Genomic DNA, 144,179 nt, shown 5'->3' on the forward strand with positions numbered 1-144,179 from the left:
ATCAAGAGGATTAAAACCTCTGGCCTGGAAGGCGAACAGCAACTGCGTAACTTCTAAGGTAAGCGGCCTGCTTCGAACTCACTGCTTCCTCTCTCTTTCGCTTGGCAAAAAGCCACAACTTAAGTACTTGGCGTTCGCCAGACAAACTTTGCATAAAATACTTCACGCTTATAATTCTGGCCGGAAGTAGAAAATAAGAAGTGATAGTAAAGATTTAAAATAAAATAAACGTTAGTAAAACTTAAGATCCTTACATACTTCCCGCCAGAGTTAATTAGTTTGAAACTGAGGTCTAAAACGACCTTGTTGAAAACTTTTAGCTCTAGAATATAACGCGAGGCCAACCTTTTACAATCATAACTTCGTTAGAAACTAGAAAATTTAAAAGAAAGAAATTTGTTACAATAGCAGCTCCCAGGATATACAACAATCTTTTTTTTTTCATCTGTACTGCATCTAACCAAGAGCTTTTATTCAATTCTGGTTGGAAAACTAGTTTAATGAAATGTTACACAATGACATTGCAAATAACATATACAATATACTTCTCTTAACATTCTTATTTCATTCATGACTATTTTAATTATCTCTCCCCGTGCTCTCTGACATGTGTTGTAAAAACACCAAACACGAATGTGTTTCTGTCTACGTGTGCCACACTTCCTCCTACAATCAAAACACTAACGTGTTAAAATTCAACATAACGAGACCTCTTAACACACCCTAATTTCAACTCTAAACCCTGAGGTACTATTCTAAAAGTGGCTAACTCTAAAGTGTAGCGTCAGAGAGCCTAACTACATCATTCAACCTTTACCACATATTCGTCATGATTTAATCTTTACAGTCACACGAATAACAAAATTTTAACATTACTTTCACTTTTACCATATCACGGTAATTCTTAACATTTAAAATAACAGTTCACATGTATATAAGAACATATCAACATGCCGTTAATTTTACACATTGGAAAACATACATTAGTAGTACATTGTTAACTTCTATTCTTTTCAAAGCAAGTGCCAATTCTTTCTACATTGAAATAATACCACATTTCAAAAAGTCTTTCAGACTAAAACTTCTTTCTTGCTAGAATGTTTTAAATAAAATTTATACAATAACTTTTTACAAAAATTTAAGTTTTTACACAACGCTATTATACATCAAGTTTAGTTTTACGCGCGAGTAATTGAAAAACATAATAAGAAAATCGGTCACAACTCATTTCTCGCCCTTTTGGCGATAAAGGTAGACCTCGCATGAGGTAAAACTTCTTGAAATCTGCCACTTGCAGTAAGAATGAAAGATTAACTTAAGTTTGCAAAGTAACATAAAATTTTACTTATCTTTGTAATATTCGGACATCCTTTTCTGGGCCCGGTCTTTAAAGGTGCTGCAGACAGTAGCCTGGTTTATCCTCCTTCTTGTACGGGCTCGCCCTTCAGTGCTTTACTCTGGAAGCTTCCGTTTTTCACCAGTACGGCCACCCTTGAACACCTTCCTTTTCTCCTCTGCTTGTGGTCTTGGCCGTTTAAAGGCAGCTGGTCTTGGTGGAACCGGGAAACTTCTGTCGTGATCCTGCCTGGACCTCGTTGTTGGCCGTTCAAATTTTTTTCTTGTACTTTTTCCTCCGCCGCTGATGGCCCTTCCGCAGTTCGGCGACTTTTGCTGCGGAGAGTTCTGTCGGATGAGTCGATCTTCCGTTTTAAAGCCGGGTTATAGTTGCCGTCATTTCTCCTGGTCCTCTTCACATACGTCGTCCTTCTCCCTTCTTCATTCTGGGGGTGTTCGTGAACTCTGTTTTCTGGACGGTGGAACGGCTTCTTTTTCTTTTTACCTTCAATTTTTCCGCGGGGCAATTTTCTTTTCACTTGCTTCTGTCTCTCATTGGCCTGCCCTTGTACTTGTCGTTTTCCCACCTCTGGAACTTGTACCTGCGGTGTCTGCCGTGCCGGATCCTGCAAAAGATCTGAAAAGATTTGCATTTTATTACGATCGAAGTAGGGCTTAATTTGATCAATATTTGCGGAACAGGTTTCACCATTTCTGGCCTTTAACACTACAACAGCGTGAGTTATTTTTTCTATAACATATGGTCCTTCAAATCGTGGAAAAAATTTGGCAGTTTTATCTTCTGGTGCTGAAGAAAGTGAATGCTTAATTTTTAAAACTTCATCCCCTACTTTATAAGTTACTCCCCGTCGTTTCAGATCATAATGTAACTTCTGTTTTCTTTGTGCTACTTCCGTATTCTTTTTTGCTTCTTTTATTAGTTTTTCTATATCACCCATTTTAAATTCTGGGGCTCTTTGTTGCACATAAAATAATTTATCTAACGGTGTTATAATCTTTCTGCCTAGAAATAACTCAGCAGGAGTTTTGCCCGTTGTATCATGTTTTGCGGTATTAAGGGCGAAAGCAAATTCATTGACATAGTTATCCCAGCTTTTATGAAAATTTTTAACATAACTACGGATAATTTTTACTATATTTCTGTTGACCCGTTCCGCTATATTTGATTGCGGCCGATACGGGACCATTTTTAAATGACGTATGCCCAGTTTTTGGCACATGTCTTCAAATATATTACTTACAAATTGAGGACCATTATCCGATATAACTTTTAGGGGCGCCCCGTATTTTAAAATATATTTATTTAAAATAGAATCAGTAACTAATTTCGCGGAGGCTCGTTTTAAGGGAACAATTTCGGTCCATTTACTAAAATGATCAACCATAACAAGGAGATAGCGACTTTTATTTAACTGACTTTTTGGGAAAGGGCCCAATAAATCGATGCCAATTATTTCATTTGGAAATTCGGATTTAATACTATTTAGAAACCCGGCCGGGCGGAAATTAATATAATTAACGGCTTGACATATTGGGCAGGACTGGACATACGCCCTTGTTAACTTTTGCAGTTCAGGAAAGTAGACTGCCTCGCGTACGCGTTGGATAGTTTTTCGAATACCAGCATGAGAAGCTAAAGGGCTGTCATGGAGCTCTTGCAGGATATTTAATCTAAGACTAGCTGCGATAACAGGTCGAAATTCGTTGTTGGAATTCGTAGTTTTTGTATAAAATAATAGACCATCTATTAGTTCGTAATGGGCCGCCCTATTTCTTATCGCCACAATATCTTGGTGGCTAAAATTTTCAGGATCCTTCAAATACTCATAAATACTTCCAAACTCAGGATCCTTACCCAGTTCGGTTATTACAGTTTCTCGGGAATTTATTGTACACGCTGTCAGCATTGCAACTTTTACGGTATTACCCTGTTCGTCTAATTTAATTCGTGATAGGGCATCTGCTACGATATTTTCCTTTCCGGGGGTATGCTTGATTACCAGATTATATTCTTGCAGCTCGAGTGCCCATCTTATTAACCTTGGGGATAAATTTTTCCCTGAGTACACTCTAGTTACCGCCGCATGATCAGAATATACTGTTATCGGCGCCTTTCCAAAATAGACTCGGAACTTTTGCACTGCTAACAGAACTGCAAGTGCCTCTCTCTCGGTCGCGGAATAGTTTCTTTGTGTTTGATTTAAAGTTCGGCTAAAAAATGCCACGGGCTGCTGATTTTGCGAAAGTACCGCTCCTACCGCATAATGCGAAGCATCCGCTGAAATTTCTAAATTTTCATCCTTTTCAGGAAATTTCAACACAGGGGCTTGCGTTAATGCTTGTTTTAATTTTTCGAAAGCACTATTGGCTTCGGCCGTCCACGAGAATCTTGCCTTTTTCCTTTTTAATTTTAACAATGGCTCAGCGATAGCCGCAAAATCTTTTATAAAGGACCTATAATATGAACAAAGTCCTAGAAAAGAAGAGAGCTTCTTTGCCGTGTTTGGAGTCGGATACTTTTGTACAGCGATTATTTTTGATTCATCTGTCTCGATCCCTTTTTGCGATATTTTGTAACCTAAATATTTTAATTCAGGGGCTGCAAATTTGCACTTTTCGACATTAACCTTTAGACCGGCCTCATTTAATAAAGAAAACACCTGTCTTAAATCCTGTATATGTTGGTCGAGATTATCACTAGTAATAATGATATCGTCTAAATAGATAAATGTGGACTTTCCAAGAACAGGTCTTAACACAATGTCCATGCATCGCTGAAATGTTGCTGGGGCCCCAGAAAGGCCAAACGGCATACGCAAAAATGCATAAGTGCCAGACTTGGTTATAAAAGCAGTCTTAGGCACGTCCTCAGGCCTGACCCCTATTTGAAAATAACCATTCGTTAAGTCTAAAGTCGTCATAAATTTGGTTGATTTTATGTTCCTTAAAATTTCTTCTATGATCGGTAACGGATATACCGGATATTTCGTTATGGAATTTAATTTACGGTAATCAATAGCGGATCTCCACCTTTTTGGATGCTCCAAAGGATAATCATTATTTTTCTTACATAAAACCACCGGGCTAGCATAACTACTTGAGATGGGCGTTATGATCTTTTTACGTAGCATATCGGTAATATGCCATTCTATAATTTTTTCCTTATTCTTATCATACCGGTATGGTTTTTGACGAACTGGCAATGCATCTCCGGTGTCAATAGTATGGTTAGTAACCTGAGTAAATCCTGGAATATCACTAAATAAGGAAGCAAATTCACTTACCACTTGTCGGATTCTATCTTGCTCGTCATTAGGCAGGTGGTCAAGATTTAACCTTGGCGGTTCAACCTTTTCTACACGCACTGGTTTCATTGTCAGCCTAAGGGACGCTTCATTAAAATCCAGTGTAGCTTGTGCGTCTGAAAGAAAGTCTATTCCTAGGATTAAATGTGCTTGCAAATTCTTTACTATAAAAAACATCACCTTTACTTGTTCGTCCTTGATACGGATATATAAAGGTACTTTACCTACGCACATTCTTTTCCTTGCGCCGCTAATACTGTCGTATTATCCGCATTATATATACGGTATTTGCGAAAATACTTTCTAAAAAACACTTCTGCCACACAGGAACACTGCGCGCCGGTATCCAGGAGTGCGGTGGCTGGGATATTATTCACCAACACTTCAATCTTCGGAAGAGTCAAATTTTTCACCATTACTGTATTTAACTTGTAGGAAGAGGGATTTTCGTGGCCTTCGGATTTCCGTACCCTCTTGTCAGCAGAAATCCGTTTTAGTTTAAATTATTTTTCCTTTCCGTGCTTTCCTTCTTTCTCCACTGGCCTTGAGACTTTTTCCCTGGGTTGCTATTGAACTGTCGACGTTCGCCGGCTGTTTTTGAATGCTCGGGTTTCCTTGCCCACTGATTCGCTTTTTCTCCGTAGCCATGTGCTTGAGTTTGCTGTAGTCTTGGCGTACCAAATTGGTTTCGCTGTTGATATTGGCGTCTTCTTTCGACGTCCGCCGTTCTTCTACTTTCAAACTGGATTGCTAGCTCAAATAATTTTTCCAGTGTAGTCGGATTTCTCAATTCAATAAAGTCTTGCACTTAGGGTTGTAACCTCGGCAAAATCACTTGAATTATTTCAGGATCCGGACGGTTTCCATACAAGAGCTTGAAAACGTGAATTTTTCTTAAAATAAAGCTCGAGAGGTTTTCGATTCTTTGTTGATATATGCTAAAAAGTTCCGTTTCTAATTTCGCACGATCAATTACAACAGGGAAGGCTTTTAGTAGGGCAGTCTTGAAATTTTCATAAGTATAGGTGGGACTTCCTGCTTGACCCAAGAGACTTCTGCCGATACATTTGAACCAGTTAAGCGCTTGGCCCCTCAAAGCGCTGGTAGGTAAGGTAACTTTTTGAAACTCGTGCACGGGGTAGAGCATGAAGTGGTCATCCAATTTTTCCAAAAAACTGGTTACCGGTGAGTTTCCATTAAATGTTGCTTCTGGTTTCATCGAAGCGCGCATGGTCTGGACGATGTTCCCAAATCCTTCTAGGGCGGCAGCTGGCATTTCTGAATTCTGAGCCGTTTCTGCAGGCAGCACAGGTTCTACTTGAAACTCGGCCATGGTTATTCTTCGTTGGGCGCCACTATCAGGTTCAATGTTTCTTCTAACCTTCTTCGGAAACATACAATGACCTGACTAGGAACAGAGAGCTTACTAAAGCTATGTTCACTAATTGTAGTAAGTAGACAGGATACAGACGAAGGGTATACAAAACCCTTTATTTTTCTTTATATACAATGACTTCCGTACTTCGGAATACAATGACTCTCCACTCGGGGTCTAACGTAAAAGGTATAAAAATAAAACTAGACTCTAATTTTTAACTTTAGAATAACACACGTGGAAGATTGGCCTTATAATAACAGGAAGCGTATGTAGCACAGAGACTGTGAACACTACAATACGTTTAATTTATCAAGAGGATTAAAACCTCTGGCCTGGAAGGCGAACAGCAACTGCGTAACTTCTAAGGTAAGCGGCTTGCTTCGAACTCACTGCTTCCTCTCTCTTTCGCTTGGCAAAAAGCCACAACTTAAGTACTTGGCGTTCGCCAGACAAACTTTGCATAAAATCCTTCACGCTTATAATTCTGGCCGGAAGTAGAAAATAAGAAGTGATAGTAAAGATTTAAAATAAAATAAACGTTAGTAAAACTTAAGATCCTTACAAGCTGATCTAATTTTTTTAATTTACCAGTGCAAAAACGAATATTGTTTGTTAAGACTAATAAACTTTGTTTCAATTGCTTGTCTAATGTCCATAAAGTTAAAATGTGTAAGAGTGCAAACACCTGCAAGCATTGTTTTAAGCATCATCATAGCATTTTTGCATTTAGAAAATAATTTCAAACCAAAAAATGCATCTAGATTCCCTTCACCGGAAGCACAAGTGTTTGTTCCGAAATCGCAAATTAAACCAGAAAACAACTTGAGTGAGGTTTCTCCAACTGTTTGTGCAAACAACTATGAAAATAAACATTTTGGAGCTCATGCTAATGGTAAACGTAGTCATGTACTTTTGTGTACTGCTTTAATTAAGGTTCAAAACTCAAAAAATGAATTTATAAATTTTAGATGTTTACTAGATTCAGGTAGTGAAAAATCATTCATTCGTCGGAAAACAGCTATCAATTTAGGATTGAGCATAAAGGATTCGAAGATATTAGTGTCATGCTTAGGTACTTTCAATACAACTACTACTGGAGAAGTTGAGTTGTTGTTTACACCTCATTTTAATACTAATTACAGAATTTCAACGTCCGCTTACATAATAGACAAAATTACAGGAAACATTCCAAGTGTAACATTACCTTTGAATTTATATGAAAGTTTCGAAGATTTAACTTTAGCAGATCCTACATTTCATGAATCGGGAGAAATTGATATTTTACTTGGAGTTAATGTATTCCTTTCTTTAATAAATGGCGAGGTAATTAAAAGGGGCAAAAATCTTCCATTTGCATGTTGTTCTAAGTTAGGATGGATAATTGCTGGAACTACACATTTTGAATTCCCAAACCGTAAGCAGGTTTCAGTCAATACGCTAAACGTAAACACGGAGGAATTAGTTAAATCATTTTGGGATTTGGAACAAATTCCCACATCGAAACCTTTAACTAAAGAGGAAAGATTGTGTGAAAATCATTTCGTGGAAAATCACGTGCGTAGTGAAAAGGGTCGTTACTCAGTAAAACTGCCATTCAAGCCTAAGAGAAATGAGTTGGGTAATTCCAGACCATCAGCTTTTCGCAACTTTCTTAGTCTAGAACAAAAATTAATAAAAACTCCTGAAGTATATCAACAGTATAAAGACTTCATGTCCGAATACTTATCACTTGGACACATGGAAGAAGTATCCTATGATAATCCAGATAAAGTAAATTTTCATTATTATATACCTCATCATCACGTGCTAAAAGAATCCAGTCTTACCACAAAATTACGCGTCGGTTTCAATGCTAGTGCCAAAACTACATCAGGGATATCGCTTAATGACACGCGAATGAATGGTCCCAAGGTACAAGACGACTTATTTACTATTCTTTTGAGGTTTAGATGATATCCCATAGCCATTACTAGCGACTTATTAAAAATGTATCGACAAGTTCAAATTCATGATGAAGATCGCGATTTCCAAAAAATATTTTGGAGAGATTATCCATTGAAGCCGATTAAAACTTACAGGTTGTGCACAGTTACGTACGGCACTGCTTCCGCTTCATACCTGGCTACTCGCGTACTCAAACAACTAACAATTGACGAAGTAACTAAATTCCCAAAGGCAGCTGAAATAATATTACACAATTGTTATATTGATGATGTCCTATTTGATTCAGACACAGTAGAAGACGCAGTAGAGTTAATTTCACAACTGAGTGAACTTTTACAAAAAGGTGGCTTTCAATTGCCTAAATGGTGTACAAATGATCGCTCGATGTTGGAAACTGCTTTGAGTGCTCGGAAATTAAATTCTTCATGTACAGTAGTTGATAGTAAATCAATAAAATTATTGGGTTTGGAGTGGTATCCAACGCAAGACGAGTTTACTTGTCACTTTGGAAATCTCGAAAACAGAGAGTGTTCTACTAAAAGAATAATTTTATCTTCTTTTTCGAAAATCTTTGATCCACTTGGTTGGTTAGCACCTTTTATAGTTGCAGCAAAAATCTTGCTTCAAGACATATGGAAATTACAAATCTCGTGGGATGATCCCTTGCCAGATGAAATCAATCAAAGATGGAAAATCTATTGTGAAGATATCGTAAATCTTGAATCCATTCATATTCCTAGGAGAGTATTATTGCCCAAATCTACAAATATAGAACTTCATTGTTTCTGTGACGCATCAGAGAAAGCTTACGCCGCAGTGATTTATTTAAAGTCTTCAAATCATTCTTCAATTTCGGTGCAGCTACTAACATCAAAAACTCGCGTAGCTCCCCTGAAAGTAATCTCTATTCCTCGTTTAGAACTCTGCTCTGCAGTTCTATTAGTGCATTTGGTTCAAGCTGTGCAGAATTCATTGCGAATTCATGTTGACAGTATTTACGCATGGAGTGATTCAATGATAGTTTTGTCCTGGATACAATCAGAACCAACACTCTGGCAAACCTTCGTAGCCAACCGCGTTTCAGAAATTTAATCAGTCTTACCTTCATCGCATAGGAATTATATAAAAGGACAGGAGAATCCAGCTGATTGCGCATCAAGAGGTCTTTTGCCTTCAGAACTTTCTACTCATGACTTGTGGTGGACAGGTCCTCAGTGGCTTAATTCAAATAATATTCCATTCTCTAACAACTTACCATTTTCAGAAGAGTCTTTAAGGGAACAACGGAAAAATATTTCTTGTTCAATTGTCGCTTCGCAAATTCCAGTCCTTAATGAAGTTTCATCATTTTTGAAACTTAAAAGAATCATCGCATGGTGTTTTCGGTTTTCGAATAATTCAGCTAAATCTACCGCAACAAGAATTAAGGGTTACCTTAAAACCGAAGAATTGCAATACGCTAGAAATGCAATTGTTAGAGTAGTTCAAATGGATGAGTTTTTTAATGAATATAATCTTCTGAAAAAGAATCAACCGTTAAACTCAAATAGTAAGATCCTTTCTTTGAACCCGTTTATCGATAAGAATGGACTTATACGCGTTGGAGGAAGATTAAGACAATCCAACATCGCGCAGGACAGAAAATATCCTATTTTGTTGCCCAAGAAACATCACATAACACAGATTATAGTGAATCATTTTCATATATCCCATCTTCATGCAGGCCCCCTGCTATTGCTATCAGTAATTAGAAGAGAATATTGGATAATCCACGCTAGGTCAGTTGTAAGACAACAGATTTGGAAATGTGTGAAATGTCATCGTGTAAGAGCTAAAACATCTACTCAGATAATGTCTGATTTACCATCGTCTAGAGTCGCTCCGTCAAAGGTTTTCTTCAAAGTTGGAATTGACTACGCCGGGCCATTTCAAGTGAAGCCCAGGCAAGGTCGAGGAGTAAAACCAATGAAATGCTACATTTGTGTATTCGTGTGTTTTACTACAAGAGCTATACATATTGAATTAGTAGGTAATCTAACATCAGAATCATTTATTGCCGCTTTGAAGCGCTTTGTATCTCGAAGAGGAAAACCAATACAAGTGCATAGCGATTGTGGCACAAATTTTATTGCTGCAGATAAGGAATTGAAAAGAGTAATAAACTCCTTGAAGGAAAAGGAATTGGTTAATAAATATTGCTCTACTGAAGGTATTAAGTGGATATTTAATCCTCCCGCAGCGCCACATTTTGGAGGATTATGGGAAGCTGCAGTCAAATCTACAAAGTTACATCTCAAGCGAACCATAGGTGAACAACTTCTAACTCAAGAAGAATTTATGACATTGCTAGCTCAAATTGAAGCTTGTTTAAATTCGCGACCGTTGTGTCCACTGTCTGAAGATCCATCAGAATTTTCTGCACTTACGCCAGGCCATTTTTTAATTGGTACCCCGCTAACTGCCTTACCAGAAGAAAGTTTACACGATCAAAAAATTCCTATATTGCAACGTTGGAAGCTTGTTGAGAAAATGTTTCAAAGCTTTTGGAAAAGATGGTCCAATGAATACATTTCTAATTTGCAACGACGTTCAAAATGGTTGAAAGTGCAACCTAATTTAAAGGTTAATGATTTAGTTATCATAAAGGAAGACAATTTACCCCCGCTACGATGGAAATTAGGAAGGGTGCTGGAAGTTTTTCCTAGCTCAGATAATATTGTGCGTATCGTGAAGATCAAAACTGCTAACGGAGTTTTCAAAAGGCCAATTCACAAACTTAGTGTTTTACCTATCAATGGTTAAGTGTTTTTCCCTAAAAGCATTATAACATTGTACTTTACTTTAACTATAATTAAGTTCCTGAATTGTATCAAGGCTTCTGTGCATCTGTTTTGAGAACAATTTAGTTTCATTGCATAATTTCATAGTATGTTTTCTTGTGAATATTTTAATGATACATTTTTGCATAATTTAATACTGTTATGATAATTTCATTTTGTAAAAGCTATTTAGTTTGAAACGATGTTTCAACGCCGGGCGGAATGTTTCGGCCACCAGAGCTCTCTGCCAGTCTGTGAGATACTTTTATGCAATGCGCAGATTGTATGCGTAGCTCGCATTTTGTTTCTTGCATTCTTAAAACCGCTCATTGTAACTCTGTCGCTTTACTTTGTGCTGTGTTGTGTTCGAAAGTTCAAACCGCCGACTAAAGGTTAAAGTTACAGTCCACTCGCAGTGATGTATTCTTAGGTTTATTAATTTAAAGTTAAGATACCGCTTCGCTACACTGGTAGTTCGGTAAAAGTTCGAATCCCGCGAACGGGCTGGATGCATGGGCGTTTCCGTGGTTTTCCCCATGTGCAACGTGTATACGGGCCAGTTCTCTTAGAAAGTCCTCCACGAAGGCATCCCTCCCCTTAGGCAGATAGCCCTAGTGTGCTTTGCCGTAATTAAATAAACCAAAAAAACCCAAACCATCTTCAGAAAATGTACCACGAAGGCATTGCTTCGTTTAGGCAGATAACTCTTACGTAGTGTGCTTTGATCTACTAAGACTTTCACGGTATTTTGCTTACAAGCCTCAAAGGGTAAAACATTTATAGAAATGGGCTGAAAGAAAGAGATTTACAAAACAGAACTTTGATTTTTTTATGCTGTTGTATGTTTGCAGGATTACATAGCTCTACGAAATTTTTTATAAACAATTATATTATTAATTAATAGTCTTCTGGCTAAAAGCCCAAAAGCTTTGGGTTGAAAGCCCAAAGGCCCTTTTAGCCCGGATGGGCTATTAATTTCGTTTTGGCATTTTGCGTGGATTCATTATAAACCTCGAATAACTTTTTAAATTGTTGCCACATAATACTAAAGCCCACTTTTATATTTTATTAAGTAATGAAAAATCTTCATAAATGTATGTATGTTTCTCGCATTGTGATAAAACAGCGGTACCTAGAGCCATCCAGTTTTCAACAACGTACGTCTTCACCCGAGTATGGGCATCTGCAAGAACGCATTTGGAATTTTTTTTATTATCTATTTTATATTAAAGTTATTTTGAGATATTGCTGTTAAATTGAATTTTATGGTTTAAGTGTGATGAACAGAATATTTAATAAATAAAGGTAACACACAAAACGTTAAAAAAAGGCCTCTTTGAGCGTCATGCAAAATAGTCGTATTTTACAGAGCTTGTGACACATTTGAAGTGTTAAGATAAAAACTGGACATGCAAGAATTTTTGCATGATAATTATTATACGGTTTCCTCTGGAGCAAAAATACAGCAGTCGCCGCTTTATGTGATTGCGGTTAATCTTATTCGGATATTGTTATCGAACTGCCGAAGTCCCTCCCATTTTTATATGAAAACAGGGAAAATACATCGCTTATTGTGATGGACAGTTCGGTTAATAGGATCGAAACATCGAATATCTTTAAACCGAATTAAACAAGTGGCCAAATAAAAGTTAAAATCAAGAAATAAAGTTGAAATATAGAAACTGCTAAATAACAAAGACATGTATCCAAATAGAGGATCTAAAGTGGCCTTGATAAAGATGAATTGTTAGGAATTTAACGCTTGGCCACAAATTGATGGGAGGTGGGGGTTTGAAAGGTTTCAGATTTTAAATTACGTCGAAAGGAGCGCTTTTTTAATATTTTGCGTTTTACCTTTATTTATTAAATATCGTGTTCTTCGCACTCAGACATAAAATTCAGATCAAGAGCAATAATAAATAATTTTAAAATGAGCATATCTTAAGAATTTTCGATACACGATCTCCCGCGCTGGAGATATTTTTTTTTTTTTTCCTGTACCAATAGCGAATTAAAAGGAAGAAAGTCGAAGTCAGTACTTCCGATAAGTCCAAATCTAATTTCGTCTCCAAATGCTAGTAATTTGTTTTGTCTATATCTCCTTCGCCAAACCCCAAAGCAAAAGTGAATAACGTTATTTGCAGCTTCTCTCTGAAACAACTCGCGTTGGATCGTTTTCGTTACGAAGCGAAATCACGCGCCAAATATTTTCTTTAGAAACAATATGAAACGCCAAATCTTTTCCTAGAACAATGTTAAATTTTTAAACAAGTAACGGACAAAATGAGCAAGTAAAATGAACGTTTCTTATATATATATATATATATATATATATATATATAAAGAAATCGTCGAAACGTTTTCGGTTTTTTCTTTCGAAGTATTGTCATATCATTATCTATTTTTGGATGCATTGTGTAAAAATATTTGGTAATTGTAAAATTATTATAATCAGTTAAAGAAACAGCTAAACTGCTGAAATGTTTGGCGACCCCCTGCTGCAGGTCCCTCGACCCCAGGGGTCGCGACCCACAGTTTAAGAAACTGTTTTAGACTGACTATACATACTTCTAGCTAGAAATTATGCTTTCGTCATCAGCGCGTTTCGGCCATTGTCAGATTTTTCTAAATTTAAGAAACATATCTTGCAGTAGTTATTTCAGTAAAAAAAAAAAAAAAAAAAAGAAAGCTTTCAGATTTTATATTACGTTTTTTTTTTAACGTTTTTTGTGTTACCTTTACTTATCATGTTCTTCGCACTTAAAAACACATAAAATTGAATTCAACAGTAATATCACAAAATATTTAAAAACAGCATATCTTTAGAATTTCCGATACACAGTCTCGCGCACTGGAAATAATTTTTTTTCGTGAAGTGGTACTGTTGCTCTTTGAACTCTTTCAGTTTTTTAATTAAAAATTCATAAATGCTTCAAGAATATGAAATAAATATGAAATAAATAATAAAACCAATTCCAAATTCGGGCTTCCAGATGGCAGCATTCGGCTAGAGACGTACATTATTCAAAATTCCGTTGTTTTATAGTTGTTTTTTATTCCGTTGTTTCCGTTGTTTTAAAATAGGTATCGTTGTTTTATCGCAGTGCGAGAAACATACACGCATTTATGCAGATTCTTCATTATTTATTTTTTTAATATAATACAGGGCTATTTGGTGGCAACAGTTTAAAACGTGTTTCGCCGTTTATGGCGAATCAAAACAAAATGCCAAAACAAAATTAAAAGCCCTTCTGAGCAAATTGCCGCTTTGGGCTTAAAAAAAAAATTGTAAAAAAAAAAAAAAAAAAAGCAATTTTATTGGATGCTTTCGTGGTCCCCCTCCGCGGACACAAGGAAGAAGGAAAAGGGTGGGTTAAATGGTTTATTAAAATTCAAACCAAGCTGTTCGGTGATCTAATTCCTATTTGGGGACATTTCTCTATCACGTGGCAGTTTTTGTAACCTATTTTAATCGTATTTGACAACTTCAGTTTGAAAAAAATAATTCTGTAATATTTGATCGTACTAACCGAACCGTTGATCCGGGTAAGCAATGCATTTTCCATATTTTTATATACAACCGAGAGGGGGGCAGTTCGATAACTATATCCAAATGAGGATGTTACCCGCGATCACATAAAACAACGTTTACTGTAATCGAAAATCGAAAACGCAATTACAGAAATGAAACATTTCATGTACGATCGTACATTCAGCAGCTGTACGTACTGTAATAGTAGCGTCACAAAATTATTGCCATTAGCTATGCAACGCTAGAGTTTTAAACATGCGTTTAAGAAATATAAAAATTTTGCAGTAGCAGTACGTGATTCCAGTGAAAAAGCTGTGAAAAATGTACACAAATATCTTTTCGGCCGGCATACATGTGCTTGCTGAGCCGTATGTGGCCTGTAGATTGAGTTTCGGTGTTCTAATGTCACTTCTGTGACGTCCGAACTAAAGTATTATTTATCATTTGGTAGCATGGGTTTCCCGCTTTTCCCATTCGTTGTTTAAGGAAATGAGAATATAAGGATTTATCGCATCTCGTGTTCTCCCCCGTTGTGTGCATTTGTGGTGTGAGTACAGTGTCCTTCGTTTGAATCCTGACAAGATCTTTGCTTGTATCTAATGTTTCCTGATCCTAAGTGTCTAATATCTGTCCATGGCATCCGAACTCAAATTTGGTGGACGCAGGGGCAGTGCTAGATTTTTTGGCCCTCCCAGCTCTAAATTTTGCCGCCAGATGCCTCATTAGCGTCTAATGACATCAGTTGCACAGACCTTACATGAATGATAAAACCTCATTACTTATATTTGGTGGACTGGATTTCGGGCTCTTCCCGGTTGGCCTATTAAGTTCGACGAAAATGTAGGAAATCATTTTATTCCCTCTGTGCGTGGTTTCATGGTAGTACATCCGGCTAGCAATCGGAAGATCCACGGTTGGAATCCCCACAAGGAGATTTCTAGCTCTGACAAAATTTGATTGCGGCTTTAGCCATCGTGGTAGCCGACTTTTAAAATACGCACCGTTAATTACTTGAGTGTACTCTCAGATTGCATTATGTAAATTTGAATTTAATTTTATGTATACCCGCAAGTAGCGGAGGTTCATCTGTAGCACAAGTGGTGCTTTCTGTTGATTTCAAGCGTTAAATAAAATCTTCTTACGAGTTTTTCATACTTGCTTTTCAGTCTGAAAGACTTAGGTTAAGCTTCTACAAGCATTACTCTACAAAGTCTCCCCAACTAAGTATTCACCCGTTCTGTTTAGACAGAATAGGCAAATGTGCGGTACTATGCATAAGTCTCAACTTTATTTTAGGCAGGAAAAGGGAGTTCGCTATCCTTGTCCCGGCTTTAAGGTCTCCATAACCAGGCGTAAAGCCTTGTAGGCCTCATTCGAGACGCTTCGTTATAAAATCTTTAAGAAGCCGGTCAGTGTTCAAAAGGGAAAACTTCACAAGTGTGCCCAGGTATACAGGTAGCCATGCCCTTATGAAAATCATTGCTTACTGGAATCCCGGAGGTCACTGCTATCCAAATAGAATTTTAATTTGTAATTCTGATTACAGAATCAAACGAAATTATACTCGCATAGCAATTCTCGTATCTGTGTGAGATAAGGCTACGAATTCGTGTATGCTTTTCCTTCAGAGCTGAGAATCTTTAGTCTGTTGCAGAACTGAATTATTATCATTTAAAATGAATGCAAAGCACTCGAGAGCTGTCTGCCTGAGGGAAGGGATTTCCTCCCTATTATTGTCGCAAATGGCGATCTACCGAATTTTGTTAGTCAGTTAATTAGTTTTATAATAGATGGTGCTACCACTTTTTCAATCATCTTTTTATTTTGTTTGTAAATGCATAAGGTAGTTCTCCCACCTTCTTCGCATGCCTTCGTGGTGTGGTGATCTGCACGCTGGGCGTGTATTCCAGAGGTCCGCGGTTCGATTCCCGGCGAAGGCGTTGCTAATTTTTCAATCTCGCTTGCTTCCAAAAAATACCTAATGTCTCTACAAATGTTTGTTTCGTAAAGTATTTGTTTTATTTTGTTCCTTTTATGCTTATCGTTTCTTTCACATGCAATTTTTCCGTCGAATTTGCCAAGAGTTTTTAAAATGCTCTCTTCCAAACTCTGTTATCAATTTACTCTCAAATTTCCCGTTTACGTTGCAAAGAGTTGAAATAGAAAGCTAATTAAATAACTATTATCTCAATCGGCAACAGTGTTTAATTTACCTCTCTTAAATTCATTATCTCTCTTTTTTACTTCCTTTTACGAAGTAAAGGAAGTATTGCAATAGTGAAAATTTTCGGGTATGATATTTCAATGAAAATACCCATATTGACCGCTATCGAATACAATTTAACGATGTTTTTGCGTGACATCTGTAGGTAAGAACAGAATAAAGGACTCTTTTTCCCAAAACGAGTTGCAAAAAGGATTTAAAATGGATTCAAAAGAAATTTATTTCGTGACGTCTGGGCGTACGTACGCATGTATGTTTCTAGCTCGCATAAATCAAAAACGAATAGACTCAGAACATTGAAATTTTGTATATAGTACTGCTATAATGTGTAGTGGTGCACCTTCGTTTTTGGTTGCAATCGGCCTCACCAAAGGTATATAAGTATGTAAATATACCTGATACTCGGCTCCGTAAGCTCAGTTTTTTATATTCTTATATGTTCGTAAATTGTGAATTTTTTGCTTTAAAAATGATTGAATTATGTTGTTCTTATCTTCCGGTTAAAGTTCTTATACCTTTAGTTAATAGTTGTTCTTATACCTTATTCAATAGTTGTAGAATTGTTAGCAATTTAAAAGTTGTTAAACCCCTTCACGCCGACTGTCACGTATACGTGCCAGCAACGAACACACTTATCTACCGGTCGACATGCAGGCGTGCCAGAGCATTGTTGCATTCTCTACCGACTGTCACGTATTTGTGCCAGTACCTTAGAACGTTTTTCAAACTATAATTTCTGCCACAAGATGGCACTGTATGTCCATATGGTTTCAGATACATGTGCACTAGACCTTCTACTTGAAATGAGAGAAGCATGACTCACATATACGTGTTTTTGATTATATAAACAAACGGGGAACTAAATGTTTCCGAATAGCGTGATTTATGACGTCTCTTTAAATCTCTCTTTATTCGCACGTGGTAGTTGTTTATTGTAAGTAGAAGTTTTATATGCGCTAAAGCGTTGAGTATTTCCGTTTACAGTTCAGTTTTTAGAAAATAATTAGATCTTGTTAGACGTGAATTCTTTCTGTTTTTACCGTTTCAATGTCGAAGCGTCGAAAATGTTTAACAGAGCACGAAATAGCAGAAATGATGCAAAATATTTCAGATATTGATTCTGAAATTCTGATATTCTGATATTGATTCTGAAAGATTAACTGAAAGACATTTTCCAAAACTTTGTTCAGAAGAGACTGATAAGAAAATGAGACGACGATGCTTCGTTTGTTCACATTCCCGGAAAAATCCTCCAAAACGGCAAATGAGTTATTACGAGTTCAAGGAATGTAACGTAGGACTGTGTGTAGATCCCTGTTTTAAAATTTTTCATACGAAAAGAGAATTTTAAGTAATATATTTAGTTTTCAGATTATAATGTTAAAAGTCATAAAATGGTGAGTAATTAAAATAAAATGTGTAAAATATGCATTTAAACAAGAAATAAGGTAATTGAAGTATATATATAAAAATATCTATAAAGCATAAGCCGTTTAAATACTCTATAGAGCATTATTAAACAATGCGTTGATACTTCGGAAATTTCATGGATTTAGGCTTAGTAGCAAAAAAGCCCCCGGCCCTGGAGAGACGCTCGCGGAAGACACTGCCGGCCTCCGCGATAAGCGCGCGTTTTCGCTACCCAGCTCGAAGGGGTTAACTGCGGATAAGCCTATTTTTTTAATCGTAGCATCCACACTTTTTTACATTTGAAACTTAGCAGAATAGTGAATTAAGTCAGTAATTAACACCTTCAGTGTGAAAGATCCACTTGTCTCTCTTGCTTTAACTGTATTATGTGTTTTATATTTTTCCATATTTTTAGATTTTTGATAAAAATATTTTGAGGTTGTTATGTATTTTTGCCTTGCCACGAAGTGAGAACTGAATTAATTGAATGAGAAATCTATCCCTAATGAAATTCGAGAAAATGAATTTAAATGAAATGCAGCAAAAAATGCGTAGAATTTAATATTCCGTGCAAAGAAGTCATGTGGTCTACACATCAGGTTTTTTAATGCTGTGCTTACAACAAAATGTTTGTAAATAGATTTTGACAGCTAAACATAGCACTACAAATTCGGATGTGTCTTGCCTCCTACCTGTTTTATTCAATATATGTGCGAAATTCTTGATATAATTTATATCCATAGCATTTAAGAGCTCACTTTTCAGTTATATAAATATCGATTAATTGATTGAAATGCTTAAACCAGCTAATTTAATAAAAAAATATATTTCACCCTTTTATTCGAACACTGAAAGTTTTCTTATACGTACCATAAAACACAGCAAAATAAATAAATATTTTGCAAAACATAAAAAATTATTAATATTAAATAATACTAAATCTGGTCATGCAAATTTGAAAGATAGTTCTGAATTTTTAATTGGCTGTCTCATTGGTTGAAGCCACAGAGAACTGTGTGATGAAATGACTGGAAAACGAGGTGGCGCTATCTGTTATAAAAACTAATAACTAAGTAACAAAATTCGGTAGATCGCCAGTTGGACAGTTACGACAGCCCTTCCCCGGCTCCCAGTCATTTTGTACGTGAGAAAAACGGGCCCACTAGCAGTCCGGCAATAAGTCGCTGAAAGCTGGTAGTTTGACCTGGATTCAATTCCGGGCGAACGAGCTGGCAGCATCGGCGTTTTCGTGGTTTTTCCCATACGTAACGTGGGTTATAAGTCAGTTTCCTTGAGATAATTCTCCAGGAAAGTATCACTGACCTTGAGCGGTAAAGCCATGAAGGAGAAAGTAAGAAATTATTTGATTTTATAATTATATATTTCAAGATTCATAAGCGATAAAAATAATTAACAGTTGTCCCCGAAAAAAACAAAAATCGGTTGCGATTTCTTTCGATGTAGTTCCTTTCAGATTTGTAGAATTAATAACTAAGTTACGTTTAGACTTTTTAAAGGTTCATGTCGTAAAAAGCAAATCTTTTGTTTACGTTTGAACTTAAGGAGCTCTTTGCCCCCACTAAGTTCTTTGAAATATTAAACTGAAATCTGTTGGCTACACAAGCTGATTACGTTCGATTAGTAATTGATTAGACAGAAACTATAATTATTTAACCATCTATGCTTAAACTTTTTAAAAGTCGCTCGACATATTAGGCAGCAAATTTTCTGTTTATGCTTGAACCTAAGACAGACACGGCAGCCAGTTCGAACCTCGTCCGAACTACCAGTGTTCAGCGACTTTTCAGTCCGGCCGCTGATGGGCATCTGGCCGCAGGGCTAAGGGCGAACGAAGGCAAATAGAAAAGGAAAATTCTGTTTGAGAGAAAGATAATTTCGCAGCATTTGATGCGAAATTTTTTAAAGGCCAGATTAAAAACAGGTTAAAAAAACTAAGAACTTCTTTGCCAATTGTGTGAAAGTTGCCCTTTGCCTAGCTAACTGGTTAACTAAGCAAATGGTTAGGAGTTACAAATAATTCTTTGAGGAGTTAAACTAATTCTTTGAAATGTTCGACTGGAGTGTTATAACCCACCTTTTTGATTCAAGGTGATTGATTACGTTTAATTAATAATTCATTTAATTTGTTGAGAATTAAAAGAAATCTTTTGAAAACTAGATAATTTAGGATACGGTTTACATGCTTTCGCTATAAAGAATCAAATTGGAAAACAGGTTTAAAAATCTCGAAAAAAAGTCTCTTGTATAATTAGTTAAATGCTGAGGTGGATGACTTTTCTTCATATGTAAACAAATCTTTCCCATGTTTCATTCCTCCCGCCCATTTTTGTTTTACGAGCAGTTTCAGGGGGCTGGAATACTTGCAAAATAAACATCGAATTTATCAAGAGCTACCCGTGAAAGGAATTCTGTTTCTCAGCCACCGTTAACCTTGGATGCAGGACCCACAGTACTCTCTTCGAATCCATATGAGAAACAGCTGCTAAACTCTATTTCACTCCCGCTCATCGAATACTCTGGGTTCAACCACGGCTAACTGGAAACATTCTAAACTCCCGAAGGTCATAGTTCAACTCGGGTCGATTTGAGGCGTGGTGGAAATATTCTTCTCCTGCTTTCCTCTTAAGTACAAGAGGGCCATCTGCAGTTAAGCACAAGCACCTCTTAATCACAAGAAGGCCTTCTACACGCATTTAAGTATATTAACACGATAATTATCGTTCCTCCATTCGATTAGAAAAAAGAAAAAGGAATATTACGCCCAGAATAGGAAATCTGAAGGCTTTCGGATTTTATATTACGCCCTTAAACGTTTTTGTGTGTTACCTTTATTTAATAAACTAGCAGCTTCGCTGCCAGCCTTCGTCTGGCTTTTAAATGTACCGGGAAAATAGCTGAAGGGAACACCAAACGTTAAATTTAAAAACTGCGTAGAATTTTACTCTGCAGAACAACTTCATAAAAAAAAAGTTATTACGTATAACAAAATTACAATGAAATACGCAATATCCCTTAATACAAATATTAATTATCCTAATAAATAAATTAACCAACTTCCCTTTGCAAAATCTTAAGAACTCAAATGGTATAAAGGAGGTTAAGAACTTTGTTTCCTAAAAAAATCACTCAAAACTTTTCAATATCTTACAAACAGTAAAATAAGCAAAAAATAACATGAAAGCAACTCAAAAAACATAAAATTCCGTGCAGAATTTTACTCTGCAGAACAACTTTATCAAAAAAAAAATCAATAAAAATGTATTATATATGTGTTATATAAACATATGTATTATATAAATAACAATGAAATATGCCAATCTCTTAAAAACAGTGACATAAGAAATACGATGAAAAATTGTTGCCAAACCCAATTCTAAAAGAATGAAACTATTCAAAATGATGCGATTTCATCAAAAATCTATCAACAACAATAAGACAGGAAAATTGTTGCCAAAATCACATTTGTAAAGATGTGAGATGTGAGAAGTGTACTCGGAAGCTTCGTTTAAAAATGTTTTTAAAAATAGAAAATATTATCATTTTTCCAAAATTCTTCTTGTAAAAGCAGTCGCAAGTATGTAAGTTTGACGTGTCTAAAAATCAAAGAAACTGTACATTTTTAAAAATAAACTTTTTTAGAAAAAATCTCGTTGAAAAGGTGTTAAGCTCCCTTTGTTAAATAAATTCGTATTTAGTCGATTTATTGAAACAGGAAATTTATTTTAAGTTCGTAAAATAGCTAAGTGCCTACGTTTCGTGACGATGTGAAAATGGAGTATGTAGAGTAAAATCTCGCTTTCCTATAGCCCATTATGTCTCAAAATGACGCGATTTCGTCATAAAAACATAAAATTAAAAAAAAAAAATCGAATTCGAAAAAAGCGCTTCGAGGTGCACTGGCTTTTGTCTAGATGCACCTATGTACCAAATTTCGTAGCCGTGGGTCTGCTTAGCTTACGCGCAGAGCGAACGAAAGATGCACACACAGACAGACTCTTTCTTTTATTCCTTTTCCACCTGCAACCAGGGGGGGAAGTCCACTCCCCTCTTCCGGCCGAGGCCCTGGGCGAGAAGAAGGTCCTCTGTCCCTTCTCCAGTGGGTGACCAAGTGTTCTTCAGAGAAGGGGAACGTTACATCATGTTCCATGGAGTCTTACTTCTTACCTCCATGTCATGTTCGGTTGGAGGACTACGCTCTTTAGAATTCGATGGCTCTAGGTACTGTTGTTTCTTCACAGTGGCTAGAAACATTCATGCAGATTCTTCATTATTTCGTTTCTTTAAATAGAATATTATATAGTATTTAGTGGCAACAGTTTGATAGCCCTTTTAAGACTAATAGCCAAATGCTAATCTCTGGAATTCAGCGCATTTAAAGAGATAAAGTTAAAAAAAAGAAACCATAAGGTTCGGATTTTAATGATTGCTCAGATGAACTATTTTCAAGTTTAATATGGTTTATCAATAGTCATTATCGAAACATTTTATGGGATATTAGATGAATATTCACAGACTATCTTGGGAACGTTGCGTATCTTCTAGTTCACATATTCTGGAAAAACATGTGATTCTAAAATAAGTAATTCAATAAAAATACTAAATGTTTTAATTAGATGTATCATGAATGAAATGGGTATTTATTTAAATCAGTCGGACTAAAAATTGAAAAAAAAAAAATTTTTTTAACTGCATCTATTTCTCTTAAATAGTTTAGTTTGTTATTGAATAAGAGGTAGATTAAATATGAAATAACATTTTTCCGAATGGCAACAGACTCGAAATAAAGAGAAAAGACGCAAAATTCCTTTTCTAGACTAATAGCTCTTTTCAGCACAAAAAACAAGCAAAACAAAAGGTAGTTATACAGCATTATAACAAGCAAACAGCATTATAACAAGCAACATGAAATGAGGTTCACAAGGCCGGAGTGGTTAAGACCACTGAATGCCGCGTGTTGACCTTCTCGTCTGCTTCAGACTACAATATATACATTTTTTAAATGATAGAAAATCGCTCATTCGATATTACTTTATCACTCTTGTTTTAAAAGACAGTGAAAAGTCTATTTTATAATCTCTAAAAATTTGAAATATATAAATTTTACATCTCTTTAGTTGTTAGATGTTGAAATTGTAAAATCATAAGTTTCAAAAATGTCTAAAATACCGTAAGATTTTCGAAAATTCGGAAATTAAGCAACAATTTTTATACAAGTTTCATTAAAAAGATTTTTTTCCCGCTATGATTGCCAGAGCAAATAGTAAAATTATAGTACTCTTATTTCGTTCGTTAATTGAAAATAATTGAGAAAAAATAAATAAATAAATAACATCTGAAAGGTTTCAGATTTATATTTTTTAAAGGGGCGTTTTTTTAACATTTTGTCTGTTACCTTTATTTATTAAATATCACGTTCTTATTCGCACTTATACCTACGGTGACCAGACGTCCTTTATTTCAGAGGACAGTCCTTTATTTGAAGGCTCTGTCCTCTAACTTTATTTATTTCCTGAAATAAGCATATTGTCCTTTATTTTGAGAAATTTTTAGTACATTCCAAGCCAGCATAGCTGTAAAATTTAACTTTGAAATGAATTGCCTTGAATTTCACGACTTTTTGAAGCGTGAACCGGCACTTTTGCGAAAAATCCATACATCTGGAAAGTATGAGCAATAAATTATTTAATATCCTATATTTACATATTACATTATTTAAAACTCGTTGAACATATTAATGTCTGCTTCTATTGTTTTAATAAACCTTTTGAATTACTAAGTTTTTTGGAGTTTTATTTTATCAGGAGGCGTCCATAAATGATCGCAATATTTGGGATAATTTTGACCCTGCCCATCCCCAATCCCCATGTCACAATTTGTCACACCTTGGAAGACCCCAAATTAACATTTGTGACGTCACACGAACGCACAAACCCCCACCCCTAACACAAAATTATTGAGCACGAATTTAAATTACCATAACCCCCCCCTCATGTCACGTTACAAGTGTCCTTTATTTTCTCCGAAAAAATATGGTCACCGTACTTATACCATAAAATCCAGTTCAAGAGCAATATCTCAAAATAGTTTTAAATTTAGCATATCTTTAGAATTCCCGATACAGAGTCTCGCGCGCTGGAGATTAAAATGTTTTTTCTCTACAACGTTGCCATTGCTCGCTTTGAAATCTTTGAGTTTGTTATCAAAAATTCGTTAAAGTTTTACAAAATATGAAGTCGATAACAAAACAAATTTCAAATTTCAAATTTGGGCTTCCACATGCCCATATTCGCAGTAGGATTACGCCACTCCAAATTCGATGGCTCTAGGTACCGTTGCTGTATCACAATGAGAGAAATATACATACATTGATGCAGATTTTTCATTATTTAATTTCTTCAAATATAATGCAGGACTCTAACATTGGGTGGCAACAGTTTGAAACGTGAAGCTGACATTTATAGTGAACCAACGCAAAATCGCAAAACGAAAACAATAGTTCTTAAGGGACAAAGCCCCTTTGGACTAAAAAGTAATTGGGAATGGGATATTTAGTAATTAAAAATTAAATTATTACTTTAAAAATGTTTTTTGTAGGTAAATACTGCAATAAATGTATTACGATGGATGAAATTAAAATAAAAGAATAAAGGAATTAAATAAATAAATAAAGGAATTAGGTATTTTCTATATTTTTGCATATAAGGTCCGTCACCAGCCGAGCGGTAAAGACTCTGAGTTCGGTCCCCGAGGTTCGAACCGCGCGAACGGGCTGGCTGCATGGACGCTTTCGGGGTTTCCCCCATGTGTAAGGTGTATACAAACCAGTTTCCCTTAGAAATTCCTCCACGAAGGCATCCCTCCCCATAGGCACGCCTTCGAGGCTTTGTCGTAATCACATAACCATAATATTTTGTCAAATTAAATATTTTGTTGTTTTAATTATCTTGTCATTAGAAAATTAAGCTTAAGAGTCTTAGAAAATTGCGATAATAGGTACGATAAAAACTAATTTGCTAGGCTTTTCTTATGAAACAGCTGAAAGGACTTTAAACCTTTGAAAATATAAGGTTGTAGTTTTGCTTTGTTAAAATGCGTCGAAGAAATTCTGAGATATTTTTTTGACGAGAGAAACCTACAACTTGCTTTTAGAATCGTGAGAAATTGAACAGAAAAATAAGTGTAAAGTAAGCACGCATGAAATCTACTATTCAAAATATCATTTCGAAATACCTGAGAAAAAAATCGTTTAAAAACAAATTGCGAACAAAGCATCCAAGACATTTCAATAGCCATGGAAGCTGAACCGTTAAAAATAATATTAGTAATCTTTAAAACGATAGCAGTTAAACTGATTGTAGAAGCTCAAAGAATATTTAGAAAACCTGCTAATTAAGAAATCGTTGGGCATATTTTAAGAAAAAATAATTTTCATGGCCAAATCGCTGGAAATAAACCATTTCTCGCTGAAGCGAATTGAAAGGCAAGTTTACACTTCGTTAAGATTAGTTTTAGAAACCTTCAAGGTTCTTCATATTCTTCAAGATTATAGGACTTTTATGTTACAATTAACCAGTTATGATTTGGAGTTTTACTATTAATCTTCATCAAAATGAAACTTAGTTAATGATTATTTAAGTCCATGGTTTGAATGTTTCAGAATTAAAGCTCGCTTACAGTTACGTATTATTGCCAGCTCTGCCAGAATTTATTCCGGCTTTAGACATTTTGCTAGCCGACTTTTGAAAGCGCGCCGTTATTTATTTAAGTAAACTATTTTGTGTGTAGTATCGGTCTTCGTTACTTGAATTTAAACATTCACTTCTTTGTTATTTTAAGTACCGTAAGCGGTAGAGTTTCATCTATAGCATAAGCAGTGCCTTCTGTTAATTTCAACAGTTCAATAAAAACGTTATTTTAACCTTCAAAAAAATTTTGTGGTTTGAATTCAGACTGGAGCATAACTTATTGTCAGTATTGAAATAGGATCTGGCGGACACTGCGTTAAGCTTAGAAGCTTGACTCAGTTTCCGTTGTCTTACAAGTCTGTTATTGTCTTACAAGTTGAGTTAAGCTTATAACATTGAGTTGACATAAGCTTTTATATAAGTAAAACCCTGCGCTGTTTTTAAATACAATGAATTCAGCTTTTTTTGGGAGTGATAGAAATCGAATTATGTGAGATATGAAGAAAAACCTGATATTGAACTTCAAATGATAATGTTAGGTTTAGGTTATAAATCTGGTAAAGCGCATTACGCCCAAGGGGAGAGATGCCTTCATTGAGGATATTATAAGGAAGAGTTTCTTTAAACTGCAGGGCACTTTGATGTTTGTTTAACTTTTATGATAATTTTACAATTGCCAAATATTTTTACACAGTGTATCTGAAAATAGATAAAAATAATACAGATAAAGAAAAGACGAAAACGCTTCGACGCATTCTTTTTATAATCTAAACGTTAATTTTACTTGCTTTGCTCGTGACGATGTCATTTCAACTGTTACTTATTTAAAATTTTCACATTTTTCTATGTCTTAAAATTCGAAATTAAAGTTAATGACCTAAAAGTGCAATAGAACAAGCGAAAAATTGACATTTTCACTCACGCGTGTGTCAGATTTGCGCAATGCTTATGGGGTCCCACAAACTGTTCGTAATTATGCGGTGACTGCGTCGCCAAAAAAATATAAATGATAAAAAGGGGGTTGAAAAAAGTTTAAAAAGCTCTGTTATAAGGGATACTGGCTCGAAATGCGCAACTCGCCGCGCGCATTTTCTATTATATAAAATTTGCTTATTTTGGTCCCTCTGTACATATTTATTTTGGTCCCTTTTTGCCAGGTACCGTATATTCCCGCGCATAATTTCGTAACATCAATTTGGCGCCCCCTGGTTGTTGCGCGCCCGGTGACAGATGTCCCTCCTTGCCCCATCATAGCTATGCCACGGCCGTCGCCGGGACTCGAACCTGGACCTCTCGATTACGCGCCCAGAGTGGTCATAACCTTCGTACTACAAAGGATCTGTACACGTAAAAGGAAACATTGCATATGATTTAGCACAAGATATTAAAATGTGTTCTAAATTGCATATAGATATTATTTTTATCTTACTTTTGAAAATAAATCTTTCCTTTTATGTAAATTTGGTTTACAGTTTCGATGAATTTCAACAGCCTGGCGGACCCACCAGCGGCCGAGCGGTAAAGACGCGGAACATTGGTAGTTGGTAGTTCGGTCCGAGGTTCGAATCCCGCGAACGGGCTGGCTGCATGGGCATTTTCGTGGTTTTCCCCATGTGTAACGTGTGTACGAGCCAGCTTCCCTTAGAAAGTCCTGCACGAAGGCATCCCTCCCTTTAGGCAGATAGCCCTCGTGTGCTTTGCCATAATTGAATAATCACATTAAGAATCAACAGGCTGGTAACAGGAAATGAATGGTATATGTCTTTGAACAGTTTTTATTAGGCAAAAATTTGCATTAAAATCATGTATCATATCTATTATATTCATACCGTATTTTTATCTTTTATCATATTATAATCTCTTTATAGTTATACGTTTGACTTCTCCTCAGGAGTTTATCCTCGCGTTGTGTCATGTATTAAGTACATGATGTATATATCACTTGTTAGAAGTCTTATGCAATAACACATTATCATTTCTTAACTACATCACATTATGTTAAATGTATCGTAACCTGTTATTTACACAAATGCAACAATTTTACTGCCAAGGTATACCACAATTGTTTGTAATCAATCACTCGTTTTCAATAATGTACTCACATACTTGAATTAGTGTTGGCCTAAGGGTTCTCTAGATCAATGTGGACGTGGTGCTATACTAATTAACCGTAAGGTAGAGGCATAGTGCCCACGTCCTCCGTTCCTTATCCCTATCCTATTATATTCATACAAGTGTTGTGGCTATAATATCACTTAAAATTCATAGCTTTATTTCTTGAAGATCGTTAATCCCTCTTTTTAATTTAGATGTTTTTGATTCAATTCGCATTTAAGAAAAGTTAATCTTTTAAAAGAAGAGCAGTCTATTTCTAAAGATTTATGATAGAAAATTAAACTATAATCACGTAATTGGAAACTATTACCGAATCTAATAGAAAATCTCTCATTTCAAATAGTTGGAAGTATAGAATTATTGATTCAAGTTCAAGGTTTTATTATTAGACCAAACGGCAAATTAAGCCTGACTGACTATTAATTTTGTTTCGGCATCTTGCGTTGATTCACTATAAACGGCGAAACAGTTTTTAAATTGTTGCCACCAAATATTAGAGCCCTGTATTCTATTTAAAGAAATTAAATAATGACGAATCTGCATAAATATGTGTATGTTTCTCTCATTGTCATAAAACAACGGTACCTAAAGCCATCCAATTTTGAATAACCTACGTCTCCATCCGAATATGGGCATCTAGAAGCCCGAATTTTATTTCAAAACGAGCAACAGCAACACTGTACGGGGTAAAAAACATTTTCATCTCCAGAGCGCGAGACTGACAATCTGAAATTCTAAAGATATGCACTATTAAACTTGTGATACTGCTGTTGAATTGAATTTTATGGTTTGAGTAAAAAGAACATGATATTTAATAAGTAAAGGTAACACACAAAACCATCCTTTGGGCGTAATATAAAATCTGAAATCTTTCAGATGTTTATTTTTAACCCCAAAGGGCGTTAGGCCAGAAGGGTTATTAATTTCGTTTTGGCATTTTTCGTAGAAAACTGAAATTCTATTTCACTTTTCAGGTTGTTGCCGCCAAATATTACCGATTACAACGATACCTAGAGCAATCCAGTTGTGAATAACGTAATCCTTCACCGAATATTGGCACCAGAAAGCCCTAATTTGGGATTTAGAATTTATTTTATTATCGATTTCATTTCATGTTTTGTAACACTTTAAGAAATTTTTTATTAACAAACTGAACGATTTCAAAGCGAGCAGTACGGGGGGGGGGAGTCTCCAGCGCGCGAGACTGTGTATTGGAAATTCTGAAGATATGATCATTTTAAAATTATTTTGCAGTATTGCTGTTGAATTGAATTTGATGGTTTAAGTGCGAGGAACATGATATTTAATAAATAACTGTAAATTAATTCACTTAATCAATTAATTCAATTAATTCATTAATGTAATTCAATTAATTCAGCACTTCTCAAAAACGTATCTGCTGTGGATGATATTAAATGAAACTGACGAGAATTATTTTCAGCACCACAGTGAAGCGTAGTAGTATTCAGACAAATTTCTTATCCTGCAGGTTTCGTTAAAATTGTTCCATTTAAAACTTCTTGAATGGAAGGGAAATTCAGCCTAGCTTATAAATCGTGCATTTCCTGGGTTGTATCGTCTTACCATGAGGTTGCAAGCTTTGTTTACAAAGTGGTTAGTTTTTACAGCAGATTCGCTGCTTCAGACGTAAGTCTTTAAAACCTGTTAAAAGAGTAGCAGGGCTTAAATTGAGGTCAGTATCAGGGCTGAGTAAATAAATTGCGCCTGTTCTTCTTAATTTTGGGGATAAATTCTAATTTTAGTTGGAGCGCACCGGAGCCGGAGCCTTAGTAGGCTTCGGCACTTCTTTATGTAACTGAACAACAATTTCAATAGAAATTTGATCACGAAAATTTTATTTTTAGCAATAAAATAACATTAAAAATCGCTTATTAAATTGTAATCTCTTTGCATTTTATTTAATTTTAATCATTTAATTACTTCAATCTTTATTGATGCAATTGTTTTAATAAATAACAATTAATTATGAATTAAGTAATAATTAACAATTAAATCATTATTAATTAATAAACTAAATTAAATAATCACAACAATTAAATAATTATTAATCAATTTAATAATCATTAATTATTCAGTTTTTAAATTATCAATGCTTTTAATATTAATTTGATTCATTTATTTACTCTTGTTTACCTGACGGTCTTCCATAGGGCTCCGGCACTTTTAGAAATTAAGAGTTATTAAAAGAGTATCAGGGTACCATGAGTATCAGAACTTTCTGCTGATCATGCTATTCAGTTTAGTAGTAAAGAAGCGCTTATCAAATTGGTGAAATCTTCAAGGTAAGTTCATATTTTAAATTGTGCGAATTTGTTTTTTTAAGTTTTATTTTAAGTTTCTTTAAGTTAAGTACACTGCGTAAAAAAAGGGGGGAAGGAGACAGATTTTTATTATCCATTCTACTGGGCCGATTAACGAACTTCAAATTGCGTTTTTCATGTCTCGAAAGCGCGACTCAGGATGTACATTGTATTTATATATAGCATTGTTCTAACATAGGTATTTTGACGCAAAATCGGACTTTTTCTGAAATAACGTACCAATTTTTTTCCATATTTCGATTTTACGACTCAAATTATGCCTAGATATTAAATTTTCTAATTTTTGGTGAAAATTTTATGGACAAATTTTAAATTACCTTGGCGCATTCTTTTCAGTTTGGGCCAAGAATGTTTCACTCGGCGAACTTCTTAATATATAGCAATCTATTTTCCGTCCCTTTTTACTTCCTTGTACGAAGTAAAAAGGAAGTATTGTAATCGCGAAGAGTTTCAGGCAGCATATTTCAACGAAAATATCCATTTTGACCGCTATCGAATGCAATTTAACGATGTTTTTGCATGATATCTGTACGTAAGGACAAAATAAAAGACTCGTTTCCTCCAAAAAAAAATTATAAAACTGCTTTAAAATGAATTCTGAAGAGAATTTTTCGTGGCGTCTGTACGAACGTATGTACGTATGTACTTATCTCGCATAACTCAAAAACGAGTAGCCTCAGAACGTTGAAATTTTGTATATAGGGACTGCTATAATATGTAGATGTGTACCTCGTATTTTGGTTGCAATCGGCCGCACCAAACGTATATAAATATATTTATATATATATCCACACTGTTACCCGGCTCAATGATTTCAGTTTCTTTACTCGTATATGTTTGTAAATTGTACATTTTTTGCTTTAAAAATGATTGAATTTTGTTGTTTTTATCTTCCGGTTAAGGTTTTTATGCCTTTAGTAAATCTGTATGCAATATTTTTAGAATTATCAACAATTTTAAAGTTCTTTAATTGCCGCTAAGCCCTTTTTTTATGGCGGCCATTAATTATTTACATTTGAAACAGGAGACTAGTGGATTTGTTGCCAATCTAGAGAAACTTAGCTTCGCAACAACAAAGATAACGCTTTCGTTTATTATTGCCAATTAAATCATGCTTAATCCTTTCTGGAATTTTTTCGAGGAAATAAGTGTTTAAGATTTACTTCGTAATTTTTAATATAGATATTTTGAGTTTTTATGTATTTTTGCCTTCTTGCGAAGTGAGAACTGAATTAATTGAATGAGAAATACTCAATCGTCTGTTAAAAAACTGTTTCTTTTTCGTTTTGTTTGCTTAATTTCTTTTATACATCATTCTAGCTTTATTTGAATAGAACATGTGGTAACGATTAGATAATTCTATTCTTTAAATGATATAAATTTTGTGCATTATGAGTTATAATATGATGAATCCTTGTTCGCACGAAATATAATACTGTTAAGTGAATCTAGCGCCAGAGTGTCGCTATGGTAAACAAATACTAGAGTGAATTTTAAAGAATGTATTTATTATATTGTGGTTTATGCGCTGTCGGCGAAGTAGATTTAATTCAATCCAATAAGTTTAAATGAAATGCAAGAAAAAATGCATATAATTTAATATTCCGTACAAGGAAGTCATGTGGTGTATACATCAGATTTTTTAATTATTCAGGAGCGGGAAAAATCATCATTCTTACTTTTAATTAATTTGAACAAAGTGCGCAAGTCACATTTAGGTACAGCGGTTCTCAACCTTTTGTCTAACTCGTACCATCTAAACAAAAATATAAAAACTTTAGCACCACCACTACATTTTACAATGATTATTTTTCAATTTCTCAAATAGATATATATATTTTGCCATTTGTACAACCTGTTGGCTATTCGTACTAAATACGCATGTATAAAAAATATTCGATTAAAATGGGTTACCAATTTAATTATCAAAATTTAAGTTATAATAATTTAATTCTAAGTTTGAGTGCGAAATTTGGGCCTGTTTAAGAGAGATCGATTTCTTGATGTCTGGTTTTATTTCACTTAGTTTTAACCCTAAATTAGGATCCACTTTTAATTTTGTTCTGTATTTATTTTTCGAATACAGCATGGAAGAAAATCCTTGTTCGCACAAATAGGTTTTGCAAAAAGGCAATAAAATTTTAACACCTTTATTTGAAATGTTTTTAAATTGTTCTTTTCGGTTCAGCCAAACGTTTTGAATTTAATAGTTAAAAATACTTTATTTCTGTGCGTACCAGCAGTGGTACAACCGGTTGAAAATTCCTGCGTTAGGAGACTTGTCTGAAGTTTTGCGATTGCGTCTTACTGCAAACTAAATTCACACCATTTCATTGGGGGGGGGTATTGTTCCTCAGTTCACATCTAGACGTATAAACGTATAAATAAGTCTTAACATATTTGGGGAACTTTTGATATTCTGTGTTTTATTATGAAATGAAAATTCATATTGTATGAAAAGAAAAGAAGAACTAACATGACAATGGTAATGAAACTAGTTGCCTTAAAAGAGACTGAACAGAGGGGAAAGTGTAAACAAAATTACCATGGATTTAGGTGTTGGACGGACTGCTTTGATAGGGTGGAAAAGCAGAGGTCCAAAATCGAGTTTGGTGTGTGAAAAGAGCATGTACGGATAGTTTATGAAAGGTGGTGAATATGAAAAAGTGAGCGAGTCACTTTATTTGTGGTTCAGGAAATATAAGGAATAATAAATTCAGGAAATCGAAAAGATTTACGAAGTAATGTACGGGTTGAATAACGAAAATTAATGAAGAAAGGAAAAAAAAAAAAAAAAAAAGAGCTTTATTCGTAAATTCATTCAGATTTTTACAATACAGTTATTGTCCTTAAGCATTTTCTTAAATTTTTCGTTAAGTCATATTCGTTGAAGCATTTTTGAATTATTTCATCAATCTTTATATAATTTTCTTTCTCCTTTTTACTGAAGGCTCACCAGCGGCCGAGCAGTAAAGACACTGAATACTGGTAGTTCGGTCCGAGGTTTGAATCCCGCGAACGGGCTGGCTGCAGGGGCGTTTTCGTGGTTTTCCCCTTGTGTAACGTGTATATGAGCCAGTTTCCCTTAGAAAGTCCTCCACTGAGGCATTTCTCCCTTTAGGCAGATAGCCCTCATGTGCTTTGCCATAATTAAATAATCCAAAAATCCTTTCATTCGGAAGGAGAACAAACGCAGCCAGGAAGATATTTGTTACCTCACGGTTGCGTGATCAGCATGTATCGTGGTGATTCGTTTTCCGTTGTTACTCGCAAACGCAAGGTTTTTGCTATCGGTTAACTTATCGGCCAAAAGAAAGCTTTCTTCATCTGCCATTTTTGATGATTCTTCTTGAAGAACGATTTCTTTCGCATTTTTCGGTTTAGCAATCTGGCCCTGTGCAGTGTATCTAGTCCGATACAGAGTGCTCTTGATTGAAGGAAACACCGATTATAAATTCATTCCCCTTTTTCATAAAGTGGGCTGAATTCTCGTTCATAAATTCTTTGAATGGGTACCGTTTCTTTTCCAGCACGTTTCTTAACCTTCTGAAACCGGCTGGTACAGCAGTTGTACCAGGAGAATGACTTTCTCAGACGCCGGCATTAGTACAACTGTCGTACCATCCATGCCCTCCCCATTTTAGAGAATCGCCTATCTGTAGATCTCTGGGTGGTCCATTGTCGCTGCTCAGAGTAGCCGCTGGCTACGCATTATTTTCCTCTTCTTATCAGTTTGGCTACGTTTTGGCAAAAACCGCAGGTTTCGTCTCGCGCCAATATACTTGAAAATCAAATAGAGGCCATCTCTTTCTCAATCTAATAACTTTAATGCTAATTTTTTTAGTACTGACTTTTGCTATGATTAAAACGTCAGCGATTTTGCACGTTCTTTAAGCTTACCATATTTAATGTTTTTTAATCATAACAAATAAGAATAGGTTAATATTTTAGATTTAATGCCTTTCTAGAAAATAGGTAAAACCGCTTTTATCGTTTACTTCCTTTTCATACTTATGAATAATAAGATTTTATTTTGACATTTTTTTGTGGAGTGCATAAAACCCATAAGAACTGTTAACTCTTTCAAAGTGCCTCTATTATGTAGGCAATTTTGTCTGATTTATCAGGAGATAAATACAATTGTATGCATAATAGTTTTTGTGATTTTCATTCATTCAGTGATTGCTTTCAATGATTTTCATTGATTGTAAATTAAATAAAATAAATTTATCTTTAGACCCTCTTTTAGGATGAGATCTGCCCAAAAAGTATTTAAATATCAGTAAAGCTCACGTTACTTCTAAATTGAATCAAAACATCAGTTACATTGTATAAAATTTAGGCCAGTTTTATTTGCTGAAATTCTTATACTCCTCAAGAGATAAAGGAAATTCAGACAAGTTAATAAAAAATTTTGATATTGAAAAAGGTTGTTATTTTGTCTGTAATAAGGTGTACGTCAACTTACTATTAAATGTATGAAAATTAGGATTGGATTACGAAAAAGCACACGAACGCTATCTGCTTAAGGGGATGGATGCTTTCGTGTAAACCTTTTTAAGAGAAAATTGCTCGCATTTACGTTCCTGGTGGAAAACTCCACATGTAATCAACCCGTTCTTCGGGTTTGATTGGATTAATTTTGTTCGCTTACTGAATTACATCAACGCACACAACAATTACCTGTATAAGGGAAGTTATGCCTTCGCGGAAGACTTTCTAAGAGAAGCTGGCTTGCATTTACGTTACACAAAAACCGTGAATCCAACTATTTAGCCGAGATTCAAACCCAAGCGAGCTACAAGTGTTCAGCCACCTTTACCGCTCTACTGAAGAGCCCGTAAAAATATTGATAAAGGAAAAGTATTGAAATAACTGGTTTAATTTACTAACCTATATTTCTCAATCGACAGTACATAAATTACGCATATGAGGAGGATTATTTGTGAATAAATAAACTGTATTGCACTTTTCTCCACTATTTCATATTACGATGGAATTATTGCATTTCAAAGTTATTTCTCATGAATTAATTTTGCTCCGTTAATGATTTTTGATATTTTCAAAAAGAAAATTCCACACTTAAAAAAAAAAAAAAAAAAAAAAAAAAAAAAAAAAAAAAATACACGAGAAGATACTTTATGCAAAATTTGGCGTAAACGGTTTTCTTAATTTTGCTTTGAAAATATTCCAGGGTAATCGTTTTCAATACTGGAAGAAATATGAAAAACAGATTTACTACTTTGTGTCAACACCCAGTATGTCCTTATTCTTTTGAAAACGTGAAAGATTACTCTCTCTAAAATAAATTAGAAAATATATTATGTGCAAATAGAATATTCGTTGAAAATAAAATAGGCTTCAACCTTTGGATATAACGATGGTTTTAGACGAAATTTCTACCTATGAAAAGAAATTGACGTGTAATTAATTCTTCATGAACATTTAAAACTGTTCTCAAAATTCTTTTGATGATTGCATGTATAGGTCACGGATTTTTTTCTCTACTAACATAAACAAAAGCCAATTTTACAAAGAAAAATTCTCGTTAAAGATATACTTTCTTTGCCTGATAGTCCAATGTAATATTTGTTAAAGTTAAATGATTAAACGCAACCAATGTATTTCGGGTTTTGATTTTTATATTATAACAAAATTATCGAAAAAAGCAGATTTAAATCTCTGTTATTGTTATGTAAAGCTTTATTATTGCTGTAAGTTCATCTCAAAATCTAATTGTATTGAATCTCATTCTAATCATCTAAGGGTAATAAATATTATTATTATTATTTCATTAAATTAGTCATTACCATTATTTTATTAATGAAAATATGTTATTAAAAATCGCATTCCAACCTGCAGACTTACAAATCTAGTCCGTATTTACCATATTTTGTTAAATTTTGTTCTCGCTTTCTAATTTCTAATACCAAAATACGCGAATATAAATGAAGAGTGAAAACAAAGTTAAAAAATTCACAAATTATTTACGAGATTGATTAGAAATAGTGAGTGAAATATAAACATTGCATACATTTTGTTCTAACTAAATTGGGCACTGGATATGCATCCAGTACTGCATATTTATTTATGCACTATTTATTTAGAACTTCATTTAAATGAAAGGAAAATAATCATCGAAAAAATTGCAAATCTAGCAGCCCGTTTACTATGGGACGTAAGCGTCGAACAAACATGTAAATTTTACTCCATCCATGGAGGGGGACTAACGACTTTTCTCATTAGGAAAATGTCAAAGAGGGGGCAAAACTGTTTCGGATCACGCCGGTCTGAAGGCTATATTATGAGAATTTCGGCCCGTTTTTAGAAGGTTAACGTTGAAAATACTTTTCTTTGCCTCACATTTTGCAATGCTCGGATTGCATTTATAGCGTGAGTCTTATTATTTCCGCATCTTTTGTTATTAGCATTCCTCTGCATCTCAATTTCTTTTCATTCAAGCAAGTCAAAGTAATCAAATTACTTCGATTTTTTCCTGTATCTTCGATATTGATATCCTTTATGTTGTAGTTGCAGACATTCTTTGCCTTTTGAAGTTTGAACAATTTCCATCTATTTTCCAAAAGACACACTAGGGAATCAAGGTATCCCCTTGTCAGTCCATAACCCATCTGCGAGAATAAAGGTTTCTTCCTTTGCCTGCGCGGGGGGGGGGGGCGACCTCATTCCGAAGAAGAGGTCGTTCCCTTAACTATCTACTTTTACCTTTCGAAGCCAGAAGCAGCCAACAGGAAAAGAAAAATAAAGAAATAGAAATGCGAGTTAGGATCTCAACAATTCTGATGTTTTCAAATACTTAAAATTATTTAAAAGATGACAAGAAAATACGGAATTAGTTAAATAATATTCACAATTCAGACAAAATTTCATTAATCGTATTAAAGAATTTAAATGGGATTTGAATCTAGGGTAGGACACGAACTGCTCGAAATTTAATTGACGACCCCTTTTCTTTTCTATTCAGAAGACCCCTTTCTTAGCAGGACTTAGACGAAAAGGGCTAGCTCATAACCAGAAGCTCCCCCTAACCCGCTCCCGCGGAGATAAATTCACAACATAGAAATTAACGTTTTGAACCAGCGTTTAAAATGAGCTGTGTGCCAAAGATAGCTATAATTGGAAAAAGACAATGTTATTGCTGTATGCATTTTACACTGAACATTAAAAAATTTAACAATATTTACTCAGATAAAAAATAGAATAAAATGATAGATTCAGCTGAAGATGATGGTTCGGTAAAACCATCGAAACTAGTCCTGTGAAAATTTTGTAAATTAACGCTGATTTTTGTTGTTTGACTTCTGAATTAGTATGAAGTTCCATGTTTTATTTATTTATTTTTTTTGAATTTGCAGTCTTTTTTTTAATGCACATGTATTCATAATCATTTTACTTGCATGCTGACTGAGAGATTTTTTATGCTGTTTCTACGATAACTGTAATAACAGCTTTTTAAAATGAATCAAAAAAACAACCTCACATTGACACAGTTTTAAACATATATGACATAAATGGCAGAATTTCTGCTAATCTAAGTTTGATTTTTTGCCTAATTGTGAATTTTACATTGGCATATTTCTCTTACGATTCAATATATAATAAATATATGTCTGATTGTTATCTTAGTTCTGACAAAACATCTTTACTCACAGTACCTAAAACAGTTATTTAATTTTTCAAAAATGGGAGTTAAGGATGCAAGTCTTTTTATGCCAGTCGCTGTGATGTTTTATACTATTATATTTTATCTAGAATGCTAATCTAGCACAAAATCGAATCAATAATTAGTTACAAAGGATACAATAAGTACTTAACAAAATTAGTTTGTTAAGTACTTGTTATTCTTCTTGGTACTATTTTGGTACTATTCACGATACCGAAGATATTATTGATTAACTCATAGAAGTCGGATGCTTTTTGATTTCCTGTGAGGTGGAGTATTCCTTTTTACCTACACATTTTGAAAAGAACCGGGAGCTTGGTCCAGTTTAAGATCATAGCAGAGTTTTCATTCTATATGCATTTCGTCGAAACTGAGAAAGCATATTTTTTTTCTACAGAATTCAAATATTCACCTCTTTCCTTCTTTAGAAAAAGAATATCACTTTGAATTCTTGGACTACACTAAAATTTAGCGAACCATTTCTTTAATTTGCTAATACTAGGTAAAAGGAATTCCAATTTTTTCTTTCCAAAAATCATAGCTTTAAGATGACAGAGCTCTTATGACAATGCAACGTGAAATATCTTCACTAGTCCACCTGATTTTTTCCTTCCTTTTTAGCAATGCATTAATCCGTGTCTTTGTATATTTAGCATATTTTATGCTTTTAGACGTTTTTCCAAATTCTGCGATTTGTGCCTTTTTTTTTTCTAAATTTTGCTATTTTAGAATTTAATTTCTGAATTTATGATACCAATTTTTTCTAGACGTCATCCACCTTTGTCGCTGAACAAACATTCTAAAATTTTTCTTTTCTCTATTTCTTAATATTTTAATACAATTTTCTGAGGATATTTTTTTGTTCTTCAAATTATCAATGCATTCTTGTTTATCTTAGGACATTCAGGGATATCTGCATTTTCATTTGTGAGTTTTATCTCAAAATCGTTCACATTTGATTTATTATTGTCATCATCAATTTCGTTTTCGACCTCAAAATGAATTTTCTTTGGGCTTCTTTCAAAAGTACTCTACGTTTAGTTTCCTTTTCTCTTGTCTCCGATTTCTTGGTGTTATTTCGTTTACAGCACACGGTAAATTTACTTTCGGCATTTCAACAGTTTCTTTTCGTGGCTAGCCAGAAAAGCGATTTTTCATATCATCTTCATAAACACTGCACAGAAAACGTTCGCTGCAGATTTTTCTGCTCTCCCCATTAATTTGACATTTATGCATCCATTCTTTGTTCAAAAGCAAATTGTCATTTGGGTTCTTTGCTCCCATGAAATACACTATCTCATTCTTTCGTATCTATAATTAAATTAATTTCGTATTTATATCGTTGCTACGCCGCAAAAAGCCACATTACGTAAACGATACTTTATAATATAGAATTTAAAAGGAAAACTAATTAAAATTACATATATATATATATAAATTATTTTAAATATTTGCATTATTAGAAAACAAATGTGTATGATTAAAATTAATTTTGAGATATGCCACCTCTATAAAATTACCTCGCAGTTGAATTGAAACTACAGTTGCCGGAAATCAGAACAGGTGCAGCATAGTGACGTCAGATTATTGCCGGTCAAGAGGCCCCCCCCCCTATTAGGCTCGCGTCGGCGAGGAGTCGAACAAAGGAATGAACTAGCCCTTTCTGTTCTGTTTCTTAGTGCCTTTACACTGCATAGAAAATGTTCGCTGCATAACGAACAGTAGCCAGCTTTTCCATGGAGGTAGAAAGTTAGAAGTAGTCCTAAGTGAAAGTAGGAAGTAGTACTTTCTTACCTCCAATGCTCTATATCATGGGTTAACAGCACAAAAGTAACCCACGAAATCTGCGACTTTTTTTTGTCTTCTCTTTCTAAGAACCTGAATTTCCAAGAAGATGGGTGCTACAAAAAGTCATTTATCCCCATGAATGCGACATTTTATTGAGGCTACAAGCCTCTATTGTATTTTATTAGGTATTTTAAAAACTGTGCATGCAAAAAAAGTATTAAATTAAAATCTGGCATATGCTAAAGTAAAAATGAATTTCTTTTACACTCATTTTATAGTTTTATAATGCTTATAAGAATAATGATCTAGATCCTGTATATTAACAGGAATTGTAATGATCTAGATCCCGTATATTAATAGGAATTGTAATGATGTAGATCTTGTATATTAACAGGTTCTTGTATTGAACAGGAATTAAAAAATTTCCAAGCTGTAGATTTTAACTGCTGATATATATATACTGTATATATGCATCAGTTTTGAATAATAAAACTGATAGATTAAGGACATACATAAAACTGATACGTAATGAACCTATCAAATATCGAATTTGTAGCGTACCTTAAATTAGCTTTCTTGTCTAATTAAATATTAACAAATCTTCTCAGACAGTAGAGTGGTTTTAAATTTCGAATTTACCTTTTTTGGTAAACAGTTATAATATAATTTTAATATTATCTTTAGTAAATCTAAAAATTAAGTTTCTTAAGAGGTTCTAAAATTCATACCAATGTCATTGTAATATATGCCTTTTAAGCTTTCCGTTTTTAATCATTGAAGTTATTTTAAAGTTATTTATCTTCTTACAAATTCCATATTTTAATATTAGGAACGTTTAGGTATTTATTCTGTTTACCAGTTATTTATATACTTTGACATACATTTAATTTCTAATACACATTTAATTAATAATAATTGCTAATTATGAGCATCTGCAGCATTTTCATAGCTAATACAAAAAAATTCGAATTCCCTTATATTCATGTTTAGGGATTTTTAATTTCCTCTTAATCCATTTCTTTTTCATGTATTCTTTTGTACTGGATTCAAGTTTTCATGTATGTAAAATTTTGTTTATTTTTGTATTGTATTAATGCGAATTTATATTTGCGTGATAATTTTCATACAGTTTTGCATCATAACACCTTGGTATAGATGAATCTTCAGTATGCAACTTATTTTTCAGTCTAATTTTCTGGCTTAATTATTTGTAAAATTAATTATTTGAAATTATTTATAAAGAAAGATCCCGCTAATAATATTTCTAACTGTTGTAATTTATAATACGAGTTTGTGTGATTTATAATATACCTCATTTATAATTTTTAAAACGTTTTTCAGCGGTATTGGAATTAACAGTAGATTACTCATAATATTCTACATTTAGATGGCTTACATTACAATGGCACTGCCTTCTTCGTTGAGGCTTTCCTGTTATATTCCTAATATTTCATAACGGCATACAAATATGTTTAACTCATTCACCAAACATGTAAATCTATAATTCAGCATATTTTTTGTGTTTGCTAGTGCTGTATCTTCTATTTTTCTTTAATATATTGTTCAACACATAGCATCTTATCAGCTTAGTTTCAAAAGTTCTTACTATCAAGCGGTAAAGTCACTAAACATTGGTAATTCGATCTTACTTTCAAATCCGAGAGATACCGCAGCTATTTCTTCCTCTGTACATATTTACTGTGGGAAAATGCATCGTAAAAATTTCAGTTTATGAAGTAAAATATTTGTTTAAATTTATTCTTTAAAAATATAAAACTTTTCAACTTTAGCTTGTCATATCTCTTTACAAATCCCTTTAATAAAAAAAATAAACAAAGAAAATTAACGCCATTTCTGTGATTGATATCATGGTGCAAATTTTACAAAAACATAGAATTTATACGGATATCAATACAGTATGGATTATTTCTCCATCTAATTTGCTTAACATGTTTATTCCAGAATTTCCCTTTCATATTGACAGCGTTTAACTATTAACGTTTAACATTTTGACTTTGAGTCCCACTCGTCAGAAAGATATTGAAGGTGCAGACTTAATTCATTATTCTAATAAGAGTTTTCAAATGTAAACAAATGGGGACGCGTTAGGCTTAGTGGCACTTAAACTAGATTGTTGATAATTCTACAACTATTGCATGCAGAAAACTTTAACCGGAACATACGAACAACATAATTCAATTAGCTTTAAGGCAACAATACAAAAATGCACAATTTATCAAAATATAAGAATAAAAAAATCTGATGTGTACACCACATGACTTCCTTGTACGGAATATTAAATTATACGCATTTTTTTCTTGAATTTCGTTTAAACTTATTGGATTGAATTAAATCTACTTCGCCGACAGCGCATAAATCACTATAGAATAAAGGCATTCTTTAAAATTCACTCTATTTGTTTAACATAGCGATACTCTGGCGCTAGGTTCACTTAACAGTTATTATATTTCGTTCATATTATAATTCAGAATGCACACAATTTATATCATTTAAAGAATTATCTAATCGTTGACACATGTTCTTTTCAAATACTATAATAAAGCTAGAACAATGTATAAAAGAAATTAAGCAAACAAAACAAAAAAGGAACAGTTTTTCACAGACGATTGAGTATTTCTCATTCAATTAATTCAGTTTTTACTTCGCGGCAAGGCAAAAAAAGATTAAAGCTCAAAATATATGTATTAAAAATTACTAATTATTAAAAATTAAGTAAATGTTAAACACTTATTTCCTTGAAAAAATTTCAGAAAGGATTAAGCATGATTTAATTCGCAATAATAAATGAAGGCGTTGTCTTTGTTGTTGCAAAGCTACGTTTCTCTAGATTGGCAACAAATTCACTACTCTGCTGTTTGAAATGTAAACAAGCAATGGCCTCCATGAAAAAAAATTATTAGGCTTAGTGGCACTGAAGCAACTTTAAGATTGTTGATAAATTGTTGAATTAACCGGAAGACAAAAACAACATAATTCAATCATTTTTAAAGCAAAAAATGTACAATTTACAAACATATAAGAAACTGAGATCGCTGAGCCGGGTGACAGAGTCGATATATATATATATAAATCTATTTATATATGTTTGGCGCGTCCGATTGCAACCAAAATACGAGCTGCACATCTACATGTAATAGTAGTCCTATATACAAAATTTCAATGTTCTGAAGCTACTCGTTTTTGAGTTATGCGAGATACGTACATACGTTCGTACAGACGCCACGAAAAATTCTCTTCAGAATTAATTTTAAAGCAGTTTTATAATTTTTTTGGAGGAAACGAGACTTTTATTCTGTCCTTACGTACAGATATCACGTAAAAATATCGTTAAATTGCATTCGAAAGCGGTCAAAATGGATATTTTCGTTGAAATATGCTGCCTGCAACTTTTCGCGATTACAATACTTCCTCTTTACTTCGTACAAGGAAGTAAAAACTTAGCTTACCGAGGAGAGTAACAGAGTGAGTATATATATATATTAAAAGATAAATTCTAGTACAAACGTTAAAAAGCTGCTTAAATACTGTGGTTCCTTGTGCGACAGTTCACAACCAAAAAGGGAGTGTTATATCTTTAAATCCGTTTGGGGAATAAGAGTCCTTTATTCTTAATTTACTTTTAATCTAGATCTGTACAGTAAAATCTGTACGTACGTACAGATTCTACTCAAAAACATACTTTAAATGGATACTAGAGCCGTCAAAATGGATATTTTCGTTGAACTATGATACACGAAATTTTTCGCGATAACAATACTTCCTTTTTACTTCATACATGAAGTAAAAACTGACCACAATTGGTTTTTGAAAATTTCCGTTATTTCACAAAATATTCACGATAATTAAACTAGTTATTTGATTAATATTATGTATTAATATTCCAGTGGGGTAGCGAGCATAACTGGCCCAAGGCGATATTTTCCGGAGTACCTTTGCAACTTAATGCAATTACCTCCACAACTTCGTTAAGAAAACTGAATTAATTAAGAAAGAGCATTGGCTAAAGGGAGGTGAACGAAACCGTTAAGGGTTTACTGTGAAAGAAATGGATAAGAAGTCCACGCTGGGGACGAGAAATTCTTTCTTCTTTCAACTTGTTATCCAAGATTGAAAGAGAGAGAGGTGATGATTAAAGGCGAATTCCTGAATGCATTGCATTAATGGAATCGGAAAGGTTGGAAGACAATCAGCCGGGAAACATAATTTTCCAGGGCTTGGGAAAGGTATATTAGGTATTACGGAAAACCGCAGTAGTTGCTAATGCCTTGGGAATGGGCGGGAGGGGAGAGAGTCTTGCGACTAAAGCTCGAAGCAAGGGATGGAGGAGCGAAAAAGAGGGGGGGGGAATAGACGATTCAAGAAGGCGAAAAGTTCTCCGACCGCCCGTGGCGAGTAGAAGAATAGGAGCAACTTTTCGAGCGGAAAGGAACCGTGAGGAAAGTTAACTGTAAAAAAAAACGGAGAAGTTTTTAAGAGAATTAAAGGGAAGACAGGTGAGGAAAAGTGGTTTAAGTTGGAGATGAGAGGTGGATTAAAAAGGGGGAGAAATAAAAAATAGGGACAGGATTAAACTGATTTACCTGATTGTAGATGCTAATTGAAGATATGCAAGCTTGTAGATTTAAATGCAGATTGCTGAAAAACAAAAATTTGTAGCATAAAAGTGTTTAAAGTAATATTCCGGGAGAAATAAATTTTAGTGATTGCAAAATTTACATGTGGTTTAAGAGTTAAATAATTTATTTGAATTGATAAAATATTAAAGAGTCAGTTAATCTATTGTAAATTAGAATCTTAATTATCTGGACCGTGATTTGTGAAAAGCTGAGGTCTTGGCAAGTGGAGGAGCATGTTAACTATAGCAGCACGGATAAAGGACCGAGAAACTAGGCCGAATTAAGTCCGGCGGGCATATGATAATATAGAAATAGTTAAGGGTCGCCGGGTTAGGCCCGTGAAGTGCTAGTTAATTTTAAAAATTAGAAAGAATTCCTAGTCAAGCAGACACCTCCGCTTTGGCTTCCTAGGAAAGATGTTAAATGTTCTATCTAGAACGCTCCTAGGTCGCTTAGCAGAGCTGGGCTCTGCTGGGTCATAGGCAGGAAGTGAATGCAAGACTGGGTTTTCAATCTGAGATAATCTATTGAAGAATTTGCCCGAAAAAGGCATCAAGGGGTAGAATTTTGAGATCATTGTGAAGCACTTCATTACGGACGAAATAATGAGCATTTGTCAGAATACGAAGCGTGACGCTCTGGAATACTTTGATTTTCTTCAGATGACTATTGGCGGCAGTAGACCAGACGACGGCACGTACGTCAGGATCGGAAGAATGGTACTCTTGTAAAGAAGGATCTTGTTATTGAGGGAGAGGTTGCTGGTTCTTTTAAGGAGAGACATCAGTTGGGTTCTTGTAGTTCTGGCTTTGGAGATGGCATAGTTGATGTGGGTATTCCAGAGCAGCTTCGCATCAAGATATACTCCCAGATATTTGTAGGAGTCCACCCAGGGTACATTTTCATCAAATAATCTGAGTGGAGGGAGTTGACTATGGACATTCCTCTTTCTGGAAAAGAAAACTGTGGCGGCACTTTTTGCGACATTAATTTTGATTTTCCAGTTTATGAGCCAGGACTCCAAGTCTGTTAAATACAGCTGTAGGTGATTGAGAGTGGCGTGTAGTGTTGAGTGCTGTGAAATGATGGCTGTGTCGTCTGCATAGAGTGCTAAATCGACACTTGGTGTTTGTGGTATGTCATTTACATACAAGTTGAAGAGCGTAGCGCTAAGAATTCCTCCCTGAGGCACCCCCGCCAGGATAGGCCGAGGAGAAGAAACAGAATATTTAACTTTGACAGAAAAGGTACGATTAGTGAGGTAAGAGTGCATTATGTGCACGAAATTAGCCGAAATTTCAAGTCGCATGAACTTTAATAAAATTCCAATATGCCAACACCTGTCGAAAGCCTTTGCTACGTCTAAATAAACGATAGCTGTAGGCTTTCCACTGCGAGATCCTGTGTGAATGATTTCTACTACCCTCAGTAGCTGGGCCTGAGTTGAGTGTTTAGCACGAAAACCGAATTGCTGAGGAATAATAATATTTCGGTTTCGGCAGAAATCATTCAGGTATCTAAGCAGTATAGCTTCGTAAATTTTACTAAGTGAAGACAGGAGGCTGATCGGTCTATAATTTTGAGGGACCTTTGGGTCCATTCCAGGTTTTAGAATAGGAATGACTAATGCATTCTTCCAGCTATGAGGATAATATTTTAACCTTAGCATTGAGTTTATCAAAACTGCTAGGTAAAATATGAATTTTACTGGTAAATTTTTAATCATGCGATTAGAAATCCTATCCAGGCCAGGTGCTTTTGCAGGAGTGAGATTTTTGATAAAGGCAGAAATCTCAGTCATTGTTGTGGTAATGGGTTCCTCAGAAATTGTATCTGAGGAGAGAAATTCTTCAACTTGGTGTTGGACTTCATGCGTATGCTCTGCACAGGAATCGAACATGAGTCCGGTGTTAGGTGAAAATTGTGTTTGAAGACTGTCCGCAATGCGTTCAGCCTTTTCAGTGTCTGTTAATGCCATCCGGTCATTGACCGTGCCCATTAGGGGGGGGGAATGTCGTGTTTTGGTTTGAGAAGCCGTGCGCTAGCAACCCAGAGGCTATTATCAGAAGTCTTTAAGGACTTAAGGTAATTTGCGTATTTTTCGTCTGTGTATTTCTTAATGTCAGACTTGATCTCATTCTGGATCCTTCGCAGTTGCACTCGAAAGTCTTCCAAACGTGTATTTTGCCAATCTCTGCGAAGTCGGTTTTTAATTTTGATTTTTTCTTTAATGAAATCAGGTAACTTATAATAATTTTGCCTGAATTTGGGCTTGGAAGCTGCTGTAAATGCACTTCCTAGGGTTTGGTTGAGCCTGTCAATGGCTAAGTCAACCTCCTGATTATCGTTAATTTTGATAGGGGGGAGAATACCATTTTCCAAGACATACCGAAAGTTGTCCCAATTTGTGGAGACTTGCGCCGGTAAATTTTGGTTAATTTTGGATGTTTTAAGGGTGAGGTGAACCGGATAATGGTCAGAGGACAATTCCGGGATCACTTCGATCGAATAATCTACTGGAATATTTTTAAATAAAGCCAAATCAATAATGGAGGGAGCACCTAACCCCCCAGGAAACTGGAAATGGGTAGGTGTGTTTGGCGCAATAATTTGGATACGGGCGTCCTGAGCCCAAATTTTGAGTTTATCGCCATAGTTGTTGGCAGTGACACAATCCCAACTTCTATGACGGGCATTTAAATCTCCTGCGATAATCAGGTTATTTGCTACACCACTTAATTTTCTGAGATCAGAGATAAATGCGGGTCCCTGTCTCGGAGGCATATAGCAGGACGCTACTGCTATTGGGGGGCAATTTGGAATATGAATTTGTACAATAGTCGCTTCTAGGGCCTCCAGTGGTGGCGTGGGAATCCTAGAATGTTTTAGGGAGCGTTTTACATAAATGCTAGTACCGCCACTAGCACGAACAGTGTCACTGATGCATACCTCTCTGTCATTGCGGTAGCAGAAATAATTCGCGATGTTCGCGCTAAGTCCCTCAACCAGATGTGTCTCCTGAACGAGAAAGAGGTCCATGTGGTGCTCATTAAAAAAATCCCGGACTTCGTGAATCTTCTTCTTGATTCCATTTGCGTTCCAGTAGGAGATCAGGAGACTGTCTTCACCAGTTGCACTGTTGAATGTAAAGCCTTTAGTTTAGGAGGCCACAGTATGCCTCGTAAATGTAAAATGCTCTCTCAGGCCCCGTGGAGACATTTCGGAGCCTTGGGAGAGCATTTCTGAAAGCTTCTAGGAGGATACGATGCTCTATTCCAAATTCTGAGGCAATTTGAAAAACACTCCTAAGTGTATCAGTACAACTGCCATCATCTACAGTTGGGGCTGAAGCCTGGGCCGGTGGTGGTGGCTGAAGGAGAGGACTCTGCTTTTGGGCTTGCTTCGGGGCTTGCTTCGATGCAGGGGCTTGCTTCTGGTCCTTTGTAGATGATGGTAGTCCGGGAGTTTTCCGCCCGGAAACAACATCGCTAAAAGAGGGGTCCGTGCTGCTATGTGGAGCTTTAACCGGAGCCGGTACAAATTTTGACTTCCCGTTATCCGATCTAATAGGGGGGTTTTTATTTTTGTTTGCCGGGTTTCTGGGGCAGTAAAACCAGTTGGCTGCGTGCCGCCCAAGGCAGTTCGCGCACGTGTCGGCTTCTTCCGGGTCTTTGGTGCATAACTGGCGTCAGGGCAAAATACCTTTTTGGCGCCTCCCCCCGCAAAAAAAAAAAAAACAGCTTATAGTAGTATAATGTATAGAATATATTCGTAATAAGAAAATCATGCAGAGAATAATAAAATGCCGAATCTGCCATAAATATTCTAAAATATATTAAGAATTGACACTAGCTAGCATTGTATTCGAAAATGTATCTGTGTCGGCGGAAAAATCAGACATACAATGATCTAGAATTAGTTAAAAAAGAATTATTTATTTTACACAGTTTTGTAATTGTTTTTAAAAAAGTACACATTTTAAACTATGATGTTGGGAGGCCCCAACTTGTCAGCAATAGTAGTAGTGACTGCTATGAACTGGAAATTACACAGACTCTTAAGAAGGGTTTAACTCCCTTTTTATTTCACTTTAGAAATCACAGTAGCGTTCACTTGACCCTCACAAACTACGCCGACCCGGCGGTTGAACAAAAATAGAAAAGTACAACTAAAAATACACTCATGTCCATAAATTAAGGATAATTCGGAGTCACGCGGAAATCGAACTCTAAAATAAATAGATCACCTGTAAAATCACTACACACATCTTCAAGAATCATATGCAAATTTCAGGAAGTAACCAGATGACACCGATGGTACGTCACAATGACGAGAGTGTAAGAGAGTGATATATAAGGAATGCAGGCAAAGAAGTAAAATTGTTCCCAGGCGCTTTATAAGCATTTCAGTGCAATAACCGAATAGTTATGACACAAAGGACGCATTTGGATGATTTTTACGTGGTAGAATTATCGGCCGTCTGGAATGTGGGCGTAGCCAACTGGAAGTATCAGACGAACTTGGAATTGCCCAGAGTGTCATCTCCAGGCTTTGGCAACGATTCCAAGATGATGGTAATGTGAGTAGATGTTACAGCACAGGTCGCCCCAGAGTTACAACGCCGAATGAGGACCAGTATTTGGCAGTTACTGCCAAAAAAACAGGCGGAGACAGTCTCAGACCTGTCTCCTCAGTTCTCTTCAGCCACTGGTACGACAATTTCAAGGTAACCGTGTAGAGACGCTTAGGGCAGATTTGTCTATATGCTCGTAGACCTGTCAGATGCGTTCCACTTACTGCAACTCACTGTCGCCTGCGGTTAGCCTGGAGTAGAGAGCATGCATTATGGACACCGCAACAGTGGGCTTGTCTGATGTTTTCCGACGAGTCCAAGTTTCGATTACAGTCTGATTCTCGCCGAACTTTCATACGGAGAGCTCCAGGTACCCGTTACCACCAAAAAAACATCATTGAACGACACCGTTACGGTGGTGCAGGAGTGCTCGTTTGGGATGGAATTATTCTGTGTTCCAGAACTGAACGAAACGCGTTCTAAGATACAGCTGAGATTTAGCAAACTTTCTAATTAATAATTTGAAAGATTCAACGAACTGCCGAAGTAGGCACACAGGCCGAAACGCGCGGTTCTTAAACTTTCTACCAAGCAACCTTCACGCTCGTGATTCAAGAAGCACACCTACAATGCACACCTACAATGCTACACCTGCATGTTCAAATTGGAACCATGACAAGCCAAATCTATCGGGACGTCATTCTGGAACAACATGTACGTTTGTTTCGGGGCGCCATGGGAGCACAATTTGTGTTTATGGATGACAACACCCGTCCTCACCGTGCAAACATCGTAAGCGAATGCCCTCAGTCGGATGATATCACCCGTATGGACTGGCCAGCATTCTCATCGGACTTGATTCCAGTAGAGCACGTGTGGGATATGCTTGGCCGACGAGTTTCAGTCCGTCAACCTACATGTCTACCGGAACTTCGGAGAGCATTGCTTTTTGAGAGGTGTAATATCCCCCAAGAGCAGATCGATAATTTGATACTCAGCATGCTTAGGCGTTGTACGGACTGTATTGCATCGTCTGGGAGACATACAATGTATTAACAATCATACCAACCATGTAATATTGGTTTTTTGTAAGTAGGTTTTTTTTTTGTAATTTGCTCCAGAGAAAAAATCGCTAATTTTTTTAATAATATCGAACATATAGCATCTTTTTTGCTCTTTACCTTTTGTTTAATAAATAATCTTTACAAATAAGTCAAATTTGTTTAGCTTCTAACTCTTCCTTTGCCTGATTTTGCATTATCCTTAATTTATGGACATGAGTGTAAATGACAGGATGAATAACTAACGAAGTCACTATCTACGAGGCTCTATTATCGTAACTATCTTAACCGCGTTCTAAGATACAGCTGAGATTCAGCAAACTTTCTGATTAAGAATTTGAAAGACTCAACGAACTGCCGAAGTAGGCACACAGGTGGAAACGCGCGGTTCTTAAACTTTCTACCAAGCAACCTTCACGCTCGTGATTCAAGAAGCACACCTACAATCTTGTTTCCCTTCTATTTAACTCAAACTACTTCTGCTAAAAATTTGAATACTCTGCGCGTTTTACTAAAATTTACATACTCTGGCATTGGCAATTCTAGGGGAAAGTAAAGGCTTGACAGGAAAGATAGCTTAAAATAAATGTTAGTTAAAATAAATATAAACCCTACAAAACAATTAAAAGTTTAATATGTATTATAGATAAGATTTATTAATAATAATACATTAATACAATTAATTACTATGTTTACATTTTTCTTGCCTTGGATGAAGCAAATTTATCAATTACTTCATCAAAGTCAATCCATTCAAATTTTTTTATTTCCACACTTTTAAAAATGCTAGATGACTTACGGGATCTTGTCCCATCGTTGATTGTAAATATGTCAAAATTTATTTTAATTTGCTGAACGAACGTTCATAGCTGGCATTTGATAATGAAATATTAAGGAGTATTTGAAGTGCGACTCTTAGGTTTAGAAAAACATTTTATCCATAGATCTGTAATGAAGTTTTAGATTCCTTTTTTTCTACTGCGGAGTAACATCTTGCAGTCACACTGACTGCTCAAAACAATTAGGGGATATTGTGGGTTCGGTATGAAATAAGCGTATAATCGACAACCTTTTTAACAAAAGGAAATAGAAGAGATTATAAAGGAAAATTATAACGGTTACAAAAAATTGGGAATATGCAAATTTAGTCTGTGACGTCGAAAACTATGCGTTTTAGATAAGGAGTAAGGAGCAACCTGCAGCATTAATTTTGTAGTACGTGATTAAAAACAATTGACACGCGTTGAATGCTTCGTAGCAGTGAATAAAGGATGTCTCAACAAGATGAGTTGAATCGGTAGCCAGGAAGGCTATCAGTCGTTTACAGAAGAGTCAAACGCAATTCATTGTACTGGAAGCGTTAGGAGTTTCTCAACATGTCATTTTCAGACTGTGGAATCGGTTTCTGGAAACTGGATATGTTCGAGAAATTCGGGACAAGGACGTGTTATCGTGGACAAGGTTATTATATTCGTTTCAAAATAAAAAGCAGGAGCTATACGTACATTTCGTTTAAAAATATGTATATATAATATCTTAGAGAAATAAAGAACGTTTTGTATGCGGAGATATTTGGTTGATGTACTGCAAACATTTTATTACACATTTTATCAGACAAATCAGGAAAATAAATAACTAATTATGTTGCAATAATTATTAATTTTAAATATATTTTTCAGAAATCGATCAAAATAGAAACTGAAATTTTCCAGAAAATCTTGTTTGGAGATCATTTGGCGCCCGGGGCATCCTACCCTTGCCCCCCCCCCCCTCGCTACGCCAGTGTAATATTCTTATTGTAATTATTATGATAGCAATAGTACTAGTATACCATGCTTTCTAACCGTACGATTCTACAAAGGGAAAATGCTCATCTTTTCATCCCCCCTCTTAATAGGAGAGCTAATCCTGGTCATGAAAAATATAAAATTCAATTAAATTACAAAATTAAATTAAAAATTGCAAGTTATTCTAGTTTGCATAATCATTTCCTTTTCCTTCTCAGAATTTGAATCTCCAAAATGGTTTTTACGAAAGAAATTTTTTTCCCTCTAAAACTGGCATTCACTTGAGTGTAAAATTCGTATTTTTATCTGTATTCAGATATTGTGAAATGTTTGCGTGTCGAAAACAAATTAAAGAAAAATTTGGCATATTAAAAGAAAATTTGTATTAAATTCCATATTATATTCTATCATGTTTAAAAAATCATGAGTTACAATGACCTGCTAATAGTATTCAGACATTTTCAATTATATTACACAAACTTTTGGTTAAACAACAAATAAAACAATGACGAATTTTTGGTTAAAAAAATTAAGCTATTATTTATTGAGAGGATTGAGTATTATTAATTTGCAGTTCTGTTTATCTATTTCTTCGTTTGTAGATAAATTTTAGAAAAATCTTCTTACCATAATAATTTTAATTTATTTAAAATTTAAGCTCATACGGCAGTATTCCAAACGTATAGTAATGCTGTTGTAAGAGATTTCACGCTAAGTTGTTTTTTTATCTGGCTACTAATTTTTGTAAACATTTAGATGATTACTTTAATTAAAAAAATAATTCTAGTACACTTTAACATACTTTAGTACCAAAGAATCGTTAATGAAAGACATTCCCTATGCTAACACCTGTGCTTACTAATACATTTTATTTTCTTTGCTAGCTCTTGCCTTTATTACTGTTATTAATTAGTCTGTTTGTTAGATATTCTTTACTTCGTTCTAACAACAGACTAAGTACAGAATATCTAATTTCCCTCCTCCTTCTAACAAGTAAAAGAATATCTCTTTCCTAACCTTCAGCTCTTGGCTACTATTGGCTTCGGAAAGTAAACCTTCAGCTTTGCAACCTTCAGCTTTTTGAAAGTCTTCTTCGGAAAATGTAAAGACCCCCTGTAGTGGGAAGAGAGAAACTTTTGCTTTATGCGATCAAGGATCAAGGAAGTTCGTGTTACGGAGTTCTTCGGCATAAACGGATTTACCTCCACATCATCTGAAGAATAAAATGTCATCATCAAAAGAGGGAATTTTCTAATACGGTAAAAATTTTGTTACGCCGAAAAAAGCTTTTAAGAATAAGTGCCTTCACACTGAGAACAAATATAAAAACTCAGAAGGTCTAATTTTGCGCCAAAATAAGAGCCAGAATAAATTAGATAGGGGCAGTCATCTTAGACAAAATTTTTGCTAATGACTTGAAAATAAAAGCAGGTGCTTCCTTGATACTTGATCTTTCTTTGCGAACGTCAACTTCGCGGAGGAAAAGCGAGGGGGGGGGACGCGCTTACGAGTCGAAAAAGTTGCTGTGTCAGTCGAAGGGAGTAGTTTCGTTTCCGCCCGCTATTCAATGCGGTCTTTAAGGCCAAATGATCGACACCTCTTAGGGGGTGCTTAAAAGCATGTAAAAGGCCCTTTTAGAAGTGTTGAAAGACCTATTTTGAAGTAGAGAAATAGTCAGTTGACTTTAGATTTAAAAGTTAAGTCCAGTCTCCTGCGACTGTAAAGCTTCTTCTTAAAGAAGCAGGAGGGATTCCTCTGGTCAATGACTTAGGCATTCAAGACTCGAGAGGCGGGAAGGGGAAAGAACGAGAAGTAATTATTCACATGCATGTCAGTGTGAGCATACCTTGCCCGTTTAAATGGGTTTGCAGCATAATCCGGGTTGAGAACCGATCTCTGTCTCTTCCTAGATGAGGCGACTGCAGGATCATATACAGGTAGCATATGCAGCACAGGATTTGCAACATGTTGAATATTTTTTCAAAAGTTTTCCGAAAGTCGCTGTATAAAGCGATTAATGGGCATAATTTTGAGATCATTATGAATCTCTTCGTTCCTTATATACCACGGAGCTTTGAGTATTTGCCGAAGCAATTTGGATTGAAAAGTTTGGACATGTTTTCTGTTAGTCAGTGCTGATGGGCCCTAAATGGGGCATGCATAAGTCAGAACAGGCCTTATGATAGACTTGTAGAGCAAAATCTTGTTGTCAATTGACAGGTCGCTATTTAAAGCAAAGAAGAGGCGCAGATTGGATTTGACAGCCGTCGCATTCGCAATGATTTTTTGAATGTGAGGTTGCCAAGTTAATTTTGAATCAAGTAGTACACCAAGATATTTATATGAAGAAACCCAGGGAATAGGTTCACCGAAGAGAATTAAGTTATCTAAACGGGGCATATTTCTTCGGATGAACAGAGTAGCAGCACATTTTGCGACATTGATTTTGATTTTATACAAACCGAGCCAGAGTTCTAAGGCTGAAAGGTAACTCTGTAATGTAGATATTACCGTGAAGGTGTTGGAATGTTGTGCGATGATGGCTGTATCGTCCGCATATAAAGCAAGATCGATACTAGGGGCCTTAGGAATGTCATTTACGTAGAGGTTGAAAACTGAGGGCCCGACGAGACAGCCCTGTAGACAGCCAGCATAGATTGGGCGGGGAGTGAAGAATTCGTGGTTAACTCGCACACGGAAACTTCGTCCGGTCAAGCACTAGTTAATAATTTTAATGAAGTGAGCCGAGAAACCAAGCCGCATGAGCTTGTAGATAAGTCCGTCATGCCAAACCCTATCAAAGGCTTTGGCTACGTTAAGATAGACGATACCAGTTTTCTCTCGCTTGCGAAAGCCTTCATCAATGAATTCCACTACACGTAATAACTGGTGTACAGTGGAGTGTTTAGGTCGGAAGCCGAATTGTTCCGGGATGATCAAATTTTGATTATTCATTCAGGCGATTAAGCAAGACATACTCGTAGATTTTTGAGAGAGAGGAGAGCAGACTAATTGGTCTGTAATTGACGGGTAAGTTTAAATTTTGTCCCGGTTTTGGAATGGGCACGACTGCTGCAGTTTTCCAACAGTCGGGAAAATAGCTTCTCCTGAGCATTAAATTGATAAGGACCGTAATCCAGACAATAAACATTACGGGGAAGTTTTTGATCATGCGATTCGAAATTGAATCTATGCCAGGGGCCTTGTCAGGTTTAATTTTATCAATGTAAACCATGACTTCAGTTGGATCAGTTGGCCTAAGGTCAGGAGTGAAAGGTTATGATAGAAAATCTTCAACCCGTGAATGGATGCTCCCCTGTGTAACCGGGCGGTTACAGTAGGAGTCGTTGTTTGGTGTGAATTGAGTAGCAAGGCTGTCAGCAATAGCTTCGGCCTTTTCTGAGTCTGTGTAGGCCATCCGTGCGCCATCGGCCGTTTCAAGGGGCGGAATGAGCTTGTAATGTTTGCGTAATCGGGCGGCTGCACGCCAAATCGATTTGTTTTCAGTCGTTAGGGACTCAATATAATTTTTCCACTCCGCTTGTTTTAATAAGCGGGTTTCAGTCCTTATCTCGTTTTGTATCTTGCGAAATTGGACGCGGATACTGGGATTGCGCGACCTTTGCCAGATTCTTCGCAAGTAGTTCCGCTGCTTAATTTTGAATTTAGTCTCAGGTGGGAGTCTAGCACCAGTGTGCTGAATAGGTTTTGAAGCCGCGTAAAGACTTCAGATTTTTAATCTGCCTGTCAAAGTCCGCATTGCTGGAAATTTGTATGGGAGGGAGTGCTGTGTTTTCGAAAATAAATCGGAAATCGTCCCAATTTGTTGAGACTCGCTCCTGTAATTTTGAGTAACGATTTTGAATATCAAAGGTTATCAAAATAGGATAGTGATCAGAGTCTAAATCTTGTATCACTTCAATTTCATTCCTAAAGAAAATATTATAGAAAGCAGCTATGATCTGTACATGGTTACTCTGGCACCATGAATTTAGACTAATGCCATACCTGTTAGGACAAAACCATGCGGTATGACGTGAATTTAGATCGCCAGCAATGATCAGGTGATTTGAAATATTCAAAAGTTTGTCAAAATCACTGACAGGGAAAGAAGGCCTTCCACGTGCAGTTGATTGTGGAGTTAAGTAAGCTGAAACAATTGTAAGTGGGGGAAAATTTTGAAGGAAAATTTGGTTAATAGTCGCTTCCAAAATATTTAAATCAGGGGACAGTATTATGTGATGTTTGATCGAATGTTTCACATAAATACAAGTGACAACAGTCGGGTTTCTGCCTTGTGACACCCTGTCCGTCGAGTAAATGTCATAATTCCCAATTTTGGGAGTATTCCCTGAGTTTAGATGAGTCTCTTGGACTAAAAGAGTAAAAGGCCCTCATCAGAGCGTCTGCCTCCCTAAGCTTTGGCATAGCTCTTTTGAAGGCTTGGAGCAGAATATGCTTGTCTACCGTAGGGTCACGGGAGATTTCAATCAAGCATTTTAGTGTGGATGCGAAGACATCGGAATCATTTGCACACTCTGCAGAGATTAATACTGCTGGGGCTACAGGTTTTTCTGCGACCGGCAGTCTTGGATTCTGAGCTCTGAATCCGTGCCCGGTGGCGTTCTTCACCGCCGTTGCATACGACGGTGAGTTGACTTCGTTAGGGGGAGCAGGCATGAGACGTGCTTTAGTAGCTTGTGCTTAGGGCTTAGAAGAACCCTGAGGGGGGGCTGTCTGAGTAGCTGCCCTATTTTTAAGCGTGGTTTTCTTTCCACGAGACCGCTTATTAGCTGGGTGTCGAGGACAAGATTTATATGAGGCTGGATGACTTCCACCACAGTTGCAGCAAGTTGCAGGTACATCAAGCCCCTTGGTGCACTCACGTGCCCAATGGGGTCCAGAGCATCTCACACAACGGATTCGCAAAGTGCAGAGTTCCGAAGAATGGAAAAATCCCTGGCACCTAAAGCATTGAGTAGGGCCCTTTCGGCCGCGATAACGCTCAATGCTAACCTCTGTGCCCCACATGTCAGTGATGGCAAACAGTTGGTCGAGGAAAGGGTGTGGGATGACTTGTACATAAACAAGTGGCATAGGATGTCTGGAGCCGGGCTGGTAAAGCCGAACGCAGCGATGCACTTTAAATCCCAGTGACTCGATTTCCTCTTTGACATCCTCGACATCAGTTTTCACAGCGAGGCCTCTGACTACAATTTTGACTGGCCGATCCTGTATAAGATCAAAAGTTTTGAATTGGATGCCGGCTTGCTTCATCCAACGTGTGACTCTCCTGAACTCCAGTTCAGGTGAATTTTTACGGTGAATTACGGTAGTCTGAAGTATTCGGCCTATCGGGCTTTAGTCGAAAAATTAGTATCCCTACTGGGCAGTCTTAGTGAAAATCTTAAACAGTACAATTTGTAAGTCTTCCTTGACGAAGCAATAGATGACTGCGAGACTTAGCGAGATTAAATACAACACCTAGTGCATTCTGTTTGATTGAACATGCAGAGTAGTCAAGTGAAGAATAATGACTTCCAATATCATTAAAAATTGTCCGTGTAATAAAGTTTTTGTATGTTTCGTAAGATAAATGTTCAAAGTTCATGGAAAAATATCAAAATTTTAAAAAAGATGAAGTAGAATTAATGAAAAAAAAATTGTGGGCGGGACTTAGCCTTGAACAATGCTATGATGTCCAATAGTCATCTGACGAAAACACATTCTGAGTAACTTGAGCAAAGATTATTTACAATACGATACGATTTCAATAAAACTTGAACTTCTGGGATAAATATTAGCAATTTGAGCTAAAAAGATTTAGCAAAGATTATTTACAACACGTTGCGAGTTCTAATTGAATAAAGCTATTTGAATTACGGATTCTCTACTTTTTAAATGCATTAATCATTCGACTGGAAAGGAACATAATTAATTATTTCATGGAAAGGGTATATGCACTGAAAAGGGACATAATTCATTAAACATTCGGCTGGAAATATGGAAGGAGGGTACCCTTTAATGAAACATAATTCATTGTATGTTTCGTAACTTGATCTTCTGGGATAGATAGCAGGATAAATAACGAAATTTCTTGAGTAAATATATACAAATGTGTACATAGACGTTTGACTACTTCCAATTATTATTATAGAAAATTGTCCTAGGACGTTTGAAGGGCTGGTTAATGCGGTGATCGTAATTTCCTAGATATCTAATGACATTGTACTGATGATTATCACATTTGGAGTGAAAATGTTTAGATAATTTGAGAATTTCTTCGTTGATGGTGTTAATCTTGAAACTTTTTCTTATGACGGTGTTCCTGACGAACCATTGAGAGTCTGACATAATTCGTAAGTGAATATTTTGTTGGCTTTGTAATTTGGATCTGTGGGTATTGGCGGTAGCAGCCCAAGCTGGAACTGCATATAGAACTATTGGACGAATGGATTGCAAATAAATGATTCTTTTGGTAGCATATTGGAGTTGCGATTTTCTCCCTTATAGAGGATAAAGCGCCATAAATGCTTTTTGAGCTTTCTCTTTCACGTAGTCTGTATGTTGACGGAAGGTTAATTTCTTATCAAGGAAAACTAGGTATTTAACACGAGGTTCTCTTCTAATGATGTCGTTATTGATTTTGATAGCCTCGAAATTTCCCCTGAGAGTTTTTTTGCTGAAAAGAACGACTGTTGCTTTTTCAGTATTGATTTTTATTTTCCATTTTGTAAACCAGCTTATTAATTTGTCGGTGGATTCTTGCAATTTAATTAAGGGTATGTGGGGATTCATAGATTTGCATAGAACGGCTGTGTCGTCTGCATAACATGCAGTGAGTGCACAGTCCATAATTGGTAGATCGTTGATAAAGTAATTAAAAAGCGAAGGTGAAAGAATTGCTCCCTGCGGTGTGCCAGAAGTGATTTTTCTGATGGTAGAAAGATGATCATTAATTTTCGTTTGAAAGGTTCTATTGTTGAGGAAGTCAGCTATTATTAGTATAATCTCAGGAAGAATTTTGTGATAGATAAGCTTGATAAGGAGGGCATCATACCACACCTTATCGAAAGCTTTCTCAATGTCGAGAAAGAGGCCTGTTAAGTCTGTACAAAAATTTTTAAATATGGTCCAGTGAGAGTACTCTTAAGGTTTGGGGCAATTTCTCTTAAGGAAGACACCTGGGTCTTCCAGTTCTTGCTATTCCTCATATGAATAGCCGGGATTTGATTTTGAGGCATGGTTGAAGCTGTGGTGGAGGGGGGGGGGAACGCTCCGTGCGTGCTCGGAACTGGTTTCTCCCTCGGAACTTCTCTCGCAGGTTTGCTCCTTGACAGGGTCACCGCCGTTGATGAGCCATTCTTTAATAGCTTCATACTTGTTTTTACTGTTTTTTCTAGCAATATTAGTACTAGCTGAGTGAGAATTTGAAATAGATCGCATGTTATTTGTATAGAATAAATATTTTAAAACGAGCTTCTAACGGCTACAAAATTATTATTATTTAGAAATGCGTTTATAATGGCTTTTATATTTATGATCGATATTTCCCTTTTGACTCAGGCTCACTGGATTCAAGTGAATAGGAATAATGAACCGAGTGATCAACTTGGTAATTCATTCCTAGTTTCTGCAAACCAGATCATTCGGCTAGCTGCGTAAGCTGCAGTGAAGAGGTTCGAAAATTTTAACAACGAACTCGTACTTTAAATTCTTCACTCGTAAAAAAAAAAAAAAAAAAAAAAAAAAAAAAATTGTAAATGAAAAGAAAATATCTTTAAAAAAATGAAATTTAAATTCAAATTTACAACAATATAAGCATCGCACAATATTGCAGAAATTAGATAAAATAGCGAATAAATGTATGCGGCACAAGCTCGTTAAATGCAAAATAGATTTTACATCAGAAAGCTCTCTTTGTCACAGAAATAGTTTTTTCGAGTTTAAAGGCTGTTCTGACACACATATGAAGTTCGATCAGTAACATTTCATTTTCTTTGAATAAATTAACTAGCAAAAAAAAAAAAAAAAAAAAAAGGGGGGGGGCGTGGAAGTTAGATGCAAATTTAATAAATGGATTGCACGAGCTGTGTGTAAGCATTTCCGTGGTTTTCCTTAAGTGTCATGAAAATATGAGCCTATTTTCTCCAGAAAATTTTCCACGAAACCAGCCTTCATGTGCTTTGCCATATTCAATTAAATAAAAACACAAAATCTTTTTATTCTGAAGATGATTAAGTGATTAAGTTCCTGTTAGATGTTTCGAAGCCTTTTTAAAATTTCCATTTCATAAACAATAAGAGTACTAATCAATGCTGTTTAACTGGAATTGGATTGGATTTTTTTTATATAAATGTTTCTCAAGCTTTTAAGTTTCATGACTTATATGTATATATTGTTTAGGGGGGAGGGAGAAAGGAAATTCCTAGACGAAAATAATGTAATAATGCAATGTTAATAAACCGATAAAATCATGGGAAATTTATAATTTAATTCTCAATTATAAGTATATATGTTTTATTAATGATCCAAAAAAAATACACACTAATATTATTAAACTATTTGTAAAGTCTATGTCTCTTTGGGAACACACAATGTAGCCTTTAAAAAAAAAGAATTATTGAAGAATTATCTTCCAGCCTTGTGAAACAAAACAGAAATCAGAAGAAGTGCTTATAAGATACTTTTATCCAAACATAAAATTAACAAATGACCCAACTTGGTTTACAATAAGCCAAGCATTTCTGGCTTAACAGAAATACCTAACAAATAGTAATTGCAAGGTGTGGTAGATTAGCCTAACGGCTCACAGAATACATGAATGCGCAGGAACGGCTCTGGTTTGTAGTAAACTGGTGAGATAAAGGCTAAACCACTGAACGCCGCTAACGCAGTCGCTAGTAATCACAGCACAACGTGGCCTGGAATAGGCAGATACGCTCTAAAACTAATTTCTGAAACTCTTGCTTAAATAGCATTTCTTTTACCTTAATCTAAAGAAACTGGCATTTTGGCATGAAAAGCTTGGGTGAAAAGAGAGTAATAGGAAAGTCTTTTAGTTTAAAATGAACTATTAGTTAAAAATAAATAGATAAAGCTCACGTGTTTAATAATACAAAATGAAAAAGAATATTTCAAAATTTTTTTCGCCCTGTGTAATTTGTGTTCATTTTGGAACCATGTACACATTTTGGTAGCTATTGACTTTCAGTAAAGAACAGATAAGAGCTCCATTCAAGTTTTTATTCCTGATAAACTCATATCGAACGAGACCTAAACACATCTTTCTTTTACAATGTATCTACCCTTATCAAGCTAGCTTACTTTCTCCTTGGTAATTAAAGTCATTCTCCCAATTCTTGACCGGATTTGCAAGGACACCCTCTGGCGTACCCCCCTTCACATATTGTACACAAATCTTGTACACATATGCTGTACAAGATTTACAATACATCAATTTAAAATCAAACTTATTTTCTCCAGCATGCAAAATAAGTAATAACATACGGCTCCGAAATTTAGAAAGTAATGTAATCTGCACGATACTGCGTAATTACTCTGCACAGTACCGAATATCAGTTATAGGAAGAAATGAAAGGTGAATGACATCAGCAGAGGACCATTACATAACAAGTGTAAATGTAAATAAAAATAGGTTACTGGTCATCCCTTCTTTCCTAGTATACGTTGGTACTTAATTTCTCTTCTCTAGAAGAAATGCAAAGGGCCTGGGAGTATTGAAAGATTGGGAAACATAATCCCAAAATCACCGACTGATCACCAAATGATTCATGTGTACAATATTACATTTTTAAAGAACAATTTATAATTGAAAAGTAGGCAAAACAATAAACTTATGAATTCAGGATATCTAATGATTTCTTGATATTTTACATTTGTCAGCCTTTTTCATGAAGATGAAAAAAAAAGAAGCGTATGCAAAAAATAATTTTTTCAACAGCATTTTAATTTCATACTCTATATATTTGTGGCTTTAATCATTCTTTTATATATATTTTCCTGTTATTAACTTTCCGAAACTGAAAATTTAATCATGTTACTTTTCATAAATTTGAATAATTTAATCATTGTTTGAACGATCACATATATGAAGCTAAAATGTGTCAATGATTTTTAATACATGTGAGAAATTTTTATATATCTGCATCGAAATTGTTACGGGTATCCTTAACGTGTAAATATTTAAATGAATTTATATAATTTCTTTTATCAAATTTGTTCTTTATTCATATCAACATTTAACAGATATTTTATTTCCTGAACGAAAATTCTGTTATCTAGTTAACTAGAAGCTACATTATACTAATTCTGGGATGTTCTGCATTTAGTCTAATATTCGCTGTTTTGATTAAAAGTAAATTTCGCTAATTGTTGTCAAGTTGATGCATATTCAGTAAGCATGGAAATTTTTTCCACAGCAGTCTGAGCAGAAGTTTTTCATATCCTTAAAACATTTCTTTGTGAATATCTCAGTCTCGAGAATTCTACATTTTACGCTAAACTTGGGTGTAAAGACCAAAAGCCTCAGGTTCCCTCTGCTCTTCACTATTCTCAAAATAGCTGAGACATTGTGGGTGCCACGTATAGCCACTTCTGTTAAGGATAAAACTAAACTTTTCCAGTTACCGCCTCCGGCATTGCTCTTTCAATGGCACCCAATGATGTTTACGTCCATTACCAGAAAATTAAGACTTAAGAGTTTTATTTATAACACCGTGACGTTCCTCAATTCCAGATTTCTACAACTTTTCAATTAAATCTAGAGTGCATTTTATTTCTTTCTTATAATTACATTCCTTTCAGTACTCATTATTATTATTACTATCATTATCATCATCATCCATTACAAAAGCATTTCAATTACCTGGATTGCAACTTTATAAAATGTGTTTGTTTTTAAAGAAAAAGTCGGGCTTTGTATCCGGTTTCAATATTTTACTTTTCTTTCTTAACTCTATTTTTTGTGATGAAACAAAATGTGAAAGATTTTCTTCACTTGCAGAACAATTGTAGTGGTATTTAGCCACGGCCAACTGCAAAACATGGATATTAAAAGAGATAGACTAACCCAATGGAATAAGCGCGCGTTACCATTTGAATTGGCAAAGAACAGACATTGTCAGACCTTCTTTGGAGTATGGAGGGACGAACTGGTTTACTTTAAAACTGAAACCTATAGCGTTTGTGTAACATAACTGTTTTTAATTATTAAAAGTGATACGTTGTATAAATGATGAGATTATGAAAGTCAAAAGTTTTTGCAAATAAGATTAGAAGAAGAAATATAATTGAAATAAAACTCCTTTGTAGAATATTATGCTTTAATTTTATAAAAGTTGCAGAACAATTCAAAATTTTAAACAAAAACCTTCAAAAATTCATTTTAGTGTTTTTTACTTATTTACACCAATAAAAAGCATAATGTTTGAATTTTTCTGCTAGTTCAAATTTAAAATGTTATTTTCTAAAAGAACTTCCTTACAAAATCAGAAAAGCTAAAAAAATATCCAGGGCTGAAAGCATGCAACAACTTCGTAAATATTTGGAACGTTAATTATGCTTGATAAATATGCTAAATTTTTAGAAATCAATCTCAGTTTCAAAAGTAAAAATATCTAAAAATTCTAATTTGTGAAATGAGGCGCTACCACCAGCTTTTTCTTGACAATTACACGGTAGCCAACCATTGTTAAGTTTCTGCCCTACTCCTCCGATTGTGGTCAAGGAGACAGACGATATGCGTCAAATGAGGGTCTATTTCTTAAAAGGTCTATGTTAGCTACAGAGTGACATCATGTTAGCTATTTTTCCACTTCAGGCATCTGGTAATTTAATTCTTGTAATTTTATGCCTTGTTCCATATTTTGTTCCATTCATATATGCCTATATACATATAAATATATATAATTTATTGATTCCATATTAACTAATATGTATATAACCAAAAATTGCATCAATAATGTATTTCTCACTATGATTAACTTCATTCTTAAGAATTTTCTGCAGTCTAGTTTGCGTTATTTTATAAGTCTCGAATCAAAAACAATTAAACAGGGCGTTAGAAAATTAACCAAACAGTAGCCACCCTCAATGTATTTGTAATTTGGTAAACTGTCCTTAAACGTGAAAAGATTGAAAGACATTTGACTTACGACTATTTTCTCAGATACTCAGATATTTCGTATATATGTAACATATCATTCGAAATGCAAAACTCAATATTTGCACTACAAGCTGCCCAGTCGGTATAATGGTCAGTGAAACTGACTACGATGCCGAAGGGCCTGGGTTCGAATCCTGGAGAAGGCATGGCTGTAACTGTCCGTCCCTTCATAGGATAGGCGATGGTGGCCTACCTATTAGGTGCCTCCATAATAAAGAGACCACCACATCTGGCCTTGTATACATTAATGGACTGGGTTACATTTGTAATTGTTCACAATCTGCCATTGGAAAAAAAAAAAAATTTGCACTACAAATCCATTGAAGTAACAAATACGTGCTTTTCTACTCCTATGTTTTTACGAAAAGATGTTACTGACAGTTTATCCTTTAATAATCCATTTTCATAGTAAACAAATTGCATTCATTCAAAGAATTCAATTTGTTTTCTTATTTTCGTCTCTATAAAACGGAATATAGAAAGGTTAGATTAAACGACTCTCACATTTTCCCACGACACCGAAGAGCTCAGTCTTCCCTTTCTCAACATTCCCCGTGTTTAAGGTCATTTGTAATTTGACTTGACCACATTTGATCAGTATTCATTTAAGCCACCATCCGAATACCGTTAATTTGTTGTAATTTCACATTGCTCTTCTCGTTTCTGAAGGCAAGTTAGGCTAGAAGGCAAGCTAAACCTCGGCTCATCTCTAATTAGAAGTACGCATATTTAAAACATAACTAATACAAATGGGTAAAAAAAGTCTTCTTAAGGTAAAAAATTTATGAAAAATTTCAGAGAAAAGCTTTATAGGAAACTTTTAGGTAATAGTCTTATTTGGCTTATATTATTGTATGAAAAGTTTCCGTTGGGTTTCTGCAACTCTCAAAAAAAAAAAAAAAAAAAAAGGTTCATTGTTTATGTAAAATAGCTGATTGTTTTCTGTCCCCTTTATATTTTCGCTGATTTGGAAAGTGAATATATAAACAGTTGGATTTTAAGAAAAACATGCTAAAAATGTTAACACAGTGGACGCTTGTTATAACGGCCGCTCTATTCCAATGACCAATATGAAACACCTACAATTGATGACAGTCTAATTTAGGTAAATTTCGCAATAACTATCATTCGTTATAACATATCTTTTCTTCTGTGCGATGTAAAAAGTTCAAATATATTTACATATCAATAGCTTATGAATCATATTGAATATGATTTTCTTATGAGTTTAAAAATAATTAAGCAATGATTAAGCAAAATAATTAAGCAAAAAGATATTTTTATCTTTTTTAAAATTTTCTTCTGGAATGAACCATTATCATGAGATATAGTTGTAGAGACATTAGGTTCATTTTGGAAGCCGGAGAGGTGAAAAATTAGCAACCGCCTTCGCCGGGAATCGAACCACGGACCTCTGAAATACCGGCCCAGCGTGCAGAACCACTACACCACGAAGGCACGCTAGGAAGGCGGGAAAAATACCTTATATAGTAAATGAATTGTATAACCAAGTGTTTAAACACGAATTGATGTGTAAAATCTACAATGCCCAAAAGAAGTAGTCATTTTCCCCTTGGCCAACTGACTCTTTTCTTATACGACAAAATTTGACATGTGGCTGCAGTATCAAATCACTTCCTGAAACTAGAATTTCCGCAAATTCTAGTGGACTTCACGGGCCTGACTTCCTGTATCGAATTCGAGAGGTCCGTGGTTCGATTTCGGGCGGGGGCAAGTCTCCAGCTTCCAAAAAATACCTTATGTCTCTACAACTTGAAAGCTATCCTTTAGTTTTGATTCCCATAGAGGAGAATCAAAACTAAAGCATACAGCCTCTTTTTTTTCGGGGGGGGGGTATTCAGTACAATACTGAAAAGATGCAGTACTGCATCCATGACTATATAGAATTTCTCTCCATTTTCTTTCTCTGTATGAATGAGTTGCTCAGGTGTCGTGGTCGATGCCTTGGCTCGATTTCATTTGTTGTACTCGAATTTTCCACTTAATCCTGCACCTCTGTGGATTCCAGACGCTTCGTGCTTAGCTAACCTTACTAAAACGTTTTTCCAATTAATGAATCCTGTAGTATGGTGTAGCGGCAGCACCATGTTTCTGATAAATCTTGCAGGGTGTACAAAAAATTGCATTCTTGTCTTTAGCAAACGTAAACAGAGATCTTCTAAGCTTTCCATTATTTACTAATGTTCTGTATTACATGTCAAATGTTTGCCCTCACGTTCAATGGGACTGAGGTTTACGTTTTCTGGATGTTTAGCGGCTAATAATACTGATTGACTGCTTAAGAAAGATTGTTGGTGATCGTTCAATTTTTTTCTATGACCAGCCAATTGCATAGGTCAAACAAATCAAAAATTGTTAGTTTTTCGTCTTTCTGCTGCCAGCCCCCATCTAAATGAACAGATCTTTATATCATGGTTTCATGTCCTCCAGCTGTTCGTTTGATGTTGATGGAGAAGGTTGTTCTTTCAAATACTGACTTGTAGATTGTTTGGGGATGATATATGCAGTCATGTTTTGTCGTGCACATTGCAAGAAATATTAGAAATAAAAGAAATCTAGAATCTCGGCATAATCGGAATTGCGGCAGGATTTCTGACGGTTTACTTCTTCCGTTATTTTTTCATCTTAGCTGAAATTTGTTTTCTCTGTTTGGCCTTATCTTTGGCTGTATTTCTATATTCCACTTTTCTCCCCCTCGGCACGCAGATGATTTTCTTTTAATCTAAATGAAATACATTTTGAATTGTCTTAATAAGAATAACTAAGAATTGACGTAATTATACTCAACAGTCCTAAATAAATGGTCGCGTCTTGCTAAATATAGTGCCGGCTATTAAAAGCAAGCATACCTAAAAAAAAAGAGAAAAAAAAAGTGTACAGAAGAGACCTGAAAACTAAAAAATAATCCAAAATGGTCTCCACTGTTGCGAGTCAAGCCAAAGGTGAGCCTAAGTTGCCAACTGGCTGCATAAAAATCTAAATGTCTTGCTTCATCTTGAAAACAAAATGACAGTGTCTTGTATATACTCGATTGCTTCATCTTGAAGACAAAATGACAGTGTCTTGTATATACTCGATGAGTATTAATTTGAATTATTTCATTTATCCAGGATGGCCCAAAGTTAATTTTTTGGGTTAGCTCTTAGAAAATAATTACAGTGCTTCTCCATTTCCCAGCAGGGAAACCAGTTGCTATGGAAAACAGGCGAATTCTTCAACAAGCTATTGTTCTATTTCTCATTTGAATACACCCCGGCAGGACAGGAAACGATAGAGGGACTCCAGATGTTACTGATAGAGTCAGTCTGATTCTATCAGTGACGCCTGGAGTCCCTCTACTGGCCTCTTTCTGATCTTATATTTATAGTTGTAATCGGCTGTGCTTAACTTTATTTTAACTCATGTTTCTTTAAAAGGGTTCTTAGTATTTAATTATAAATCTTCTTAAAAGAGGTTTTTAAACTTGTCCTTAAAACTACTAACATTGTATTAAAATTAGAGAGCTGTTTTAGAGAACAACATATTAAATACGATCCAGCGTTATATATGAATTTGCTGCCCAAAAATGTTGCCGCCCGGGACAAGAACCCCGGCTTGCCCCCCGCTAGATCCGGGACTGCTTGTCTGACAGTAACATCAGAACAAAGTAATGTTGCTAGAAAATTTTCAACTTAAGTAGCGAAAGTAGATTCAAAAAGTCCGCAAAAAGTCGCAAATGAAGTCAGAGATCACATGATTTTGCTGACGTCATAGTTACGTGTGCTTTTCTGTATAACGTTGCCATTGCTCGCTTTGAAATCCTTGAGTTTGTTAATCAAAATTCGTTAAAGTTTTACAAAATATGAAATAGATAATAAAACAAATTCCAGATTTGTGCTTCCAGGTGATCATATTCTAATGGTGAGAAAAAACTCGATTTTCTCTATGTAAAAAATGAGCTTTATAATCATTCAAAAAACTGCCTTTCTATTTCATTTTGCCGCGTTTCTAGTAACTTCATGTTTCTGCGTCGTTAGAACCTTTGGCCTTTATCAGCAAAAAACTCAACAATGTGCAATTTGCGGTTATCGCAGTTGCTGAAATTTTTACACTTAAAGAAGTTTTATAAACTTCGAAGTAAATGATAATCCGATGGTGAATGATAGGGGCTATATGGGGGTGCAATATCAATTTAGCTCCAATAATTTTGTAAGTGTTGCTAAAGATGTGGGAGGCCTCGAATTGTCCTGATGGAACACCATTTCTTTGAAAATTTGCCAATTCTAGCCTTCTCTCTTTGATTGGTTCCTTCAGTTTCATAAGCCGTTGGCAGCAAACATGCGAGTTGATCGTTTGGTTGCTTGGAAGCAGCTCAGAATAAACAACACCTTCTTTATATTCACTCCAGGGCTTAATTTCTAAAATTAGAAGTGCCGGAGCTCTATGGAAGACCGTCAGCAAAGAGGAACAAGAGTAAATAAATAAATAAAATGACTATCAAAAACTCATTAATAATTTTAAAATTAAATCGTTAATTATTATCAAATTAATTAATAGCTATTTAATTAATGTTTATTAATTTTATTTAATCAATAATTATTATATAATTAAGTAATTATAATTTATTGTATAATTAATTTATTATTATTTATGGAAACAACTGAATAATTAAAGATTAAAGTAATTAAATAAAGAGATAAATAAAAATTTAATAAGCGATTTTTAATATAATTTTATTGATAAAAATAAAATTTTCGAAAGCAGATTTCTACCGAAATTGTTGTTTAGTTACATAAAAAATGTCCCGGAATGTTCTTATTTAGGACTCCGGGATGCTTAGGCCGGAATTACGAATTATCCGAAAAAGGTTCCGGTAAGCTTCGGCGCAATATAAGTTTTGTTGGCAAGAGTGCAAGATTGCGCCTGACATTGGCAAGAGCACCATACAGGTGCGACTTCGACGGGACGGGCCCGATGGTCTGCCACCAGCCTCTCGAGAGACCTTTCGGCTCACCGCATATTTAGAGTGCCCCATGCCGCACGAGCTCTATACATTTACAAGCATTCGTATCTTCTCCGCGATTAAGTGGCATGGTCCTTTCACGTTTCATCCCCTGTTCGAAATAGTGCCGTTTCGTCCATTCCCTTTCTCCACCGATTCTCTCTTTCCCATTTCATCCGCTGTTCAAAAAGTCACTTGATGATAAATCGAGCACTAGCTTTTTGCTAGACGCTTACTACTTTGACCTAACTTAGCTTTTGATTTCTAATATTTATTAAATATTTCTTTTAGGCAAATTATTCTAGGCAGAGAAATCAATTTCAGGCATTGCAAACGGTGTATAGCTGAATATAGTTACTCATTTCTTATGTAGCGTCCATTTTTAATTTTATGAATTTCTATAGCAGTAGAATTGCGGTTTTGCTGCTTTGAAAGAAAATAAAAATGGAACAAATATGTATAATTAAGATTAATGTACGCGTTTTACAGCGAGTCCTCTTTAAATGCGACCACCCACGATTCCAATGGATTTTGGAGCTCTAGGGGTGTGATGGTCTTAGGAAGATGTTAATGTTTGTTACATTCTCAAAAGTCTCTTTGAGTCTTAGAGATGTCACCATTCACCTTACAGGTTCAATGTTTCTTCTAACCTTCTTCGGAAACATACAATGACCTGACTAGGAACAGAGAGCTTACTAAAGCTATGTTCACTAATTGTAGTAAGTAGACAGGATACAGACGAAGGGTATACAAAACCCTTTATTTTTCTTTATATACAATGACTTCCGTACTTCGGAATACAATGACTCTCCACTCGGGGTCTAACGTAAAAGGTATAAAAATAAAACTAGACTCTAATTTTTAACTTTAGAATAACACACGTGGAAGATTGGCCTTATAATAACAGGAAGCGTATGTAGCACAGAGACTGTGAACACTACAATACGTTTAATTTATCAAGAGGATTAAAACCTCTGGCCTGGAAGGCGAACAGCAACTGCGTAACTTCTAAGGTAAGCGGCCTGCTTCGAACTCACGGCTTCCTCTCTTCTGCTTGGCAAAAAGGCCACACTTAAATACTTGGCGTTCGCCAGACAACTTTGCATAAACTCCTTCACGCTTATAATTCTGGCCGGAAGTAGAAAATAAGAAGTGATAGTAAAGATTTAAAATAAAATAAACGTTAGTAAAACTTAAGATCCTTACATACTTCCCGCCAGAGTTAATTAGTTTGAAACTGAGGTCTAAAACGACCTTGTTGAAAACTTTTAGCTCTAGAAACTAACGCGAGGCCAACCTTTTACAATCATAACTTAGCTAGAAACTAGAAAATTTAAAAGAAAGAAATTTGTTACAATAGCAGCTCCCGGAATATACAACAATCTTTTTTCTTTTTCATCTGTACTGCATCTAAAACAGGAGCTTTATTCAATTCTGGTTCCTTCCAGAGATCTGGAAGGAAAACTAGTTTAATGAAATGTTACAGAATGACATTGCAAATAACATATAGAATATACTTTTCTTAACATTCTTATTTCATTCATGACTATTTTAATTATCTCTCCCCGTGCTCTCTGACATGTGTTGTAAAAGAACACCAACCACGAATGTGTTTCTGTCTACGTGTGCCACACTTCCTCCTACAATCAAAACACTAACGTGTTAAAATTCAACATACGAGACCTCTTAACACACCCTAATTTCAACTCTAGACCCTGAGGTACTATTCTGAAAGTGGCTAACTCTAAAGTGTAGCGTCAGAGAGCCTAACTACATCATTCAACCTTTAACACATATTCACCATGATTTAATCTTTACAGTCACACGAATAACAAATTTTTAACATTACTTTCACTTTTACCATATCACGGTATTTCTTAACATTCAAAATAACAGTTCACATGTATACAAGAACATATCAACATGCCGTTAATTTTACACATTTGAAAACATACATTAGTAGTACATTGTTAACTTCTATTCTTTTCAAAGCAAGTGCCAATTCTTTCTACATTGAAATAATACTACATTTCAAAAAGTCTTTCAGACTAAAACTTCTTTCTTGTTAGAATGTTTTAAATAAAATTTATACAATAACTTTTTACAATATTTAAGTCTTTATACAACGCTATTATACATCAACTTTAGTTTTACGCGCGAGTAATTGAAAAACATAATAAGAAAATCGGTCACAACTCATTTCTCGCCCTTTTGGCGATGAAGGTAGACCTCGCATGAGGTAAAACTTCTTGAAATCTGCCACTTGCAGTAAGAATGAAAGATTAACTTAAGTTTGTAAAGTAACATAAAATTTTACTTATCTTTGTAATATTCAGACATCCTTTTCTGGGCCCAGTCTTTAAAGGTGCTGCAGACCGTAGCTTGGTTGATCCTCCTTCTTGTACGGGCTCGCCCTTCAGTGCTTTACTCTGGAAGCTTCCGTTTTTCACCACTACGGCCACCCTTGAACATCTTCCTTTTGTGCTCTGCTTGTGGTCTTGGCCGTTTGAAGGCAGCTGGTCTTGGTGGAACTGGGAAACTTCTGTCGTGATCCTGCTTGGACCTCGTTGTTGGCCGTTCAAATTTTTCTTGTACTTTTTCCTCCGCCGCTGATGGCCCTTCCGCAGTTCGGCGACTTTTCCTGCGGCGAGTTCTGTCGGATGAGTCAATCTTCCGTTTCACAGCCGGGTTATAGTTGCCGTCCTTTCTCCCGGTCTTTTCCACATACGTCGTCCTTCTCCCTTCTTCATTCTGGGGGTGTTCGTGAACTCTGTTTTTTGGACGGTGGAACGGCTTCTTTTTCTTTTTACCTTCAGTTTTTCCGCGGGGCAATTTTCTTTTCAGTTGCTTCTGTCTCTCATTGGCCTGCCCTTGTACTTGTCGTTTTCCCACCTCTGGAACTTGTACCTGCGGTGTCTGCCGTACCGGATCCTGCAAAAGATCTGAAAAGATTTGCATTTTATTACGATCGAAGTAGGGCTTGATTTGATCAATGTTTGCGGAACAGGTTTCACCATTTCTTGCCTTTAACACTACAACAGCGTGAGTTATTTTTTCTATAACATATGGTCCTTCAAAGCGTGGAAAAAATTTGGCAGTTTTATCTTCTGGTGCTGAAGAAAGTGAATGCTTAATTTTTAGTACTTCATCCCCTACTTTATAAGTTACTCCCCGTCGTTTCAGATCATAATGTAACTTCTGTTTTCTTTGTGCTACTTCCGTATTCTTTTTTGCTTCTTTTATTAGTTTTTCTATATCACCCATTTTAAATTCTGGGGCTCTTTGTTGCACATAAAATAGTTTATCTAACGGTGTTATAACCTTTCTGCCTAGAAATAACTCAGCAGGAGTTTTGCCCGTTGTATCATGTTTTGCGGTCCTAAGGGCGAAAGCAAATTCATTGACATAGTTATCCCAGCTTTTATGAAAATTTTTAACATAACTACGGATAATTTTCACTATATTTCTGTTGACCCGTTCCGCTATATTTGATTGCGGCCGATACGGGACCATTTTTAAATGACGTATGCCCAGTTTTTGGCACATGTCTTCAAATATATTACTTACAAATTGAGGACCATTATCCGATATAACTTTTAGGGGCGCCCCGTATTTTAAAATATATTTACTTAAAATAGAATCGGTCACTAATTTCGCGGAGGCTCGTTTTAAGGGAACAATTTCGGTCCATTTACTAAAATGATCAACTATAACAAGGAGATAGCGACTTTTGTTTAACTGACTTTTTGGGAAAGGGCCCAATAAATCGATGCCGATTATTTCATTTGGAAATTCGGATTTAATACTATTTAGAAACCCGGCCGGGCGGAAATTAATATAATTAACGGCTTGACATGTTGGGCAGGACTGGACATACGCCCTTGTTAACTTTTGCAGTTCAGGAAAGTAGACTGCCTCGCGTACGCGTTGTATAGTTTTTCGAATACCTGCATGAGAAGCTAAAGGGCTGTCATGGAGCTCTTGCAGGATATTTAATCTAAGACTAGCTGGGATAACAGGTCGAAATTCGTTGTTGGAATTCGTAGTTTTTGTATAAAATAATAGAGCATCTATTAGTTCGTAATGGGCCGCCCTATTTCTTATCGCCACAATATCTTGGTGGCTAAAATTTTCAGGATCCTTCAAATACTCATAAATACTTCCAAACTCAGGATCCTTACCCAGTTCGGTTATTACAGTTTCTCGGGAATTTATTGTACACGCTGTCAGCATTGCAACTTTTACGGTATTACCCTGTTCGTCTAATTTAATTCGTGATAGGGCATCTGCTACGATATTTTCCTTTCCGGGGGTATGCTTGATTACCAGATTATATTCTTGCAGCTTGAGTGCCCATCTTATTAACCTTGGGGATAAATTTTTCCCAGAGTACAATCTAGTTACCGCATGATCAGAATATACTGTTATCGGCGCCTTTCCAAAATAGACTCGAAACTTTTCCACTGCTAACAGAACTGCAAGTGCCTCTCTCTCGGTCGCGGAATAGTTTGTGTTTGATTTAAAGTTCGGCTAAAAAATGCCACTGGCTGCTGATTTTGCGAAAGTACCGCTCCTACCGCATAATCCGAAGCATCCACTGAAATTTCTAAATTCTCATCCTTTTCAGGAAATTTCAACACAGGGGCTTGCGTTAATGCTTGTTTTAATTTTTCGAAAGCACTATTGGCTTCGGCCGTCCACGAGAATCTTGCCTTTTTCCTTTTTAATTTTAACAATGGCTCAGCGATAGCCGCAAAATCTTTTATAAAGGACCTATAATATGAACAAAGTCCTAGAAAAGAAGAGAGCTTCTTTGCCGTGTTTGGAGTCGGATACTTTTGTACAGCGATTATTTTTGATTCATCTGTCTCGATCCCTTTTTGCGATATTTTGTAACCTAAATATTTTAATTCAGGGGCTGCAAATTTGCATTTTTCGACATTAACTTTTAGACCGGCCTCATTTAATAAAGAAAACACCTGTCTTAAATCCTGTACATGTTGGTCTAGATTATCACTAGTAATAATGATATCGTCTAAATAGATAAATGTGGACTTTCCGAGAACAGGTCTTAACACAATATCCATGCATCGCTGAAATGTTGCTGGGGCGCCTGAAAGGCCAAACGGCATTCGCAAAAATGCATAAGTGCCAGACTTGGTTATAAAAGCAGTCTTAGGCACGTCCTCAGGCCTGATCCCTATTTGAAAATAACCATTCGTTAAGTCTAAAGTCGTCATAAATTTGGTTGATTTTATGTTCCTTAAAATTTCTTCTATAATCGATAACGGATATACCGGATATTTCGTTATGGAATTTAATTTACGGTAATCAATAGCGAATCTCCACCTTTTTGGATGCTCCAAAGGATAATCATTATTTTTCTTACATAAAACCACCGGACTAGCATAACTACTTGAGATAGGCGTTACGATCTTTTTACGTAGCATATCGGTAATATGCCATTCTATAATTTTTTCCTTATTCTTATCATACCGGTATGGTTTTTGACGAACCGGCAATGCATCTCCGGTGTCAATACTATGGTTAGTAACCTGGGTAAATCCTGGAATATCACTAAATAAGGAAGCAAATTCACTTACCACTTGTCGGATTCTATCTTGCTCGTCATTAGGCAGGTGGTCAAGATTTAACCTTGGCGGTTCAACCTTTTCTACACGCACTGGTTTCATCGTCAGCTTAAGAGACGCTTCATTAAAATCCAGTGTAGCTTGTGCGTCTGAAAGAAAGTCTATTCCTAGGATTAAATTTGCTTGCAAATTCTTTACTATAAAAAACATCACCTTTACTTGTTCGTCCTTGATACGGATGTACAAAGGTACTTTACCTACGCACTTACATTGTTCTCCTTGCGCCGCTAATACTGTTGTATTATCCGCATTATATATGCGGTATTTGCGAAAATACTTTCTAAAAAAGACTTCTGCCACACAGGAACACTGCGCGCCGGTATCCAGGAGTGCGGTGGCCGGGATATTATTTACCAAGACTTCAATCTTCGGAAGAGTTAAATTTTTCACCATTACTGTATTTAACTTGTAGGAAGAGGGGTTTTCGTGGCCTTCGGATTTCCGCACCCTCTCGTCAGCAGAAATCCGTTTTAGTTTAAATTATTTTTCCTTTCGGTGCTTTCCTTCTTTCTCCACTGGCCTTGAGACTTTTTTCCTGGGTTGCTATTGAACTGTCGACGTTCGCCGGCTGTTTTTGAATGCTCGGGTTTCCTTGCCCACTGATTCGCTTTTTCTCCGTAGCCATGTGCTTGAGTTTGCTGTAGTCTTGGCGTACCAAATTGGTTTCGCTGTTGATATTGGCGTCTTCTTTCGACGTCCGCCGTTCTTCTACTTTCAAACTGGATTGCTAGCTCAAATAACTTTTCCAGTGTAGTCGGATTTCGTAATTCAATAAAGTCTTGCACTTGGGGTAGTAACCTCGGCAAAATCACTTGAATTATTTCAGGATCCGGACGGTTTCCATACAAGAGCTTGAAAACGTGAATTTTTCTTAAAATAAAACTCGAGAGGTTTTCCATTCTTTGTTGATATATACTGAAAAGTTCTGTTTCTAATTTCGCACGATCCCTTACAACAGGGAAGGCTTTTAGTAGGGCAGTCTTGAAATTTTCGTAGGTATAGGTGGGACTTCCTGCTTGACCCAAGAGACTTCTGCAGATACATTTGAACCAGTTAAGCGCTTGGCCCCTCAAAGCGCTGGTAGCTAAGGTAACTTTTTGAAACTCGTGCACGGGGTAGAGCATGAAGTGGTCATCCAATTTTTCCAAAAAACTGGTTACCTGTGAGTTTCCATTAAATGTTGCTTCTGGTTTCATCGAAGCGCGCATGGTCTGGACGATGTACCCAAATCCTTCCAGGGCGGCAGCTGGCATTTCTGGATTCTGAGCCGTTTCTGCAGGCAGCACAGGTTCTTCTTGAAACTCGGCCATGGTTATTCTTCGTCGGGCGCCACTATCAGGTTCAATGTTTCTTCTAACCTTCTTCGGAAACATACAATGACCTGACTAGAACAGAGAGCTTACTAAAGCTATGTTCACTAATTGTAGTAAGTAGACAGGATACAGACGAAGGGTATACAAAACCCTTTATTTTTTCTTTATATACAATGACTTCCGTACTTCGGAATACAATGACCCTCCACTCGGGGTCTAACTTAAAAGATATCAAAATAAAACTAAACTCTAATTTAACTTTAGAATAAGATTGGCCTTATAACAACAGGAAGCGTATATAGCACAGAGACTGTGAACACTACAATACGTTTAATTTATCAAGAGGATTAAAACCTCTGGCCTGGAAGGCAAAGTAGCAACTGCGTAACTTCTAAGGTAAGCGGCCTGCTTCGAACTCACGGCTTCCTCTCTTCTGCTTGGCAAAAAGGCCACACTTAAATACTTGGCGTTCGCCAGACAACTTTGCATAAACTCCTTCACGCTTATAATTCTGGCCGGAAGTAGAAAATAAGAAGTGATAGTAAAGATTTAAAATAAAATAAACGTTAGTAAAACTTAAGATCCTTACACACCAAGTAAAAGATTGACTGTAATTATTTTCTCATAAGTAATGGAATTAATGTTATCTAATGTCAATTAGAAAAAAGTTCTTTATATTAAGACAGATTAAAGAGCAAATAACTGTACTTTTAATTTCACAATCAGCTGTTACATAAGCTTAACTGTCTTCTGTACGTTTTTCATTGTATATAACTGATATATATCCAGGAGCATTCAACAAATATACAACATATAAGGTATTTTCTCCATCCTTTCTGTATGCTTTCGGTGTGTAACGGTAGCACACTCGCGTGTATTCGAATCCCAGCCATGGCATTCCTTGTTTCGAAAAGTTCTAAAAATAATTCTACACTGGCGCCCGAACTAAAAGGTGGTGGATGATGATTCGTTACCATCAGGATTTCTCGACTAAGTTCCCTAATCCCCAGTTGCCCTTTAAAAGGAGGAGGATATAAGGTAATTTCTCCTTCCTTTCTGCATGTTTTGGACACTCGGCACGTATTCGATAGGTCCACGTTCGAGTCCTGGCGAGAGCATTGCTTCGACTTCCTTGTTTCCGAAAATTCTAATAAGGCTTTAGTGGCACCGGAACCAAAATGTGGTGGATGACGATTCGCAGCCATCCGCAGCCATGATTCGAGGATTTGGCATTTGGGTCCCCTTATCCTCGGTTGCCCTTTAAAAGGGGGAGTATATCTCCCTTCTTCCAGCATGCTTTCCTAGTGTAATCGTTAATGCTAACCATTACACTAGGAATACCATTATACTCGGCGCATAAAATACCATTATACTCGGTGCGTATTCGAGAGGTCCAGGTTCATGTCCCGGCCAGGGCACTGTTCCTGTTTCCTGCTGCAAAATAACCTAATAACTCTACAAAAAATGCAAGACAAATTATTAAGAAATTAAATCTGAAATGCGAATAATCATATTTCTATTATTACACATAATACTATTATTATGAATTTCTACGAGAATGGCTTGCCAAACATCAGATAGAGTTGTCTATAATTTGGGAAGAGTCGCTAGTGTTGTGTGCATGGAGGTAGGAAGTAAGATGGAGTCGCCCTAAACAAGTTTCTCCGTACCCTGCTCTGAAGCACCGGCGATCCCTACGTGGTGACCAAAACATTGGGTCATTTACCATTGAGTTCTATGGGATTTGACGCGTTCGGGTGTAAATATTTTGTAATTACGTCGCAAATATACATATAAATGTATATATTTTCTTTTTCTACAACACTTCAGAGTCCTAAGTATGTGAAAACAACATATTTTTAAACAACATTTCATTCTGAACGGAATTAAATGCAGCTTTTCACAGGACAGTTTTCTCAGAATGGTTTAATTTGAATGAAATATTTTCACAAGTTTTCGTTAATTACATTAGAAAAAAAATTAAGGTAATTCGATTTTATTCGGTTAAGGTACAAAAATTAAGATCAAAGTTTATTGTATTATAAATATTAAAATTATGCATTATTTCTTTTCTATTTATAGAGCTTCTTCCTAAAATACTTTCTTAAATATGACATGATTTTTTGGCTTCTTTTAAATCGAAAAATGTAAGTCATTTTATAATTAATGCTCTATTCGGTTCATTTTAAATTAGAGAATTATTAGGAATTAAATAGTATTTGACTTTCTCTTGTAGGGTTTATATTTATTTTAACTAACATTTATTTTAAGGTTAAACTATCTTTCCTGTCAAGCCTTACTTTCCCCTGGAACTGCCAATGCCAGAATATGTAAATTTGAGTAGAACGCGCAAGCATTCAAATTATCAGCGGAAGTAGTATGGTTTAAATAGAAGGAAACGAGTTCGGTGAGACAGTTATTCTTACTTAGCGAGCGCGGAGGTTTGAATCGAGAATTGAAGAACCCCGCGTTGCGGCCTATGTGCTTGGCGGGAAGTAGTTGCAATTGTTCCAGTGAGCTTCAAGTCTGCTGAATTAGCTGCGGTATTTGTAAAACGCGGTGAGTTAGTTATTTTAGAGAGCCTCGTAGTTAGAATCTTGTCTTTACTTTCTTTTTCAGGTTATTATTTTTATTTGACTGCCTAGTGGGCACCAGTCTGTAAGCGTCAAGAGGACGCCATTGTAATTTATTACGTTGAATAAAAAGGGACTTAAACCCTTTATAAGACTCTGTGATTTATACAAGCTTTCACAGTCACCTCTTGGTTGCGTGCAAGTTAGAGGCGCGCAACGTTATATTGGCGCCCGAACACTTATCGAACTGAAATGGCCGAAAACTGGATGGAAGCCGCTGGACAACACCAAGAAATGACAACGCAGTTAGAAGGATTTGGATACCTGGTCCAGACTTTGAGAGCATCAATCAAGCCAAACGTGTATTTCGACGGAAAAAATTCGGTGTCCGTATTTTTAGAAGGTATAGAAAACCACTTTCAGCTCTATCCTGTGCCTGAAAGACAAAAAGTTGCTATCGCCACATCAACACTAAGAGGACAGGCCGCGCTATGGTGGAAGAACATAGGCAAATTTCTATTAGGGGAATTTGGAAGCCCGACGTATACATTTGAAAATTTCAAAAAATCGTTAGTAAAGGCCTTCCCCATAGTGAAAGATCGCGCACGGCTGGAAGCCGAACGATATAGTTTCTATCAACGGGATACAGCAGAATTGACGGACTTTATTTTACGAAAAATCAAGCTAACGGATATGCTGTATGGCAAGAAACCCGATGAGGAGATCATTGAAATAATATTACCAAGATTGTTACCCGCTGTCCAAGACTACTTTGAAATTAGAAACCCAAGAACATTGCAGGAACTCTTCGAATTGGCGGTGAAGTTTCAAAATCGCAGAATCGCGGAAAGAGCGAGAGGGGAAACATATTCTCAACATACCCGAAGGAAGGAGGAAACCAGAAATGGAAATCGCTCATATGGGGGAAAGAAATATCAAGCTAACGCATCGAAACTCGAAAGTCAAGGCCCAAAAAGAAAATTTGAAAATAAGCATCCGCGTACCCAGAAGACACAGATTGAAAGGAAAGCTTTAAACGACTAGAGGGGCCTGTGAAAGGGAGGGTCCAGACCCCGGAAGTTTTAGAAAAACCCTCAAATAGACATTTAAATACAGTCATCGTAAAAAACTCACAGCTACCAATTATACAAGTCCTGGTTGGCGATGTACCAGTAGAAGCCCTCATCGATACAGGGGCAGAAGGAAATTTCATGAGTGAAAAGTTCTTCAAAAAGAATTTTTATAGGATACGACTCTTTAAAACCAGAAATACGGAAATTATAGCGGCGCAAGGAAAAACATGTCACTGCATCGGGAAAGTATCATTAAACATACAGGTAAAAGAGGAAAATCTCAAAGTATTAATTTTTGTGGTGAAACACCTCCAACACTCTCTTATTTTAGGTATGGACTTTTTAAGGGCCGCGAGGGCCAAATTAAATTTTCAAGATAGTTCCGTGGTGCTGGAGATGGACCAGAGGGTGGTGGAACCTGCAGAGACACCTGAATTGGACCTTAGCCATCTGAATGACCAGGAAAGTAAAGCAATACAGCAAGTGGTGAGTAATTTTTCTCATTTGTTTTCAGAAAAACCGGGAAACTGTCAGATCGTGACTCACAAGATTCAATTAAATGCCGAAAAACCTTGTAGTACTAAACCTTACCGCTATGACAAACAAAAAGACTTAATCATCGAAGAACATATTCAGGAGATGTTAAAGAATAAAATAATAACGCCCATAAATAGTGAAAACGCGAGTCCAGTCGTATTATGTAGGAAAAAGAACGAGTTTCCTCCTTCGGATAAAAGGGCTTGGAGGTTTGCTATCGATTATAGAAAACTAAATAGCATAACTAAATTCCCAGTTTACCCTTTGCCGGTTATAGACGAGATCATTAGATAGATCAAATCGACGAGATATATGTCTACTTTGGACTTAACGTCTGGCTACTATCAAATAGCTATGAGACCCGAAGATATACATAAAACCGCGTTTATAACAAAATCGGGCACTTATGCATTTTTACGCATGCCTTTTGGGTTGTGTGGGGCCCCATCAACATTCCAGAGAGCTATGGACATTGTTCTAAAGCCTGTCCTAGGAAAATCAACTTTAATTTATCTAGATGATATAATTATAACGAGCAATACGTTGGAACAACACATTAATGATCTGGAACAAGTTTTTAAACTATTAAAAGAGGCCGGTCTTACAATTAACGCCTCAAAATGCAAGTTCGCAACTAAAGAATTTAAATATCTCGGTTATAAAATTTCGCAAAAGGGTATAGAAACGCAAGATTCAAAAATAAAAGCTATTAAGAATTTCCCACCGCCCAACACCGCCAAGAAACTTTCGTCTTTCCTTGGACTATGTTCTTACTATCGATCTTTCATAAAAGATTTCGCTAATATTGTTGAACCACTCTTAGTAATCAAAACAAAAAAGAGTAAATTTACGTGGACAGCTGAAGCTAACACAGCTTTTGAAAGATTAAAAGAAGCGCTTATTAATGCCCCTGTTTTAAAATTCCCTGAGGGGGACGAAAACCTGGAAATTGCGGCAGATGCATCAGACTATGCGGTGGGTGCGGTTCTTATGCAAAATAACCATCCGCTGGCATTTTTTAGTAAAACATTGAATCAAACACAAAGGAATTATACAGCTACAGAAAGAGAAACATTAGCCGTATTAATGGCTGTACACAAATTTCGAGTTTATTTCGGCAAATCGCCAGTAACAGTCTTTTCGGATCATGCGGCTGTTGGTAGACTTTACTCGGGAAAAAACCTAACGCCCAGGTTAATAAGATGGGCTTTAAAACTCCAAGAATATAATATCACAATAAAATATAAACCGGGTAAGGAAAACAATGTAGCTGACGCACTTTCTCGTATAAAACTGGACGATGAAGGTAATGAACTTAAATGCGCTGTGTTGACTTCAAAAATTTTAGATTCTAGAGATACGGTTATTACTGAACTGAAAGCTGATCCTGAATTTGGAAATATCTATGCTTATTTGAAAGACCCCGAAAGCTTTGAGCATACAGATATCGATGCGATAAGAAATAGAGCAAAAAACTATGAAATAATAGATAATTTATTATTCTATACGAAAACAACAAACGAAAATCTTGAGTATAAGCCAGTCATCCCAGCCTCGCTTCGATTAAGCATTTTGAAGGAGTTGCACGAAAAAAAAACAGCGGGCCACCTCGGGGTCAGAAAGACTATAAAAATGGTACGCGAGGCGGTATATTTCCCGCAATTATACAAAATAGTAACGGCGTATGTCAGGTCCTGCAATCAATGTCAGTTAATAAATGATATTAATTACAGCCCGGCCGGGTACTTAAATAGCATTCGCGCTACATTTCCGAATGAAATTTTAGGCATAGATCTCCTTGGTCCCTTCCCCCAGAGCGAGTTAAATAAAAATCGTTTTCTTTTAGTAATAGTAGATCATTTTTCAAAATGGATAGAAATTGTTCCACTTAAACGCGCATCAGCCAAAACAGTCGCAGATGCATTCTTACACAGATACATTTTAAAATACGGTGCACCGATAAAAGTCATTAGCGATAACGGAAAACAATTCATTAGTCAAATATTTGAAAACATATGCAATGGACTTGATATACGCCATATCAAAATGGTTCCGTATAGACCACAGGCTAACATAGCAGAAAGAGTTAATAAAAACATTGTAAAAATAATTCGCAGTTACGTTAGCACACATCACAAGCGCTGGGATGGCTACATAAATGAATTAGCTTATGCTTTAAGAACGGCACATCATGATACTACGGGAAAAACTCCAGCAGAATTATTTTTAGGCAGAAAGTTAATTACGCCTTTAGATAAATTATTCTTTGTGCAACAAAGAGAGCAGGAATTTAGACAAAAGGACGTGCAAAAACTAATTGATCAGGCGCTTAAAACTTCGGATACGGCAAGAAATAGACAGAAAATTTATTATGATAAAAAACGCCGTGAAGCAGATTTTAAAGTTGGGGATAAAGTATTGAAACGGAAATTTTCTTTATCAAGTGCCCCAGACAATTTTATGGCAAAGCTAGCTCCAAAGTTTGAAGGCCCCTATGTAATTCAGGAAATCAAAGGAGTAGTCTTATATCTTAAAAACGAGAGAGGGGAAATCTGTAAAGCAAGTCCCGACCAGGTGAAAAAATACTATAATCCAAAGGATTTTGAAATCCTTAAAAGTTTCTTGCAGGACTCAAGTCTAAACGAAATAGAAGGGCCAGAGACTGCAACAACTATTCCACCACCCAAGAAACGGAGAACTGAAGAGAGACCTAGCACTTCTACAACCCGGACGTCGGTATCAAAAAGAAAAAAGGATTTTCAAACTCCGGCGTTTAAGAAAAACAAAAATACAGATGAACCGGGTAAAGAAACCGTGGTAAAGACGAAAACACCACCTATAAAAGATGGCAGGAGAAATTACACATCAAGGAGAACGCGCACACGGCCACAGAGTCAGGTGCCAGCAAGGCCGCCGTTCCGGAAACTGAAACGCCAACAGGAGGCACAGAAGTACGAGGAACAGAAGAAATTCAAGGACTCCAGACCGGAGGACGTCAAGACCAGCCGTCCCAGGCAGAAACGCAAAAGCCAACAACCAGACGATTACTCCGTCAAGAAGCCAGCATGTAGAGGACGCAAAAGAAAGATCAACGGGGACGACACTAGGAGATCAATAAGGAGAAGATTGACATCCATGGCACCTCTAACTTGGGATCAATTTTGTCAAAAACGGATGACGGAGTTTCAAGCATCGAAAACTCAAAGATAAGTTAAAACCTTCTATAAATTTTTTTTTCTCTTTTGTTCCGATATGTTATGCATAAGTACGAAGTTCTATGTTTTGACGAAAGTCAATATGTCTCAGTTGAGACTTAGTTTTGTTTTACTTTATTTAGCTAAGGCAAAAGTATTATTAGTGTAAAAGCTAAAAACAAGCATTTTCTGTTGGTCGAAAGACTAATTCTGTTATGTTAAAGCCAAAATTTGGCCGGAGATAAAAGTAACTTCGTATTCTTGTACTAATAAGAATTTTAGTTTCAGTGCCGCCAGCTTGGCGAAGAATGAGTAAAGTAAAAATTTATTTTCTCTTATTCATTTTATGGTAAATTGTAAAAAGCATATGTATTAAACTTTTGTAAATGTATGTAAATACTTGCATGTTATGTAAAAGTAGAATTTAGTCTAGAAGCATAAAATTGTAGATGTTAAAAGTGAATGCTTAAAAGCAATGAAGTCAAAATTTAAGTATTAAACTGTAAAGTCATGCTTTAGAGCGAAAGCCTGCATGTTTAAAGATGAATGAGGGGGAAGTTAGAATGAATGTGTTTTGTAGGGTTCTCCACCTACATTTGAAATTTTAAGAATATTAAAGTAGCTCATTGAGTTGTAGAATGTCGAGTAAGGTGTGTCTATTTGGTTGTTGAATTCTAACAAATCATGGTGGTTAGGGGAAGTGTTGTAAGACTAAAACACGAATATTCCCGTTTGACACCACACATGGTGGAGAGCCAGGGTAAAGTTAAATTAATGCTTGAAAAATTGAATGAATGTGAAGTAAGCAATAACTAAGAAAAACAAAACGTTAAAAACAAAAATTTATTGTGTCAAGAAAGTGTAAATTATAATGTATGTAGAAAGATACTGATACTTATTCCTTCCAGATGCTGGAAGGAAAGACCAAGATTGATTGATGAAGTCCAGGAAAAGTTGCTGTAAGAAGAAAGCTTTGTAACGAGTAACAGAATTTTAATATATAATTGTTACATAAGATTTTTTTTGTGTAAACGAGGCTTTCGCCAGTTAGTTCAGAATTAGATAAACTTACAACAGGTCGTTTGTAGGACCTGCTTCCAAGTTTTCCAAATTCTGGCAGCGGCAAATGTAGGGTTTATATTTATTTTAACTAACATTTATTTTAAGGTTAAACTATCTTTCCTGTCAAGCCTTACTTTCCCCTGGAACTGCCAATGCCAGAATATGTAAATTTGAGTAGAACGCGCAAGCATTCAAATTATCAGCGGAAGTAGTATGGTTTAAATAGAAGGAAACGAGTTCGGTGAGAGAGTTATTCTTACTTAGCGAGCGCGGAGGTTTGAATCGAGAATTAAAGAACCCCGAGTTGCGGCCTATGTGCTTGGCGGGAAGTAGTTGCAATTGTTCCAGTGAGCTTCAAGTCTGCTGAATTAGCTGCGGCTTTTGTAAAACGCGGTGAGTTAGTTATTTTAGAGAGCCTCGTAGTTAGAATATTGTCTTTATTTTCTTTTCAGGTTATTATTTTATTTTGACTGCCTAGTTGGCAAAGTTTGTAAGCGTCAACAGGACGCAATTGTAAATTAGTACGTTGAATAAAAAGTACGTTGAATAACTTAAACCCTTTATAAGACTCTGTGGTTTATACAAGCTTTCACAGTCACCTCTTGGTTGCGTGCTAGTTAGAGCTGACGCAACGTTATACTCTGAACATTTCTGAAAGGGAATAAAATAAGTTTTTTTTTTTAAAGTATTATTTAAAACTTGTAACTGAGTTATTATAAAATGTAAAGGGAATAATTCTTTTAATTATACTTATCAGATTTTTTTTTTACCCTTCATTTCAACAATACATATTCCAAAACTCTTTATTACGTTCTTAAGTACGCATCTCATAGCATTTGCTTTACAATACCTTTTAACAGATTGCTTTCCAATACGAACAATTTTTGCTTAAATAGTTTTATAACGTATTTGTCAACAGGATTTCAATTTATGTTTACAATTCAATATTAAAGTTATTATATATTTAGATAACATTTATAATCATTATAAATTAGATACATTTAATCATTAGATTTCTTCACAGTACTTTCACAGTTGTTTATAAGTGAATAAATTCTTCATTTCAAATACATTTATAAATAATTTAATGAATATTTAAGTATTTTGTCAAATGCAGATACATGCTTTTTGCAAGCACATGCATAAATACCCATACATTTTTTTATCATTTCCTGCATGTGCAAATTTTTAATTTCTGTGCATTCACTCATATTTTTCGTGTAAAGTAATTTACACTAATTTAGCATACACCCGAAAGTTTTACATAAAAAATATATATGAATATAATTTGAATGAAAATTATAAGTATTATTTTTAATACCCACTCAAAGGTCAGTTTTTCTTCAAAATTCCTCCACGATGGCATCTCTCTCTTTAGGCAGATAGCCTTTGCATGCGTTACTCTATTTAATAAAAACTTAATCTGACCTATGTGCCTAATTACAAATATTTTAACATACATAATTTTATATTTACATTTAGCCATCAAGTTTCAAACTTTTCAAATCTTCTAGAAAATAAATTTTGGCAGATCACTTTTAGCAATTTTCTTAAAATCTATATTATTGTAGTGCAACAGCTTAGAATTTTATAAAACAAATTCATACTCAAAATCGCTGTTGTTAGTTATCGAAAAATTACCAAGATGTGTTTTTTGAGTAAATGTCAGTAAACTATACAAATTGCTATTATCCATCACACTATGAATGTTTCTTTCATGCGAGAGTGTCTCTTTTTCGATTTCTATGGAACTGTCGTGTGTCGAAATACTATCAGAATCTTGTCAAGCGAGCTTCTGAATGTAAACAAAGAACACCCCGTCTGGTGACCGAAGCTTCAAAGCAGTGCTTCACTTCTAGCGAGGAATGGCCCCTCCTCCCTTTCCTACCTCCATGGTTGTGTGATGTCATTTGAGATAATGTTTGGCTTCGTTTACTATGGACTGAGTCGTCTCCCCCCACGCTTGCTCTAGGCTAACTGTCCTTTGCAATTAGCCCAATCGATAGTTCATTTTCCCACCATCCCGTATATTCTCGGTGTTACGCTTGGCTTTGTCTGATCTTGAAAATTCTAGAGCTCTGAGGATTGCGGAAATTGAATAATGGTCCATTACTCGACGCATCCGCGATCGAAGCCGTGTAAATCAGAAGTTTTACCCATACTGGTAATTGAAAAAGGCTGATTAACAACAACCATAGTACTAGCTAATATGTGCATTTACCACAACTTCCTCACATGAGCACAGATGTGACGCAGCGCTATAAAATTTGCATAGTCATGCCTATCCCTAATTCAGTGGCACTTGAGTGTATAAGGTTGTAGTTTTTCTTTGTTAAAATGGGTCGACTAATTTCTGAGATATTCTTTTGAGGAGAGAAAACTCATAACTTGCTTTTAGAATCGTGGAAAATTGAACAGAAAAATAAGTGTAAAATAAGCATGCATGAAATCTACTATTCAAAATATTACTTCGAAATACCGCAGAAACAAATTGCGAACAAAGCGTCCAAGGCATTTCAATATCCATAGAAGCTGGATCGTTAAAAACAGTGTTACTAATCTTTAAAAACGACAGCAGTTAAACTGACTGTAGAAGCTCAAGGAAAATTTAGAAAAACCTGCTAATTAACAAACCGTTGGGCATATTTTAAGAAAAAATCATTTTCATGGCTTGAAATAAACCATTTCTCGCTGAAGCGAATTGAAAGGCCGATTTGCACTTCGCTAAAATTTGTTTTCAAAACCTTCAAGGTTCTTCGATTGTAGGATTTTATGTTAAAATTAACCAATTATGATTTGAAATTTTACTATCGCTTCTCCTTTTTGTAGTCCCCATCCAAATGAAACTTAGTTAATGATTGTTCAAGTCGATGGTTTAAATGATTTAGAATTAGAGCTGGCTTACTGTTACTTATTACCGGTAGCTCTGCCAGAACTTATTCCGGCTTTAGACATTTTGCTAGCCGATTTTAAAAGCTCTCCATTAATTGAGTGAGCTTAAGGTTAGGTTATTTAATTACGGCAAAGCCTCGAGGGCTATCTGCCTAAGGGGAGGGATGTCTTCGCGGAGGACTTTCTAAGGAAAACTGGCTCGTATACATGTTAAACATGAGAAACGAAAACACCCATGCGGCCAGCCCGTTCGCGGGATTCGAACCTCGGGCCGAACTACCAGTGTTCAGCGACTTTACCGCTCGGCCGCTGGTGACCCCGAGGGTGCGTAGTCTCAGCACAAATTTTAAATTTAAGTAACGGAGGCTGCTCCGTTACTTAAATTTAAACTTTCAGTTATATGTTAAATACCGAAAGTAGTAGAGTTTCGTCTCTACGGTGGCTTCTGTTAATTTCAATGGTACAAAAACTGCCGAATTGTATTTTATTGTTATTTTTAGCCCAAAGGGGCAGGCATTTTGCGTTGATTTACAATAAAGGAGTGTTAAAAAAATCACTAAAAGCGTTTTACCACTTTTCAAATTGCTGCCACCGTGTGCTTTTTTGCATTGTGAAAGAAAGGTACATAAAGCCCTCGGATTCTAAATAACGTAGTCCTCTACCCGAATATGAGCACCTGAAAGCCCAAATCTGGAATTTGTTTTATTGTCCATTTCATATCTTGTGATGCTTTAACGAATTTTTTATTAACAAACTCAACGATTTCAAAGCGAGCAATAGTAACACTGTAAGTGGTGTCGGGAAAAAAAAAAAAAAAAAAAAAAAAAAAAAAAACACCTCTAGCGGATGAGGCTGTTTATCGGAAAATGCTCTCGAAACGTGTAAGTGCGTGTAGATGGGGGAAAAAAAAAAAAGCCTAAAAGATCACAAAAATCATCACGTAAAATCACGAAATATATCACTATAAGCGATTTATAACTTTTGAAAATGCAGGCAACCGTATGTTTCTCGCATTGTTAAAAAAACAACGGTGCCTAAAGCCATCAAATTTTGAATAACGTAGTCCTCCTCCCGAATATGAGTACCAAAAAGCCGGAATCTGGAATTTGTTTTATTGTGTATTTCATATTTTGTAAACCCTTAACGAATTTTTGATTCACCAACTCAACGATTCGAAATAGAGCAATGGTAACATTGTACGGGAAAAAAAATTATCTCTAACGGTCGAGATTGTCTATCGGAAATTTTGAAGATATGTTGTTTTTAAATACTTTTTTTATCCCAAAGGGGCATTGGCCCTAATGCTCTCGAAACGTGAGTGTAAATGAAAAAAAAAAAAAAAACGCGCTTTTGGGAGTAATATTAAATCTGAAAACTTTCAGGTTTTTTTAATCGTTAATCAAAGGTTCAATACAAATGGTTACTAGTAAGGGAGTTTTAAATTATTCTTTGAAATGGATCTGTTTTGAGATGGAAATTAGTTAATTCCAACTTAACCAACTCAAGTGTTAATAAATCACTTGATTAGATGAGAATTAAAAGAAATTTTTGGTAAAATATAGCATTGAGTCGAATACGGTTAATGGGCTTATAATACGAAGAATCCAATTGAAAAACAGCTTCAAAAATAGCGAGAAGAAAAGCTTCTTTTTCTTCGCTATGACGGCAAAAAGTATCTTCACTTATCTCTGTATCAACAGAAATCTGTTGCTCAGTACACAGCAAACGGATTTTTTAGAACTCTCATTTGTAGCGGTTATAGATATATCCTGTGGGATTTTATATGAGAAAAGTATGTTCTATTTACACACTTACTTGCTGTAATATTACAAAATAAATATCTGTAATCTTTACAGGCATAATTCCGGTAAAGTTACAAAGAATTCAATTAACCATGGCATCCTAGTTTCCATCAGTTTTTGAATATTATAAATAAACAAGCTATAAAAAGTCAACTGGAAAATCTTTAATTCATATTGTCTATTGTCTGCGTGTAAAATAAAAATCTTTTTTTTTTTTTTTTTTTTGCTTTTGTTTATAATTTTGGAGCAAACTACTAATTTGAAGTGTCGTAGCACAACTTCTGTTTCAATTCATAATTATGTAAAAAAAAAAAAAAAAAAAAAATGCTTCATATTAAACTGACGAGTCTCAAAAGCAGCATTTTGATGGAATTGCTGTTCGACTTTATGTAAGTTGTTCTAATTACCCATTTTAACTGAGTTCTCATCGCAAATGCAAATTGAATACGGAGCGTTCGAGCAGATTTTTTTTTTTTCAGTCGTAAACAAATCTCTCACTTGCTCTCCCAGTTTCATTTATCACACCCGGCAAAGTAAAACTCGAATGTACCAACTTATGCAATGCAGCAGCTAGTGTCGTTCGCCTCTTCAACTACTTTATTTATTATTACTTTTTTTTTTTTTTTTTTTTTTTTTTACGGCGGGCACTTGCACCTCTTCAAACATAGTTTGATGAATAAGCACAAGTACACAGTACGCATCGATCGCAGCAATCATTGCCGACCCTTCCCCTCCCCCTCATTTTTTAATCCTCTTTCGATGGTATTAGAATCATGGAAGACATGGCAGAAGGGTCGCCAGAGTTTAAAGGAGATGGACTTCCATGGATGGTTTAGTGGCACGGCTCAGTGTCGTTTTGTCCATTTTGGTTTCTTTTCCAACTCGAAATAGTGCCGTTTCGTCCGCTGCCTTTCTCCACTCATTCTTTCTTTCCCATTTCATCCGCTGTTCAGAAAGGCACTTATAAGATAAAGCGATAAGCTTTCGCCAATTTAAATGGTTTAGACGAGCTGACCAGAGCCGGATTTAGATATAATATATATCTACTGAAATTCTGTAATAAAATTTTAAAGAAATTTGAAATGATTTGATGACCATTCAGACAGTTCACATTCTTTAAACTGCGTTTTCTCAGTTTGCAATTTTTAAATATTTCCTTTTACTTAAAATCCTAACGGATACGTACTAAATTATTTAATACTTTTAATGCTTATTTAAAAGTATATACTTAATAGAAACAAGGGTGAGTTTCGAAGAAAGGGGAAAAAAAAAATTACCGGAAGTGAAAATGTGATTGAGGTCATATTTTTTAATGTTTTTATGTAAAAATGTGCTTTTTGTTTTTTTCTCATCAACTAATTCATAAATTGCAAAATCGATCCTTAAAATTATTAAGAAATAAATACAATAAAAAATTTGAGGCAAAAGCATTGAAAATTGTGTGAGAAGAAAGAATTTTTCATTGTTTATTTTTTTCAAAAAATTAAAATTAAAGAAGAATTACTAGCAAAAAATTTTTTTTTCAGCTTAAAATCATTTTCTCTATCAAAACTACTTAATATTATTCATAAAAATTAGATAAAAGCTCTTAAATAAAAAAATCCTTCAAAAGGTACGAAACACGCGGAAAAAATCGGCAGCCGTCAACAAGGGCAGCTATGTACGTTCCTCCTTCTTGCGTCGCTTCTTCAATTTTATATTTTTCATGCACCGCTGGTGTCTCTGTAGTATGGAAATACTATGGAGATAAAAGTCCTCTGGAGGTAAATGACAGTAAATTCGCGCTTTTCCCGTAAATACTCACGAGGAATTTTCAGCTTCCTTACTGCGTTACTGCGTTCCTTACTGCTTATAGTTGGAACTATCTGGAGTTCGAATCGCCGCGAAGGATAACAGATTTTTCTTGTTACCTGTTCAGAAATAAATCTAATGACTGTGCAAGTGGCCTTCGAACTAAATTAAAGTGCACAGTAATTCATCACAACTTGGAATTGGCGACTGTGTCCCCATTCGTCCTTTATGTTATCAGAAACGCTCTTTTTTTTTTTTTTTTTTTTTACCCACATATACATCTTTACTTTTATTTATGTCTAATTGAGTTTTATTTACTTAAAACCTACTATTAATGTTATACATTTCTCATAACCACTTTCATAACTACTCTGATGAAATCTTAAGGGAAAAAATCTTTAAAGGGAAAAAATGATGAAATCTTAAATAATCGTAACTTGGAATTTAAGTTTATTTAAAAAATGTAGTTTAAAGTACTGAAAATAATTAAGGCTACTATTAATTATGCATATTTAGTCTAAAGAGAAAAAATTGTATTATCTGCTGGTTTTCAGGAAATGATAAAATATTTAAACTTTAGAAAAATACAAAATTTTAAAAAAGAAGATAAAAACATTAATTATCAAGCTTATTTTTCTGCATAAATCAAGGACATAATAACGACATTTTTACAACTGTTGCAAAAAGGTGGAATTTTGCGAACATTTAGGCGTCGTTAAGACGCTACTTGTGCTACTTGGGTAAAAGGAGGAGAATGTAAAGAATTTTCCTCTCGTTTTCTTTCCTGGTGTAATTGGAGGCAAATCCGGCTAATAACTGGAAGATCTGGAGTTCGACTCCCGGCTAAGACACAGCTCATGTTTCCTGTTTCTTGAATAGTTTAAAGTACTGAAAATAATTAAAGCTACTATTAATTATGCATATTTAATCTAAGGAGAAAAAATTGTATTATCTGCTGGTTTTCAGGAAATAATAAAATATCTAAACTTTAGAAAAATACAAGGAATACAAAATTTTAAAAAAGAAGAAAAATACATTAATTATTAAGCATATTTTTCTGCATAAATCAATATGTAACACAAGGATATAATAACGACATTTTTACAACTGTTGCAAAAAGGTGAAATTTTGCGAACATTTAGGTGTCGTTAAGACGCTACTTGGGTAACAGGGGGAGAATGTAAAGAAATTTTCCTCCCGTTTGCTTTCATGGTGTAATTGGAGGCAAATCCGGCTAATAACTGGAAGGTCTGGAGTTCGACTCCCGGCGAAAGACACAGCTCATGTTTCCTGTTTCTTGAATCGAAATAAATATAATGGCTGTAACCAAACTAAAAGTTGGTGGACGATAATTCGTCACGGCGTTGATTTGGCGATTGGGCCCCTTTCTTCCATGTCGTCGTGGAAGTGGCCGAGAATGTACCGAATTTTCGACTTCCTCACTGCGCGCTTTCGTGATGTCATTGCAGGCACGTTCTTCTAGTAATCGAGATATCCGGAGTGGAAATTTCAAGAAGGGCGCTCCGAAATGACTCTACATGCTGAACTGACAAAGTGTGACGGGGGAGGGGATATTTTTTCGTGCAAAAAAAGTAACCCGAAAACCATATTTCCTCTCGCATTACCCCTCCCCCCCCCCCCGCCAAGCTTTTTATCACCACGTTCTGATAATTTTAGAAATATTCGCATCGTTTTCCCTTCGCATCGCATCGTTTCCAGTGCGTTCAGAGAACGAGCTCCCCTACATGCAATTCGGCCAGAAGCAAAGAAGGGAGATTTTTCGGTGCACGAAACAAAATTTCCTTTTAGTCCCACTCGGTAAAAAGACACTGATAGTGTAGAAAGACTTAATTCACTATTCTGCTAAGTTTCAAATGTAAACTAATATGACTGCTATGGTAAAAAAATTAGGCTTAGCCTCACTTAAACAACTTTTAAATTGTTGATAATTCTGCAACTACTGCATGCAGACTAACTAAAGGCATAAAAACCTTAACCGGAAGATAACATAATTCTACATATAACATAAACCAACATAATTCAATCATTTTTAAAGGGGAAATGCACAATTTACCAATATATAAGAATAAAAGGTACTGCGCTCACGGAACCGAGTAGTATTTCTCTCACCTTCTTAGCACGCCTTCGTGGTGTAATGCTCAGCACGCTTGGCGCGTATTCCAGAGCTCCGAGGTTCGAGTCCCGGCGATGGCCCTAATGTCTTTACACTATTAGTAAACTTTCAGTGAACCTACAGTAACCTTTCAGTAACTTTTATTTTCAGTAAAATGAACTTTCAGTGAGGTGAACATTCAGTGAATTTTCAGTCAACTTTTAGAGAACTTTCGGTGAACCTTAGTGAACTTTCAATAACTTGTATTATCCGAGACTTTGAAATTGGACAATCGTTGAACTTATAGTAGACTGTGAAGAGTTTCTTCAAAAATAATTTCAGATAAGCTTATAATATTTCTTTTGTTAATCAGTTTTATTTCTAGCACTAACAGTGCTGATATATTCTCAGATTTTTTTTATTTACATTTTGTTTTAAATAAGTTAATGATTCTGTATCTAAATTTTTGTAATTTCTTACAATTTTAAATAAATGCCACTGATCTCCGGGTCTGTGCGGCTGGGTCTAGCGGATAGTAGATATTTCCACACAGTGAGCAATCAGTTGGTAGTCTAAAAAGGCTGTACAACTGCTCATTTTGTAGTGACCTATCCCATTTACCTTAGAAAGCCTTTCACAAAGGTATCCCCCAAAGGCAGGTTGGCCACGCCCATATCGAAAACCTAATGCACATAACCTAACCCTTTAGGAGATAACTTTTATGTGCTTTGCCTAATTCTAATCATTTATTCAATTAATTAATCGTAAAAGGAAACGATCTCATGGATTTGTTTGGTTTATGTGATTACGGCAAAGTCTCGAGCGATATCTGCCTAAGGGAAGGGATGCCTCCGTGGAGGACTTTATTAGGGTGTGTGTGTGATTATGGCAGAGCCTCGAGGTCTATCTGCCTAAGGGGAGGGATGCCTTCGTGACGGACTTTCTAAGGGAAACTGGCTGGACTTTATAAGGGAAACCGGCTCGTATACGCGTTACGCATGGGGAAAACCACGCAAACGGCCATGCAGCCACCCCGTTCTCGGGATTCGAACCTCGGGCCGAATTACCGGTGTTCAGTGACTTTACCGCTCGGCCGCTGGATGGCTCCGATCTCATGAAAATGTACCGAAGGAAAAAGGAAACTGTGGAACAAATACGAGCAAATTAAGAAGCAGTGAATTCTATAAAGGATTTTGTAAATAATTGCATCGCTAGTTCGATTCGATATTATTCCGTAAGTAGCTAGTAAAATTTAGAAAATAATTTTTTTCTTTTTACATGTTTAAAATTTTATTCCTTTCTTATTTCCCTCTCTCTTTTTATTAGCCCAAAAGGACTATTAGTCTCGAAATATGATTTGCATTGATTCTCAGTAATGCGTTGTTTCACTTTTCATCCGAGTCTATTGCCATTCGAAAAAATTTAAGGCTCTTTTATATTTAATAAGCCTTGCAACTAACTAAATTAATTAAAAGCAATAAGTGCAGTTCTTAAGAATGCTATTTTTTTAATATTCAACCTGCTTAATTTAAATAAAAATGCATTTAATTCAGCATACATCTAATAAAAGCTATTTAATTTAATATTTAGTGTACAATACATATTTCGTCACTTTTTAAGTATACAGAAGATGTATAACTTTCCCATGTTATTCTAAGTGCGTGTTCATCTAATATCCTATGAAATGTTTTGCTATTCCATAATCTCCTCTGGTAAACCCTACTGAACTTTAAAAGAGCTCTTTTAGACAATTGTTTAAATCTGAACTTCTTCAGATTATTTATTTATTTGTCTGCGTGTGTTCAGCAATCGTGTAATTTCTTCTGTGTCTATATCGGATCACGTGATTGTCGGATTAACTTATTTAATTGATAAATCGAATTTTTTGTTGAATTTTAAATGTGAAGTTGGATTCCGAATCATAGGATTTTTACTTCCTTGTACGAAGTAAAAAGGAAGTATTGTAATCGTGAAAAGTTTCAGGCAGCATATTTCAACGAAAATATCCATTTTGACCGCTTTCGAATGCAATTTAACGATGTTTTTGCGTGATATCTGTACGTAAGGACACTTCTCGTAAAGACTCTTTTCCTCCAAAAAATTATAAAACTGCTTTAAAATTAATTCTGAAGAGAATTTTTCGTGGCGTCTGTACGAACGTATGTACGTACGTATCTCGCATAACTCAGAAACGAGTAGCCTCAGAACGCTGAAATTTTGTATATAGGATTACCATAATATGTAGATGTGCACCTCGTATTTTGGTTGCAATCGGCCCCGCCAAACGTTATATTTGTATATTGTTTGCTTTATTTTTTGCTTTATTTAAAAATGATTGAATTATGTTGTTCTTGTCTTCCGGTTAAGGTTTTTATGCCTTTAGTAAATCTTTATGCAATATTTTTAGAATTATCAACAATTTTAAAGCTGTTTAAGGGTCACTAAGCCTAATAATTTTTTTGATGGCGGCCATTCCTTGTTTACATTTGAAACAGTAGAGTAGTGGATTTGTTGCCAATCTAGAGAAACGTATCTTCGCAACAACAAAGATAACGCCTTTATTTATTATTGCGTATTAAATCATGCTTAATCCTTTCTGGATTTTTTTCAAGGAAATAAGTGTTTAAGATGTACTTAATTTTTAATAATTTAATTTTTAATAATTAGTAATTTAATTTTTAATAATTAGTAATTTTTAATACAGATATTTTGAGTTTTTATGTATTTTTGCCTTGTCGCGAAGCGAGAACTCAATTAATTGAATGAGAAATACTCAATCGTCCGTGAATAACTGTTTCTTTTTTGTTTTGTTTGCTTAATTTCTTTTATACATCGTTCTAGCTTTATTATAGTATTTAAATAGAACATGTGGCAACGATTAGATAATTCTATTCTTTAAATGATATAAATTTTGTGTATTCTGAGTTATAATATGAACGAAATATAATACTGTTAAGTGAACCTAGCGCCAGAGTGTCGCTATGTTAAACAAATAGAGTGAATTTTAAAGAATGCATTTATTCTATTGTGGTTTATGCGCTGTCGGCGAAGTAGATTTAATTCAAACCAATAAGTTTAAACGAAATGCAAGAAAAAAATGCGTATAATTTAATATTCCGTACAAGGAAGTCATGTGGTGTACACATCAGATTTTTTAGAGTTTTAATTAAAGACGCTGTTCACGCATTTTTTAGACGACTTTGCTATCAAAAAAATCACCTGCTTGGAAAAAAAAATAAAATAAAATAACTTGCTATACTTAAAAACTGTGTTTTCATGCAAAATGGCGCTTTTAAAGTAGCAATGGACGTAAGGGTATGTTCGGGCTCTTTCCGAAGAAAATTATCCTTATCCAGTTACTAAAAAGTGTTGCGAAAACCTTGATTTTTCGATATCTAAAGCAGTGGTTCCCAACCTTTGCCCTATCGCAAGCACATTTCCAAAACATCAACATTTTTGTTAAACATATTTCCAAACTTATGTGATACATCTGAAATATTAATTTCGGCAAATGGATTTGAGATGAATAATAATATTGGTTGAACTTTATGGAAATCAGAGAAGTGGAGTTCAAAATTATTTTTCAGTGCATTTAGGTTTTCCGAATATTTCTCTGTTTCAATTGCCTTGTGTTTATTAGCATGGCTTGATAAATTCTGAAAATGGATGAAATTTTTTCTTTCATTTCATTTATTCAAAAACTTAACTTTATCTGAAAAGCATTTCCCGATAAATTCCCCCCAGTCAATTGAAAAAGTGTTTTTTCTTTCCCCTGGATATCGTTCAGTTTGTTCAGTTTAGCAGTTATATCCGTGAGAAAATTGCCTACAGATCGGAAACTGCTTACAGATAAAATAATTAAACTGCTTACAATTAAATAATTAAACTGCTTACCGATCGGATATTATTATCATCCAATTCTTTATAACTTTCGCTTCCGGGTTCCCAAAACTGCTTTATTGGCGAAAGAAGTTCTACAAATCGTTGAATACTTTCCCCTGAGCCATCTAACATCGGAATGAAGCAATAAGATTCCATGTTCGCTATCTAGTTGATCAGTCAGCAATCAGTTATTTTATAACGTCTTGCAAGATATCTCTTATGACTATAAATGATTACCATATTTTAACAATTAGGAAATTTAAATGAATGGTTATTTTGAAAATATCTTTTGTTCATAGTACCTAATCGGGCTGGCGAGCACATACAAAACGATCGGCGAGCACAAGGTTGGGCACCGCTGTTCTAAGGCAACGCTAGATAATATTGTCAATATAATAAGAGGGGGGGGAGAAGTCAAAGCTTAGCTTCTAGGAGAAAAATTATTCAAAAGACATATCCCAGGACAAAAGGGAATGTTCAGCGGAATTTTGCAAAGGAAAGATCTTTAATGTTAAAAGAAAATCCGCAAAGTCAAAGAGTCCGTTGCAAAATCATTAGAATGCCCATTGTTAACTGTTAACAAAGTGATTAATGCCGATTTGAATCTTTAACAGGCAAAAAAAAAAAAAAAAAAAAAAACATAATGTGCTGCATCGTCTTTCTCCACAACATGTCCTCGAACAGAAACATTTATCGGGGAAAAATGTTGTCACAATAGACAAATCTTGAGTATTACTTAAATGACTTCAATAAAAAAAGATCCATTTATTATCACCAAAGAGGAGAATAAAATGTTATAATCTGGTTCAACGGATCTAAAGAGAGTTTTTCAAGGAGGTTTATGCTTTTCATATAACGGCAAGTAAAATTTAAATAAAGTGCAGAAAACTATTAAGGTCGGCTCCTCACATTATCAGGAACATATTTTATATCCAGTGTTCGCATATTTTATATCCAATAGAATGCTTTCTCTTCACTCACAATTCCATTAATCAGTAGAACTGCATCAAGACAAAGCAAGCAGCCACAAGTCAAAATCCACTGTCAAACCCACCCGGGGAAAAAAAATCTGATGTGTACACCACATGACTTCCTTGTACGGAATATTAAATTATACGCATTTTTTTTTTTTTTTTTTTGCATTTTATTTAAACTTATTAGATTGAATTAAACCTACTTCGCCGACAGCGCATAAACCACAATAGAATAAATGCATTTTTTAAAATTCACTTTGTTTACCACAGCGACACTCTGGCGCTAGGTTTACTTAACAGTATTATATTTCATTCATATTATAACTCAGAATGCATAAAATGTATATCATTTTCTAATCGTAGCCACATGTTCTATTCAAATACTATAATAAAGCTAGAACTATGTATAAAAGAAATTAAGCAAACAAAACAAAAAAGATACAGTTTTTCACAGACGATTGAGTATTTCTCATTTAATTAATTCAGTTCTTACTTCGCGAGAAGGCAAAAATACATAAAAACTCAAAATATCTATATTAAAAATTACGAAGTAAGTCTCAAACGCTTATTTCCTCGAAAAAATTCCAGAAAGAATTAAGCATGATTTAATTGGCAATAATAAATGAAAGCGTTATCTTTGTTGTTGCGAAGCTAAGTTTCTCTAGATTGGCAACAAATCCACTAGTCTCCTGTTTTAAATGTAAACATCAATGGCCGCCATTAAAACATACTTAGCGGCAATTAAACAACTTTAAAATTGCTGATAATTCTAAAAATATTGCACACAGATTTACTAAAGGCATAAAATCCTTAACCGGAAGATAAAAACAACATAATTTAATCATTTTTAAAGTAAAACATGTACAATTTACAAACATATAAGAGTAAAGAAACTGAGATCACTGAGCCGGGTAATAGAGTGGATATATATATATATAAATATATTTTATCAAGCAAAGCAGTAATAACAATTTTTAAAAAAACAATTTTGGTCTAGAAAACATCTTGCGCAATATGCTGCAAAATAAGTAAAATATAAAAATTGTAGTAAGCTCGCCTAAAAGTTACCAAGAGCTGCTGCTCCAAAAGGTTTAACATGTTTTCAAAAAATTAATACACATGAAAATCAAATCATTTCATTACTTTTTAACTTTTTCTGTTTTTCAATTTTATTAATGTTTTACATGTCTAATGATTTGATTTTCATGTGTATTAATTTTTTGAAAACGTGTTAAACCTTTTGGAGCAGCAGCTCTTGGTAACTTTTAGGCGAGCTTACTACAATTTTTATATAAATATATTTATATACGTTTGGTGCGGCCGATTGCAACCAAAATACGAGTTGCACATCTACATGTTATAGCATTCCTATATACAAAATTTCAACGTTCTGAGGCTACTCGTTTTTGAGTTATGCGAGATACGTACGTACGCACGGACGTACGTACGTACATACGTTCGTACAGACGCCACGAAAAATTCTCTTCAGAATTAATTTAAAGCAGTTTTATAATTTTTTTGAAGAAACGCAAAAAATCGTTAAATTGCATTCGGTAGCGGTCAAAATGGATATTTTCGTTGAAATATGCTGCCTGAAACTTTTCGCGATTACTATACTTCCTTTTTACTTCGTACAAGGAAGTAAAAATGGAGCTAGAAAAGGGATCCGAGTCATACCCTTTATCTCTACTAAATTCCTCTAATTCATCTCTACTAAATTCCCACGGATTATAGCGCTTTAGGAATTTTAAAATGCGAATTGCCTAAACGTCAACCTAGAACCCTCCTGAAGGAGAAATGGGATAACACACCTCTTTCGGTATTAAGAAAGGTTTTATTGTTTTGGAAATTACGGTGCAGAAAGACAGTGGTTGTAAAATGAAAAATTTAAAGCACAAAAATTGTAGGTAAAATATTTCTATAAATCGTCTAAAAAATGTGCGAACCTCTGTATACCTTTACTAAACCGCCATCCAACCGGAAAAAAGAACAAAAAAATAAGTTATTTCATTTCGTTAGAGATTTGTCTGAGTTTCTTGAAGTGAAAAGCGACCGCGAGAGCGAAGTTGAACTTCCCAGCGAGAGAGTCGCGCATGTCTTAACAGAATACACGAATCAAATTTCTGTTGACTTTGCATCTTTCGCTAGCCACCGAAGCAGAAAAGTAGACGTTGTCCTTGGAGCCAGGGTTGCTATGTATATGGTAACTAAGATTAATTAGACAAAAAAGAATACAATTTAAAACTGTGTAGCTACTTTCAAAATGGCTAAATTTCTTGCATATACAAAACATTCTGACAGGAAATAGTATCTAATAAAGCTGTGCTATTACGTACATTGTATCGTACACTTTACGTGTATTTCCCATTCCAGCCCACAATATTATTTATTATATTGTGGGAATATTTTTCGTGATGGTCCTCAGTAATCGGATAAAAGTAACAAGTTTGCAGTTGAAGCAATTTTTCATTTGTAATTACTGACTTGCGCTCAGTTTTATAATTATGTGAAAGATACTTATAAAAATATTATTACATAAGAAAAGGGTATAATTAAGGAAGTAGAAATCAACATAAAATATGACAGGCATAAGAAAAGGATTAGTCTTACATCCTTTTTATTATTCGTGTTTTAGATTCCTCAAATTTTATTGATTTTTTATCAGAGTAAAATAAACCATTTTAATGCTTAACAATTACGCCAATCCTACTCATAGCAGTTAAATTTTAACGTAGGAAGTCTTCCAGCTGCCGAGCGGTAAACTCCCTGAATACTGGTAGTTTGGTCGTGAGGTCCGAGTCCGCGCGAAAGGGCTGACTATAAGGCCCTTAGTAGTGGCCAACGCCTATAATCGGTTAATGCCCGCCATATTAAAAAAAAAAAAAAAAACAGATCTGAAAGCTTTCATGTATTATATCACGCTCAAATGAGGCGTTTTTATTTCAGTTACATACACATACACGTTTCGAAATCATTTGGGCTAAAAAGCACAACTTTAGAATAAGTCTTGCGCGCTCGAGATAAAATTGTTTTTTCCCGTATAATGTTGCCGTTTGCTTGCCTTGAAATCATCTTTGTTAACCGAAAATTCGTTAAAAATTTACAAAATTTAAAGCAGACAATAAAACAGATTCGAAATTCCATATTAAAGCTTCCAGGTCTCCACATTCGGATGGAGGACTACTTTATTCAAAATTTGATGACTCTAGGTACCGTTGCTTTTTCTCAATGCGAGTAACATGCATACCTTCATGCAGATTCTTCATTATTTAATTTCTTTAAATGTAATACAGGGCGATAATATCTGGCGACAACAATTTCAGAAGTGAAACCCCGTTTATATTGAATCGACGCAAAATGCCGTTTGGAGAGTAACAGCTGCTCTGAGCTAACGCTCCTTTGGGCTATATATATATATGTAAAAAAAAAAAAAAAAAAAAACAAAACTTCAGTGGGCTTAAGCTAGTCTTTATTAAAATTTACGACTAACTGGATTTGGGGTCAAAATGTGTTTCAATTTATAATTTTTTTCGAAACTGTTTACGCAGCCATTGCTAAATAATAATAATAATAATAAAAATAATAATGCAAAATCTGAAAGGGACAATTTTAAGGATCGTCTAGAACAGCGTTTTTTAAAGTTGAGATTATGGGCAGAGATGTCCCAGGTGGGGACGTTCTCTATCTTTTGTATACTATTTAAAAATAGAAAACAAAAATATGAAATACAGTTAGATATAATTAGGTATATCGCGAATAAAATGAGATTAATTATATAATTATATATATAAATTATAAAAAATTATAATTATTATAAAAAATATAATTATTATGAATTAAATGCATTGTTACTTAAATCAGACATATTAAAATGTAAAAAGATAATATACTTAAAAACTGCTTTTAAATAGCTTAGCTTGTTAATTAATAACGGACAAATGAATGAATAATATTTTACGTTTTTCCGAAAGGCAACAGACTCGAATGAAAAGTGAAACAACGAAAAATCGTGTTTCGAGACTAATAGCCCTTTTGGGCCAAAACATATCAGTGTCATACCCAATGACAACACTGGCCAAACAATTTTCTCCAGAAAGACTAAGTTTTGACTAAGGTTAAATGTTTTTAAACGAAGAAATACTTCCCTATCTTGAGATAGCTGTTTCAGTAAGCAAGTAAAGAAGTAAGAATGAGACGCTTTAAAAAGTTTCATTTGCTTTGAAAGCGAGAAACGCATTTAATTTAGCCTTGGTTAAATAAATAAATACAAATTTTTAAATTCAATCTTTTTTCTTAGTTTTTTCCACCCCTCAGCAATGCCTACTATACCGGTAAGTTCGATTGCAAACCTATTCAAACTAGTAGGCTACACGAGTGTTTCTCACTATTCTGTAACATGAATATAAGCTAGTTTCCCGAAAAAATCCTCCACGAAGGCGTCCCATTCCTGAGGCTGAAACCCCTACAGTTCTCTGTGCGCTGGTCGGCGTCCATGTTGCTTGGTGAATATTCGGCTTTGTGAAATAACTTGTTTTATGATTTAAATAATTGATTTGTGTGTGTGCAATTGTGATATTTCGGTTCTGTAAGCGTTCCGGTTTATAAATCTGTGCTTCTTTTGGATTTACACGGTGGATTATTGAAGATATAGTGATTTTTAGGAATACCGTGTGAAATGGAACGGATTTGCATACCAAATGTAAGTTTTCACTTATTTTTGTGATTTTAAAGCGATTTTATCACATATTTTCCTGTATATTAGATGCATATTATGTTCTGATTTGTGAATATCTAAGTTTGTTTAAATCAATTGCATATTTTAAAGGATTTGGTCTTTCAAAATCTCAAAGTGAGCATCGAAGCCTAATGGATGCCGTTTGCTGTTATTTGAATATTTAAGAGCAGTAGTGATTTAAGTCATAAGTCACCAATACGTTAAGCCTTTCTGCCCAAATTCAAATATAAAATCAATATTTTATATTTGAATCTTTATTTTATTGCTATTTAGTGAAATCAACTTGATTTTAGAGTTTTTAAAATCTGACTTTATTATTATTATTGTGATAGATCTGAATTTAACTGTATTACAGAAAATATGTTTTGAATTAATTTTATCTATTTGCCGCGCTGCTGTGTTTGTCTTTTTTACAAGATTTTATGGCTAATCTTTGGAATATGGTAACAGGTAGTTTGGCGGCATTTTGGCAAGGCGATAAAGGTTACTAGCTAGGACTTTAGCAGTGTACATGGATAAAGTCAAGAGTGTGCGCAATGCAATTTTTGTGCAATTCTGGGATGTTTTTTAAGTGAAAATAGGTCGACGTGTACATGGATACCGTGTATGTGCAATTCTTAAAAACACGCCAAGCAGTGGACGATTCTACACTTTCCCCATTTTTCTATAGGAATTTAGTTTCATTAAATTAGTTATTTAGTATAATTATGTGTATATGAGTATATTCATACTTATTCACATAGATGGAATTTTTACAGTACAAAAGTTGATCTTTTTTACATCAAGAACTACATATACTATAAATACCCCTTATGTTATAAATTTTATTTAAAAAGCGGCAAGCAGTTTGCGATTACTACCTGTTATCATATTCCAAAGATTAGCCTTATTTCTTCCCGGTGGAGGACCTGGAACCGGCTATTAGTCTCAAAACGGCATTTTGTGGCGTTTCATTATAAATGGCGAAGCACTTTTTAAATTATTGCTTCCACATATACCTGTACTATATTTAAAGAACCCTGTACTATATTTAAAGAAATTAAATAATGAAGAAGCTGCATGAATGTATGTATATTTCTAGCACTATGAAAAATCGACGGCACCTAAAGACATCAAATTTTGAATAACGTAATCCTCCACCCGAACATGAACACCTGGACGCCCGAATTATGAATTTCGAATTTGTTTCATTATCTCTTTCATATTTTGTTAAACTTTAACGAATTTTTGATTAACAAACTCAACGATTTGAGAACGAATAGTGGCAACACTCTGCGGAAACAAGCATTTTTATTTCATGCGCGCGACACTGCCTATCAAATTCTAAAGATATACTGTTTTTAAATATTTTGTGATATTGCTGTTGAAACGAATTTTACATGACTTAAGTGTGAACACACAAAACGTTGAAAAATGCAGCTTTGGGCGCAATATAGAATCTGAAAACTTTCAGTTTTCTTTTTTTTTTAATTTTGCTTACTTATTTGTTTATGTATTTCTTAAAATTGGCTTCACGCGAATTTCCTTCAAGTGTTAGATTAGGTTATTTGAATATGGCCAAGCACACAATGGCTATCTGCCTAAGGAAAGGAATGACGTGGAGGAATTTCTAAGGAAAACTGGCTGCATAGTAAAAAACACAAAATTCAACGATGCGGTATTCAGCAGTTTTAACTACTCGGCTACTGTGGAGCCGGATTTACTTCTAAAGAATTTGAAATTTAGTGACAGAATATTAAAGCCTTGCGTAGAAAAATAGATGGTTAATCTTCGGATTATGGTAACTTGGCGATTTTTTGGCGAAAATTTGGCGACCAACCCTGCTACAGCAACCTGCTAGTTTTGTTTTGGACGCCATTTTGTTTTCACGAAATAAAGGCTTTTTTTTTTAAATTCAAAATTTTTTCCAACAATCTGCTAGCCGACTTACGCTTATACTAGAACTTTTATGGAACAAAAATGCTTAATCATGACGAAGATTAGGTGCGAAATTGGGAGAAAGTGCAGAATCGTCCACTGCTTGCCGCGTTTTTAAGAATTGCACATACACGGTATCATCCATGCACACGTCGACCTATTATCACTTAAAAAAACTTCCCAGAATTGCACAAAAATGGCATTGCGCACACTCTTGACTTTATCCATGTACACTGCTAAATTCCTAGCTAGTAACCTTTATCGCCTTACCAAAATGTCGCCAAACTACGTGTTACCATATTCCAAAGATTAGCCAAATAGATGATGATCCAAATCCAGAAGGAAAAAAAAAATCATCTGGATTTGGATTTGGCTGCGATTATATGTGGTTCGGGTAGTAAGGTAATGTGAAAAATCAGTGATGTACAGACAATGTAAATATACACATTATAGTTAATAATTTTTATCTTTCTACTAGCTTTTAAAAATATATTAAATATATTTTATAATTACTTCCAAAAGGGCGTTTTTTTTTTTTTTTTTTTTTTTTCACAGGGGATTCAAAACGGGATTTGAAAAGTGAAACACACATTCAGAGTCATACGACGCAAAACACTGTTCGACATTGTAACGTCGTTGCACTGCTACGCTACTAACGTAATACCTGCAAGAAATGTGAAGAATCCTCGCGCATAAAATATCCGTGCTTAAAGATGCACCGAGGAATTTTTATGATTGAGCATTATTTCGCAACGCATAGATTTGATTGCGAGTCCATTTTGTCCGAAATCGGAGGACACTGGCGGCTACTTCGTTTCTTATGTTGAACGCTTACTTTAGTTTCTCGAAATTAAGTTACCAATCGGAAAATTATTTTCTTGCTAAATTCACGAACATTTGAGGAGGTAATCTTTAATCGCTTCAATAGCTTTTCTGTAGGAATGCGTTGCGAAGTAAAGCTCAATGATAAAAATTTGTCTTGCAAATCAATGGATTTTAAAGGTTGTAAGGTATTTCTTCCACCTTCTTAGCATGCCTTCGTGGTGCGTTCACACTTCGTCAGCACGTTTGGCGCGTATTCGAGAGGTCCGAGGTTCGATTCCCAGCGAAGGCATTGCAATTTTTCACGACTTCTGCTTCCGAAACAACCTGATATCTCTACAAGGTAATGACATAATGTACAACTAAAGTTTCATGTGATTTGTTACTTTTAAGAATACAGAAGTTTCATCCATTAAAACGTTTTGCCTTTAATATCCATTTCGGAGTTTAGAAAGTTTTTGAAAATTATAAGTGCGCCACTTTTGGATCATCTTGTATATGCCCCGGCGTGGTCTAGTGGCCACATTAAATTAAATGCGTTGTTCTTATCGCTTAGAACAGCCTACTTTGAATAAGAAGTTTTTAGAATAAGTGCCATTCTAGTTTTTCGTTCCTTACTAGGTTCGGAAGAATGTTTTCCGCTCGGAAATAATGAAGTTGATGCATGTACAGAAATTTTTTTGCTTTATAACGATAGAGATCCAAAAAAGGATCTTTGTATGAAATTTTTAATTCAAAAATAAAATTCAGTTTAATTCAAGCTGTTATGATTTTAATATGTAATTTATCATGCAATTGATTATGTAATTTAAAAAGATGCTTTGATTATCAAATTTAATTGTACAGAAGGCTAAAAATGTAAACACAGTGCAATAAAAAAATTCCATTATTATTAGGATTGTGGTAAAGTATGCCATCTAGAGGAAGAATATGCCTTCATGGAGGATTTTTCGATGAAAACTGGCTCGTATTCACGTCATGTGTGAGGAAAATATACGCAAACTATTATGCTGTCAGCCCATTCGTGTTAACCAAGAGTTTGAATCAAGCCTGTTAATCCGAAACTAACTTACGTTTGGGTAAAATACAGTAAATGCCCTTTAATGTTATCATTTGGCGGCCTACTTTTACAGCACGTGCACTCTGACTAGGCATAGCAGTTAACCCTCCAAAGGTTTTGAAAGAGATCAGGTATTGTTTTGTAAAGCGTCAGCAGCTTTGTCAGAGAAGCTTTTGGAAAGCGTGGAACGTTTCATTTACTCTCATCATTACGTTTTTTTCCAACTCCTATATAAGTATTCATTTCTATAAAATAAAAGTGGTAGCTATTGTCTTTTTATATATTTTCTTAAATTTTGTAACTGTCATGCATGAATTAACATTGTACGATATCGATAATGCTATGCCGCGATATTGCGAACCTTCTTTTGCTTAAAATTGCATTAATGTAAATTTTGAATGAACTCCTGATCATTCCGGAGCAGTGTGTAACTATAATTATAGGACCCAAATGGCGCTGTGCGTCTGAATTTCTTTGAATTGATTTAGTGACATTGATTTAGTGATTTAGTACAACAACGTTGAATGATAATTTTTGTAAGTGGAAATTATGACTGGATTTATACGTGTTTTCTTTATTGTCATGTATTGTTTGTGTCATCAATCTCTACATATAATAAAAGAAAGTGTGTGTGTGTGTCTTTCGTTTACGCTGGGCGTAAGCTAATAGATCCACGGCTACGAAATTTGGTACATAGGTGCATCTAGACAAGAGCCAGTGCACCTCGAAGCGATTTTTTCGAAATTCGGATTGGAATTTTTTTTATTTTATGTTTTGTGACGAAATCGCGTCATTTTGAGACATAATGGGCTATAGGAAAGCGAGATTTTACTCTACATACTCCATTTTCACATCGTCACGAAACGTAGGCACTTAGCTATTTTACGAACTTAAAATAAATTTCCTGTTTCAATAAATCGATTAAATACGAAGTTATTTAACAAAGGGAGCTTAACACCTTTTCAACGAGATTTTTTCTAAAAAAGTTTATTTTTAAAAATGTACAATTTATTTTTCTTTGATTTTTGGACACGTTAAACTTTTATCCTTGCGACTGCTTTTACAAAAAGAATTTTGAAAAAATGATAATATTTTGTATTTTAATTTTTTTTTAAAATAAAGCTTCCGAGTACACTTCTCATATCTCACATCTTTAAAAATGTGATTTTGGCAACAATTTTCCTGTCTTAGTGTTGTTGATAGATTTTTGATGAAATCGCATCATTTTGAATAGTTTCATTTCTTTTAGAAATATGGGTTTGGCAACTATTTTTCATCGTATTTCTTATGTCACTGTTTTTAAGAGATTGGCATATTTCATTGTCATTTATATATATATATATATATATATATATATATATATATATAAAATCAATAAAAATGTATATTTTTATTGATTTTTTTGATAAAGTTGTGCGGAGTAAAATTCTGCACGGAATTTTATGTTTTTTGAGTTGCTTTCATGTTATTTTTGCTTATTTTACTGTTTGTAAGATATTGAAAGGTTTTGCATGTTTTTTTTTCTACGACGGAAAGTTGGTTAATTTTTTAATTAGGATAATTAATATTTGTATTAAGGGATATAGCTTATTTCATTGTAATTTTTTTCTCTTGAAAATATAAGATAAAATATCATTAATTATACTTTGTTTTTCAGATTTTTTTTTTTTTTTTTTTTTTTTTGTATTCTTTTATGCTATTTATTGCTCATTTCACTGTTTTTAAGATATTGAAAAGTGTTGAGTGATTTTTTAGGGAACAAAGTTCTTAACCTCCTTTATACCATTTGAGTTCTTAAGATTTTGCAAAGGGAAATTGGTTAATTTATTTATTAGGATAATTAATATTTGTATTAAGGGATATTGCTTATTTCATTGCAATTTTGTTATACGTAATAACTTTTTTTATGAAGTTGCTCTGCAGAGTAAAATCGTACGCAGTTTTTAAATTTAACGTTTGATGTTTCCTTCAGCCATTTTTTCCGGTACATTTAAAAGCCAGACAAAGGCTGGCAGCGAAGCTGCTAGGAAATTGGATAAAATATCGTGGATTGAATTGATCTCGTCTGCCAGGTAAGAGACTTTAATTGTTTTATTTGTTTTGAATATTGAATTGTCTCTAAGCGGAACTGGATTTAGATGCAATTCTAAGTTACATCAGCGTGCAGAATTTGTATCTGATTATAGTTTTTACGCTAACTAAAGTGCGAATTATGAGTAACGCAAAAATTTCAACGCCACCTCCAACCCGAACGACCAGTAAACTCACTCAACACTGGTAGTTTCTCCGAGATTCGAATCCCATGTATAACGTGTATATGAGCCAGTTTCCCGTAGAAAGTGTGTCCATGAAGGCATCCCTTCTCTTACGAAGATAGCCCTCAAATGCTTTGCCGTAATCAAATAAACCAAACATAAACTTCCAAAGTACTTGGCTTAAAATAGCTATGCTTGAGATTCGGTTAGAAGAAGGAAAGCGGACAAGACTGAATCAAATGCGAACTGAGGACCCACAAAGCAGATTTAACAAAGCCTGGTGCTGTTTGCTTATAATGTGCTCCGCCCTTAGGCACTACACGGAAACGGCAGGATGTCCCGTGGAGATATTTTTAAGGGAAACTGGCTCGTATCCGCGTTACACACGGGGAAAAACCACGAAAACGCCCATGCAGCCAGCCCTCGAGCCTTACTCGAGCGAACTACTAGTTTTCAGCGGCTTTTACTGCTCCGCCGCTGGTGGACCAAAAGCGCGGTACTTCTTCAAAAAATAAGAAAACTCTTCACATATCTTGCGTTGGAATAGAATAAAAACTTCTTTTGTGAAAGGGCACAACAATAATGAGTTTGCGTTCAAATTTCCGCATTTTTTGCTTGCCATATATTCATCATTTGAGTGAAAACATTTTGTTTTTGTTTTATCACGTCAGCAAGATAATAAGTTTTGAATGGGTCATATTTCTGCGCATGTATCAGATAGTTTTACTCTTGAAAATTGAATTTCAACTGGGATGAGTTTAGAGAATCACTGACCCAGATAAGGGCCTCATAGTAATTTAGAAGTCAAATAACAAACATCAGCGTTCTATTTGCAATTTTTCACAGGACTCGTATATTAGCATTGGGCAAAAGATATGCTTTCGTAATGATGTTGGATTCTTCCAAGCGAACATAAATTAATATTAGGTTTTGGCTAACTTCGCATAAAGGAATTTTTCTCAGTGTAGGGTTTCAAATTAATTCCGAATTTAGGATAATACCTAGGTATTTATATCTGACAAAGTTAGACGATAAAGGCTTTTAGTGTGTTAGTTGAGAAAATTTGAGTCGTGTGTGGACATTTTAGTCATGTATGGATTATGGGAAAACTTGCGATATATAGTTAATTTTTTAAGAGAAATATTTTCTTGAAGTTAGAGAGTTCGTTCTAGCCAGATTCTCTAGTACTTAAAGGTTAAACCTTAACCTTTAGTAAGTTTTATGAATGTAAAATAAATATGCAAAAAGTGATTGTATTCGGATTTTTCATATGCAGAGTGACTGTCAATAGTTTTTACAAAATCAGAGGGGTGATAGTACCCATCCAGACGAGCAATAATTACCATAGAACACTCCACTCTGAGAGGCAGAAGAGAGTAAAATTAGAATTCCGACATGAACTTAAACAGTGCTGAGAAAGCGAATGAACGATACAAAAAGCTGCATAATATGATTCGTAGATGAGAGAGAAAGCTCAAAGTAGGCTCGGCAGTAGTCGAGCGGTAGTACTGAACACTGGTAGTTCGGTCCGGCGTTCGAATCTCGCGAACGGGCTGGCTTATGCGCGTTTTCGTGGTTTTTCCCTTGTGTAACGTGTTAGTACGGGCCAATTTTCCTTAGAAAATCCTCCATGAAGGATCCTTCTTGGACGGAAGGTGCAGTGCCTTAAACGTAAATATTATTATTATTATTATTATTATTATTATTATTAAGTGGCGGGCACGCGTCTTGTTGCACAGTTCACCCCGGAGAATGAATGACTGGCACACCCTCCCGAAGTTTCCTGGCGTTTTTTGCGATAACAACGGTTCTCGCTACGGCATCTTCAGCCGGTGTCGCAGGCGTCTCGTACACTAAAGATTTCATGAAGGAAAAGTCCATTGTGTTGATGTTCAGTGAGCAAGGAGGCCAAGCCACAAGTCTTTCGTTATGGACATTGCAGTAGTTTATTTAATAGAACACTTCCCCAGGACATTGCAAATCCTAGCTGAACAAAAATTCAAACCTAGATTTCACTGGCTTAAAATATTTGTGATTTACTTGTGCTGTTAATGCTGAGGAATGGCCATCATCCTCATCAAACTGACTATAAAAAAGAAAACATATCTTTTTTTTTTTTTTTCCAAAAAGCCCAGTGTCTTTTAAATGCCCTGAGAAGTTTTACAAGGCATTTAAACTACACATTTTCAGTGAAAGTAAAGTAGCAGTTTACCTCCAATTCTTGCATGCTTCTTTATCACAGACATTTCCTCAAGTCACAGAAGTAGATAAACTGCTTGTTACGGGTATGAAAAATAGAAAGGTGTTGTTGACGACTCGGTTGTCTGTATTGGAGAAGAAATTCGTGTAATGAAATTTCTACGCAAAAGTCGTGTCCGAAAGATTACGAATTTCCAAATCAGACAATTCAATCGTTACATTGCAACTATTACTCACAGAGATTTGATCGAAGATGAAGGACACTTATCTGAAGCTAATGAAGTTTTAAAAATCTGTAAATGTATTTTTACTATATAGCTGGTATTCCACTCATAGCTTGTAGTCCATTGAGATTTTGAGCAATATTCCGATGAAGGAAAGCATTTGCAGGCGATCCTCAGCAAATTTTCTTCCAGTTTCATTTTGTCGCACCCTTTTAACAGAAATCCTGTAACAATTATTCTGGTGCTTTTCTTGAGTACAAATTAATTTGTTTTTCAGACAGAAGTAAGATTGGCTTTGCAAAGACAAAAGTAAGTTTGGTTGTTTATGAACATAAACAAGAAAGAGATTTCAAACAGCACAGAATTAATGAAAAGTACTCAGTCTGAAAAACTTTTATTTGCTGTAAACAGGATTCAAAATTCTTGTATTGGTTTGAGTTGAATGCGTATTTTATTATACACTGGTTCTCTTCTTTCGTTACAATGATTACAGAAAATTAGTGTTTCCGATAAACCTGCTGCTAAAATTCAGGTTATTATTAAGTCCTTGCAAGTCTTTGATATTGGTATTCATTTTGCTTACGTTCGTGGATATTGTGGAAATTCTGTAGCAAAGCTAGCCACGAAACGCTACATTGATTTAAAACTCCATCTTTCTGTTTCTCATTGGAAGCGCTTTTATAGAAATGATGCTGTCTGTATTTGGAACAGACAATATCCAATCTCAGTAAAAGCACAATGGACCGAAGGGTCTTTGCGTACAATTTTTCACAGGATAAAAGTTGATCAGTTTTCAACAGGCTGAGTTAATTTAACAGATCGAGTTAATTCAGTAATTGGGATACTTTAAATTAACTTAATTTTTGCTGGACATGGCAATTTTAAAAGCTACTTAAAGCAATTTAGACTTGCCTCAAGTGCTTTGTGTAGCTGTGGTATCGGCGATGAGGATGTTAAGTATGTTCTTGAGTGCATTCATCATGTGCAGCAGAAGATATTTCAGGCAACTTTGAAACACCTGTCAATATCTTGGCTACCAAATTTTTCTAAACTTTTTCGGACTATAGAGACAATTTCTGTTTTCGAAATTTCATTCTTAAATTAGGTTACTGAGTTATCATTATTTTAATTACATTTTATTTTATTTTATTAGCCCAGAAGGGCTATTAATTTCGTTTTGGCATTTTGCGTCGAAAACTTTTAAGAGTCTGGATATCTTTTCATATTGTTGCCACCAAGTATTATCGCCCTGTATTATGTAAAGAAATTAAATAATACAGAATCTGCATGTATGTTTCTCGCATCGTGACAAAACAACGGTACCTAGAGACATCCAATTTTGAATGACGTACGTCTCCACACGAATATGGCATCTAGAAGCCCAAATTTGGAATTTATTACCTATTTCAAATTTGTAAAACTTGATCGAATTTTTGTTTCAATCTGATTTCAAAGTGCGCAATGGCAGAAAATGTTTTTATCTTTAGCGCTCGAGACTGTGTATCAGAAATTCTTAAGATATGCTCTCTTTATTAAATTATTTTGTGATATTGCTGTTGAACTGAATTTTATGGTTTAAGGGCGAAGAACATGAAATAAATAAGGTAACTCACAAAACGTTAAGAAAACGCTCCTTTGGCCGTAATATAAAATCTAAAAGCTTTCTGATTTTTTTTACCTTATTTTCTTTATTAGAACAGGAGGGTTTGCTCAGAAGTGTTATTAGTCTCGAAACTGAATTTTGCGTTGATTCACTGCACTGTAAAAGGCTGAATCACTGTAAAAGACTGAATCACTTTTCAAATTGTTGCCACCAAGTGTTATCGCTCTATATTATTTGAAAATAAAGGAGAATGCACATAAATGTAGGTACGTTTCTCGCATTGTGAATAAACGACGGTACCTAGAGCCCTCCCATTCTGAATAATGTAATCCTTCTGTGAATATGCGCATCTGGAAGCCCGAATATGAATTAGTTTTATTATCTGTTTCACCTTTTGTAAAACTTTAACGAATTTTTGAATAACAAACTGAAAAAAAAAACCTTTCTATAGGTAAAGAAAAGCTGTTTTTTAAGTATTTTGTGAAATTGCTGTTGAATTGAATTTTATGTGGTTTAAGTGAGGAGAACATGATGTTTAATACATAAAAGTAACACATAAAATCTTCCCTTTGTGCGTAATATAAAATCTGAAAGCTTTCAAATTTTTTGCGAGTTTTATTTATGTATTATTTAAATTTATTTATTGTTTATTAATAATTTTTACCCATTTGCAGTGCTTCGGCATGTTTATTTATTTGTTAGTGTGTAACTTACTCGTGTAAGCCTCGTGGTATACTTTCTGGAAAACGAAGAGTTAGTTTTTTTTTTTTAATGTGTTTTTTATTTTGAATTCTGTACAATTTAATTTCAGTGACATTATGAATGCTTTCCGTATAGCTAAGTAGTTATCTTTGTCTTGCAATAGAAAAGGCTAAAACTGCAATAGTTTCTTAAAAAATATTCTGTAATAAAGATTGTAACGAATTACACCAAAGTGACCATTTTTTTTTCTAATGGAGGGCACTTGCCTATGCCGGCATCGGCCACTCCTAAGGTCAGATGCGGTGGTCTCTTTATTATAGAGGCACCTAATAGGTGGACCACCTTTGCCTCCTATGAAGGGACAGACAATTTACATCCATGCCTTCTCCGGGATTCGAGGCCGGGCCCTTCGGTATCGAAGTCAGGCTCCCCTAAACACTATACCGTCTGGGCGGCCCAAAATGACTGTGGTGAATAAAATAACAAACCAGATAAAAGAAATCTTTCAACAGTTTTTCATCATAGCAGGAAGAGAACAGTAACTGAGAAGACTTTATGAATTAAAAGAAATTAGGAAAGAATGAAGTTGTAATTTACATAGGATTACTATAAAACTGAATGTTTTTACCATCTGTAAAAATAAATAAATGAGAAGATTTGTTGTTGAGTGTAGTAAAATGGAAGAGATTTTGAATTTTATAATCTCTGAAAAAGTTTTTATAATTATATGTTTTTCCATTATTTTTATATATATATTAATTTTTTTAATAACATAAATAAACAAATAAGAAAGTTAAAATCTACAAATCTATAAATTCCTCCGGCAGACGGAGCTAATACTACTAGCATTGGCATTGCAATGAAATATCACAAGGAGTTAAAAACCGCGGAAATGATGCAATCAACGAACAGAGAGAAAACAATATTTCAAAAGTTGTGGAGGTTTTGCATCTGTTCTCATCAGCACTTTCTCTAGAAGCTGAAGATTGACTTGGGAAATATTTTGAGGAGCTAGGCAGTTTTGAAGGTAAAGTATCCTTTCGAAACCTTCGACGAACCAAATTTGCTTTTACAGAAATTCCTGCGTTCTCAACATAATCCTTGATTACTCTTCGAATGTCTGCTTCAAGGGAATATTTTTTCTCAAAATAAGAATGAAAACAAATTCAATATCAACTGTCACTCTAAATTCACGAGGAAATCTTACGAATAGGTTATGTAAAATGAAAATACAGTCAGACCCGCGCCAAGCTTAATCGGCGCCGTCGTGCAAATGTCTAGCGAGCGCCTTTATGCAGTGACGATATTAAAGGGACATTGATTATGGTTAACATTTAATGATATGAAAAAACAAAAAAATTTTCATTTTTTAATTTGTCTAAATATGCAAACATTTTGTGCTTTGTTAAAACCTACACTCAGAATTTATTGAAGAATCATACACATATTTATGCTGTGAAAAGCCGCCCAATGGGTATAATGGTTAGCGTTGCTGACTGCCGTGCCAAGGGGCCCGGGTTCAAATCTCGGAGAAAGCATGGATGTTTGTAAATGTATTGTGTCTGTGCGACATGGGGGCACTCTAAATATGTGAGGCAAAAGGTCCTCTCGAAAGGTCGGTGGTAGGGGACGCCCGGACTCCAGGATGCTTCATCCGCCAGGATGCTCTCCATCAAAATTGAGGGGCGAAACTGAGTCACTCAAGCTCCTCGTGGCAAAGGAGCGCAAACTACGCCAGGCGCATCTTGCGCTCCTTGCCACGAGGAATTTCGTGGGCCTGGGCTGACTATAAGTCAGGCACGTGAGCAAGACCTTGAAACAATCACGATCACATCTATATGTAGCACTCAGTGATTTAGTTTTAAACCCAATTTTGATATTGTTTAATCATGCAAGCAACAATTTTCATCTTCGAGTTAAATTTTATTAGTCAGCACAGCATGTTACAAAAACATAACACTGCAAGCGAATTGAAATAATACACTAAAGGCATTGGATAGCAAATATATTGCTGAAAATTATTTATTATCTTAAAATTAAAAACAAATTAATTTAGATATCTAATAAGTTTGCACTGATAAGTTCGCAGCGTAGTTTACGACAAGGTTCAAACTGAGATTACAACAGGGAATAAAAAATGCTGTATGGCTGATATCTAGGGATATATCCCAAATTCTCTTTTGCACACCGCTGTGTTGTTGACAACGATGTAGCTTAGAGTTTCAACCGACATTTCCTCCAAAAGTTTGCAAAAAGTGCAGTTCATGGATAAGATCTATAGTATTTATATCGCTTTGATTTTTATCAGTTAATGCTTTTTGCAGTTTTTGGCATAAGTTGAGCCGATCTTTTCAAAATGTCCATGGAATCTTGCCAATTAACACATTATTCTAAAACAATAATAAAACAAATAATGATGTGATAAATGCATAGACCGCACGGACACAATTATCACATGTACATTTTCATAACCATAAAAGCATCGCTAAGTTTTACAGAAAATATAAATTATATACCATTTAAACCATAAAATTTTGATCTATTTTAAAGTAGAATAACTGCAAATGTTAGTATAATCTGAAGATTTCAAATTTGGCAAACGATGTACTGTATATTACACATTTAATAAAATAAGTTTTCTTTCGAAATGATCTGAACTGGTAGTTCGGTCCGAGGTTCGAATCCCGCGAACGGTTTGGCTGCATGGGCGTTTTCGTGGTTTTCCCCATGTGTAACGTGTATACGAGCCAGTTTCCCTTAGAAAGTCCTCCACGAAAGGCATCCCTCCCCTTAGGCAGATAGCCCTAGTGTGCTTTGCCATAATTAAAAACACCAAAAAACACCGAAATGATCTGAAACACTGGATGAAATATTTACGTGATAGACTTTTTAACGCTGATGATCAATGCACTCTCATAATATCGAATGTAATGAAATCATTACCTGCAGCACAAAGACAGTAAAATGCCATGGAATATCGGGTCAATCTACTGTCAAATTTCTCCGGGCTTTTTACATTTTTTTTACTTAAACAATTATAAAACATACTTCATTTCAGATTCCTTTTCTCAATTCCTGTATTATACACACCGACGAGCCTTCCTATTCTTCGATTTCCCGCATGGGAAATTTAATTAAACAACCGCAACTTCATTTAATTATTCGTAGATTTTATCGTTTTCTTAACGTCTCCCTGTTTTTCCTCATTGCGTAAAATGTGGCATTGGTATTCGAATAGAAACGGCCGATTAAAAAAAAAGTACTTATTTTTTGATAATTTGCGAAAATGTTTATTTCAATAAACTTTCCATGTTTCCATTGATCCATTCTTCGATTCATGATTTCGGAAAATTCCATTCTATTTCAATTCTATGCGACGACGCGAGAGAGTTAGATCTGCGCATCCCTTCCTGCAAGCATACTGGACGCGAATTCGAGCGTCCAAGTTCGAATACCGGCAAGGACAACAGTTTCCGAGCGCTTACCATGTTGGTCTTTTTCTTACTCAATTATCTATCTGAAATAGTTGTCAAAATATGTAAAAATAGCGAAACCCGCAATTTTATTGAACCCACGTACGTTGCAAAAATTATATCTGCTGTTAAGATATTTAGACCAAATTCTACTATGGAACTGATATAATAATATTCAATGATTTATTAAAAATTAAATTACGGTGATTTTTAGCTCAAAAGTATTTAGCCCAGATGGGCTATTAATTTCATTTTGGCATTTTGCGTCGAAAATTTTGAAAGTCTGAATGACTTTTCAAATTATTGCCACCCAATAGTATCGCCCTGCATTATAAAATTTTGAAAGTCTGAATGACTTTTCAAATTATTGCCACCCAATAGTATCGCCCTGCATTATATTTAACCCCCCCCCCCGAGCATTAGGGCTTTTTCAGGAAACGGCATAAAAAACGGCAAGTATTTTTACTCTAACTACTTCAAGAGTCGGGCCCCCTTACCATGTGGATATAATTAAGCTAATCCCATCCGTTGAATTTAGCGAGTGAAATTAGTTTTTCTCTCTACGGTACCTTCGTCACAGGACTGGTTGCTAAAATGGTATTTTATCTCCTATTTGGCTACTTTATAATTTGCATACTAACACATATGCTGTATATTACTCGTACCTTAATCAAGATATGTGCCGATTACAGAAAGTTAGTCGATATACATCAGTAAGAGAAACTACGTAAAATGCTTTAAAATTCCAGTTTCTTTAAGGAATTGCTTCGATAATGGTGAAAAATTAATCTAATATTTTTTATAGTTATTTTCTGAGAAAATACTTTTTAATATACAAAGGGAATTTGAGAGAATTATTTTCTCACCTGTTCCAATTTTTCGAATGCAAATTATTCGCAACTTATTTTAATATTATGTTTATATTTAATTTTCAAATATTCTAAGTTCTTTCCAGTTTAAAATATTAGATTTAAATAATTCTTTAGATTGAATCATAAATTTATTGGTATTTAGTTATTTATGACACCGTTTTTACTTGTGAGAAATAAATAAAGTATTGTAATCACGAAAAATTTCGATTTTCATATTTCAAAGATGATGGAGTTCCATCATGACGTTTACACGTACGTACGTATGTCGCATAACTTCAACATAAAATGTTGAAATTTTATATTTGGGACTTATGACTAGTTTTAGCGTACTAGTCATACGTACGTATGTATGCATGTATACCGCATAACTCAAAAGCGGTTAACCGTAGAATGTTGAAAGTTTCTGTATGGGATTGGTATAACATCTAATTGTACACATCCCTTTTTTATTGCAATCAGCGGTGCCAAATGGGCATTTTGAAATGGAAGCTCGTACCTCATTTTCAAACGAAATAGGTTTAAATGAAGTTTAGCAAAAATTGTGTTTTATTTATTTGGCGTACAAGGAAGTCATGTGGTGTCCGCATCAGATTTTTTAAGATGTTTCAAAATAAATGAATATATGGTTTGAATATCAAACGATATCAAATATATGACCTTTATTTATAAATATTTTACAAGAAAGATAAGAAGTAATCTAAATAGCATACCTTGAAGAGAAACACATTAAATACACTTTTTTTAAAGCAAAATTTAAAGAATAAGTGATTAAACTTTCTTTAAATCCCTTTTGTAAAATATTACATATGAATCCAGATATTGTTTTCAGAAAGACAATTTGTAGAGGGATTAGGTTTTTTTGATGCTAAGGACGTGAAAAATGAGCAATGCCCTCGCCGGGATTCGAACCTGGACCTCTCGAATTCGCGCTGAGGGTGCTACCATTACACCACGAAGGATGCAGTTAGAAAATACCTTATATATTCCGCCTTTTAAAGGCCGACTGGAGATTAGGAGACCCAGTTGCCAAATCCTGGTGATGAAGAATCATCATCCATCCCCCTTTTTTTTTTAGTTCGGACACCACCGTAGAACATTAGGTTATTTGTGGAGGAGACACATAAAAAATGAGCAAAGCCCTAGCCGGGACTCGAACCTCTCGGATATACGCCGAATGCGCTACATTACACCACGAAGGCATAAAGAATGGAGAGAGAAAATACCTTATAACTTTAAGGAGAAAAGTATTGTTTTGAAATGAATATCGCACAATAATTTCCGCCTTTAATTGTCTTTCTGAAAAATATTTTTTTGTAATATTCATTCTAAAATTCATCTAAAGCATTATTTCTATACATAAATTTGATAAAGTTATGTTATCTAAATGTATTTATAAGCAGTCAGTTAAAACACAATATGTCAGTTAAAACTGCACAAGATCTACGTAAAGATCCATTTCTGTGGTCTATTTCCATATATTCTATTATTCGTTTCTGTCTATTCTATGATCAGCCAAAATAGAGTTATAATTATTCTCTTGAATATTTGAACGGGTAAAATATGTCGATATGGCATATGCAAACAAGTAATATTATCTCATTACTTTAAGGGATGTTGAATGTAAAACTTCCTTTAAAAAGGCGGCAAAACATATGGCAGTTCTAGGTTTAGTTTAGTTTATTTGATTACGGCAAAGTAAGAAAGTGTTATCTTACTAATGAAAGTATGTCTTCGTGGAAAACTTCCCAAGGGAAATTGGCTGGTATTGAACCACAGAAGGAAAATCATCGAAGCGTCCATGCAGTCAACCTGTTTGCCAGAACTTGAGTCCGGGTCGAATTACCAGTGTTCAACGATATTACCGCTCGACCATTGGATAGCCCACATCTATTTAGGAAAATGTGACTTTGCGTGCTATGTTAGAATTTTTAAATTTATGTGACATGCAAATTATTTAGCCGATGCAATGTAATAGCAAATTCTTTAATGACTTGATTCTTGTAGTGTTCCACGAAACTGGGTCTTCTGATAGTCGACTGGATAAGACCACAAAATCTGATTCTTCGATACGAATTCGAATCATGGCGTACAACCTAACTACATAGGAACCTTTTAGGATTTCTCTGTGTGAAATACAATTATGAGCCAAGTTTCCTTTCAGATTCTTCCACGAAAGCATTCCACTTCTTAGTCAGATGATTCAGAATGTTTCATCGTTTTCAATTAAAACAAACAAGCTTCTTAGGAAGTACGACGTAGAAGTATACATTAATCATTTATTTTTTCCAAAATATTCTTATTAAAAATCTATTTAACAATGATTATATTGTTTATATATCCTAGTAAATTATGAATATTTGTTTAGTTTCTTGTTATCTCTGTTTCTGTTTATTATAAAAATTCAAGCATTTAGAATTTTACACAAAAATAATTTTTTTCCGTAGTAACAAATATAACGTTTGCAGTCGAAATTATTTAAGATAAATACAATATATATATATATATATTTTTACAGCAACAGTATGCTTTGGCTTATTTAACTAATGTAAAGCATACTAGGGCTATCTGCCTTCGTTGGAGGACTTTTTAAGAATTCAGGATTAGTATTCCATTATTTCAGTGCCAAGAAATCTTTGTCATAAATATTAAAATTTTAAAGCCCTAAATCATAGTAAATACAGTTTCTGAAACTTATTATATTCATACAACTGTTTTGCAGTCGAAGAACACTTTCTATTTTGAAATTTCTTGCTGTAGGACTAATGTAAAAGTTAAATTTCGTAACTTAGTGTATGTAGATAAAATGATTGTATGATCTTAAATTCACTTAGTGCGAAATCGAGTGCTAGATATAATATAAAATTTTTTGGACTGGAAAGGCGACGAACAGTTTAGAATCAAGAAATTAAAAAATAATCGAACATAATTTCCATTTGGAAATACATTCCATATAATTTTCTGCCATTTGTGTTGTGAGAAAAGGTATGTCTTTTTGTATGCGTATGTTTAAAAACTTGTTTTTCCGTTCCGTTCCGTAAGTAAAGGATGGCTATGTAAATGCGGTCAAGAGCAGGAGACTGACGTTAATTACGGAAGGGGAAAGTAAACGGCTGTGTCAGGTATCATAAGAGGAGATATATTTTGTAAGAAAAATGTTTTTAAGTCTCATTCAGTATGTTGCATATACTAGAATATATATCAGAAATAAAATCTTCAATGGAGCTATAATTCTCTGTTCTTCACTGTAAGTCAATGTGTATAAGGATGCACAGCGCTTATTAATACTAATTGTTTACGGAAAGTATCCTAGTTTTTGAAAAGCTTCGTATCATCTAACATAAAATTAATAATTAATCATCTTAAGAATGATTTTGTGTTGAATATGGCAAAACATATTAGGGTTGGCTAGGCAAGATTTCATGGAGAATTTTCTAGGGAAAATGGGCTCATATTTACATACCTTAAGGAAATCCACGAAAATGCTTACACAAAGTGGTATGTTGTAGTAGGGTTCCTTCAATCCATTTCCCAAATTTGCATCTAATTGTCAAGTACTCCCCCCTTTTTTTTGGCTAGTTTATACATTCAAAGGAAAATACATGTTACTCACTGAACTTCGCACGTTAGTCTGAAGAACCTTTAAACCTGAAGAATAGTATATTTCTGTGACAAGGCGTGCTTTCTGACTGTACAATCTGTTTTACATTTAGCGAGCTCGTGCCGAATAAGTTTATTCGCTATTTTATGCAATTTCTGCAATATTTTGTAATTCTTTTATTTTGTTCATTTAAATTTTATTTTTTTAAAGACAATTTCTTTTTACTCACAAATATTTATATTTTCAATTTTTCTAATAAGTGAAACATTTAATTAGATTCTGATATTTTGTTTTCATAAGATAAAGTACGAAAACTTTGTTAAAATTTTCATAGCTCACTGTAGTCAGTGAACGTATTTTAATGTGCCATTTTTTTTTCTTGCGATTCCATTCATCGATTTGAAACTTGGAAATGAATTAACAAATCGATCTTTCCATTCAGTTGGTCCTATCGACTTGAATACAGGTGACAGGTGACGGAAGGCGGGGACGCCTGATGTTTAACAGAGGTAAACAAGCATATGTCCCGCGCCCTCCCCTATCTAGTGGCAGCAACTCCCATGAGCCTCATGAGGCCACCTCGGGAGTTTATTGAAGAATTTTACGTAATTGTACATGGCCATACAGAGGCGTCTTAAGAATACATTAGTTTTGGTCGATAGGCGAATGATTTGTTACATCTTGGTTTGTTAGACACTAATTACAGCATATACATACACATACGAGTACATACACTTGCACATATTAAGATACATACAAAACACTTGTAAAACACATATAAAAGCACATATATAACACATATAAAACATGTAAGCACATTATAGAATAATAGAAATTAGATACTAGTTTGCACACACTTATACAAGTAAAACACATACTTATAATGAAACCTAATTAAGCTAATATATAGTATACACTTACACTAAAGACACATATAGATCACATGTAAAATGCACGTATAAACATACTTAAAGCATGCAGGCACACTGTAGAATATTAAATTTTGTTATTAGATGGTATAGTAATTACAGATGAAACTTTACGCTGTAGAATACATTATGCAATACATTATATCAGGTACACAATACTTATTTAATTTGAATAGATATGCAGCGCTTTTTATATACATAATGCTTACAGAATTGATACACAATGTAAAAACAGATATACTATGCTTGTAAAGCATTAGATATTAGAAATTATACTGCGCACAATTGTACAAACGAAATAAGACACTATACTACTATATACAACACAGTTATGGTGTACAATTATGCAAACACAATTATACTAACGTATTAAAACACAGAATAAAACACTATACTACGATACATAACACAATTGTGCACAATTATATAAACACAATTATACTAACAGATTAAAAAAAAACTATACTATTGTATACACACAATTATCGTACGCAGCACCATGCATGCTATGTTGCCAAGCTATATATTTCTATGCGAAGCTATGAGATTATACAGGTAATGCAGATACAATATTGATAGATATAGATGAATTATACATTATGCATATGTCAGATACAGTGCAGATATAATACAGATAGTTTGAGTAATACAGATATGATGTGCAGGCAATAACTGTAGTGGAGACACTATGTTATAGAATGCGCGGAGCTTATTTTATATTATATTAGATGCACAGTGTTTATTGGATTAAAGTAGGTACACAATACTTTTTATATACACATTGCTCACAGAACAAATGCACAGTGCAAAATCAGATACACAACAGGTTGTAAGGTATTGCAGGTAATGTAGATAGTTGCATAGTAATTATATGCTTTATATACAGCAGATACTGTGCAGAATTTGACAAATTCAGTGCAGAATGAGGTGCATACATATTGCAGATACTTTGTATAACGCGTTTATGTATAATACAGTACTGGCAATGACTGTAGGAGAAACACTATGTTGTAGAATACACAATGCATATTAGTATTGTAATAGATACATGATGCTTGTTGTATACACAATGCTTACAGAATGGTTACACAATGCAAAGTCGGATACACATTTGTTTTACGCTGTTCAGTTAAGCATGGACTAGCATGGACATGCAAGTAGTAGCCTGTGATTAGTCAGTGTTGAGCTCTGTACACTGTTGATAAGTTCTGTACGCGATTTGTAAGGGCGTTCCAATTACTCTGCGCACAGTACCTTATACACTGATATATAAATTGCAGTTGTTGTAATAACTGTGGTTATTCCAGTAAATACTTCTATAGATATATGGATTCATATGTGGAGTTTCTCTGAGAGACGTTGGGTGTTGTGCTGTCACAACATGGATGCCTTTACTTTTGTGTGCCGGGTGCACATACTGCACACTCCCTGGTAATTCATACTGTGTTGTATGGAAGGCGGTGCCAACAAAGTTGGCATCTTGTTTTAGCCTAATTAGGCGCTCATATGCAGCTTCTATGATGGCCTTTATGTGCAGGGGTGTTAGTCCCGCAAGGACTGTTATTGCACTTGATGCCGTTGTCCTATATGCCCTACTTATGTTTAGAGCAAATGGCCGTTGTATTGTTGTCAGGAGTTTGATCTTGCGACTGTTCATTGGTTGCTCCCATATAGCCGATGTGTAAAGAACAATTCTCTCCGCTACCGTTAGATATAGCAGTTTCTGGATGTGAGGGTTTTTCCCCCAGTTGCTTCCCTGGAATTGTCTGGCTTTCTTAGCTATATTTGCTGTCCTGACTCTGATGTCTTGAAGGTGGGGCAGCCATGTGAGACCCTGATCCCATGTAACTCCGAGATACTTTATGGTTTTTGAGATCTTTAGATTTCGTCCCATCAATTTTATACATGGCCGTCGCGTTGGATTAGTTCTTGGTCGTGGGATGACTACTGCCGTTGACTTCTGTGCGGAAATGATCAATTTAAGTCTGCATTTATCTGAAAATGTGGAACAGGTTTCCGTACCATTTCCTTCGAGTTCTTCTCTTGTGCGGCCAGAGACTAGCAATGCCGCATCATCTGCATATGCTATCACTCTGGTATGGGTAGGCCATTTGATTTGTAATAAGGAATTAAACGTGATTATCCACAGTAGAGGCCCGGCACATGAGCCCTGTGGGCACCCTCTTTCCTGCTGTTTAGTGACGACACCGTTATTATTGACTATAAGTAGACTTCTGGAGTGGAGATAGTCAGTGCAGATATTAAAAACTTTCCTTGGACATTTTGACTCCCTGAGGGCCTGCTTTATTGCAGGCCACCAGAGGATATCAAAGGCACTTTGAAGATCTAAAGAGATAAATGCAGTATGTAGATTGTTGATTCTGTTGTCGTTTATATGTTTTCGAATGTGTTCTAGAGCATGGATGGTAGATGTGCCTGTCCTGAATCCATATTGATGTGGGCTAAGAAAGTTTTGTCGGTATAGATGGTGCTTCAGCCTGTTGACTAGCAGTTTTTCGTAGATCTTATCCAATGCAGATAACAGACATATGGGTCTAAAGGATCTTGGATCTTCCGGGGATTTGTGCTTTTTTAAAAACAGGAAGACCTGTCCTTTTTTGAATGCAGTAGGGAAGATTTGACATCGTAGAAACTCCTTAAACAGAGCTTTAAAGTAAGTGGGTCGAGCGTTGAAGGCGACCTTGATTATTGCATAATCTAGGCCGTCAGGACTGATGCCTTTTTGACTGGAAGCTGTCGAAAGATTTGTTTGATCTCTTCCATTTCAAATGATTCGTCGTCTGAAGTCTCTGGGATAGTGGTGTTTCCCCTTGTGTGCCGTTATTCTGGCGTGTCATCGTCCGGGTCATCTGCTGGGAAGACTGTGTTTAAGGTTGTGGCTGCCGTGGATTCTGCTATGTTGGTGGTAATGGGTTGGTTGGCAATTTGGGCATAGAGTTGATCCGGCTTAAAGACCTTGTTGGTGGCAAGCTTGTGCAGAATTCCATATGGGTTGTTATTTTCTGTGCAGAACTTACACCAGCTGGTTATTTTGGCTTTAAGGATATTATTTTTATAATGCGCTCTTTCCTTCCTAAAGGTTGCTAGTATTGCATTCTTGGTGGCTTTGTTAATGTTGGTGCGAAGGCAACGTCGTAAAGCCCTGCACTTTTGCCGTTGCTGTCGCAGTTCCTTTGTCCACCAGGAAGTTCCTTGCAAACGTTTTGCTGCTCTGGTGGGCAAGTGCTGATCGCAAATGCTTCGTAGAGTGTCAAGCAGCCGCTCGGTATAAGTGTTCAGATCATTGGGGCTCTTGTATTGACTCAGCTCCTGCTCTTCTTGCTGTAATGTTAGAGAAAAAGCTTTGGTAAGTACTCGCAATTTGTTACCCGGAAGTTTGTATCTTTTAAAGATGCTGATCCTTGTGTCGCTTGCAATATTGAAGTGTATATAGCGATGGTCCGAGCAGCTCTCCTCATCTGCTACCATCCAGTCTTGTAGGTTATTGGCTATATCATTAGTAGTTACTGTAATATCTGGCCATCCGTGGTGGTACGTGTTGTCAAATGTGGGTGGCGCGTTGGGGGTGTTTATGATTTGCAGATTGCTGGCCAATATGTAGTCTTCCAAGACTTGCCCTTTTGGAGTGGTAGCTGGGTAACCCCATATGATGTTGTGGGCATTAAAATCACCCCCTATAACATGTGATGTTGTCGGGCACTTTGTCTTTACTTCTTCGATGCTCATGATGGTCTGGTGGATATCATCCGGTGGGGGACTGTAGGTGGAAGAAATGATGATCTGTGAATTTGAGAAGCTGAGGAGGATTGCTACATGGTCTCGCTTCTGTGTAATTATCAGCGGGGACCAGAGCGGGTTGCAGCAGGCGATTGCTGCTCTTGGTGGTGGCTCATTCTGTTGTGCTTTGCGCTGAAATATTTCCCAACAGAGTGGCAAACAGGCGACTTCCCCTGCTCTGCAGTAAGGTTCTTGAATCAATAGTATATCTGGTTGATGGTTGATTGTATGTTGGATCAATTGTGACGCGGCGGCTTTTGCTCTTTGTAAATTAATCTGGATGCATTTGATAACTTCTCGTTGGATGTCTGGTGTTTGCATTATTTGAGTGGGCGGCTGTGGCAAATCACTCGTATCTGGTACTGCGTCTGATATTAGCGATGTATCTTCCGTACGAGGGGCAGTTGACGTCATAGGCTGGATGATCGTAGGGGATGCTCCTGTTTGTCCTATAGTTATAGTCTGCGCAGTTGATACACGCGGGCTGCTGCGCTCGGCATTCACGGATGTCGTGTTCTTCTGTGCAGTATGCTCAATAATGTTTGCTGGAGCACTCCTTCTGAGCGTGGCCGAGTTCCTGGCATCTGTAGCATCGCTTGGTGTTATAGAAGTCTGCAATTCGGTATGCCCGCCAGCCGAGGTGGAGTCTGGGAGCCTGCATGATTCTCTGGTAGACTGTAGGTAGGCACTCAAGAACCCATTTAACTGTGTTTCTTCTATCTCGGAGGCGGTCATACATATGGGCACAGCCCCAGCCCACCTAGCCGACGTAGTCGGCTTTATGGCTCAAAAGTAGGGCTTACCCCTCCAACACAAAAATGATGGGGCCAGCGAGCCGGCCGTGCCCCATCCTCAATAAAACTAAAAATCTTGAAGTTCAAAATTATCAAAATTATCAACATGCCAGCAAAATTAAATCTTATTCTTTATCTAATGCAGCTCCAAGAAACCAAGCCTGATCCCCGAGTAACTAAAAAGTTAGTAAAATGAAACTAAACAAACTCAAAAATACAAGTCTGAACTGGTTGTCAGCTTTAATCTTCTTCTTTTTAAAAATCTCATTCAAACCAAACTAACAGAATAAATTATAATTATTACTGGTTATAAACCAAAATAATAAAGACGCCACATAATTAAACACACAACTAAAACACAAAACTAAAAATTGTGTACTATAATCACTTTTATACCATAATTCCAATCCTTTTCTTATTATTATTAACAATATTCATTATATCTCTTGCAAACTTTTCTAAAACATTATATTTGATATCCTCTATTTTTCTTACATTATATTGGTCCCTCACACTCCGAGTTAAGCCACAGTATTCGACGAAGTGTTCTGCGTTGCCTAGAGTATTACAATAGAGGCAATCTCTGTTGCCCTGGAGGTTAAATCTATTTAAATATTCAGGAAATCTGCCGTGATCAGTGATAATCTGATTTATGTCTAAATTATCATATAGTTTCATTCTCTTTTTAATCTCAATTATTTCCAAGTACTTTGTCCTTTTTTCGGCTTGTTTCCAACTATTGTGATTCTTGTAATTAGAATATTGCAAATCATAATTGATACCATCCCCCAGGGCAGCCTCCTTTGCCAGTGTGACCGCCTTCTCATTACCCTTATAACCCTTATGGGCACGGATCCAATGCAGTTTAATATATTGTTTTTTACATATAATACAAAAAAATTCTTTGATATCATTCAATAAACGATTCTTCGGCTCTGGTCGGGAGAGTCCCGTGAGCACAGATAAGGCATCTGAATAGATGTGTACACTATATCTGACTTTTAAATTCTTGTGTATCCAGTCCAAAGCATCTTTCAGTGCAATCATCTCAGCTTGATAAACTGAATTTAATGGGTTCAAAGTTATTTTCTTTTTATCAATTTCAATGCCATGAAAATAAACAACAAATGCATCCCCGATACCCCCCTCGATCTCAGAGCCGTCAGTATACACTTCAATATCACCATCGTTAATGACAATATGATCATAGGGCAAGCAACATAAATCACAAGGATTGATCTCATTAATATCAAAGTTCAACATGCAGTCAATATTTATATCTATATTTTTACAATGAATCTTTTTTAATAAATTATTTCTTAATAAAAACTTTTCATAGTACATTTTATAATAAATTGAGAGGGGGGTGCACCGGCAAGCACACACAGAACCCCCGTCGAAACTGTTCTAAATGCTCTAGTCATTGCCAACAGCCAACCTCTCTGCAATGAGTCCAATTTACTTCTTATTCTCACTAATTCCCCTGCCCGGAGACCCCATGCACCAACTCCATACATAATCTTTGGTAAGACGACATTCATATAGATTTCTTTTAGAGTATGACTCTTTTTCCTCAGTGTCATCGGGGTAAAGGTATTCAAATAAAAAGTTAAAATCTGCTCAATGCTTCTTTGTATATATTTAAAATGATTTATAAAGTTTAACTTATAATCAAAAACGACTCCCAAATATTTCATCCTCATTCCCAAATTTTATATTCTTTTTATCAAATTTAAGTTTAGGAGCTCGAACTTTAATACCCCTTTTAGAGAAGAGGATAGCGTTGGTCTTTTCAATATTGAAGTTCACATGATTGCTTTTACTCCACTTCAGAAATACTTCATCAACCTTCTGAAAACTCTTCTCTAACTTCTCTTAGAAAGCCCCGTAAACCAAAACTAGAATGTCGTCTGCAAAACAATAAACTTCAGTATCGAGCATATCAATCAGGATGTCATTGACCATGAGGTTCCAGAACAGGGGGAGCGCTGCAGGAGCCTTGAGGGCAGCCTTTTCCGATTTTATAAGAAAGGCTCCGTAAACTGTTACCATATGAATAAACAAGCCTTCTATTACATAAAGAGTCTTTAATCAGCCTGTAGGGTTTATATTTATTTTAACTAACATTTATTTTAAGTTTAAACTATCTTTCCTGTCAATCCTTACTTTCCCCTGGAACTGCCAATGCCAGAATATGTAAATTTGAGTAGAACGCGCAAGGATTCAAATTATCAGCGGAAGTAGTATGATTTAAATAGAAGGAAACGAGTTCGGTGTGAGAGTTATTCTTACTTAGCGAGCGCGGAGGTTTGAATCGAGAATTGAAGAACCCCGCGTTGCGGCCTATGTGCTTGGCGGGAAGTAGTTGCAATTGTTCCAGTGAGCTTCAAGTCTGCTGAATTAGCTGCGGTATTTGTAAAACGCGGTGAGTTAGTTATTTTAGAGAGCCTCGTAGTTAGAATCTTGTCTTTACTTTCTTTTTCAGGTTATTATTTTTATTTGACTGCCTAGTGGGCACAGTCTGTAAGCGTCAAGAGGACGCCATTGTAATTTATTACGTTGAATAAAAAGGGACTTAAACCCTTTATAAGACTCTGTGATTTATACAAGCTTTCACAGTCACCTCTTGGTTGCGTGCAAGTTAGAGGCGCGCAACGTTATATTGGCGCCCGAACACTTATCGAACTGAAATGGCCGAAAACTGGATGGAAGCCGCTGGACAACACCAAGAAATGACAACGCAGTTAGAAGGATTTGGATACCTGGTCCAGACTTTGAGAGCATCAATCAAGCCAAACGTCTATTTCGACGGAAAAAATTCGGTGTCCGTATTTTTAGAAGGTATAGAAAACCACTTTTCAGCTCTATCCTGTGCCTGAAAGACAAAAAGTTGCTATCGCCACATCAGCACTAAGAGGACAGGCCGCGCTATGGTGGAAAAATATAGGCAAATTTCTTCTAGGTGAATTTGGAAGCCCGACGTATACATTTGAAAATTTCAAAAAATCGTTAGTAAAGGCCTTCCCCATAGTGAAAGATCGCGCACGGCTGGAAGCCGAGCTATATAGTTTTTATCAACGGGATACAGCACAATTGACGGACTTTATTTTACGAAAAATCAAGCTAAAGGATATGCTGTATGGGAAAAAACCTGATGCGGAGATAATTGAAATAATATTACCAAGATTGTTACCCGCTGTCCAAGACTACTTTGAAATTAGAAACCCAACCACATTGCAGGAACTTTTCGAATTGGCGGTGAAATTTCAAAATCGCAGAATAGCGGAAAGAGCGAGAGGGGAAACATATTCTCAAAGTACCAGAAGGAAGGAGGAAACCAGAAATGGAAATCGCTCGTATGGGGGAAAGAACTATCAAGCTAACGCATCGAAACTCGAAAGTCAAGGCCCAAAAAGAAAATTTGAAAATAAGCATCCGCGTACCCAGAAGACACAGATTGAAAGGAAAGCTTTAAACGACTAGAGGGGCCTGTGAAAGGGAGGGTCCAGACCCCGGAAGTTTTAGAAAAGCCCTCAAATAGACATTTAAATACAGTCATCGTAAAAAACTCACAGCTACCAATTATACAAGTCCTGGTTGGCGATGTACCAGTAGAAGCCCTCATCGATACAGGGGCAGAAGGAAATTTCATGAGTGAAAAGTTCTTCAAAAAGAATTTTTATAGGATACGACTCTTTAAAACCACAAATACGGAAATTATAGCGGCGCAAGGAAAAACATGTCACTGCATCGGGAAAGTATCATTAAACGTACAGGTAAAAGAGGAAAATCTCAAAGTATTAATTTTTGTGGTGAAAGACCTCCAACACTCTCTTATTTTAGGTATGGACTTTTTAAGGGCCGCGAGGGCCAAATTGGATTTTCAGGATAGTTCCGTGGTGCTGGAGATGGACCAGAGGGTGGTGGAACCGGTGGAGACACCTGAATTGGACCTTAGCCATTTGAATGACCAGGAAAGTAAAGCAATACAGCAAGTGGTGAGTAATTTTTCTCATTTGTTTTCAGAAAAACCGGGAAACTGTCAGATCGTGACTCACAAGATTCAGTTAAATGCCGAAAAACCTTGTAGGACTAAACCGTATCGCTATGATAAACAAAAAGACTTAATCATCGAAGAACATATTCAGGAGATGTTAAAGAATAAAATAATAACGCCCATAAATAGTGAGTATGCGAGTCCAGTCGTACTATGTAGGAAAAAGAACGAGTTTCCTCCTTCGGATAAAAGGGCTTGGAGGTTTGCTATCGATTATAGAAAACTAAATAGCATAACTAAATTCCCAGTTTACCCTTTGCCGGTTATAGACGAGATCATTAGATAGATCAAATCGACGAGATATATGTCTACTTTGGACTTAACGTCTGGCTACTATCAAATAGCTATGAGACCCGAAGATATACATAAAACCGCGTTTATAACAAAATCGGGCACTTATGCATTTTTACGCATGCCTTTTGGGTTGCGTGGGGTCCCATCAACATTCCAGAGAGCTATGGACATTGTTCTAAAGCCTGTCCTAGGAAAATCTACTTTAATTTATCTAGATGATATAATTATAACGAGTAATACGTTGGAACAACACATTAATGACCTCGAACAAGTTTTTAAATTATTAAAAGAGGCCGGTCTTACAATTAACGCCTCAAAATGCAAGTTCGCAACTAAAGAATTTAAATATCTCGGTTACAAAATTTCGCAAAAGGGTATAGAAACGCAAGATTCAAAAATAAAAGCTATTAAGAATTTCCCACCGCCCAACACCGCCAAGAAACTTTCGTCTTTCCTTGGATTATGTTCTTACTATCGATCTTTCATAAAAGATTTCGCTAATATTGTTGAACCACTCTTAGTAATCAAAAGAAAAAAGAGTAAATTTACGTGGACAGCGGAAGCGAACACAGCTTTTGAAAGATTAAAAGAAGCGCTTATTAATGCCCCTGTTTTAAAATTCCCTGAGGGGGACGAAAACCTGGAAATTGCGGCAGATGCATCAGACTATGCGGTGGGTGCGGTTCTTATGCAAAATAACCATCCGCTGGCATTTTTTAGTAAAACATTGAATCAGACACAAAGGAATTATACAGCTACAGAAAGAGAAACATTAGCCGTATTAATGGCTGTACACAAATTTCGAGTTTATTTCGGCAAATCGCCAGTAACAGTCTTTTCGGATCATGCGGCTGTTGGTAGACTTTACTCGGGAAAAAACCTAACGCCCAGGTTAATAAGATGGGCTTTAAAACTCCAAGAATATAATATCACAATAAAATATAAACCGGGTAAGGAAAACAATGTAGCTGACGCACTTTCTCGTATAAAACTGGACGATGAAGGTAATGAACTTAAATGCGCTGTGTTGACTTCAAAAATTTTAGATTCTAGAGATACGGTTATTACTGAACTGAAAGCTGATCCTGAATTTGGAAATATCTATGCTTATTTGAAAGACCCCGAAAGCTTTGAGCATACAGATATCGATGCGATAAGAAATAGAGCAAAAAACTATGAAATAATAGATAATTTATTATTCTATACGAAAACAACAAACGAAAATCTTGAGTATAAGCCAGTCATCCCAGCCTCGCTTCGATTAAGCATTTTGAAGGAGTTGCACGAAAAAAAAACAGCGGGCCACCTCGGGGTCAGAAAGACTATAAAAATGGTACGCGAGGCGGTATATTTCCCGCAATTATACAAAATAGTAACGGCGTATGTCAGGTCCTGCAATCAATGTCAGTTAATAAATGATATTAATTACAGCCCGGCCGGGTACTTAAATAGCATTCGCGCTACATTTCCGAATGAAATTTTAGGCATAGATCTCCTTGGTCCCTTCCCCCAGAGCGAGTTAAATAAAAATCGTTTTCTTTTAGTAATAGTAGATCATTTTTCAAAATGGATAGAAATTGTTCCACTTAAACGCGCATCAGCCAAAACAGTCGCAGATGCATTCTTACACAGATACATTTTAAAATACGGTGCACCGATAAAAGTCATTAGCGATAACGGAAAACAATTCATTAGTCAAATATTTGAAAACATATGCAATGGACTTGATATACGCCATATCAAAATGGTTCCGTATAGACCACAGGCTAACATAGCAGAAAGAGTTAATAAAAACATTGTAAAAATAATTCGCAGTTACGTTAGCACACATCACAAGCGCTGGGATGGCTACATAAATGAATTAGCTTATGCTTTAAGAACGGCACATCATGATACTACGGGAAAAACTCCAGCAGAATTATTTTTAGGCAGAAAGTTAATTACGCCTTTAGATAAATTATTCTTTGTGCAACAAAGAGAGCAGGAATTTAGACAAAAGGACGTGCAAAAACTAATTGATCAGGCGCTTAAAACTTCGGATACGGCAAGAAATAGACAGAAAATTTATTATGATAAAAAACGCCGTGAAGCAGATTTTAAAGTTGGGGATAAAGTATTGAAACGGAAATTTTCTTTATCAAGTGCCCCAGACAATTTTATGGCAAAGCTAGCTCCAAAGTTTGAAGGCCCCTATGTAATTCAGGAAATCAAAGGAGTAGTCTTATATCTTAAAAACGAGAGAGGGGAAATCTGTAAAGCAAGTCCCGACCAGGTGAAAAAATACTATAATCCAAAGGATTTTGAAATCCTTAAAAGTTTCTTGCAGGACTCAAGTCTAAACGAAATAGAAGGGCCAGAGACTGCAACAACTATTCCACCACCCAAGAAACGGAGAACTGAAGAGAGACCTAGCACTTCTACAACCCGGACTTTGGTATGAAAAAGAAAAAATGATTTTCAAACTCCGGCGTTTAAGAAAAACAAAAATACAGATGAACCGGGTAAAGAAACCGTGGTAAAGACGAAAACACCACCTACAAAAGATGGCAGGAGAAATTACACATCAAGGAAAACGCGCACACGGCCACAGAGTCAGGTGCCAGCAAGGCCGCCGTTCCGGAAACTGAAACGCCAACAGGAGGCACAAAAATACGACGAACAGAAGAAATTCAAGAAGGACTCCAGACCGGAGGACGTCAAGACCAGTCGTCCCAGGCAGAAACGCAAAGGCCAACAACCAGACGATTACTCCGTCAAGAGGCCAGCATGTAGAGGACGCAAAAGAAAGAGCAACGGGGACGACACTCGGAGATCAATAAGGAGAAGATTGACATCCATGAAACCTCTAACTTGGGATCAATTTTGCGAAAAACGGATGACGGAATTTCAAGCATCGGAAACTCAAAGATAAGTTAAAACCTTCTATAAATATTTTTCTCTTTGTTCCGAAATGTTATGCATAAGTACGAAGTTCTATGTTTTGACGAAAGTCAATATGTCTCAGTTGAGACTTAGTTTTGTTTTACTTTATTTAGCTAAGGCAAAAGTATTATTTTCTTTAAGTGTAAAAGCTAAAAACAAGCATTTTCTGTTGGTCGAAAGACTAATTTCGTTATGTTAAAGCCAAAATTTGGCCGGAGATAAAAATAACTTCGTATTCTTGTACTAATAAGAATTTTAGTTTCAGTACCGCCAGCTTGGCGAAGAAAGAGTAAAGTAAAAATTTATTTTCTCTTATTCATTTTATGGTAAATTGTAAAAAGCATATGTATTATACTTTTGTAAATGTATGTAAATACTTGCATGTTATGTAAAAGTAGAATTTAGGCTAGAAGCATAAAATTGTAGATGCTAAAAGTGAATGCTTAAAAGCAATGAAGTCAAAATTTAAGTATTAAACTGTAAAGTCATGCTTTAGAGCGAAAGCCTGCATGTTTAAAGATGAATGAGGGGGAAGTTAGAATGAATGTGTTTTGTAGGGTTCTCCACCTACATTTGAATTTTTAAGAATATTAAAGTAGCTCATTGAGTTGTAGAATGTCGAGTAAGGTGTGTCTATTTGGTTGTTGAATTCTAACAAATCATGGTGGTTAGGGGAAGTGTTGTAAGACTAAAACACGAATATTCCCGTTTGACACCACACATGGTGGAGAGCCAGGGTAAAGTTAAATTAATGCTTGAAAAATTGAATGAATGTGAAGTAAGCAATAACTAAGAAAAACAAAACGTTAAAAACAAAAATTTATTGTGTCAAGAAAGTGTAAATTATAATGTATGTAGAAAGATACTGATACTTATTCCTTCCAGATGCTGGAAGGAAAGACCAAGATTGATTGATGAAGTCCAGGAAAAGTTGCTGTAAGAAGAAAGCTTTGTAACGAGTAACAGAATTTTAATATATAATTGTTACATAAGATTTTTTTTGTGTAAACGAGGCTTTCGCCAGTTAGTTCAGAATTAGATAAACTTACAACAGGTCGTTTGTAGGACCTGCTTCCAAGTTTTCCAAATTCTGGCAGCGGCAAATGTAGGGTTTATATTTATTTTAACTAACATTTATTTTAAGGTTAAACTATCTTTCCTGTCAAGCCTTACTTTCCCCTGGAACTGCCAATGCCAGAATATGTAAATTTGAGTAGAACGCGCAAGCATTCAAATTATCAGCGGAAGTAGTATGGTTTAAATAGAAGGAAACGAGTTCGGTGAGAGAGTTATTCTTACTTAGCGAGCGCGGAGGTTTGAATCGAGAATTAAAGAACCCCGAGTTGCGGCCTATGTGCTTGGCGGGAAGTAGTTGCAATTGTTCCAGTGAGCTTCAAGTCTGCTGAATTAGCTGCGGCTTTTGTAAAACGCGGTGAGTTAGTTATTTTAGAGAGCCTCGTAGTTAGAATATTGTCTTTATTTTCTTTTCAGGTTATTATTTTATTTTGACTGCCTAGTTGGCAAAGTTTGTAAGCGTCAACAGGACGCAATTGTAAATTAGTACGTTGAATAAAAAGTACGTTGAATAACTTAAACCCTTTATAAGACTCTGTGGTTTATACAAGCTTTCACAGTCACCTCTTGGTTGCGTGCTAGTTAGAGCTGACGCAACGTTATACTCTGAACATTTCTGAAAGGGAATAAAATAAGTTTTTTTTTTTAAAGTATTATTTAAAACTTGTAACTGAGTTATTATAAAATGTAAAGGGAATAATTCTTTTAATTATACTTATCAGATTTTTTTTTTACCCTTCATTTCAACAATACATATTCCAAAACTCTTTATTACGTTCTTAAGTACGCATCTCATAGCATTTGCTTTACAATACCTTTTAACAGATTGCTTTCCAATACGAACAATTTTTGCTTAAATAGTTTTATAACGTATTTGTCAACAGGATTTCAATTTATGTTTACAATTCAATATTAAAGTTATTATATATTTAGATAACATTTATAATCATTATAAATTAGATACATTTAATCATTAGATTTCTTCACAGTACTTTCACAGTTGTTTATAAGTGAATAAATTCTTCATTTCAAATACATTTATAAATAATTTAATGAATATTTAAGTATTTTGTCAAATGCAGATACATGCTTTTTGCAAGCACATGCATAAATACCCATACATTTTTTTATCATTTCCTGCATGTGCAAATTTTTAATTTCTGTGCATTCACTCATATTTTTCGTGTAAAGTAATTTACACTAATTTAGCATACACCCGAAAGTTTTACATAAAAAATATATATGAATATAATTTGAATGAAAATTATAAGTATTATTTTTAATACCCACTCAAAGGTCAGTTTTTCTTCAAAATTCCTCCACGATGGCATCTCTCTCTTTAGGCAGATAGCCTTTGCATGCGTTACTCTATTTAATAAAAACTTAATCTGACCTATGTGCCTAATTACAAATATTTTAACATACATAATTTTATATTTACATTTAGCCATCAAGTTTCAAACTTTTCAAATCTTCTAGAAAATAAATTTTGGCAGATCACTTTTAGCAATTTTCTTAAAATCTATATTATTGTAGTGCAACAGCTTAGAATTTTATAAAACAAATTCATACTCAAAATCGCTGTTGTTAGTTATCGAAAAATTACCAAGATGTGTTTTTTGAGTAAATGTCAGTAAACTATACAAATTGCTATTATCCATCACACTATGAATGTTTCTTTCATGCGAGAGTGTCTCTTTTTCGATTTCTATGGAACTGTCGTGTGTCGAAATACTATCAGAATCTTGTCAAGCGAGCTTCTGAATGTAAACAAAGAACACCCCGTCTGGTGACCGAAGCTTCAAAGCAGTGCTTCACTTCTAGCGAGGAATGGCCCCTCCTCCCTTTCCTACCTCCATGGTTGTGTGATGTCATTTGAGATAATGTTTGGCTTCGTTTACTATGGACTGAGTCGTCTCCCCCCACGCTTGCTCTAGGCTAACTGTCCTTTGCAATTAGCCCAATCGATAGTTCATTTTCCCACCATCCCGTATATTCTCGGTGTTACGCTTGGCTTTGTCTGATCTTGAAAATTCTAGAGCTCTGAGGATTGCGGAAATTGAATAATGGTCCATTACTCGACGCATCCGCGATCGAAGCCGTGTAAATCAGAAGTTTTACCCATACTGGTAATTGAAAAAGGCTGATTAACAACAACCATAGTACTAGCTAATATGTGCATTTACCACAACTTCCTCACATGAGCACAGATGTGACGCAGCGCTATAAAATTTGCATAGTCATGCCTATCCCTAATTCAGTGGCACTTGAGTGTATAAGGTTGTAGTTTTTCTTTGTTAAAATGGGTCGACTAATTTCTGAGATATTCTTTTGAGGAGAGAAAACTCATAACTTGCTTTTAGAATCGTGGAAAATTGAACAGAAAAATAAGTGTAAAATACGGATGACGGAGTTTCAAGCATCGAAAACTCAAAGATAAGTTAAAACCTTCTATAAATTTTTTTTTCTCTTTTGTTCCGATATGTTATGCATAAGTACGAAGTTCTATGTTTTGACGAAAGTCAATATGTCTCAGTTGAGACTTAGTTTTGTTTTACTTTATTTAGCTAAGGCAAAAGTATTATTAGTGTAAAAGCTAAAAACAAGCATTTTCTGTTGGTCGAAAGACTAATTCTGTTATGTTAAAGCCAAAATTTGGCCGGAGATAAAAGTAACTTCGTATTCTTGTACTAATAAGAATTTTAGTTTCAGTGCCGCCAGCTTGGCGAAGAATGAGTAAAGTAAAAATTTATTTTCTCTTATTCATTTTATGGTAAATTGTAAAAAGCATATGTATTAAACTTTTGTAAATGTATGTAAATACTTGCATGTTATGTAAAAGTAGAATTTAGTCTAGAAGCATAAAATTGTAGATGTTAAAAGTGAATGCTTAAAAGCAATGAAGTCAAAATTTAAGTATTAAACTGTAAAGTCATGCTTTAGAGCGAAAGCCTGCATGTTTAAAGATGAATGAGGGGGAAGTTAGAATGAATGTGTTTTGTAGGGTTCTCCACCTACATTTGAAATTTTAAGAATATTAAAGTAGCTCATTGAGTTGTAGAATGTCGAGTAAGGTGTGTCTATTTGGTTGTTGAATTCTAACAAATCATGGTGGTTAGGGGAAGTGTTGTAAGACTAAAACACGAATATTCCCGTTTGACACCACACATGGTGGAGAGCCAGGGTAAAGTTAAATTAATGCTTGAAAAATTGAATGAATGTGAAGTAAGCAATAACTAAGAAAAACAAAACGTTAAAAACAAAAATTTATTGTGTCAAGAAAGTGTAAATTATAATGTATGTAGAAAGATACTGATACTTATTCCTTCCAGATGCTGGAAGGAAAGACCAAGATTGATTGATGAAGTCCAGGAAAAGTTGCTGTAAGAAGAAAGCTTTGTAACGAGTAACAGAATTTTAATATATAATTGTTACATAAGATTTTTTTTGTGTAAACGAGGCTTTCGCCAGTTAGTTCAGAATTAGATAAACTTACAACAGGTCGTTTGTAGGACCTGCTTCCAAGTTTTCCAAATTCTGGCAGCGGCAAATGTAGGGTTTATATTTATTTTAACTAACATTTATTTTAAGGTTAAACTATCTTTCCTGTCAAGCCTTACTTTCCCCTGGAACTGCCAATGCCAGAATATGTAAATTTGAGTAGAACGCGCAAGCATTCAAATTATCAGCGGAAGTAGTATGGTTTAAATAGAAGGAAACGAGTTCGGTGAGAGAGTTATTCTTACTTAGCGAGCGCGGAGGTTTGAATCGAGAATTAAAGAACCCCGAGTTGCGGCCTATGTGCTTGGCGGGAAGTAGTTGCAATTGTTCCAGTGAGCTTCAAGTCTGCTGAATTAGCTGCGGTATTTGTAAAACGCGGTGAGTTAGTTATTTTAGAGAGCCTCGTAGTTAGAATCTTGTCTTTACTTTCTTTTTCAGGTTATTATTTTTATTTGACTGCCTAGTGGGCACAGTCTGTAAGCGTCAAGAGGACGCCATTGTAATTTATTACGTTGAATAAAAAGGGACTTAAACCCTTTATAAGACTCTGTGATTTATACAAGCTTTCACAGTCACCTCTTGGTTGCGTGCAAGTTAGAGGCGCGCAACGTTATAAGCCTAAAGAGCTGCTTCGTGATATTAAATCAGGCGATAATCTGGAGGAGTCTTGAGCGATCTATAGAATCAAAAGTCCCTTTCATATCAAAAGATATCATAGCCACATGATAGTCTGCCTTGTATTTCCTAATACTGTTAATAACTTCATGAAGAACAAGATCCGTAGATCTGTTCTTTCGAAATCCATGTTGTCTTTTGCTTAGATAATCATCATGTGTTATTATATAATTTAGTGTTCTTGTCACCAGTTTATGTAAAATCTTAGGAAAAGTCTTCAATAAGCAAATTGGTCTAAATTTACCTTCCTCTTTTGGAATTTAAATCAGTTCACTAGTCTTCCAAGTTTCGGGAAATACACTCAAACTCAAACATTTATAGTAAAGAATTACAAAAAAGAGGTATAATAATAAAAAAAACATTTGGCAACAAAAACTCCAATCTTATCCGGACCAGGGGCCGAACGATTCCTTAGCTCATTGATAGCAATACGGATTTCCTCAACCGTGAAACATCTTTCTTTTTCTATCTTATGTTCTTCAATAATCCCGTTGTTCAAATTACTCTCCTCTGATTCATCTATTCTTAATAACTGTTTTATAATATTATCACATTTTTCTTCCAGATCATCAATCCTTTCATCCTTCTCTCTTTTTAGTATCATCTTTTTCTTTCTTTTTTCCATGGCAATCTTATAAAATTGGTCATAATAGAACTTGTTCCTCAAGAACAATTCATCTCTATAAATTCTTTTAGTATTTCTTATTCTTTTTCTATAAATAGCTTTAATTTTCTTATATTCGATCTTTCTTTGAGCCTTCAAATTCGTCAGAGATACCTCTGACTTGGTAACCTTTTCTCAAAGCTCGTATCTTCCTCTTCAATATCTCTAATTCATTACTCCACCAATCTGTCTTATTTATTTCTCTTGTATTCTTTCTTTTAATTGTAAGGTAACAATTCATCTTACTTATGATATAATCTTCCAAATATTGCACCAATTCATTCATTTCTATGGCATTATTTGCTTGACAAAATTTACTCTCCAAGTCATCAATATCTCTTTTACTCCGCCTAAACATAAGTTCAATTCTGTTCCTATCTTTAGAGTATCTTATGGGCTCATTTCTCTCGACATCCAACTCATTAAAGTTAACTAATATATACTTATGATCACTCAAAGTTTCTCTGTCTAAGACCGAATAATCAATCTTCTTAAGATCCAAGTTCGAAGAAAATAACGCCAAATCAGTCCATCCCACTCCAACAGCAGATAAAAAAGTGGGAGTAAAATCTTTAAAATTTAAAATCTTTAAAAAATTGTAAACGATAAAATCATAGGTCAATAGACCTCGGGCGTCCATTTCGTTGGCACCCCAATTAAAATTCTTAGCAATAAATCGCTTAAAATAATAAAATTATAGTTGTATATCTTAAAAACACTTTCCAACTTAATCAAGTAATCCTCCAAATTCTCTGCTGGAGAGAAGTAAACTGATATAATTGCTAATTTCTGGCCTCCTAAAAAGGTGGTGATTGCCACAATACACTCATAAGTGAAATCTACTACAAACTCTATATTTTTATCAATCAGAATGATTGCAGCTCTTCCACTACTTTCATTTACGGCCCTCCATACTCCAAAAATATGTGCAATCTTATCTCGTATGTAATAGGGCTCCTGCAGCGTTATAATATGAATTGGCTCATCCACGATCTTATTAATGGCAGAGAGTTGACAAGCGGCAGCATTGCAGTGATTTAAATCTCACCTTTCTTTTACTCTTAACTTCTTGCCATTCCTCCTTCTGATCATTTTTTTCATCTATTCTTTCTTTAATACCAGAGATCTCATCAATAATGATATTGATCTTATCATCTAGATCACTGTACTTTTTTTCGCTCAAATTCTCAAGACATCTGTTTGACACCCATTCCGTAACAGAAAGAAGTCCATTGCTAAGTGACTCTACTAGCGCCTTAGCTACACGTTTTTCTTTAAGGCTATCGACTATTTTATTCATTTGTCTTATTACAGTAACAATATCATTCTTATTTTCAATATCAATAGATTCCAGAGTATCATCAGAATTCAATTTGTTCTGCGACATTGTCGGCATAAGGGACTTATTACTATTCAATCAGACATAAAATATTAAAATAACAGAATAAAATCACTCTAAATAAAAACACAAATATATATACAAATAAAATTCAATATAAGGCAGTAAAAAGCAGCATAAGTATAAAAGAATATTTACAGAGCGTACCCGTAGAATGGGCAGTACCAACTTTTGCCTCGTGGGCGAAAGGACACAAACTTCTCAATCAAAGTTCAAGTCAATCAAAGTTCTCTAATAGTTCGCTTTCAAACAAATTGGTCCTTGTCAACCAGTGCTATCACTGGCCGGGTACGCCACCCACTGCCGCCCAAACACAGCTCCGATGCCAAAGCTTGTTCTATTTCGTGTTCCTGGACTTCATGTGGGACGCTGTGGATAGCAACTCTTAAAAGTCTTGTGGCGGGAAGCTTGGTCTCTACCAGTTCTTGTCCCTTTGCACTGTTTAGCGTATTTTTTAGCTTGTCAAGGTCCTCCTTCGTGTGACAGTCAACGGCTAGACCTCCTTTTTTTTATGTTTCTGACTGTGGATACCTTTACTCCTATCTTGGGGAGTGGGAATTCCTGGCTGAGTTTAGCCTTAAGGTCTTGACTGGTGGAGCAGGTGGCTTCCTTAGGATACAGTAAAGTATATAGTGTGTGCCGGAGCGTAGTTATGTGACTAGTATCTTTAGCCTTAGCTGCGGCAGCCGCGTAGGATGGACCTCTGATCGGATTAGGCAGTGGTGCTTCAGCGAACACGCTATGGCTCTGCTGGTCAGTTTGATACTTCTTATTTGTATGTGCTAATTCGCAGCAGAAGAGAATGGAGGTATTGGTACTTGTGTCGGCTTTTGTTCTTCTAGGGCTAGCTTCTGTAGAGCCTCTAGTGAGGTAAGAATACGTTCTCTGAGTTCTGTTCGGAGCAGAAATTTACAACCTCGGTAGGTAGTTGTTACTCTCTTGATTTCCTGGTAGAAGCGGCCTACCTTTTCAGCATGAGCTATGTCTGAGTTTAAGATAGAGGTCGGGTCTAAGGTGCTAGACGACGTTGTTATATCTTCGTCAGTAGATAGAGTAGATTGTAGTACCATGATATGAAGGGGTTTATATAGCTTCACTAATAACAATCTTTAACAACAGTCTCTAATTAATAATGACAGTTCTTAGCTGATAATAGTCTCGACTGATTTTTTTAAAACTAGATAGTCTTTAACTAATTGTTGAAACCGATGCTGTTGTTGTAGCAGGCTAATAATTAATTGTTGAAACAGACTGATATCAATTTCTAATAAAAGTCTCGAACTAATAATAACAGTATTTAGCTAATAACACTCTAGGATATACTTTTTAGGATCTTAGGTTATGTATTAGACCAATGGCTGCCTGATTGAAACTAAAATCTCTAACTAGTTGTTGTAACAGACGCTGTTATCGAATTAATCTTGTTTGCACTGAATACACGAATGACAGTCTCTATCTAATAACAGTTCTCACTTTTACGCATAGAGAGTAACACATGCGTGAAAATATGCTATTACTTTGAAAATACTGCACATCTACTATTTGCACTAATTAAAAGTACAATTAATGACACTTATTATAATGTAGCAGCTGTAGGAGTATTGAGAAGGTAGCACTGGACCCACTGAACATTATGCAAGAATGGGAGGGTTTGAAATACTAATTTAGGGAAAGAATATGGGGGAATTTGAGTATTTGCGCTAACTATACATAATTGACAAGAGTACAGGTAATACCAAATTTAAAAATGTGATTAGCAGGTTTATGAGATTTACAGCATGTTTACTTGCTGTAATTACACTAGTTGTATTAGACTTAATTGATATGTGCAAAGATACAGATTGCAGGTACTTAGAGTTCAGAATAGCACTCACAATAATAGCCGATTGACCAGTACATAAAATAACTTGCATATATAAAATTTGTTATGGTAATTAGTTAGCATTAATTAATAATTGGAGACTTAAAGTTTTATACTGATATTAAATACTATTACGGCTATTAAGATAATATAAATATGATCAAGCAATCCTATCTTGGATTAAGCTTCTCTGTGCTTCATCTGTACATGTACATGTAATTCAAATACTATAACACGGCACATTTCACACAAAGAACAATAGTGTTGTTATAAAGTTCACACCACGCACTCTTAAAGATAATACACACAGATGTATGCACTGCACACGTTTTGCTTTGACGGTACTGTCTTGCATTTAATTAATTAATTGGCACACTTATCGGCAGTCGCCCTGGCTCGCTGTTATGGTGGGGATCGGTATAAAAACTTAAGTCCATAAAATTAGACGAAAAATGCGTAAAATCGGTTCTAGTGGGCCGATTTTTTCCAAACTTGAAAACTTGTAACTCGCATCTGATTAGGAGACTGATGTCGTTGGTATCAGAAATGTAGCGGTGTTGGCTTTGATGCAGCATTTGGTAAAACAATTGTCCAGTATCCTTTGTTGTGAATCCTCGCGGAGGGAGCTGTGATCCACGGGGGGCAGCTGGGAACCGGGCGCACGTCGAGTTTCCTTAGAAAGTCAAAGTTCATACAAACACGTGATAATTCATTAAAAAATCGATAATTAGCGTTCTAATGATCGCCGTGACTTGAATCATGACTTAAAATGTTCCGGAGGTTATTGCGCATCCGTTGATATCAAACACTTAATATTCCTTCAGGCGACGGCTGCTGGATGAACAGTTATATCCACTATGTAAGGCTTAGGCGATTCATTCAGTCGACGAAAACTTTAAAAAAATCATAACAATTTCCATATTTGTCGTACGGCGATGAATTTTATATCTACTTGTTGTTTGAATCTTCCGCTTCACGAAAATATAGCTTTTGTAGAGCTGACTATTACAGTACCGCTTATGCATGGGTAAATCGAGGAGCTTC

The 144,179-nt window shown here is 35.4% G+C and overlaps 1 long non-coding RNA gene across 2 annotated transcripts; it reads left to right on the forward strand.

The window, feature by feature from the left end:
- The first annotated feature begins 19,068 nt into the window (after positions 1-19,068).
- LOC146993056 (uncharacterized) lies at positions 19,069-120,222 on the forward strand. Of its 2 annotated transcripts, XR_015038447.1 has the most exons (4): positions 19,069-19,319; positions 29,961-30,092; positions 108,214-108,313; positions 119,574-120,222. It is a non-coding gene; the product is annotated as an uncharacterized LOC146993056 (long non-coding RNA). The 2 variants fall into 2 exon arrangements; XR_015038446.1 differs by lacking the exons at positions 19,069-19,319; positions 29,961-30,092 and adding an exon at positions 101,655-102,406.
- Positions 120,223-144,179: the final 23,957 nt, after the last annotated feature.

This window comes from Stegodyphus dumicola, chromosome X1 (genome assembly GCF_044657685.1).
Source record: "Stegodyphus dumicola isolate Sdum_Otavi_A_Nest chromosome X1, ASM4465768v1".
Classification (NCBI taxonomy): domain Eukaryota; kingdom Metazoa; phylum Arthropoda; class Arachnida; order Araneae; family Eresidae; genus Stegodyphus; species Stegodyphus dumicola.